Raw genomic sequence first — 144179 nt, 5'->3', positions numbered from 1 at the left:
GGGTCTGTTCTCACTATCCCCTTTCTTTGCACTTATAGCGGAACCATACCGGGATGTAGTACTTGGTAATTATGCCATCAGACAGCAGATCAATTAGTGCACTTAAGAAAGTCTTGATCCTAAATGGCATTAGGAAGTAACAGTTAGGTGAAGCAGACCTAGAACTTCGGCTTGTCTGGTTGTCAAGGTCAAACAGGTCAATGAACTTATCATGACCCTAAACAGAAAACAACAACAAAGTCACTCTGAGATGGGTATGTTGGCTGACCAGTCTTGATGTAAAGTCACCCTTTGGATGGGGAATTTTTTTTTTGGCTGTATGGGTGGTCATCCATTGTTAAAAAACCAAACAAACAAACATATACATGCACTATATAGACCAATTCGTTGATCGTTGCTTCGTGATAATTTCTACCAGGGGGGGGGTTCAGGTGCGCATAACAAAAGATTATGTATGCACTGACATAGCAACACACCTCATGCATTGCATAACACATTGAAAATCCTTTATTCTTCTTTGGAAGGCCACGGTTTTGGCTGCTATAAGTTACAGTGGTATGAATATGCTGGTTTTTGAGTGGATGAATTCTTATATTAATGAAAAATTCGCGATAACCCCCACAAACTTCCCAACTATCATCTTTTTAATATCGATTTCATCAATAATCAATTTTCTTTATCACAACCTGCCATGGACGTAAAAAATCATGCATATCCATGTGGATTCCATGGGCCAACTATCTTTCTTTCAATTTTACTCTTCCATCCAATACTAGTAGATCATGGGTGTAAAAAATCTGAACAGTGAGTTGATTGCTCGAACCAGCCAACTGCAGATAATGATTTCCCATTCAAGCCTGTACGTGGGAGTACAGACAGTAATTAACCCATCAACTCCTAGAATATCAAGTCCCCCAACATGGCACATGGGTCATCATTCTCTGCGAATCAACCGGTTAATATAGGATACAACATGAAAGTACATCTCAGGTGCTAATCATGCAACTGCTAGTCTGTGGGAACATTTTCATTCTGCTTTAGGGTTTTTTCTCTCACGAAATTCAGGTTATCCGGAAATGCAAAACAGGCCAGGTAAATGGATGAGCAGAGGAAGCAATGTACTAATTAAAACTATTACAATGAATGACTTCCAAACTGGGATGATTCCAGGCAAAATCCCCCCGAAATGATAGAGAGATAATTGAAATTAAAAAACTTTGCACGATGTATGAAGAGAGTGCTTGAAATAGGTCAAAAGTCTGACCTAGTAAAAAAAATCATGAAATTTTGATGCACAAGTGGAGTTTGTGTATCAGGGAATCTATACAAGGGCTGGTTTTCCTAATTCGATTCATCTTCAAAATTCTATTTTGTGAAGAAGCTCCACATCAATTTAAAGAAATGGAGATGGCACTTGAAACTGTTAATGCCCAACACTATGGTAAGATAAGGCAAATTTTTATTTAATTTCAATAAATATTACATTTTGTGAAGAAAATAAAACATAAATTCTAAGAAAATTTGAAGACAGGTTTGTTATATTTTAGGCCCAATATTGAAGATTTCTTGTTATTTGCAACATGTTGTGCGGTGAACGAAGTGATAGAAATAAGAATCTTACAACATTAGATGCCCCTCAATATACCAATGACGCGAATTGATGTTGGATTTCTAATTTTGTGCAAAAGGTCAAGATGCTATCCAGGTGGGGTTCAATGCATATAAAGAGTGATAAAATGCTATCCACAGCACAGAGTCTAATATTCCAACTAACTATTTATAATCACAACTGTTGATGGAAGATAGAGAGCTTTGGTGAAAGCCCAGATACTTCAGGCATTTGCACTTTTGCCCTGCGATTTTAAGAGGTGGTCTTTGCTCAGCAGTTTAGTCAAAGTAATTCCTTATATGGTGATAGACTGTCTTTCATGTAAATTACCTCAATGATAGTATAGACTCAATAGGACACCTTTGCCACTGGACTGAACGGTCATCATGAATATTTTTCTCATAGAATTTGAGAATAACAGCATCTCTGTGAAAAAAAATCTTCATTTTGCTGTTTTACTATCTGTCAACACACTGGTATACCATGCTCATTATTTTTCTCTCTGTTTAAGGAATAAAAATATATGCATTTATGCTAAACCATTGAGTACACAATGATTCATTTGGTTTCATATATTTTTAGAATCAGGTGTGAAAATACTCGATTTTTTAAAACTCACCCTTCTGAAATCCTAAATTAATTGATGAAAAAGATTTTTTTAAATTTTAATAAAGATTAATGCCAATTGCTTTTAAAGTCATTTCATGACATGAAGTTCACTCTTCAATTGATTAATCGATTAATAACAATATAAAGTAATCAATTTAATTCATCTCCTTACTTTCTCAGAGGACTATTGTTCATTTTGAACATCCTTTCAATAAATACTAATCAAGAGATATTATTGAAGAAGATACATGTAATCATGCTTATTTTAAACCAATTTTCAAATCACACTCTGCGACTGCTATTGCAGGTAAACCACATAAATGCATTGATACTAAGTGTTGGTTGAGGGGGGGATATAATCATTTTCATCTTAAAGCCTTTGTCAAAGTACACTACCTGACAGCGAAATAGGTAAACCTAAAAAGAAAAACCCACAGGGGAGGGATTGATTAAGATTCACGAACCGGGGATCGTAAGCTCAATTTGTCAGCGCTAGTCCGGCCCTCCAATCTCTTCAAGCTGAGTGACAAAAGGAGAAGCTTCATCCTCTATATCCGTCAACGAGGGAGCCCTTTTTTCAGGGCAATTCAGCCTAGATTTGGCGTTGAGAGCGACAAGGCAGCGCATCGGCGTACCCGGGAGGGTCGTTCCTCAAAAGGGCATCTTGGCCAAAAATAAAAGCCATGGGAAAGCTATTGTGAGGTAATTACTTATTAGCTGTTGTCAAAGCAATGCTAACATAACATGTGAGAAAAGGTGAATTCGTATTCCTGGGAGAACAAATGCTTATCAATTTTTTGTTATCAATTAGAGCATTTAGTGATGGATCTATTAGTGACATGCAGACTTCAGAAAGGAAGGCCCATAATCATGAAAGTAATATTTTAAAAGCAAATTTTCATGCAGACAGCTTTTAAATCTATAAAGTGCTTTTGAAATTAATGTCTTAATTAATATCTAATAAATGGATAAACAGACTGTCATCATTATGATTTCTAACAGAAAGTACATGTAGCATGATTACATCCCCTATAAACAATGTGTATCACTGCATCAGTCTGGGTTTTCCTAAGGTATACCTGTTATATCCATCATGTATTTTGACAATGACTTCAAAGCAAATGTAATTCTTTCTAGCAACATTGTGTACATTCATTCATTCATTTAATCTATTTATCTATTTCCATTCAAAATACATACATGTAATTAAAAATGGAAATATCAAATTGATCAAATATGAAATATACATAACTGTACATCAATTCACCACTCCGAGTTCTAATGAGGTTTTATACCCGTTACAGCTTTCACATAGATAAACACCCTACTTTTTATGATTAATTGATTTTTCACAAAGCAGCTTGTGAATCCTACATATGCCTGCCATGAGAAAGATAAACAGTTGTGGTCTTCTCACCACAGCGTTCTGTATGAAAGGATGTGGCTAACATTCAGTTGTGCTGTATCCTAATACAATACACTTTCATTTTCAAACTGATTTTCTTCCGTTTTATCATCTACACGGAAGGGGGGCATGGACCACATATCCCCCCCCCCCCCCACCTCCCCCTTCCTCTCCTCTTTGATTTTCATCTGGCTTTGAAATGAATTCAAAGAAAATAATTGATTAGTGTTGTAGAAATTTCACTCCCACTGAAAATTTGTTAGCACAAGAACAGGTCACTAGCCGGTAAGCCATGCACAGTAAACTTGTGCATAGATTATGGCTTTATAATTATATGTATAAAGCAGCCCCAAAGTCCAGTACGTACATTTGTAATTAATGTCCAATAATTGCAAAATATGGAACATTTCGTATAAACACCATGCCCAAATGTAGGCTCAATAGGTATTGTCCTACTCGTTTACCCATAAAAAGTCTAAATTTGAGTTCATATCTCACATAATCAATATTAATTTAATATCAACAGACCGTTATATGCAGCTTTTATTTCCTTAGATGTAAAATAACTTAATGGTTGATTCCGAGCTTCTGACTTTAAAATCTGGCTTTAAAACAGAATCCCGATGAAAGTTCACAAGGAAATAATGAAACACTGATCAAACAGTGTAGGAAAATCCATTATGGTCATTTCCTATGATTACAAACAGTCGTTACAACTCAAAATATACATGTAAAATGGCGATTAGATCCAAACCAACGCTTGATTTTGACAGATTAAACTCTATTTCTATGTTTTTTGTTGTCAAGGATTCAAAACGTGCTTCATGATAAGATCACTGATTTACACCTGGCTTTTTGGAACAATTTTAGCTCAACTCCAAACGAGATATCCCTTTTCAATAAAAAATTGGGTTACAAAAACTGAGATGGGTAATTATTAAGGAGTTATTTGATATTCTGTAATATCTTGGTTAATATCGTACTTAAGAGTCCACTTCCTGGATTAGTTTCCTGTGCTAGAAAGACCGAACCCTGAACACGTTACCCACTGACTTGACGGTAACCCCTACACAGGAATACCAAGTTGTAATGCATTCCTTTCACCCGTAAAACAGGGCAATTAAACGAGAAGGAACATTACCATATTGAGATATCAAATTTAAACAGAATTGTCATTTCAAATTTTACATTATTTGGTCTGGCATAGAAATACCAGGTTGTAAAGCATACCATTCAACACAACACAAAAGCAACAAAACCTTACCATATTGAAATATTAAATCAAAACAGAAGGAATGGTTGATTAGAATGCTACTATACACATGTATTGACCTGGCAACTTCCTACATACATGTACATGTACTATACCAGGGCCCTAATTTATAAAGCCTTATTATAAAATATGCACAATTCCCATTAATCCTATAACAAGTTTACTATCAGATTGAATGGTTTCAGTAGCTTTAAACAGTTCTAGTAAATTTGTTATTATAATAGGTTAATGGGTCCCAGGTTTAATGTGTCCCTTTCACCGGTAAAACATGGCAATTGAAAGCAAGCTAGGAAACATCAACTTCAAGCAGAAAGAATTGTTGATTTGAGCTCTACTTTATATTTGCCTGGCATGGGGGCATCACATGTATACTGGTGTACAAATATATGACCAAAAAAAAACACACAAAGAAAAGGGTAGGCCTAGTCTCTCCTGATTGAGGTGCAATGTATCGCATTTCCTACTACTTTTTTTTAATGGTAAATCAATGCAAATATCAAGGAAAAGGGGTATGGGAGTCTAGGTACTCATCCACATTTAGAGTATATTTTCCCACATATTGGTCTGGCTTTCAAACGAATTCAAACTTGCTTGATTAGAGTTCGGTTTTTAGGGTTTACAGGGTGTAAATTATATGGAGAAAGTACATGGAAACATTAATAAATTTTATTTTGACAAATGGATAGCTACGAAAAGCTATGGTTGCAAGTTAACGCAATATTGTCATGTGCCTTCCTCCTCCCTCCGCGCCCAACACACAGTCAAACCTGTGCTCCTTCGGTCCTATATTGCCAGTCCTACACATTGAACATCAATTCATTTGCTGAATAGATTGGTCAACAGATGGCAGCATTTCCTCAAATCTGCTGCCGACAATCTCTGTGAAATAAGGCTAATATGGAATCAAAGCATTTCATTCATGCAAGAAAAAGAGAAGATGTATGTGACTTTGAGTCCAACTAATATGCAAAAGTAACACCTCCAAGTTCTGATAGTTCAAGATCAAGATCTTGTCAGACTTCTCACCAGATCAATCAAGAGTCTGGGCATGGAGACTCGTACCCTGAGCATCTCTTGTTCTTCAGGGTATCTAAAGCGAGAGGGAAGCGAGTCTGATTAACATATGTCTCTATGGGATGCAGCACTAAGCCACCTGCATGAACTTTGGATCCATGTGCTACAGATACTTTCCGAAAAATGATCTGTCCTCTCCCCTCCCTTTCTTTTTTCTCTCTCTTCCACTCATCCCCCACTCATGATTTGTTGCCCATATTAGATGTATCTGTCCTCTTTCATTTTTACCTTTTTCCATTTCTGTAAGCATAGCCTTTTGTCATTATCACCCCCTCCCCCTGCTTGAACTTTCTTGCTACATTTTCACTTCTCCTTCTTTTATTATCCCCTCCTCTTTCTTCCCTTGTCTCTCTCTTTTCCTTCTTTCCATCCTTACCCTTCCAACCTGTATGTGTATGTCTCTGCATCCAACAAACACATGAAATACCTCATTTACTTTTGATTTTTTGAGCAGGACCAAACCATGTTATATAGATGTCCATTCCACTCTTTCCTTTGTATTTGTGCTTTTATAAACTTTATAAAACAACCTTCTTCCACCAAAATTTTCCCACTCTGTAATGACCTCTCCCTCTTCTCTCTCTCTCCCCCCTCCCGACTATGCTGTCTTATCCCTATCTGACTCCTCTCCCCCTTCCCCTTTCACAATCAACTTTGCACCCCCTCCCCAAGGCAGAAATGAAAACCAACGCACATGGAGAAACTAATGTGTCACTGCCCCAAGTTCAAGCATGTTCACCACAACTCCTCATGGCATACATTATGTACAAGCATGCACAGCCATCGGTTTAAGCAAGGAAGCTCCTTGGTTTAAGCTTCATATACCTCACACGTGGCTGTGGGAGAGTTCTGCGGTTAGAGCAGGGGTCCTTGTGAAGGAGAGATCAGGGTTCAAAAACCTGACAGAGAATATCATTGCATGGAAGAATGAAATAATATACATTATTTATGAATTTTAAGACATTCTCTATAATCTGATGTAGATACAAAATGGATTTCATCAATCTACATATTGTAGTACCGGGTACATTCTAATGCAAAAGGTATATGCACCTCATCAAGTAGCCTTTGGGAAGAAACATCCAGAATGATATGAGATCTCTCTTTTCTTCGTTGGTGAATGTTTGCTATTATGTAACTGCAAGACAACAGCCTGTATATGCTTACGAAATAAGTACCTCAGAACTGACAACCTTACTTCCTCTCCAAGGGACTTATTAATAGGTGATATTGCCTTGAATTAAAAAGAAACTTAAGTGTAGCATACTGTAATTGGGGACTCTCAAGGAAGACGGGGTGGTGTCAAGGATCAGTGGAAAATCTCTGGACTCTTAAAGGGATGGTCCGGGCTGAAAATATTTATATCTTAATACATAGAGTAGAATTCACTGAGCAAAATGCCGAAAATTTCATCAAAATCGGATAACAAATAATAAAGTTATTGAAGTTTAAAGTTTAGCAATATTTTGTGAAAACAGTCTTCATGAATATTCATTAGGTGGGCTGATGATGTCACATCCCCACTTTCCGTTTTCTTATGTTATTACATAAAATCATATTTTTTTCATTATTTCATACTTGTGTGAATAATTTGTCTCCCTTATAATGAAATACGTTGCAACAATAAATATCTAATGTACTAAATCACTTGTCAAACCAATTTTTCTAGTTCTTGGAGGAAAAAATTTGAATAAACCTAATTTCATGTAATAAAATACAAAAGAACAAGTGGGGATGTGACATCATCAGCCCACCTAATGAATATTCATGACAACTATTTTCACAAAATATTGCTAAACTTTAAAATTCAATAACTTTGTTATTTGTTATCCGATTTTGATGAAATTTTTGACATTTTGCTCAGTGAATTCTACTTTATTTATTAAGCTATAAATACTTTTAGCCCGGACCATCCCTTTAACTACAAGGTCTGGGGTTCAGACCCCCATTCAGCACTCTAATCCTTTGGCAAGTGGAAACGTTTCTGGACTCTGAACCACAAGCTCTTGAGTTCAAACCCTCTTCAGCACTCTAATCCTTTGGCAAGGCATCGTTCTACATGTACATGTACCTTTTGCATTTCTACCAAGGTAAAGAAGCAAATTTTATATTGTTATATATAAAAAAAAATGTTGTTATAAAATAGCAATTTCTACACCAAGACTAAGATGAAATAAAATGGCTTGCTATACATCAGCTGGAACACACTGGCTAGATCAGCCAGGTGTGATCGGACTTTACCAGCACAAGTAGGTCCATAGTTGATAGGCAAGGAAGACAGGGTGGTGTTGAGGGATGATTCTCTCTCAGGTAAGACCTCAGGCCATGTATTCCTCAAGATTGTCCTCAGAGACCTGTAACTCTACCCTACAACTTCCTTTCTACATTACAGCTATGGCTATTTTTATTGTAATTAGTGAGTGAGGTTACTAACGACCACATCGTTAACGTTAACTTTTGAATTTTCAGACTCCCTCCCACCCAATCTACGACCATACAGCTTCTAATCCTAGTACAGTTTTCTTCTCAGCCATTAGCATCCCTCATTTATTTATTTTTAATTATATACTGTATACAAATTAGAATAATAACATTGAACATAGAATTTCAAAAATTTGTATGTATTATCTCCAAGGAGAGAAAGCCGAAACCATTGGAAGGACTTCCAGCATCCATGTGTTTTTAATATATACAATTTGATTCTTTAAAAAAGTAATTGTTTTGAATATATGTATGCATTATTTCAACAACTGTCAGTAAATGTTTATATTTTCTTTTGTATTAGAAAATACAACTCAAGCTTTGAAATTTAGTAAATTCATGTACATGTATAGTTTGCAGATAATAAAAAATAATAATATTAATAAAAAAAATAATGATATAGGTATATTTACCCAGGGAAGCCACTTCAGTTCTGATAACTGTTCTCCCAGCGGGCCCTGCTATTATTATTACCCCGGCTTTAGCTGGCCTGGGCTGCCTAGGCCCTCAATCATTCAAGGAATTTCTTCCTACCAGGTACCCATTCACCTCACCTGGGTCGAGTGCAGCACAATGTGGATAAATTTCTTGCTGAAGGAAATTACGCCATGGCTGGGATTCAAACCCACGACCCATGAACTCCTATTTCACGTTTCCTGTGAAAATTTCTTTGTCATCCCTTGATTCAATGAAGAGGGTTTTGAATTAAGACAACACAGGTAAAAAGACACAGCCTGAGATAGATTTCACTCAACCCTGGACTTGATTACAAAACAACACCATTAACGGATGGTTATTTTTACAATGGTCACTTAAGAGAAGCTGAGCTTTCTGCTCAAGCAAATATTACAAAACAGACTGGTCACCATCAGGTACAGGTAGTCAAGTCATTTCTGGAATGGCTCGAATTTCTCAAGATACTTTCAAAGGGTCGGAGAAGAGTTTGCTGTGACGCAGCTAGATTTCTAAGGGTCTTCTCAAATTGCTTTCACACCTCCCCGATCACGCAAAATACCTTGTATTTTCTGATCGGGAATTCTCCCCTGATCAGCAAATGCTTAGTATTTTGCTGTCCTGAGTAAAAACAAAGTACAGGGCCTTATGACTGAACTGAATTGAATTGAACTTTTTTTACATGGTTTCCCTGTAGACTCAAACAGAAATACCAACATTTTCAATTGATTCCTCTATCGTGTTAAAAGGCCCAATATCCACAACAAAAGTAAGAAAAATATTCCTAAATTAGAAGTAAACTACAAATTTACCAGAACAATGAGAGAAAAACGATCAAGTATGTAGTTCGCTCTGCCAGATTTTCCCCTGATTTCTATGCAGTTACCAAGGAAATGTTGTACCCAATATTAAAAACAATGTGCCTTGCAGTCTTCATTTGGCAGAGGTTGATAAAAGTGTTACCCATTGGGCCTTAATAACAAAGTCATGAAAATTCCATATATTTTTTAAATTGGGAGTGTGTGACCATGTGATCAGATGGAGTGAAATATAAAAATGCTCCCAAGAAACTTTTAGGCCATAACAAAATCTTGGACCTTTGTATATTTTCTCAATCTGGTCGGTGTGAACAGGTCTTCAGATGGTCTTTTGAAGGGGATTAGAAGTACAAGATTAACTGAGAATTATGACAGATTCCTGACTGATCACACCTCCCCAGAGCTCAGGAGAAGTTCATCTGAATGACGGAACGTTTTGGAGCAAGATATTTTAGGCCATCTCGTTGGGAATTGAGCTATTATAAACAGGTTGTTCCTTCTCTGATGCCATATGCACTATCAACCATCTATCCGTCTAAAGTTTGAAATAAACAGTTGATTGATGCTTTAACCTACTGGTTTCTTTGCACTTTCTTTTGATATTTGTATCAGAACATCTCTTTCTATTAATTAAGTTCTATCTTTTCCATTAAGCTTTTTTTATGCAGTCATTTTCTTCTTACATGTATGTCTATAGATTCCTTTGTACATTGTATATTTGCAATCAAGTACAATTAATTTTTCTTGATGAATGTAATGTTTAATCTTATTGCAACTAAAATAACACATTCTGATTGGCTATTTGTTTTTTTCAGTACAGGAACCACCAGAATCACAAGATTTCAATAGCCATAGATCATGGGTGTCGATTTGTGTTGTAAATCTATTGTTCATGGGTGGATGATCTATTGTTTCACCCCCCCCCCCACTTGAATAGTATGACGTCACGGGTCGACACCAGAGCCATAGATTGAATACACTTTCCCTTACTGTTTCTTGATACAAGCTGCTGTCATTTTGTTGAAGCATCGTGGTGTAGCGGTTCTGACTCTCACCCTGCAATCAGAGGGTCGTGTGTTCAAATCTCACCATGGCCCGAGCGTCCTTTCAATGGCAAAGCATCAATCCACACTTTGCCACTCTCCACCCAGGTGTTAAATGGGTACCTGGTAGGATGTGAAAGCCTACGTAGCATAGCTAGCAATTGAGTCTTGAAACTATTTATTAGAATGCTCCCCAGGGAGTGGAGAAAGTGCATATGTTGTATGCGGGCATGCCAGGATCCAATGATCTGGGTAATAATATCTGTAAACTGCTTTGAGACGACGAGTCATTCAGATGTATTAAGCGCTATATAAAAGCAGATTATTATTATTTTGGTCTTTGGAAGTAGAATTTTAATTAATTTACAATGTCATATCTGATCTTCCTCCTGACCAGATTATTAGTCAAGTGCACTATGCTATGAAATTCAATCATCAAATTCCAATCTGTTTTGTGGTTTCAATGGGAGCCAAAACAAATTTGGTTTCAAGACTGTTTTTCATGCCCAACAAATGATAATTGATGCTCTGACATAGTAACGTACCAGGCTCACAGCATAATCCATTGGAAGTACTTTTCTTCTTCTTCTTTAAAAGCCCCTCTCCCAGTTTAATATGGTCACCATAATTTACAGTCCTCTGAAGTTAGATTCACCTATACCTTCAAGTCTGTCATCACTTTGTCTTCAAGAGGGACATGACAATATCTGACAGATGAGTCAAAGAAAAGACACACCAACCCTAATCAGAGACAATCACAAGACAACCAGATAGGTAATCAGATCGTTCTGTGAAGCATAAACTCAATCATTGTCATATTGTTGTATTACCAGGGTCTTTGTGTACACATCTCCAGCCCTCCCCAGCGGGCTTGGGCCGTGCGGAGCTGACTGACTCGCTTGCTGGCCCCCGTAGGAAAGCAATAGAGGAAACGAGCTGTCCTGGGACCAATCTGAACAGGGCGAAGGAAGGAAGAGATTAATCAACATCTAACATCCTCCCGTCCGCCTTCTAGACAATGGTTCAGACGCTAGCGCAGAATCTAGGGGTAATTGGGGGTGTGTGTTAACGTATGAAACAGCTACATGAACTGATGGTTGTGCGGGGGTGAGGCGGTGTCATCAGTGAGCAAAGCTCTGCAAAATGGACATAATTCTCAGTTTTCTTACAATAACTCACTAGATCTAATAAGTTTGGGGTAAGGGAGCATGTCATATGTCCTAACCCAGAAGATCCATCAAAGATGACAATGGAAGGGATCGGGTTAAGACCATTTCCGCTATAACTGTCACAGGGTACTCTTGATTTCATCTTCCATGATCCCCCGTCATCCGCTTTCAAATCGAGCTGGTAATCTACTGCATTATATTCTTAAGTCTTCTTTGTTAGGGTACGAGGGTGAGATTTGTGCTTCTCACCCACGCTCAAAGAGTTTTCTGGCAGTCGTCATGGCATTATAGAGTCATCCGTAGCAGGGTGTTTGGTTTCAGGATGTGAGGTAAGAAGGTGGAATCACAGAGTAGCGCAATGTTTGATTTCCACAACATGACGGGGCGGGACCCCCTCGAGATCCAGGTGCAAATGATCAGGGGTGCAGCAAGGATTTCAAAAAGGGAAGGGAGGGGAGCCAGAAAAATGGGAGAATTACATAAAGTAGGGGTACGGGAGGGGTTTATTTGATTTCCATAACATGACAGGGCGGGACCCCCTCGAGATCCAGGTGCAAATGATCAGGGGTGCAGCAAGGATTTCAAAAAGGGAAGGGAGGGGTAACAAATTTCTGGGAGCCAGAAAAATGGGAGAGGTACATAAAGTAGGGGTACGGGAGGGGTTTATTTGATTTCCACAACATGAAGGGGCGGGACCCCCTCGAGATCCAGGTGCAAATGATCAGGGGTGCAGCAAGGATTTGAAAAGGGAAGAGAGGGGTACAAAATATTAGGAGCCTAAGAAATGGAGGAGGTACAAGTCGGAGTTGGATGGGGAGGGGTACATTAAGAAAAAAGATGAAATGAATGATCCATTCAGCTCGGCTACGCGTCTTTGAATGAATCTTTTCATCTTTCACCTCATGAAGTATGCTGTCCATTGCACTCATTCATTCATTATTTGTATACAATTTACAGCAATACACCATTTTCTGATGAAGAATCAAACAAACTCAAGCATATATGCAACTAACCACATGATGAAAATAATGAACCTTCTGAAGGATTTTCTAAATTAGAATTTCATAGTGTTCATGATAAAGCAAATTATCCTCCACACAATTTTGCACTGTCATTGCACCGTACACATATGCACAAGGTATGAAAATTAAAAATACTGGAAAAAGAAATCAAAAGAACTTGAATAAAAGTCATTGGAGAAAAAAAATAAAATGCTTCAGTCTGAATTCATCACATGATGTATTACAGATTGCGTACATCTTGGCAAAATTGCAAACTTTTGCAAAAGCACGTACATGTATGCCACTCAATCAGGCAATTTACAAGAAAATCCACGATGGATTATCACTCCTCCTGATCGAAACCAGATGGGAAAGGAAGGCATAAAGAGTCATCTCCACAAACACGGATAAAACAAATCAAACACACTGGCTCAATATGCATTTGATATCATCAAGTTCTCCCACCCCAAAAACACAACCAACTGGAAGAGGAAATACTCTCGGCTTGTTATATGAGGGGAAATAGGCACCCCCTCTAGAGACGAAGATGAATTATAGGCAGACGGAGGGGATTAAACAAATATGGCCGTCTCGGAGCGTAAGGCACAACAGGAGGGTCGCACTGCGCCAAATTATAGCTGCGTTCGGGATGTGTGTGAGCTTGTGAGGGATGTATTTATAGGTGTAAGGTGGGCATGACTGGGCAAAATTGCGCTGAAATTTGATTCCACATACAAGGATTAAAAATCAAGTCCAATTTCTCTTTCATTGCGATTCTATAAGTTAGCTCGGACAGAGTACACCACAGCGAAAGGTTAAAAGGGTGTTAGTTTCTTCATTTCTTGAAAGCATTTACGGTAATTGGTAAATGAGGGATTTGCAATGCATCCTGGGTAGCGTATTGTCATGTATGTTGGGGGTTGGTGATGAGTGTGCACTAAAAGGAGGGTAGCCACTCCTTTTTTACATTAGACGGAACTCTAAATTCGGTTGCTTTCCTATCCCTCAAATTATTCTTTCATTAGCCTTATTGTGTCAATCATTATTGTTCCCACTTCCTCACAAACTTAAAAATAAAGCATGAAGGTAAAATGTGTCACAAAACACCTCTGTTTCTAACACTTTAATTCAAAACCAACAACAGTGTGCATGACCATTCCAAAAATAATAGAAAATTAGTAAAAGAAAAATTGATACTCCACGATCTCAACCATCTCAATAAGGAGGCCAAAAATCAAACCATAATTATTTTGGATCCCAAATTGATACTTGACAAAACAAAGTGCAAACCACTGGGCCTATTGCATAAAATTAATTATTATCATAATTTTGCCATCTAATGGTATTGACAATGATGGTCTGTAACAATACTCAACAGCCAGGAAATTTTCTAATATATGTTTTTTTTTTTGGGGGGGGGGCTACTTTACCTTTCACAACCTACTGCCTAAATCTGAAACACTGGATAACATTGCAGTAAATAGGGATTTTCAGGGTGTTTTTTCTTTGCTTTCCAGGGCTATTTTGAGCATTTTGGTGGCAAAATCATCCCAGAATCCCCAATTTTTTTCCTTGTCAACAGCCAGTCAAAATCAATGATTACATGGGACTTACCATTGGAAAGCAAAGACTAAAGCGAAGACTAAAGTTACAATAATAACTTTAATGTGACAGGGCCAGGCAATGCTATGTGACATCACTTTATTCAAGCAGGTGGGGTAATGACAAAATAGATCATCCTCCTCCTACATATACATTCGCTGCTCGACATCTCTGCAAGTGGTAAATATTGTAATATTTTTCCAAGTAATTTCTTTCAAATGTCACTTTGGGTCATTTTATTTTGTTTGTTTGTGTCATTCAATTCTGTTCGTTCCATTCAATTCCATTTTTATCTCATTTCATTTAATTCATTTTTTTGGATTTCTATTCATTCTTTCTTTCTATTTTCATTCTTTTATTTATTCATTCATTCATTCATTGTTCCTGTTGTTTTTTTATGGGAGAGGGTATACTGTTTCCTTCTTTTTTCTAGGGGGGATTTAATTCTTCATAGAATCAAAGGCATGCAAGTAAAATAAGGGCCTACTTCACTTTCATTCCTGAGCAAGTAGACAAGTCAATTAACCTGCAGACATTTCCCAACGTTTCATAAGACGTTCTGTGTTTCCGTTGTCTGTCCTGGCATTTCCCCTGCAATATCTGTGACTTAATGAGAAGCGACTGGTCAATCTATTACCTGGACAGGTACACAGGTAAGCGGTCAATCAAGGTCAGAGCCCCATACAGTCTGCCAGTATAGAATAACTTAATTTGACAAGAAAGTGTCAAAATGTTTCCTAAATGGAACAGCTAATTACAGGCATGTCCCCAAAGCCCAAATCTGAAATATGATAGCAAAATGTGTCAAGAAATATACAAAGAATTTACATGTTCATTTCATCAGTTGCTGTAAAAGGATTTATTTTATTTTCTTTTGAAAAAATATTATACAAATTGTTTATAAGAAACTTAATTTGACAAGAAAGTGTCAAAATGTTTCCTAAATGGAACAGCTAATGACAGGCATGTCCCTGAAGCCCATATCTGAACAGATCAGGGAATATACAAATAAATTAACAATTTTAAATGTAATTTAAATGATCATTTCATCAAATTACAGGTATATCCCAAGTGGAACAATCTGAAATAACAAAGCAATGTATCAAGGAATATATAATGATGTCTAAAAATTCATTCCTGTAAATAAATGAATTGTCATCTCTTTTGTTATTAAAATTTATGAATGATCTAAAAGAATAACTTTAGTAACTTGACAGGAAAGTGTCGAAATTTGACCTAAATGGAACTATCTGAGAAAGAGACCAACTGCTTGTAGACCAAAGGAAAACATGCATAACCCCCCCCCCCCCCACTTTCTCAGTCACGTCGTTCTATGTAAGCCTTACGTGTGACTTGCGGGTAACTATTTTTGCTACCCGCAGGTCGCCCACATTGACAGTATCTCGCACGCATCTCACATGCAGATGCCCGCAGAAGCGCATGCAAGTCTGATTTGCATGCAGAAAAGTTTTGAACATGCTCAAAAAATTTGTTGCAGGTGAGTTGGGGGCAATCACCGGCAACTCACCCACAAGGCTTGCATGGAACGATGTGACAGGGCCTTTAACAGACAAATCCTGAAAGACAAAACAAGATACATAAATAGAGCAGTTTGAAAATTGACAAACAAGAAAATGAGAAATCCTTGGAGAGTGAACAAAAACAACTCCTGGGAATAAAAGATATGTCTTCACAGGTGGAATCAAAATAATGATAATATGGGAATAAAGGAAAGGATAAAGCCTAGAACCAACTATGTCAAGGACTAACGGACCATTAAGAACATTACTCACTGACCAAGACTTGACTAAATGCCAATAATAGACATTAATCAGTGGTCAATCCAGACAAAAAGAAAAAATTAGAGAATAAAAATAAATGTATCTTCACTTCCTTCTCAGGAAACAGTGTCATGTAGTCATTCAAATGAAGAATGACCAACCAAACGCACATTTTTTTTATAATAAAGTTAGACAGAGATACACATCTTTTCAATACAAGATGTTAATTGGAAAAAAAAATCTTACGCCCCTCCCAAATTAAACAACATTTCAAAATAAAGGTAAGAACAGATCATCAGGTAAACAGACAACAGAAACAATCATTTAAGGACAAGTCCACCCCAATAAAAAGTTTATTTGAATAAAAAGAGAAAAAATCCCACAAGCATAACACTGAAAATTTCTATCAAAATCGGATGTAAAATAAGAAAGTTATGACATTTCAAGTTTCGCATAATTTCACAAAACAGTTACGTGTATATGCACATCCTGGCTGGTATACAAATGGGGAGACTATGACGTCATCCATTCACTATTTCTTTTGTATTTCATTTTATATGAAATATTCAAATTTTCTCATTATTGTCTAGAGAAACAAAGTTTTATTTCTCCCTGAAAATGTGGAATTACCATTCTTTAACATTTAATGGTTCAGTCAAGTTCTTCCTTATTGTCAAATCTGTAAAAATTGAAATATTGCATAATTCAAACAATAAAAAACAAAAAAATAGTGAGTGAGGAACATCATTGATTCTCTCATTTGCATCTGACTAAATTGTGCACATAACTAATTCGTGAAAAATAAGCAAAACTTTTTATAAATGTCATAACTTTCTGATTTTACATCCGATTTTGATGAAATTTTCAGAATCATTCTTGTCTGATTTTTTTCTCTATTGATTTAAATGAACATTTTTCTGAGGTAGACTTGACCTTAAGTATTAAATCAGAACAATCAAACGGACATAAGTTGGCAAAAAAGAGAGAAGAAAAGGATTAAAATAAAAATTAAAAGATAAAAGAAATAGTTTGACAAAATATCAATAGCTACAGGTAGAAGAAAAATAATGTGTGTATATTCTTTAACTCTAGAAATAAAGAATTATTTCACATGACATAAACTTTCAGACAAGGTTGAACAAATAATCGATCAGCACCTTGTCTCATGATTAAGACGAGAAAAAAAGAAACATCTCACAAGGGACAATTAATCAAGCAATACAGAGAGTCAAAATAAAACCAACCAATTACTGGTCCCATTCACACTCAGTATATTTAACCGTTTAATTAACCCCAAATTCATGTAATGTAAGTGAATATGTACATGTACCTTGCCACACTCTGTGACAGGGTTTGGAATTTATGCTTGAAAAACAGAAAATAAAGACAATCTCTGTTCACATAATAATCTTCTTCATCAAAATCGGCACTAGAAAACGAAAAAATTTACTAATGATTTTTATTATAATATAGTTGTATGGGCAAGTGAGATGTGATTGTGAAAATGAAAATAGATGAAACTACTGGAATTGGCTTTAAATTTTTTTCCATCAAAATTCAAAGGATCACTCTGATGATGTGCTCTTAGAATGCTAGGAACTGTTTTTCTTTGGGTTTTTTTTTATCTACCATGTATCCATGGTATATGTACATTTATGTACATGTACCTTGAGAATACAAATTATTTATAGAACCTTACAAGATTACTTATAACTAGGCATTATTAATCTCCACATTAAAGAATCATACGTACAAAATTTTGGTAGTTTTCAGTATCAATGCTGCCTTCAATTAGGCAACAGATTTGGGTACTCTAAGACTCCCCCTACTGGATTAGATTGGAAGAAACATCATCTAGTGGTTCTGACTTGCAGTAAGAGGGTGGTGGGTTCGAATCCTAGCCAAGGCATTAATTTTCTTCTGCAAGAAATTCATCCATATCAAGTTGCACTCAACCCAGGTGAGGTTAATGGTTACCGGCAAATGGGAATACCTCAAAAATCTATGAGCAGCAAAATGAGTAGCCTAGCATAGCTTGGTTCTGTAGGAGTGCCCGTAACACCTAATGAGGTTGATATGCAGTATGAATACCCTATTTTGTAATTTACTTGATCATAATCATCATCTTCCTCCTCCTCATCATTAGTATCATCATTAGTATAATCATTATCATCATCATCATCATCATCATCATCATCATCATCATCATCATCATCATCATCATCATCATCATCTTCTTCATCACAATCATCTTCTTCATCATCATCATCGTCATCACCATCATCATCGTCGTCAACATCATCGTCATCACCATCATCATCATCGTCATCAACATCATCACTGTCATCATCATCATCATTACCAGACTTTGGTTTAAGCTGCTCAAATAGCTCCCTGTCTGAATGACCCCTCAGAGCTCTTAATGACAGGTGTAAACCTATCCTAGATGACCCGAAGAACAGGGTCGGAGGGAACCTGAGTCAGACAAAGAGTTCCTATTGACCTATATTCTGTTCCTAATTACCTGCTTTTACTTTCTAATTACATGAGAATTCAAATAAAACTAATCACTCCATTAAAAGAATCATTATCTCATTCTCACTTCCGATGGTATTTTTTGAGAGGGAAGGTGGGAAACTTTATTTTCATAATCCTCTGCGATCTGGGAATTATAACATAAAGCTTATCGATCATAATCCTGGGCCCCGTCTTACAAAGAGTTACGATTGATCCGATCAACCTCAGGTATATGGAAATCCATCAATGTCATAATTTTTTCTTTAGGAAATTTGCCTAATGTCCTGTGAAAACAGAGAGAAGCAAACTGAATGGTCAAGAAAACAGTGAATGTCTGAATATATGTCATTTCGAGAAAATATTTTGGACAAACATGCATTTTAGATGTTGACGTTGCTGGCTTTCCATAGCTATGGATCAATCGCAACTCTTTGTAAGACGGACCCCTGATCTGTATGACTGATCACACACAATAATATATACAATTGATCATAACAATAACCCTACAATCAATCGCTATTCATATTATGGGGCCCAGGAGGTAGGTATCTGGGAGTCTCTGAATGCTCACTCTCTATGACATGATCAATCAATTAGAGCGTATTGACTGCTCATTGCCAGAATACTCCCCCGTGAGTGGAGTTTGTGCATATATCATATGTAGGCAATCCAGAATCCAATGACAGGGGTAACAATACATTAAAAGCACTGATAAGGCTGATAAAAACAGAATATAATTTATTAAAGATTTTACAGAGCCTTTCCCAATTCATATTTTTTTGTTTCCAAGAATTCTCCAGATTAAAAAGAAAAACAGGCTGTAGTGATTCCAATAATATGTGGTTAAAACTTATGAGAAGATTTCTCACATTTATTGCATGCATATCAATGTTTTGAAGCAATCTTCCTCAAATTCTTTGTTCATGAGGCCAAGTACATGCACATGTATCCTCAAAAGATTTTCTGTAACTTGTGAACATCTTGATGTGGACAACAGCCAGGTACATGTAGGATGCCATCTGTCAGGTATCCAACAAAACCCAGAACCACATTTAGCCACATCATACTCAGCATCTTTCCCTTTGCAATCCTCCACTTTCTCCACATAAAAAAATAATGGGAGATCGAGGAACCAGCTGTGAAATTCTGCATGCATGATTAACTGTTATTGTTTACCGATAAAATTAACCGTTATCATAAGTTTTGTTAATATCATGGATGTAATCGACGTTGGCCTTGAGGCCACATTTTGCCGGCCTTGGCCCGAATCATGAGTACAAAGTCGACGGGATAATGTTTTTTGCAAATGGCCTCGTGACTCGGAACTACGGGCCCTGACTACATCCCTGGATAAGATTCCCATGAAAGTATGTTTAGCATTGGGAGGGTTAAGAAGTCACAACGGTGATCTCCAGGGTGACAAGTACTTGAGTGATGTCTCCTCTAGTTGAGATGTGTTCAATAAAAATGTTAGTGGGGGATCTTGTAGGGGGGAGTTGTCCTCAGGGGGATTCCATGTTACGCCAATGACCGATCGGTCTTTATCTGCTTTGTATACATTCTGTTTGGTTGAATCTCACACAGTCTAATTCTATGTCTACAACTGGCCCAACTACTAACAATTTGGTCTAGTTTCCATTTGGGCTATACCAATGCCACCCAACATCCACTTGGTCCAACCACTTTGTCTATATGGTTAGATGAACTGCTAATGAACCAAATTTTCTTTGACAGAATATAAAAAGTAGAAATAAGACCAACTGGACATAGGAACAAATAAGAATTAGACTTTGTGGGTATTAGACCAAGTGTAGTGTAGACTAAATGGCAATTAGACCAAATTGATAGTAGACCAAATGGGTTTAGCCCAAGTGGTGTTAGACTGTTTGAGAAGTAGACCAACTGCTAGTAGACCAAGTGAATATGAACCACATCACTTACCAGTTATCTCCTTCCTCTTCCTCTCCCTCCTCCTTCATCTCTTCTTCACCTTCCCTGTATTCACCTTCCTCCTTCTCTTCTTCTTCTCCTTCTTCCTTCTCTGGTTCCGGTTTCTTATTCAAGATGGCCGAATGCAGTTTGTTCTGGAACTTGGCCAACAATGCCAATGTCTGTAAGGGAATTACATTGAAATCCATTAAAAAAAATGAAACTATGCTACTGGTGTCCAACAAATGTCACAATTGGTGGAAACCAGTAGCATTGTTACAACTTTTCAATTTTCATTTAGAAATAGAAACTATGCATAGGAAATCTGAGCTATTTAGCTACCTAACTTTACCTTACAGTATCAAGTAAATGAGCATAATTGTATCAAACTTTGACCAACCTAATTGCCATAATTTGACCTTTAGGACCAAATGTAAATATCCTGATGTTACTTGGACACTGTGTCAATGCAACAACGTTATACACTGTTTTACTTAATAAACTTCATAAAAAAAAAACAGTTTAATAGGTAAAAGCCTACAAACAAATAAAGGTAGAGTATAATTGTGTTAAATTATGCTAAATGACACAATTTGTGGCCAAACATTATATGCAGCTTACAATCTCATCAATCCCATTAGCTTGCACTGAGCAAAATGGTACTATTAATCACACACAACTGAGACTTTAAATATGATGTTTGTTCACACTTAAACCTTTGTACATTTTATCAGTTCCCAATGTATACAACTTATGATATTAGTACATGTACATACAACTTTCCATAATTGGTAAATGTCATGTTACCATGACAGACTTAATTGCATAGTTACAATCATTTGTAACTTTTATACAATGGAACCTATACATTCCATCAGATATAAAGTGATGGTACCCCTGGTTGATTTTATAGAGCTACACATACAAGCATCAAAATATAAAGTCATGTACATGTACATTCAAATCACACCCATCTCATCAATCTTTATTTATAATTTCTATGTCTTGTATATTATCCTGCACATGTGTATTCATTATCTACAATCTATGTACATGTACAATCAACAATCTCTAAATTTACAACAACATCCTACAATACATTCCACAAGTATTTCAGATATTGTGAAGTCCTATCACGGTTAAAGTAGAGGGATAAGTTCAAAGAGAAGCTCAAATGTCTTGTAAGTCAACAACTTCAAGTGCACTTCCTGCTTAAGAGAACATTCTTGGCTAACGTTGAAATGACTTCAGTATTTGTGAAACCATGTATTACATTTCCAGATGTGAGTGTTGTTTTTGTAATACTGTATGTTACACGAGTTCAAGTTTATGTAGAATGGGTCAATATACTCTAAAGCTTTTTTTCATTTCCATTTTATCTTCAAGAGCACCATAGTCAAGTTCAAGGCTATACATGACTGCTATTTCCTGCAAGAACGTTTCTTGGCATATACATCTCTTTTAAAGGTAAATTGATCTGATCAAAGGTAGCTTGATATTCAGCATTCCACTGCCAATGAACTTGTTTTCAAGTGGCGACTCTGAATTACAAAATCTAAACAACAAAAAATATTCAAATCTATTATGAACGGTTGCTTGATTTAACTCACTTTTCTCTATTAGATATAATACAAGAAAAGATGAAAAGGTATGGTTTTTAATATAATACCGTGATTATCATCGTTATGGGGGGGGGGGCCGGGGGTGGATGTTTTTTCCCAGAATTGTTAAGAGGACTAGGCCCTGTTTCATGAAGCAATACACAAACAATCAATATTACAATCAATTGTATTCTTTGTACATGACTTGCTACAGACTTAAAGTTCTTATCAATCGTACAATTGATTGTGTTTTTAATGCTTCGGGGCCTATGTCTTCACTGTCCATGTACATATATTGCACATATATAAAAATGTAAATGGATGCCTTATTTCTCTTCACTCTTGTTGATCTACAACACAAATGGCTGAATATAAGTGGAATTTACTCTCAAGTTCTATTAATACAATATCGGTTTTTTAGGGACACAAACCTTGTAAAATTGCAGTATTTCAAGGGATGAAAAGCATATTTTTAATGTTAAAACAGTATATTCATTATTTTGCCCAAAAGACATGTGTATAGCGCAACTTTGGATAAAAGGTGTTTTAAGTAGAATTTACTGTCTGGTTCTTTTAATACAATGCCTGTATTTCAGGGACACATTTTTAAATAAGTTTCATTGAGAAACTTCTTTAAAAATGTATAAAATACTTCAAAAAGTACAAAAGACTTATATGTGCCAACTAGTTGAGGAAATTGCAAAGTTTCCAAACATGTAGTAGATAACCAAAATGTAACTTGCCATGTTGACAAAATAAGACTACTTAGTCAACATAGCAAGATAAAATATAATACCATGTTGATATAATCAGGCTATTTATTCACTATGCAAGATGAAATATCTTATCTTGTCAAGTAGATGACACTTTATGATTCTGTAAGAATACAGAACAGTTGGCATCGCTGTTATTTACACTCACCTGTTCTTCCCTGCTAGAGCCCTTCTTAGCCATCGACTTCCTCATCGTTTTGAACTTTTTCTTCTGGGCATGAAACTCATCCAGTTCATCTCCCTTGCCTGACATTTCGTCTGAAGTAAACAAACAATGCAAACTTCAAGGGAGTGTTTCATCAACATGTTAGTATAACAAGTTGTCAGATCTGACAACCTTCCTTGATTTTGATTGGCTGAGAAGCAATGTTACTATGGTTAATGTCTGAAAAAGCACGAACCAGATGAGCTATTAACTCAAGTTGCCACTCCATACCCAGGTGATAATTCATTTGGGTAAATAACTGATTGGTCTACACCCGTTTCACCTTCAACCAGTTCAGCTACACGTAGTAACCAATTGGTCTAATTGCTATTCAGTCCATTTACCATTTTGCCTAATCCGGGCGGAGGGACAATCAGGTAACAGTGATTAAGTTTGCTCTCCTCTTCCCTGGACACCAACTGATGCACTGGGCAAACTGCTATCAAATATTGCATGTAACTTTATAATTTTTATGTCATTTTATGTAATGTTTGATATTGCTTTGTAATGTTGAATATGTTTGAAGTGCCGAATAAATAATAAATAAATAAATCCCTATTTAGACTTGGCCCATTTTGTCTATTTCCACTTGGTCTAACACCGCTCAGTCATACATGGTAGATGAAAAGTTAATGAAAATATTTTTTTTTATTTTACAAAGTGAAAAATAATAAGCAAATAAAGAGGAAATTCTCAATTATTTGAATACTAGCTTTCTGCACAGTATTTACATTCCCTATTCTATATGTTTTATATAAATATATCTTCTTTCAAAAAAATTAAATTAGTTGTTTAAAGATAAAAACCTGAGGTGTTTCACAAACGTTGAAGTGAAACTTTAATTCACGCTTGAATTAAGTTGTGTGAAAACCAGGGGGTGTTTAACAAAGATTTGCAACTGAGTTCCAGTTGAGTACACCGGCAAAGACGGGGGAAGGGGGTCTTAAAGATGTTTGTGACTTGAATTCACACTTAACCCTCGATATTTTTCGCGATAAATCTGTAACGCGAAAAGCTGGCACCGCGCCGTTCCATGACTTTTTTCTTTCAAGTCTTACGCAACATTTGAGACCACATTTGTGACGCCCGGGTAATTACGCAACATTTTGTAAGTGCATGTTGACCCAAAATTGCTCAAAAACGCGAATTTGTATACAAATCCTATGCAAATTGTGTTTTAGCCAAAATGAATAAATATATCATTATTTTCAATTTTACTAATCAAACTCAATTAATTTCATCTTGTTTATGGTCAGAATAAAGTATGGACAATTCCCATTGGAAAAAACAATAAAAAACAAAAAGTTGAAAAACAAAGAAATACATAAGAATAAAAAATTAGCAGTTTAGAGGCCTTATTTATTTAATTAGAGAAAATCTTTGATTTTACGCATAAATTAGCATAATTAATGAATTATGAGATTTTTCTGAAAATTTGATCCTACAGTCTTGGAGATTATGCCATGGGTAACACACGTGCCAATTTTCGTCGAGGTCGACGGCCGAGATCATAGGGGGGGCTGAATCAGCCCCCCCCCCCAGACTTCTTAGGCATCAAAATAGCCCAGTCTATTTAGGGTTAAAATCCCAGTCACTTTAACTCCAGTGTGTTTTCAAAAGGATTGACAAAGGAGTGACAAAATTTACACTTTTCACACTTAAATGCCCCATTACGTTAACTCAAGGGGGAGTTTCACAAAGATTTAAGAATGACTCAGATTCAAACTTCAAATTCCTAGTTACGTGAGGAATATACCTTTCTTTGGTTCATCTCTTTTTATTTCAGCCTGCTCTTGGTTTGATTCCTGCTTTTGTTTCCGTTTTCTACTATCTCGTAACTCTTCCTTCAGCTTTCTTGATTCTTCTTGCAGTTCTTCCCTGTGGAAAGAGATGAAAATAAAAGCATTACTCCTTCCAAGGTCTTTGTAATGCTATTATACACCAATACCCTTTAACCTTCACTGAAATGCATTAATACCATTTAAAAAAAAATTCTATAAGGTAGCACAAAAGACATTTTGTAGGCTACAGGGCTCGCACATATCAAAGAGAAAGTAAACTGCCATTTGGTCTACACACAATGGCCTGTATTCTGAAGTCAGGTTTAACTTAGACCACGGTCTAACTCTGCTAAAATTATGGGAAGCCAAAAGAGTCAAAATTTTTACTAAGTTGTATGTTTTTTATGTTTGCTTTGCTCTTTTCTGATTCACCGATGGTGAAGACAATCATCTTTTTTACTGCCTTGACAATTATGAATGATTTGAGAGCCAAACAAGCTGAAATATGATATCTCTACTGTTAGTGATTTATGTAACAATTGGCTATCCATACTTAAACCACAACTTTAAACCCGAGTTTAAGTTAAACCCGACTTCAGAATATGGGCCAATTTGTCTATTTTGCATAAGACATCTAACCCTAGTTTATCTACAACCACTACCGGCCACACAGAAACGTTGTTAGCGCTACCGATGTGTTAACAGAGGCCCCTGTTAAAACTGGTAATGACACAGCCATTCCCAATGTCACAACAACGTGTATTTACATCTGGCATCAGTATCTGACATCATCATCCAAATATTGGGCATACTGTTAGTGCTAACAGCGTTACTGTGAGGCTGGTACAAATCATCTACTAATCATCTGTTCTAATTGCTTTTTAGACCATTCAAACATGCTAACCTTAATTGTGAAAAAATTATATTCTTTGTCTCTTATTTTATTCTATTCTTAAGCCTTTTTATTATCATTATTATTATTTGTTTGGCGTCACCTGTGCCTGGGAGGCGAAAAGCGAACTGAATCACTATGACCTGCAGGTCTCTCCTCCCGATAACTGATTGGGGGGAGTGTAGGTGGACCACTCCACCAGGGTTTCCCCCTACTCTTATACGAATAGTGCAGAGGGTTCTTAACGTGCAAAGGTGGTGACTCTCCTCTACACACGGCCTCCATTTAACGTCTTATCAGAGGGACGGATATGTTTTAGACTATCTGAGAATTAGACCAACTGCCTGTAGATCAAGTGAATACATAAACCCAATGAGACTTGCTTTCTTGATAATGGTTTCTCCTCTTTCGGTGGCTCCTTGACCATTTCCTCCTGCTTCTTTTTCTCCTTTGTGAGTTTCGAGCGAATCTTGTCAGTCATTTCCTTCTTCTTGTCATTTGCTTCTTTCTTCTTATCCGGTCTCCTTCTCTCATGCTCTTCTCTCTCCTCTTCCTCCTCATCATCTTCATCATCTGATTCTAGATGCTTTGGATGCAATCTCTCCTCTGGAGATGATTTCTCTTCTCTGAAAGAAATAATCAATTGAATGAAATAAACACCACCCATAGAAATACCAACAATTTCAAGAAATGGAAAAATCGTTTTTGAAGTATAACCCTACCTACATGTATTGCCATGGAGGGGAAATTTTTCCACTATCTCCGGCAAAGGACCTGGGTTGATTGTACCTTCTCTATTTCATTATGATATATATAGGTGACTTGTATACATGTAATGTATATTCAATTCTGCATAAGTCAACAATCTAGAAGGTGAATTATCATAATAAATTCAAAGCAATTTTTCAGACCCAAATATGTAAAGTATGTTATAATTACGTCTTCTATTCTTCTATTTTTTGTCAAAGAGGAATGGATTTCTGTAGTCCCAAGAAATTTGACTCTTGCAGATTAAAGTGTTAATAGCTATTGTGGTGCATTGTATCTTCTCTTTTATACAAACATAATTTTTTTTTCTTTCTTGATTCAATAAAAACAAATTTCGAAAACAAACATTTACATGTAGTTTTACCAACAAAGTTCAAATGTAGAACATTATTTTAAACAATTCTTAAAACAGAAAATCTAATGAATTCATGCATTTTTCTGTTACAAATTCTCAACATGAATTTTACACAAAATATACAGGTTTTATTGTACAAAAAGGAGAAAAAAAAAGAGACCACCTGCTCCAAAAAAACACTTTCCTTTTCTCCCTTGAATGGTCTTTATACCAGAGCTGCCAAGTTGTATTTTGCATTTTCAGTATTCTTTTCCCCCAAAATCAGTATTTTGACAAAAAAATCAGTATTTTTACCGTGTGAGATAAATATTTTGTAGTTTTCCCGAAAAAAGTGTATTTCATAATAAAATGCTTGGCGCACTCACCCATCACGGCGCTCAAGCTGCGTGCAAGCTAAAATGCACACTGCTTTTGCAGATGAAAAAAAAAACCATTGAAACTTGTGTATATCTCACCCTGGTTTTTACAAAATAATTGAAAAAAAAAACAAGTTACCTGAAATTACATTGATCTAATAACCATACATGTATTTGTGTATGTTTTATGAAATAGAGACATATAGAGATGATTTTTCTCAATAAATTACGATTTTACCATATTTTGGTTGCAAAAACGTACTAAATACGGCTAAAACGTACTGGTTGGCAGGTCTGTTATACCAAGTTTTTGGTATATTATGAATAATACACCTGGGATAACGACTTACTTTTCTATCTCTACAGCTGGGACTGAGCTAAGATTAGGATCCTTCACCAAGTCATGCATGCTCTTGCTTTTGTTCTTCATCGATTGACTGGCTACCACGGTTTCCTCTTCATCCTCTTCTGCCTCTTCCCCGAACGAAAGAAGACTGAAGTTTCTGATGATAGACAGAAGGAATTAAAGGTGAATTTATTGGAAAGAAAAAAGTTTTTCTCAAGCTTGGTAGCTAGGCTTCAAAACACTGCATACTATTACCCCAGCTTTAGTACAACTACCCTGCTGAGGTGCTCAAGCATGAAAGGCATTCTTTCCTCTCAGGCACGCTTTAACACACCTGGGTGGAGAGTGGCAAATGTAGACAAATGCCTTGCAAAAGGATGCGAGTGAAGCGGTGGGATTTGATTTCCTGACTTTGTGGTTCAAAGTCTAGAGACTTAAATACACTGAGCCACAACATCTACATATAAATGATAAATCAGATAAATGTAGTACATGTAGATGCTCAAAGCACCTACTACAATTGCAATAATACAATTCATATTATGTTTCAATATATCTGTACTAATTCGAACAAAAAATATTGACAAAGGAACATGCATGTAATTTCTCTAGACTTACTTTGTAGCCTTCGATTTGCTTTTTGACTTCTTTTCTTCCTTCTCATGTCTCTTCTTCAGCTGCCGGGGTATGATGTCATCAAAGGGATTAGCGAGAACCTGACAAAAACAATATCAAGAATAAACAAACTTGTTTGTCCAAGGGCCGTTTCATAAAAGGTTGTGTTTATTAGCAGCTCACAAAATCAAACGCAAGTCCCAAATATTCACTTCTAACTGGTTGAAAGCTACTTGTGTTTAATTTGTGAGCAGCGTTTGATTTTTTTTTTAGTCACGTGTGATCATACTTGGTCTGCAACAGGCCCCAGGAGACTATTTCAAAAGGCCATTTGCAAAGTTACAATGACTTTACAAATGGCAGAAACAGGCTCTAATGGTGTATAGTTTAGAATTAAAGCATCAACATGCGACTTACGTAAGCATGAGTTCATTATTGGCTTAAACAATTATTGAATTTGTTTTATAATAGTTTTTTTAATGCATAAAGCAGCCAAGATGATGAACTTGCAAAGAAGAAGTGTAATCAGGCATCTGATTGGCATGAAGATTTGTCAAACATATTTCTTGTCCAATCATGCATTTATTGAGGCAATTCACCAATTGATACATGTATGCATTTCATCTCATCTGTTGTCTTTTGAATAAATTATATGTATTATAGTTTTAAGATGACATTCACTAATTTGCTCTCAGTCAATCATATTCAAGGATTTGCAGTAGCCTATACCAATAGTCAGTAAAAATCACCAACTACTTGATTCATAAAATGCTCCCCTGGAAGAGTATTTTATCAAAGGAACATCACACTAACCTGAGTGGCTTTTATCTTGGGAGGATAAACTGGTCTATCGTCAGCTGCAATATCCACTTCACCGAGCTTCACTGCATTGTATATCGTATTGCCTGCAATCTGTCAAGGAAGAAGGAAGAAAGAACCATCAATCATGAACCAAAAAGTAATTATTATTGTTATTAGTTATTAAGAAGGTCCCATGTACAAGTTCTTCACATCAGGTGCAGCACAAAACCCCAATTTGCATCTCATTATTGTACTTTTAATTCCTAATGAACATGTAGGACTGCAATGAGGACTAATGTAAAGGAAGCAATGGACAGTATCAGTAACAATCATTTTCAACATTGACATTGGAGTATTTTTTTTTTACATAACTGTACCGCAAAGTTATATTACACAAGATTTATAGGGATATACAATTGATATTTTCCAGTCATAATCATAGTATTTAATTTGACGATGGTTAAAAAAAGGTGAATTTTATGCGAGTTTGTGAACCGTGAAAATTCCACATTGTTGGATACAGATTTATGTATCCTCATCAGTGATATATGAACATGATTTTAAAACCCCCAAATCATATACATGTACATTGTCACTCACCTTGCCAAATATGGTGTGTTTTCCTTGGAGATGCTCACAAGGACCAAGGGTGATAAAGAATTGACTGCCATTGTCATGGGGTCCAGCGTTTGCCATGGCAACAAGACCTCTCCTCGCAAATCTTAACCTGGAGTGAAATTCATCCTGTTGGCAAATATAAAGGGCAAAAAATCTTAACCAGGTTAGAAATCAATAACTAAATTGCTATCCCCAATCAAGATCACTAATGCTTGCAAATTTTGTTCAATGCATTGACCAGGAACCAATGAAAATGTACCTATTATATAATTTGCAATCAATTGTAAGCCTTTGTTTCATGAGGTCCAGGATTACATTTCAAATTATGTTTAACGTTTCAATTAGACTTTAGGGAGAGGAAGTAAGTTGGAAATTCTCTGCCTTGTGCCTTTATCGATGCTCTTTTTCTCCTTCTTTTCCTATCCTCCCACTTTCCATTCTCTCTTCCTCATGCTATGCCTTTTCCTTTTCCTCCTCAATGTTTCCTATTCTCTAACTCTCCTCTCCTCTCATATCTTTTCCTCTCTTCTATCTTCTCCGCCTTTTCTTCCTACTTTTCCTAATCCTCATCCTTATTGTCATTTCTTTCATCCACCTGCCTCTTATTTTATTTTCTCCCTTGACTACTCATCTCCCCTCGCTCTCCTTCTTATCTCATCGTCTCCTCTCCCTATCCTCACCTCTTATCTTCCTCCATCTCTTCTCCTCTTCGTCCTTCCCTTTCTTCCCCTACTCCTCCTCCATTCTCTGCTCTGATCCCCTCATATCCACTTCTTCCTTGGCCTGTTCCCTCTTCTCTCTTCCTCTTTCTCCCATCCTTCTATTCATCTGCCTCCTCTCCTTCTGCCTCCCCTACTTTCCCCATCCTCTTCCTCTCCCATCCTCTAATACTCAATCATCTTTTTTTACTATTACCATCCCCCAACATGCCCCATCACTCACCCTGAATGGATGGCCATAGATGGACTCTCCCCCTTCACCTGTTCCTGTGGGGTCCCCTCCTTGCGCCATGAAGTTCCTGATGATGCGATGGAAGATGGTGCCATCGTAGTAGCCTTCCATGCAGAGCTGGACAAAGTTCCTGCATGCCTTGGGCGCCTCTTTGGACCACAGCTCTATGTCTAACTCTCCACATGATGTCTTGAGGAGAACCTGGTGAATCAGTTTCAGCAAAAAAAATTAGTTGAATAAAATCAGTAAAAAAAAATCAGCAGAGATTAGAACAAAGTCAGGGTTCCAAGCTTTTCAAGAAAACAAACTTCCCTGATATTTCCCTGATGAAGTTAAAAATTCCCTGATAATTATTTAAACCCATTCCCAGTTTCGCATGTTTTCTAAGTTGTTGCAATGAATTACATGTATTTTCAGTATAAAAAATAATGTGAAACTAAATAGTACCACCATAACAAGTCATTCAATGGATGTTGTTTTGATATGCAACAAAATATAACAGAGTCTGGCTGACTACCGTGCTTTCGACTTTTGGGCTGATCAAAATTCCCTGATTTTTCCCTCATTTGGGGCATTTTCCCCTGATTTGAGGTATTTTTTACCAAATTCCCTAATTTTTCACTGACTGGAAAAAATTACATAATTTTCCATGATTTCCCTGATGGGCTGGGAACCCTGAAAGTGTCTTGTCAAACAGATGCAAGGATTGAACATTATAATGGCTGTAAGTGAAAAGTGCTAAAGATGACATGTAAAAAGTAGGCATTTACACTACCCTATGTGGTAGACTAAATTTTCCTCTAAAAAAAAATGTTAGAATAAGTTTTAAAAAGGTGTCACACCATGCATGTGTCCATGCATATTCAGAGATGTTATCTTTTTGTTTTGTTCACCAGAGGGCTCACAAATTGTGATTAAAACATGTACCGGTATGCTTATTTGACTTTGAGACTCTATTTATGGCGAGATATTCAGAAACGGATCATACAAACTTGGTTTTCGATTCAGAAAATAGAATGAGATCACTATCCATAGATTTAACCCCTGGAATATTTTTTTTGGAGCAGCAACTTGGATCTACTGTCATGACTGTGTGTGCTGTTCAATAACAGGTATGTTCATGTATCTTGTGCATGCAAGTCCCCTGCCAGTGCAGGTTCTCTGTAGTTATGGGGAGAGATTTGAAGTAATTTTCATCTGATATTTGGAACCATCCGATGTTTGGGGACTTTACTCTAATTTGGATGGAAACTGAATGTGTAAAAAAAAATCAAGCATTTCAATTTGTCCCAAAAAAGGCAAAACTGGCAAAGAAAGAGAAATTGAAAATAAGCCAAACATTGCCCAAAATAGGCCTATTTTACTACACAGGGAGTAGTATCACTATCAGAGAACAAGGTTATATCATTGAATGAGTGGTATAGCATACTAACCTAGTCTTGAGGACGCAATGATGATGACTTTAAAATCCTGACGTATACTTCTTCATCATTGACGTCTTGACACTCTTCCCATAGAAGAGACGGACCAAAAAAAAAAATTAATATTATAACAAAACCTAGGCCTATGTTATAAATTTTACTATTTGTGAAATAATAATTTTTATCTATAAATTGTTCCTCAAAACAGCAAGTACGTCATACATAAGCGGTTCAAGGGTCGACGCTATTTCATTTCCGTTGTTTACATGTGGATCGAGGGGTCTACGCGGCATCAGTTAGGTAAGAAACCTTTATTTTTTTACATTTTGATCTAACATTTTTTAAAACCTTCCTACGAATTAGGCGTAGGAACTAGGAAGGTGTAAAATTCAATAATATTCATAAACTTTACGTGATTTTGGTCTTAAAAGATTGATTTCCTAGGGAAATCCATCTTTGTTTTGGTCCGTCTCTTAATCTTATGCGTCTATCACTCTATGTCTGACTATCTTGTCTTGTCTTTCCGTTAATGCCCACAATCATTATATTGATTATTATGGCATATGAACGTCAAGATTGACTTGACCGTCAATGGGAAGAGTGTCAAGACGTCAATGATGAAGTATACGTCAGGATTTTAAAGTCATCATCATTGCGTCCTGAAGACTAATACTAGCCTCGCATGTGTGTGAGTGTCGGCAGCCAATCGCGCTCAACAAAACTTCAAAAGCGCAAGCCTCAATTACATTACTAGACCAAAACCCACGCACCAACAGACGTATGGGACTACACATCAACATCCAGCGGACAGGGTAGTCACACTGATCAGACGAAATAACTATGCAATAAAAATATCATAACGCTTGAATACATTACCTTCCCATTGGTTGGTGGCTCTTGGATGTATATATTACTCATTATGAAGTCAAAATATTGAAATATTTTGTCAAATTCAGGTTTTACTTTTCCATTTCCATTTTTAGCACCAGCAGGCTCTATTTTGGTAACTGAAGAATTCGATCAACTTTTCGTAATTGCACATTCGCATGTTATGGTATCTTAAGTTATAACCAAAACCATTTTTTATAAACATTTTTATTGCAGCATCGGGGCTCCCCCCCCCCCCCCCCCCCCCATACACACACACGCCCACAATACCGAAAGAATGAGAAGGAGCTTTTTTGGAAGAAAAGGGTTTTTTAAATACAATGACATGAAAATGGACTATTGAAGGACTTTTTGCAGGGAGCCGTGATGCAAGTATGAATTTAAACAGGAAATTTCAAGCACCATTTAATTCCCTTGAATATGAGATGTATTTTATTAAACAGGGGCCGCTGAACAGGGATGGGTAAGGGGGCTGACCCCCAGCCCCCCTCCCCCACCTTTTTTCAACAAACTTTTACAAAAATGTAACCCTCTGATTGTGTTTTTTCCCTTGGCTATACTCTTTTTTTTTGGGGGGGGGGGTTACTTCTCTTTTTTCTTTTTTTGCATCTCAAATGGGGGTGGGTGCATCGGCACCCGGCATCCGCCTTTATTCACTAGTTGTTAATTACATTGCCATTACCTTCTTAGTGATTTTGTTAATATTCAGTATTTTTATGTATATAACTTCAATTCTTTGACACTAAAACAAAATGATATACATTCTATTCCAACTCTGTAACAAAATAGCAGAAAATGATACCAGCACATTGTATCTTCTTTCTTGTTAAAAGCACTTAAAGATAATATTTCATATTGAATTGCTATTGTTGTGGTTTTTTTTTTAAGTTTTAACTTGGGTTGATATCAATCAAAATGACTTTGGACTGAGTTTGGTTTCGATTTTAGTTACTATTGAATATTCCCCCTGGGTCGACAAAATTAACCTTGGTGGAGGTCCCAGACAGTGGCGTAATGAGACAAATAGCAAAAAAAAAATAATAATTAGGTGGGTAGACATAGCGCATCAGGCAAAATTTATTAAAAGTTGTGAGCGAGGAAACATTTTGACATTTTTATCAAATTTTGTGAGAGATTTTATCTAGCATTAGGAAACTAATACATTAACTCTTTCCTTTCCTTTTCTTTACTCTTTTTTGGTCATGACAATTTTGGGGTAGGGGGCAAGTGCCTCCAAGTCCCCCCCCCCCCCATCTGTACGCCATTATTGGAAATCTTCCTAGTTCTTCCGAGGCACTGGGGCGGCGGAGCGTATATTTCCGGGGGCAAAGCCAAAAAGGACGGTGTATATTTTCAACATGAGAATATCATCATCGTGGAGCAGTTGTGTGTTTTGTAACAATTAATTTGAGCAAAGTTTTCAAAATGATTCTGACTGATAAGATGTATATTTAGGCTTTATTTTTTTCAACGAGAGAGCGGAGAGAGCAAGTGGTTTTGAAAAAAATTCAAATCTGAAGTTGTAAAACTTGCTTTTTGGTAAATATGAGAACACGAAGCGCGAGCTGAAAATTTGTAATATTACAACCTGAAAACTGGACATCCTATAAACATTTTTTGTAATCAGGAACAGAATGAGGACCTTACTTAACAATTATGCGAGACAGTGCTAAATGCGACCCCAAAATATTTGATATTCCCACCTGAAAACTGGAAATTCTAACCAATTTGATGAGCGAGACCGAAGAGCGAGCCAAAGATTTTTTTTTTTTTGGGGGGGGGGGGCAAGACAGTGTCCCCTAGCTACCCCCTCCCCCGGTTCTGCCGCCCCTGTTCTGAGGTGAACTTCCTGACTCTGCATTTTATGGGGAAAAAAGAAAGTGATGTGTTGGGATGTGCATACGGTTACTAAGCGAATGCATAATAGAAGTTCCATCGCCGCAAGACTTTGATGAAGTAAATATGTCGCATTGCGTGATCAACTTTTGACCAATCCGAATCCATGGCCCTGGGAAGCGGGGTGCTGTAGCATGGGTTATTCGCCATAGGCAACACCCCCTAGAAAAGTAATCGGCTATATAGTATGTCATTTTGTAGTGAAAACTTTTTTTTTTTGCTTTTGAAAATTTATTTGAACCCAAGTCACTTTTTTTTGCTAAACCTTTTTCTTTCTCTCCTCGTGACAACAATGACCTTCGTTTTGTAGTGAAAACCTTTTTTTTTAGCAAGCATCCCCTCGTTCTCAGAGCCCTCCATGAATCCAAGTTAATAGAATATACTTAGCCGGGAGTCCGGTTCAAAGTCAATGATCCGATTTCTGAACTCAGGTTTAATTTAAACTCTAGTTGTGGCTAATGTACGCATATAGGCAAATGTGATAAAAATCTCGAACAGTAAAGTTTCAATTCTCAGCACACTTTAAAATTGCACGGTGCTCAAATTCAAGTTAGAACATCTTTCTTCACCATTTAAGTACTGGGAAGACAGCATGCACTCAAACCATTTTACTTGGATATAGCTATCTTTTGCACCATCTTGTGTTTGATGTGCAAATCTACAACCCCCCCCCCCCCTGTTCACAAAGCGGACTGCAACATTCTAATAATTATTTTAACCCACCCCCCCCCCCCATAATTAATATAAATAAGCGTGGATAGAGGGAGATGGCCAGGTACTTATCTAAGAACATTGTCAAAACTGAGTAAACGTCTTGCCGACCCCGTTGCCGACAATATCTTTATAAAAGTTTTATATATTATTCCAGAAAACAATTTCATAACTTTGCATTATGCCTTTCATTTCTGATATCATTTTATTTCTCGTTCATAAAATCCTCGAGTCTTGTTTGCATAATGATTATCTCAATCAATTTTTAAAGATACCATTAGAGGCAAGTTCGGAATATATAGTTTCATATTTCAGCAGGAGAAATCCCGGGATCGGACCAAACCATAGAGATGTATACTAATTACGCTAGAGTGCGGAGTCGCCATAGGCGCGCGTACTTAACGTCTGTGATTGCGCGGAGCATGGTCGGCCATTGCTCGATAGGTCTAGATTCGCAAAAGTACCCGGATGTACACATAGCTCGTACGTTGTAACGCTGAGAAAAGGGATGCTGTCTCCGGCTTTTATCTTGAAGAAACGAATCCAACCTCATTACAATTGAAAATATGAAAGACAAATTGTATCTCAATAAACTATTAGTGTGATTACATGGGAATTCTGCTATTAATTTGTCTTTTTATCTGGATTCTCGGGATGAAATTCTCTATACAGTGTATTTACGATTACCTGCCACTGATGCCTGTATTTTGTTAGGCCTATAGATAATAATATATAACAGTATTGATAATATGACATAAATAAGTAGAAAAAATAAAACATACAACATTAAAAGTAAATTTTGACAATCATTTCAAAAGACAGTGATTTAGCCCATCTTCTCCGGACTTCCCTATCTTTGGCTTTAATGATACATCATCCTTTGGCACATTCCTTCGTCCACTTGATTCCGTGTTCTCATGACCAATTTTTTTACGATGGATATAATTTTGTAAATTTAATTCATTTCAACTCTATTCGTTTCACTTCACCTCAATTCATTTTTTTTTTCATTCAAACATAATACAAAGTAATATATATCGGATAGGCTCTACAATTTTACAGATGAATATTCTTATCTCGTAAAAAACCAGTACGCCTATAAAATTGAGCATCAAATGACCAACTGCATGAAACTTGCATTAATTTGTATTAAGTATATACTAGTTTGTTTTAAATGTACAATAATTTGTATAAGTGTTTTGATCTTTGATTACTATTTTATTAGCAAGGTATAGAGTATTTAAAGGGCATCTTATTAATTTTACATCATGGTGAGCCTCCCGTTACACCATCAATGGTAAAACTTTATTGGGTTTTCGGTGCACTTGTTAATTTTTTTTCTCATAGGAACATGATAAATTCCCTACTATCTGCAGGCCTATATCGCACCGAAAATGAAATTGTTCAAAATTTTTTGCTTTTAATACCCTTCTATTTAAGTTAGAATCGGTTTATTTTATTCGCTTTTTAGGGGGTGGGGTGTAATTAAAGTGACATACGCACCCGGAAGAAAATTCACAATCAAAATAAAAGTATACAAGTACAGGGGGCTCGACTGGACCCCTCCCTGACAGGTATCACTTGAGGTTAAAATTAGGATCACTCAACAGCCAACAATAATTGTATTATCTTATTCCAAGTATTTGTCAGTTTTACAATAGGCCTATTATTGCTTAATATGTTTGTTTTTTGTACTCACAATTTTGCAAAACTTTTTTTATTTTAAGTTTTATTAAGATTGCAATAGATGTATCTCAGGATATTTGTTATCAATTGGTTTTATACACTCAGTTGTAGTAATAATATTCTTTGTAGTATAGTACAAATTATAATTATAACTCACTCCCGCTCTGTTTCTTCTCCTCTCCTCCTTCTTCCATACCTTAATTATTATTCGATCCTTGATTTGTTCACATAAAAATTTGTCAAATCAAAGGATTAAACATCAGCGATATGTCAACAGAGTATTTCAGCCGATCAGTATATTATTTCAGCCGGGGGGGGGGGGGGGTCAAGTCTATAGGTTTTCCAGAAAATCAAAGAGAAACTCTTTTATGTTGCGTTAAACACGCATTGTAATTTGTTTATCATGTTATTTGCAAGGCAATACTGTAAACATAATTTCCCCCATTAGGCCTCCTGTACATTACAAAATTGTACAACTGCATGCGTGTTTTTGATATGCAAATTTTGCTGTCAACAAACTTTTCTACATTGATTTGCACGTAAGAAAGTAATTAAAATGATCTGATGGTTGCCAACATTGGAAATCTAAATAATATAACTTATAGATTCATCAATTTATTAACTGGACCAATGCGTAAATAATTTTCAAATATTATCAATAAAAAGTAATTTTATGACTCACGAGTTATTGTGATGACGGTTACATCGACATAAATCCATGGGGAAAAGGAGTTATGCCCATATGATTTCTATGTGTAGATCTATATACATGTAGCCTATATATGGAAAATAAATTATAACAAATATTCTACAAAATGAAGAAATAAATTATCAGCATCATGGTTATTATGAAACTACTTGAAAAAATGCAATTGTGTTTTCTATCAATATTGTGTCTCAGATCAGGCGCAGATCCAGGATTTTCCAAAAGGGGGAGCCGGGGGTGGAGATCAAGGGGGGGGGGTACACTTGTGTTTTAACGGCATTTAACATTACAAATTTTAACTGTGCCTCTCAAAATTGGGGGGGGGGTACAAGCCGGATCTGCCCCCTCCCCCTTAGATCCGCCAGTGTCTCAAATGCATTAGACACTGTTATATGGCCTGTAGGCCAAGTAAGGCTTTCTTGACTAAATTTCTGAGGTCAACTTGGAACACCATGCATGTTAAATTTGTTAATCAGGACTCCCTAGAACAATATGCCCAGGCCTACATGTTATTTTTAATATTCATCCCTTCGAAATCATTAGAAAATAACAGTCACATTAGTGTATCGAAATGTTATGACCAAAACAAAAACAATTGGGGATGTCTATCATTGGCCTGTATATATAGGCCTATTATGCGCTATTGATATTCCTATAGGCCTACAGGCATTTTTGTTCTCAGTTTCGTTAGATTTTTTGTTAATTTAAACTGTAATTCTGTACATTCAATACTATTTAACTTTTCCATTTGCTTTCGCGCTCATATGTCATCATTTTGTTCCGTTTCTGTGCTATCACTGTACATGCCCCATAGGTACTGTACGCGCATGGCAGGCTGCGAAGACCTATCGAGTAATGGCGGCCGGTCTCCGCGCAATCACAGCGATTTGACGAAGTACGCCCTCTAGCGTTATTAGTATATATCTCTATGGACCAAACCCACTTTTTCATGTTTTTTAACATCGACAGACTGTAGAGATTTAACTGGAGGTTGTATAAATATCAGTATGTTTTCTCCGGTATATACCCAAACCAGGGCAACATTAGCTCGAATAAGATGTCTTCAAGAGTGTATCGAATGCTTCCGTGACTCCAAAGAACTTCCAGAAGCGCTCTGTTACGTGCCGAGCGGCCTCGAGTTCAAACTTTCGCCGACAGCGACCCGATTGAATGTTTACAAAAAACCCGACCGGCAGGCAGAATGTATCAACACACTGACATCAGAAACTGACAATGAAAACACGGTGTATGTTGCTGGACTAGCAATGTGCAACTCTCAAGGGCAATGGCTTACAATAGAGGTAAGCTATAGCATAGACTATAGTGGGTTATTTGCCCTGAAAACTTCAGTTCAAGACAGTGATTGATTACCCAAATTGGATAAATTGGGCGATTTAGAAAAAGAAAGCAAGCTAATTTTTGCCAAGTCATGCAAGTAGAAACTAATACTTAAGTTTATAAGTAAAGATGAAATATGCATGATAATGCATGATAACAACATTGTTTTATATTTAGCTTTCAATAGATTTTCATTAGGGCCTATATATGGCCATTATGTATGGGCAATTCCATAGGTTGGTGGACATGACTTTGAGCTTAAAAATTCAAATTCAATATTTTCTTGAATTTTTAAATACTTTAACTTTAAGTCCTTCATACATGATAGTTTCAGGAACAAAAAATAAAAATATTATTTTCATATGTATACTTTGGAAAAAAATGGTCAAAAGTTGTGTCTTCCATTCTGTACCAAAATACAAGAAATATAGTGAAAAAATAAATATGCCTTATTACCATTTTGTTATTGCACCATCATACCACTTTATATATTTCTGAAGTTTAGAAGAGTCAAATTACTTAAAATACACAACCGATTTTCAATTAAATTTGTAGTACGGTACTCGTTCAAAAATAAATATTGCAACCTGCTCAGGGATGTAACGTGAGTAACCAAAAAAACTGACTTTGTTTTCTGAGAGAAAAATTCTTCACAGTTAATTGGTGGGATTTTAAATTCTCTTCCTTCAAACAATCTTTGACATGGTGATGACTATCAAAATCATTAAAAAATACAAATTTTTACAAAAATGATGAAGAAAAACTGTAACGTGAGTAACTGTGTAACGTGAGTAACCATCGTGTAACGTGAGTAACCAGTAAAAATTATGAAGTTAGGTAACATTTTCTGTTGGATATCAAGTTTTAAGTCTCATGGTGAGTTGTGAAGTTATTTTTGATTAATTAAAAGCAAAATGAGGGTACACCTCTTTGATGTGACTCTTTTTTCATCAAAATATCAGTGGTCATACAATCACACAAAAAATTGAATACGAGTAGAAGTATTCACAATGCGAGAGTGCGTTAGTAAGACTCAAAGCTTAGATTAACCAAACTTTAAAGAGTCTATCTAGGCCGGGGTATTTTGGGAGTTCATATGGCCGGGGGGGGGGGGGGGGGGGCCTCCCAAGCCCCCCCCCCCCCTTGAGATCTCAGCCATTGGCCACGCGATCGCGCCGAAAATTGGCATGCAGGTTGTCTTTGACATAATCTACAAAACTGTACAGTAATTTATTTCATGCAAATTGGTATTAAGCGATTTTGCTAATTTATGCGTAATAAGTAAGCGAAATCATACTTTTCCCTCTTACTCCCTAAATAAAGCTCCAATTGTTCCAATTTTTGGTATAAAAACTCTTTTTGGTGTTCCTAGCAAGTGTACTTGAAAAAAAATTGCGATATCAGATCAATTTTTTATTTATTTTATTGTTTTTTGCAATTTCTTATGTATTTCCTTGTTTTTTGGGACCTTTTGTTTTTTATTGTTCTTTCAATGAAATTTGTTTGGTACTCTTCTGAGATCATAATGGCATAAAATAAATACATTTAAACCACCAATAAAAATAATCATACATTTATGATTTTTGGTTGAAAACAGAATTTGCATTGACTTTGAAGAACCTGCTCCTTTTCTAATCCTGTTATGACGGTGTGATTGGTTGATTAGTTTCTAGCTTTTTTTTCATTACCAGTGTTGATGTACATGTATCGGGATCTCATTTTTACTTTGACAGTCATTTTGCAAGGATCAATATTACTGACACTCTTCATGTCAAAGAAACTAGATCCACCGTCTATTGCTAATAATAGCGGACACTTTAAATTCACAGACACTTTTTTAATCAGCTGTATAGTACAGTCAAAATTATGCAGGTTAAAATGACACGGAGAGTATTAAGAAATGGAAGCTCAATGTGTCTTTGTACTGTATAGCCCATCTGAACTGTACATTTTAATTGTGTTTGCCTATAGGCCTACTCATAGCTGGTTCTTTAATTGATGTTGAGGGTTTTACATTTTCTGACTTACACAGCCCAAGCCAGATCTCATACAGTTTATAGTGAATACACTTACCAATATACTGACCAATAAGTAAAAGAGAGGAAACTTATTCAGAATGTTAACTTTAAACATAAACTTGTGTCTGAAATCCTACTCATATTATTACAGAAACACAAACATGAATTTTACACACATTATTCAATTTTTAGTGACATTTATGTTGTTGAACATACATGGACAAAATGTAACGTGAGTAACCGTAACATGAGTAACCACTTTATCTGAACCCCTATTAAAAACCATGTGTTCTTTATTTTTTTAATTACATACAAAGTTTGTCTCCCTAATATACTTCTTTGAAATGGATATAATCAACTTTCATAAAAGCCTTGTATGAGGACACTTTTCACTTATGTCGACTTTTCATTTTATGCATGTCCAAATCATGTAACGTGAGTAACCGACACATTTCAAAGATTTTCCAGATGCATAATAAAATTTCCCAAGTTTTGTTTTTATACAAAGGATAGTCAGACTGTGTACTTTGTTGTGATAAAGAGATGTTTAGTTCCTATCAATGATAATGGAGTTACAGCTCCAAGTATGAGTCAAGGTGTCTCCAAATGTAACGTGAGTAACCGTGGAATAGCCCAGATAGTCTTACAGACGTGACAGAGGCATAGGACCAAGATAATGAGCAGTGACAATGTTTTGCATAAAATTATACTAAGCCCTATTTAGTGTAGTGTTAAGATTATAAAAGAGAAACTTAAGACAGTTTTAGAGTTTATATTTTATACTCTACTTAATTTTATAGCGTAGGCCTCGAGCCTGGCTTAAGTACTAGTTTTGTCACATTTCTCTTTCTGTTGTCATCCCATGATGTTTTGGATTCTGTTTCTTTCTCCTGGCCTGGTTCCCAAACCAAGATTATTAACAGGACCCAAATCAAATTTATTTTTGTTTTCTCTATTGTAGCATACCGTACTGTAGCAGAAGAAATAACGGAAAGCATTTTAAACAGAAAAATGAATTTAAAGAAAAAGAAAATCAAAAGCAAGAAAAAAATACATAAAAGGGAAAAAGTAAGAAAAGAAGAAGAAAATAAAAGAAAAATAAAGAACAAGAAAATTGGGAAACAAAAGAAAAGATCATGAGAAAAAGTAACAGAAGAAAATGACAATTAAAAAAAATGGGGGAAAGGGTAAAAAAGAAAAGAAAGGAAGACAAAATAAAATGTGAATGTGAAAGTTAAGCCATTAAAAATAATTGTTTAAAAGCTGTGGCAGAATATTCGATTCTGACTGGTTGCCATTACAATGTACATGTATAATGCCAAGCAAAGTAGATTTAGACTGCCTTTGAAAACTTACAAATTATTGCACCCCTTTTCATGATTACAACCCTAATTTGCCTGATATTTTTTATCATTTGGGGTGATTCCACAAAAAATACAGCATTAACTTTCTTTTTGTTTTCATTATGGAATTATCATCAACATTTTCTAATCACTTCATACCTCAGTTTATAGCCAGAACTGAAATTTATTTGCAAAGTCATTTTTGTAATATTCCTTTCCAGAGGCCAGTTGAAGGCTGGGTGTTGTTGTATGACAGCAAAGCAAGCCAGGAAGACCCCCCTACACTCCAACCAGTGGAAATAAACATAGCTAGTTCACCTTGCCAACTTCTCTTTGGAAAGAAGGTCACACCAATAGATGAGTATGTCAGGCCTGAAATTTTGATATCAAACTTTCATGCCAAGTTTCCCTATTATATAGCAACATTCCTATCATATTCTAAAAAAAGAAAATTGCTATTTTAACCTTTTTTCCCCTTATTTATGTGGACAAGTTTTGAAGAATTGAATAGGAAAGTTAAGAATGTTCCTATATCTGAAATTTTTTAATAGTAATTTGTTCCTTTGCTGTCAGGGTTGGCAGGTATGTTTTAAAAGCAAAGCCCTATCTATAGGGCACATTTTATTACATCAGCAATGTGAAAAGAAAATAATGCCTACGAAATCTCCCTGGCTGATTAGATGGGCATTGAGGCCAGGCGATGGGCATCTACAGCCATGGCTTCAGTGGCCTTGGATCAAACCCTGGTATGAAAATGGAAAAAATAGGAGGAAAAGAAAATATAGAATGGGATAAGTTATGGACAACTTATTTGTGGAAGAAGGGAGATATAGAGAGAGAGTCTTGGGGAGGACTCAGCCCTCTACCAATAGACTTGAAGATATCTTACTCCAAACTCCATGGAGCTGTAGTTTTAATGTACTATTCCATCAGTTGACAGGCCTATGACCCTATTAAGTCAAACACTTAATACAAATCTGTATCAGGCACATGTGTGTAGAATTTTCAGTTGTATGAATTGAATATAATTGATCAAAAGCAGTCATTTTTCTCCTCGTATTTCAGCTGGGAAGAGGTAATAGAAGTGACCTATAGCCTAAGGATCGGTAAGCTCCCCACGATGAGACCAGCCCACATGGAAGGGGTGGAGAATCTGAGAAAGGTCCCTCCTGTCTGGAGTCTGGAATGTGATGAGGAGCTAGCAAGGTTCCTTGGGGAACACACAGATCATGAGAACGAGAAGCTGGGGAGTGTTAAGCAGTATGTGGAGTCTGTGGATGTATCGTCAAGCTGGGTAAGTTGCTTATTTGAGTCCAGGAATGCTCGAGCATTTTGATTTAGGGGATAGGGTACTAACAGTCATTGAGCTCAAAGGTCATTTCAGGTCATAAAATTGACTAGGTTCCACTTTCATAGAAAATTAGAATGCTGCTTTTCAATTGGTGAAAAGTAAATCATGTGATGATTTGCCTATCAATTAGAATGTGGTGTCCTACCTTTTTTGGTGATCTGCTAAGTTAAGGCCCAAAAAATTTCTTCAAAATGTTAAATAAGGAACTTGTGATATTTTAAAGTTTTGCATTAATATCACAAAATAGTTCTACATTTATGTGCTCCCTGGTCAGTATGTAAATATGGGAACCAATAATGTTACCCACCCACTATTTCTTTTGTATGCAATTATAAGAACTATGAAATATCATAATTACCTAAATGTCAATGATTTTCACTGACAAATGTGCTGTCAGCCAATTAGATGCAAGGTTTTCAGTAGCTTATAACCCTTGTCAGTGAAAATCACTTATATTTGTTTATGAAAGTCTCCCTTGTTATTTGTCAGTAGGACGATGCGATTGCATCTTACCTGATCAGGGTGAAGCAAATGGTCAGTGATTTTCGCTGACAAATTTGCTCTCAGCCAATCAGGGGTGTGTTTCATGAAAGGACTTGTCCGACAAGTCCTGTTTTATCCGACAGTTACCATAGTAACAGTGCGTCTCAGCCAATCAAAATCTGGGAAAGTTGTCAGATCTGACAAAAATGTTAATGAAATGCTCCACTGATGCAAAGATTTCAGTAGCTTATAACAGTTGTTAGTGAAATTCACTGTCTATGCACTTAATGAATTGATCTCCTGTTATTTGTCCATAGGTTGATGAGAGTGCATCTTGCCTGATCAGGGTGAAGCAGATGGTCAGTGATTTTCTCTGATGTATTTGCTCTCAGCCAAACAGGTGCAAGGTTTTCAGTAGCTTATAACACATGTCAGGGAAAATCTCTTATATTCTATTTATGAAATTCTCAATTGCTATTTTTTGTCTGTAGGATGATGAGAGCGCATCTTGCCTGACGGATGGCGATCCCACAACCTACTGGGAGAGTGACGGTAGACAGGGTCAACACTGGATACGATTGGGTATGAGGCGAGGTACCATTATCAAGTGAGTTTATATGCTATTGGTGGCAAATGTTTTCTTGTTTAGATTCCCCATCATTCAGGTTCACAATAGGGTGACAGAAAACTTGATGCACCATCTACAAATTATATGACTGTATCAAAGACAAATAAGTATGCGAAGAGACTATATCTGTATTCTTTTAATTTGTTATATTTGTGATTGTGCAACAAGAAGCATAAGTTTGTTAGAGTAAACATTGTGAACCCATGATATGTAAGTAAATAGACATTCTAGTGTTTAACAACAATATGATGTTGCATTCATGCTGTAAAAACAGTGTAAATGAAGCAAATAATGAAACAACATATTTCTTTTATGTAAAATCATTCATTCTTTATCCCTTTGAGTATTTCATGAAGAATTCTATCAGTGAATTTTCACTAATAAATGTGACCTCAGTCAACCAGATTAAAGGATTTCAGAAGCTTATAACAGTTTTCGTCACTGGTGACTTCATTTGTTTAATGCTCCCTCTTTCTTTGTCTTATTTTAGGAAGCTGTTTGTCACAGTTAATGCTCATGATGATAACTATATGCCAACCCATGTTGTAGTGATGGCCGGTGATAGGGAACATCTAGTCAAGCTCAGTGATCATACCATTGAACAGTAAGTTTAGGGTCATACTTTGTTTGTCAGGACAGTGATTTTCTCTTTACAGGTAAATCAAAATGGAAAATCCATATTGGTTATTTAATTTCATGTGAAAATTCATTGAATGTACCTTTGGAAAACAGAATTCATGTTTTATTGTTTTTTTCCTTCTTTACGACAAAATAGAATTTGCATAATTTAGATCATGTTTGTAACGGCATGACCGGGTTTCAGAAATGGAAAAGACCATATTTTAAACATAATTTGGTCCCTATATATCAGTTTCTATGGAATATCTTCAAATGTAGCCATTGTTTTAAGAAACTTATTAGCAATTGATTGAAAATTGTTATTTCAAATTTATAGTTGACTGCACATTTTAATCACTAATATCATGGACCTATTACAAATGGACATTCAACAAGAGCATTTTATGGCCACCACCTGTTTCCAGCTGTCAAAATTGCTGTCACACAGTTAACTTTCTCTTTGCACTTTTTTTACGACGAGCGCCTGGGGCAATTGTTTACTCAATCCCTTCTCGGACATTGACAGTCACTGCTCGATCTCTGGCCCTCTTTTGACCAGATGCGGTCATGTAAGCTCGATTGCTGCGATTAGGGAAAGTCCCTGCATTACCTATAATGCAATGCGCAATTTATTTCCGGTTTTCAATACATTATTTTACGCTGTCAATACTGTGCAATTGTCGTCTGATCATCAGAAAAAAATCCTATTAAATTTTGCCAATCCTCTGGAATTTTACTCCCAAATGAAAATTAACTTCTGACCGAAGGTAAGCACTACTATCCACATCAATACTGTCTGAAAAAGATGCATTTTTAATGTTTTTCCGCACATTTCTCCGTCGAATTTTAACTGCTTTTTTGCTGTAGATATACTGATCTGCACGGTGATGTCAATGCATTTTGTGTGCGGTTGTTTGCGATGTACGTAAAAAATATGTTTATGCACGCCTGTTTTCTTGTTTCTGCAATCATTTTCATAACGCTAATGTTCGCTGCTGTGTGTTGCTTTTGATAAAGTGAACGAACAACATCGCAATGGGTAGGAGCAGCGTACAATTGATTTCCGCTGTCCATCAGTGACAGCATGTTTTATGACCGGCTTGATGGGCGTCAGCTGCCAGCGCTCTGTTTATAAAAGAATTAGCGGTGATGGTCTTCGGCCGAAAGGAGGGGATTCGTTGAATGTCCATTTGTAATAGGTCCATGCTAATATGCAGTTGATAGATGAATTTTTGCAATGGTCAGAGCAGTATGCTATGGTGTAATGGGAGGGGTTTGGTCGGTAGATTTATCTCCACAAGTTGATGTAAACTATAAGATAATGTATTCTATTTTGCCTAGCACCTCTTACTGTCTTCCTTGGGAAGAAATTAAGCTAAATTACACACATTTAAAGCACTTTTACCTTCAGATGGTGTTAAATGAATAAATAGTAAAAAAAAAAAAACGTTTTGTACATTGAGCTTCAAACTCTATCTTGCAGAGGTAGGCTTGCATTTGAGCACCAATAGCACTCAATGAATTATGGGTTTTTATTATCATTAAACAATTTTTATTGCAATATCATAACAGAGTTAATCATAACAGTACTTGGGTCGATCTGTATTATTCAGCCATTTAATTTAGCTCAATATCTAATTGATATTGTGTTTCTGATTGCTATCAAGGACATTTTCAGGAGACATCTGTATCCTAGAAGACATGACACAATTCTACTCTACAGTTGAAATCAGGATAAAGTCTTGCAAGGGTAAGTGGGTCACACTCTTGGTTTTAGATTTTAGATGTTGCGAGTATTGAATGTAAAAACAAAGAAGGAACGAAAGAAAAAGGAAAAGATTTTAATAAGTGCTTAGTGCCAGATTATTGAATGTAAAAAAAAACCAATAACAGATAGCATGAACTGTGAGAAATCCTGTATTATTGAGAGTTTGGTGTTTAAAAATGCCAGTGTAAAAGGAGGCTTTAGCAGACCTGCCAACCAGTACGTTTTAGCCGTATTTAGTACGTTTTTGCAACCGAAATATGGCAGTACGTTTTTTCTTTGAAAAATACCTTTTTTTAAACTAAATTGTAATTTATTGAGAAAAATAATCTCTATATGTCTCTATTTCATAAAACGTGCACAAATATGGTTATTAGATCAATGTAATTTCAGGTAACTTGTTTTTTTTTTCAATCATTTTGTTCAAACCAGGGTGAAGATCTTCATTTCATTTTCATTTTCATTTATTTTATTTCAACACGGTAAACGAACTTTAGCCAATGGCTGTTCTTCTGAACGTCCGTGCGTACATATTAAAATCACATTACATGTATATACAATTAAGATACATAATACGAAATAAATATACAATTAAAATATCATCAATATTACAAAGAAAAACAAACAAACAGAACAAACAAGTTTACATCACTCTGGCGTCCAATCTAAATATGTTGAAACTAGTTACTTTTAAGTCATTAGGTAGTGCGTTCCAGCTTCTGGCCCCCCTGTACTGTAGACTTCTTTTCTTATAATTGCTTTTAACTAAGGGTAATTTGATTTTTAGAGACGATGATCTTAGCATGTAGTTACAATCACTTAAAATAAATTGTTTACGAATGCTCTCTGGTAACATACCATGCATTATCTTGTACATTGTTTGTAAGGTGCGTACATTTCTTCTTTCTAATAATCTTTTAATTTCTAATTCTTGAAATATATGTTCGGATGGGTACATCCAATCCACGTCTAATACACAACGGAGGGTTCTATTTTGAATTCTTTGTAAATTATCACTCAAAACCTTTCCTAAGTTGCCCCAAATTATATCACAGTAATCAAATTTGCTTTGTATTAAACTCTTGTAAAATATCAGTGCTGTATGTTTAGTTATAAACGGTCGGATTCTTTTGAGTAGGTACAGATTTTTATTGACGTCTTGTTTCAGTTTTTCTATTTGTTTGCTCCAGTCAAGGTATTGGTCAATCAAAATTCCTAAGTATTTCATTTGAGTGACTCTTTTGATAACATTAGGTCCTATAAAAACATTGGGTACTTCTATTTTTTTTATTCGATGTCTACTCCCAATCAACAAAAACTTACATTTCTTTATATTCAACGCCAGTCTATTATTCGCTAACCATTTGTTAATTGCAATAAGATCATCATTAAGGTTGTTTACAAGAACGTTCACATTTTTATTTTCTGTATATATACACGTGTCATCTGCATAAAGGGACACTCTACAATGATTAAGAATACTTGTTAGATCATCTATGTATAACACAAAGAGAAGTGGGCCAATATTACTCCCCTGGGGAATTCCACAAACGATATCATCAAAGGATGATTTAACACCATTAACAACTGTACATTGACGACGTCCAATAAGGTAATCTTTGAACCATTTCAGAACCTGTCCATCAATGCCCTTTCTTTTTAATTTGTTCAACAATATATGGTGGTCTACTGTGTCAAACGCTTTTGTTAGATCTAAAGCGACTAGCCCGACAAGGGTTCCTTTGTCCAGACTATCAAGAACGCTTTCTGTAACATTGAGTAAAGCTGTCATAGTCGAATGTTTGGGTCGAAAACCCGACTGCTGTGTACAAAGTAGAGAGTGCTTATTCAAATATTCATACACTTGACTGAATACAATCTTCTCTATGATTTTAGCGAATACAGACAATATAGAGATGGGTCTATAGTTTCCCATTTCAGTTTTGTCACCACCTTTGAACACAGGTGTGACCCGAGAAATCTTCAATTGGGGAGGTATTTCACCAGTTCGTAATGAAAGATTTATGATACAATAAAGCGGTTTTACTATGTGGGTTAAAATTGGCTTGATTAGTGATGTTGGTATGTCATCAAGTCCCCCCATCTTCTTACAATCAAGATTATTAATTACCTTTTTAATTTCTTCTTCAGTAACTATTTTAAAATCTGAAAGACTTACGTTGTTTGGAAATACATTATTCGACTCAAAATCACCGTTTCCAGTATTATCTAGAGTTATCTCATTTTGTATGCATTTTCCTATGCTTGAGAAGTAGTGGTTAAAACCCTCCGAAATTGATGTTTTGTTATGAAGTTCTATACCATCATTTTTTATTTCTACAATTTTAGATCCATTTTTTTTCTGAGGCATAAGATACTTCAAAGATTTCCATACATTTGTAGATTGACCATTGCTACTACTAATTGAGGTAGAAATATAATCCTTCTTCGCTTTACGGATCTTTGCTGTGACGTCATTTCTCAATCGCCGATACGATGCCCAATCATGATCTGATTTGGTATGCTTTGCTTTATTTTTTACTTCATTACGTTTACGAATAGTTTGAATTATATCTTCATTAATCCACGGTGATTCAATCTTCTTTACTCGAGTACGTTTAAGTGGGGCATGCTTATCAATTATACATTTTAATGCATCTTCAAACAAATTATAGGCATCTTTAACATTCATAGAGTTATAAACTGATTCCCAGGAAATTGATCTTATATCTTCATCGTAACGTGTCATATTAATTTTTCCAATATTCCTTGACAATTTATATTTATGTGCGTCATCTTTGTGTTGTGATTGTTTACCCCAAATACAACAAATCATATAATGATCACTCAGTGAAATAGGTATAACTTTTACATTTCTTATTTTAGTTTTGTTATTAGTAAGTATCAAATCTACCAACGTAGAGGTTGTGGCGGTAACCCTTGTCGGTGAGTTTATGACTTGGGCCAATCCCATGGTATCCATTAGTTCTTGTAGGTGTTTAGTTTGCCAAGAACAACGAGTTGCCAACATGTCACAGTTTATGTCACCGAGAATAACATAATCGTGCTTTAATCTATCTAATTTGAGAAGTACATTTTCAAATTAATTAAATTTATCAACATTAGAATTAGGGGGTCTATACCACACAACTACAAAGAATGGCTTTACCTTTAACCGTTTGATTTCCAGTACAATCATTTCCAGATCATATTCAGTTATATCATTCCGCACTGAATAGTTTATGGAACTTTTTATGTATATAGCTATCCCACCACCTGAGCGATTTCTATCTTTCCTTATGATGTCGAAATTATCCAAACCAATCTCAGTATCACATATATTCTCGTTTAGGTGTGTCTCACTTAATGTCAATATATCCATGTCAGATTTCTTTACAAGTAATCTTATTTCATCTAGATTTTTAGTTAATGAAATACAGTTCAAATGAGCAATTCTCATCCCCTTTTCAAAACGAAATAATTCAATTTCTGTATCGACATCATTTCCATCTCTTTGATTATTTAACAATGTATTATCCAATGGTTCTGTGTTTTTATCTTCATCAAAAATGTTACCAGGTAGTTCATTAAAATAACATTTAGGGCAAATCCAGTCCTGTGCACTTAAAAACAAATTCATATTCTCTCGGGAGCATGTAAGATGACACCATTTGGTGCAATTGACACACAAAAGTGCATTCTGGTTGTAGTATACGTTTTTACAGCAAATTATACATGGATATGCAATAACCATATAGAGGGATAATTCTAGACATTGTTCCCATTCACACACAAGGCTTACAGTTTCTCAATATCGTGTCTAGAATTGATATGAACACGTCTGTTTTCCTTGGTTAGAGCATAGATCTTTCCGTCTTGTGACCAGACTGACTTAGTGTTATCGTTTTGCAGTGTTTCCCGGTATAACTGAACGCGTTTGTTGGTCAATGACTCCCGTATGAACACCCTCATACCTCGAGCGTGCCTGAGCTTCGTCCGAGCTTTATAAACGGATTGGCGGTCAGTGTAGCGGATGAACTTGACAATAATAGCTCTTGGACTGCTTCGTTGCACAGCGTCAGTATAAGTAGGTCTTTGTTCATGATCCAGGGACGCTTGGTTGTCATGGTTGTCATGGACGCTCAGACACCGGTGGATCCGATGTGATCTGTCGATTGCCTCGGGGCTGATGTTGATTCCCAAGTTTTGATTTATGATTTCAAGAACTTTCGTATCTGTGTTTTCATTAGGTGATTCATTTACTCCCTGTAGTATAAGGCAATTCCTTCTACTGTATTGCTCAGCATCATCATTTGCACTTTCCATTGCTTTTACTGATGTTTTCAGAGTTCTCACCTCTTTCTCAAGCCTCTTTATTTCACTACATTTCTGATCTAGATCCATGTTTATCGCCTCATACACTTTAGAAGTAATTTCCCTCTCCAAACGTTGCTCAATAACATCATAAATGGCTTTGGAGATAGTGTTAATTACCTCATTAGACCTCAATGCCTCAGTTATTTGCTGTTTTATGGCATATTTCAGATCATTATCCTCCGTAGTTGACTTCTCGCTTGGCTGACCAGCTGACGGGACATCAGATTGGCCGTTGACCGGCGCCGTGCGACTCGGGATGGTATCTGACGTGTGGTCGGTAATGTCCAGTTTCGTAGCCATATTCCTAGCTGCAGTAGGCCTAGGTTCAGGAATGTCCTTTTTGCAATCCTTTCTAAGGTTATATTTCCTCCTTGTTGAATTATCACTCCTAGATGCTTTGTCAGATGATTTGTCAGACAACATTTCACCTCATTGGGAAAAATACTATCGTGAAAATAACATCAAATACTCTGGTTATCACACTAGTTATCACATATGAAATGAAAAGAGGGACCAAAGAGAGGAAAAGGGTATTTCCTCTTTTATATACACATGTTATACACAAGATATACACATGTTTTAATGTTTTTTTTTTCATCTGCAAGAGCAGTGCGCATTTTAGCTTGCATGCAGCTTGAGCGCCGCGATGAGCGAGTGCGCCAAGCATTTTATTATGAAATACACTTTTTTTGGGAAAAATACAGTTTTTTTAATCACAGAATACAGTTTTTCATTCCCAGAGGTTGGCAGGTCTGCTTTAGATTCGTCTGTATTTATGGTAATGATTGAGAAGTTAGTAGGTTTAGATTTTATTTTATTTTTTTACCCTTCCACAGGGTTCCTTTATTGACAATACAATAATACTTCATCACAAAACATTTTGATTCATATACAAAAATATTTCACAAAAGATCATTATTATTATTATTATTTTGTTTGGCGTCACCTGTGCCTGGGAGGCGAAAAGCGAACTGAATCACTATGACCCGCAGGTCTCTCCTCCCGATATAACTGATTGGGGGGAATGCAGGTGGACCACTACAACGGGGTTTCCCCCTACTCTTATACGAATAGTGCAGTGGGTTCTTAACGTGCAAAGGTGGTGACTCTCCTCTATACGGGGCCTCCATTTAACGTCCTATCCGAGGGACGGAGTGTTTTCCATTGTAACATAGCCTGCATCTATGAAACATGGGAGAGACGTTTACACACAACGCACTGGCTTCAGTCATCCGCCCGGGGTGGACTCGAACCCACGATCTTTGGTTCGACGGGCAGACGCGTTACCGAGCCAACACCGCTCTCTTCATCAGTTCATACAATACATCCATGAATCGTACATATTAAAAAAAAGTATAAAAGTAGACTCAAAAACATTTGTGGAACTGGTTTAGATTTTATGCTTCTTTTTATATTCTAGATGACGGGGTTGATACTAGAATACATGGTATCAAGATCAAATCTTTGAAAGAGAGAGATCTCGGACTCAATATTGATCTCTTTGATAAGAAGGAACTAGTCAGGTAAGTTGGTGAAGAGTCAGTCTTCTTTCTTCCGTATTCTTGTATTTTTTCATGAGAGGATTTGTGGCCAGCAACCATAGAACCAACAATAAGTTGCCAGGGAAAGTTCTCTGTACATAGCCAAAATAGTAATTTAGTCTTCAAAAAAGTAAAAATAAGAAAATTAGCTAAAAGAGTGACTCTTTTCAAGTTGTAAAGTTGAATAAAAGACAAGACGCAAGACTTTCTTTGACACCATATTTTGCAGACTGCTTGGAAGTAATATTGAGATTGCACAGTGTGCCCATATCATGCCTGAGTGAACTCCGAACTTCAAACCTTGCTTTCTCCTTATTCTTTGAAGCTCTTGCTGAATTTCTTCTGAATTCAATCCATTACTTGGGTGGGTTATTGTTGATCAATTTTTAAAAGGTATATATCATTTTAAAGCTTGGGATGTGCCCTTTTAAGATCAATGAAAATCTCAAAAATTCATTTTGGGTGACTTATTTTTGGTTTTGGGGTTGGCTGGTCACATTTGTTTTGGCTTGTGCAGTGTAAACAGAAAGAACAGAGCTGGAATATCAAAGAGTTGTAATGATATTGTCCACTATGGAAAGGACTTCTAGATGCTGGAATGAAAGAGATGGGAATTGAAAGACAAGAAAGATGAGTCCATAAAAGGACTGTAATCACGATGATGTTATGTAAAACGTTTTTTTTTTTGTTATTTTTCTTTGCAATTGAAACTTGATAAGCAACAGGGGATGTTTCAAAAAGGGCATTTTCACCTTTCTTTTAGTTCCAGAGAATAAAATATGGATTAAAAATTTTCCATTGAATAATCAATTTGTATGTCTAACCTCTATTACTCATATTTACATCACTCCGTGAACTACTCGTGTCATGATAATTGAGAGAAGCATACCATTTGATATGAAATACAAAGCGGAGACGAATCTTTTCAGGAATTTCCAGCATATTGGGGGTCGGATTACATACTTTCTGGAATTGGCCGATTGCATCTCCTCAAAGCTACTCTTCTCTGCATTTTTTTTATATCTGTGCATTTTCCAATACCCATAGTCTATTGAACGATGTGCTGTTCACTTTTGCTCATTCCAACAGATACCCTAGGTTGGAGCTTATAGACAAGGAGAAGTTATACCAAAGAGCACTTGTCTTACAAAGGTAGGGATGTGATAACCATTCCCATTGGCCAAAATTTTCAAAGTTGTTTTGAAACCATGGTTTATTAATATTAAGTGTATAAACTGTGTTAAAAGGGCAAGGCCACCCAAACAAAAAGTGGATATGAATAAAAAAAGAGAAAAGAATCAACGAAGTATAATGCTAAAAATTTGATTGAAATCAGATGTAAAGAAAGAGAAAGTTATGACATCATGAAATTTGCTTATTTTTCACAAAACAGATATATGCACAAGAAAATTATATGCCCCTGGTCAGAGAAAGTTGCACAAGTTGATAATAACCCCCCCCCCCTCAAAAAAAGAAAGAAAAAAGACAACAGTGGAAAAACAATACTAAAAAAACCCCACAATCATAGATTAAAGTACAGTACATATACAGCTATAGAAATAATTTTGTGTCTTTGTACAGTATAGCAATTGAATAAATGACCATACTTTGTTTGTATTTCCTTCCTACTTTCAGGTTTATTAAGTTACTAGACAGTGTGATTCATTTCATTGTGCCTGCTTGGGAGTATTCTGTGGGGTCTTTTCGTTCACTGGAGGTTGTTCGTCAGTTCTTACCTCTCTCTAAGAAGCGGAATGGTCTCATCCATCACTTCCTCAGCCAATCAGAAACCGGGTAGGATGTGTTTATAAACCTTCGTTGATTTCATGCTATATTTAAAAAAATCAAATATGTATGATACATATCCAGTATATTCTAGATTGTGTAAAATATTTTTAAAAAGTTTACGGTATTCAAATAGGACAGTTTTGAAAAATTTGCACAAATTTAATACCCTGTTTCCTTTTCCCTGTTCCCTTAATCATAGGATATGAGTCAATAATGTTTTCTTTTTTAATTGCTGATTGGTCTACACCCACTTTGTCAACTTTCCATGAGGTCTCATTCCACGTGGTCAAATCCTACTTCATCTACAACTAGCTCAATTAATAACCATTTGGTCTACTTGTCATTCAGCACATTTACCACATGTCTAATTTTCAGTGGTGTTACTTATACTCATTTTGTCTAACACCATTTAGTCCATATTTTTAGATTAAGTATTTGTGAACCAAATTTTAACTTTACAAAATAAAGAATAATAAAATGATATGAAAACATGGGGTAAGGATTAGACGAACTAAACATTAGACTAATTGAGAATTAAGACTACCCAGTAAGTGGGTATAACACCAAATGTAGTGTATACCAGACAGCAATTAGACCAAATTGATAGCAAACCAAATGGGTTAAGAATATCTAAGAAGGAGACCAACTGCTTTTAGACCATGTGAATGTAAAACTTCTCTTCCAAATCCCACTAAGCGCTTTGTGACTACCACTTCGACTCCTCATATTTGCTTTAAATAAATGATTGTTTTTTGTGCTCACTGAATTTTCATGTAGGAGGCCCTCTAGGATGCCAAGATTGTACATCAACAGACGCAGTGCCGCCGATCACAGGATAGACCCCTTCAAGGATCCCTCCGCCAAGAACTCCATCTTCTCTCAGGTGAGGTTGCTCAAAGTATGAGATATGAACTCGATAAAAGAATGTTGCCATTATAGGACAGTGTCTGAACTTTTAGAAAAGTTTATCTTTGCTAGTGAGAATATTTTTTTCTTTGAATAAAACCTTATTTATCTGTCTTTAAAGAGATATATGAATGTTGAAACTAAATCATAATGTTGAGAAGCCATCAAATGTATTAATGCTATAATTTTTGTAAAAGATTATTGATGGACAGATCTTTATCTTTTTTGAGGAGATGATCTTATCGAGATTGCAATGGTAATAGCATACAAATATTGACTGCTCATTAGGGTGAAGGTGGGTATTATCACTCATAAGGTAGCATTTACCAGCAATTCGCTCTACGAAGGTCACTGAGGGGTTACACGTTCTATCACAGGGTTTGATGACAAAAAGTGATATCAAGTCAGAACCCGTAGGCAATGATAGATGGAACTGCCCCCTTGTCACATGATGTAGTTTTAGCCAATTAGTGCTTAGAATCTTGATATGAGGGAATTGACATATTGAAATTCTTATTCTTTTTTTTTTATCTTGCAGATGTACGAAGGGCTGAAACCTAAGGATAAGTTTGAGAAGCCATTAGATTTCCGATGGCCTCAGCAGTATGATCAATGGTGGGAGTGCAAGTTCCTTTCAGAAGGGATCATTGACCAAGGTAAGACTTCTTCCACCGGGAAGTCTGTCATGAAGCATCTTGTCAGGGATTAATTTGGTCTGAGCCAATCAGATGCAAGGATTTCAGTAGCTTATAACAATTGTCAGTGAAAATCATTTACTTTTTGTCTCATGAAATTGTGTGTATGTATCAAGACCCTCGTTGTGGAGATTTATTGTGTGCTAGAACTCTTCAGATTTCAGTCCCCCTAATAAATATAAGATGTACTATGAGGGGGATACTTTTATTCATGTCCTACATGTACTAGAAATAGTGAAGAGTGTTTTGGACTTTCAATGCTGCAATATTTCAGGATCTTAAAGAAAATACATGGATCAAAACAAAATCTTTAATCTTTATTTTTTCTTAAAACAAAATTGGCTCAGTTAATTAGTAATTTCATGAAATAATCATCCATTTTGCACATCCAACCCCTATTTTTTACCACTCTTCTATTGGAAAGCAATATATGTCATATAATAATAATAATAACATGCAACATATAGTGCTTAATACAAATTATTCAGAGCACTGGCCGCTGCATATTAACTAGAAAACTAAGACAAATCATTTTATGGAAATTCTACATATAGCGGGTCAGATGTACATGGTTCGCCCAACTTTGTTCTTGCTCCCAATGACAGTCAATGTATATTATACCTCCTGTGTGACAGTATCAAGTTGCTTGTGCTGTGTTGTTTAAGTTATGTTACCTTACACTTGTGATTTTCCTATATCTGTGTGCATAGGAGGAGGATTCCGAGATAGCCTGGCTGATCTTGCAGAAGAACTTTGTCCAACAGGCAAAGATGATCCTATTCCTTTACCTTTCTTTATCAGATCCCCAAATCAGGTAAAAATTGACCTCTCCACCACCTTATTTTGATTTTCCTCTTTGTCATCTTGTTATAGATGGCCAGAATTCAAAGATGTGATTTTAAAGCAGAGGATTTTTGAGGACATTTGAATGTTTTGAAATCACAAATTCCACCATATCACTTATCACAGAAATTAGTACCTCCAACATTGACAATGTATTTGTTTCACCCCACATGGTTTAATCCTACTTTACACACAGCTAGTTTGTCTACTAACCATTTGGTCTAGTTGTCAGTGTGTCTTGCTTTCAGTAAGACTTTAATCATTTTGTCTGATATCCACATGATCTAACACCACTTAGTCTAGATACGGTTAGATGAACTGTTTATGAACCAAAATTTCTTTTGACTATGTAAGAAATAATAAGTAGACAAAGAGGAAATTAGACCAACTGGGCATTAGATGAAATGAGACTGTGACCGATTCTTTCCCGATACCGCGCGTAGATGATTGTATTGACCGTATAGGCAAGGCGAAGTATGTGAGCAAATTCGATCTGCTTAAAGGCTATTGGCAGATTCCGTTGACTAAGAGAGCGCAAGAAATCTCTGCATTTGCTACACCTCAAGGCCTTTTCCATTACACTGTGATGCCATTCGGTATGAAAAATGCGCCGGCTACATTCCAAAGACTTGTGAATAGTCTTGTCTCTGGTCTTGAAGGCTGTGAAGCTTACATAGATGACTTGATTGTGTATAGTGAAGATTGGGAAGTTCATGTACAAAGAATCAGAGATTTGTTCAGGAGATTGTCTGATGCCAAATTGACAGTCAACTTGGCAAAGAGTGAGTTTGGAGGTGCTACTGTTAGTTTATTGGGTCACGTTGTTGGTTCAGGTCATGTTCGACCACTCTCAGCGAAAGTAGAAGCTATTCTGGCGTTCCCGACTCCAACCAACCGGAAGGAACTGATGAGGTTTCTTGGCATGGCAGGCTACTACAGACGATTCTGCCATAACTTCTCTGATGTCGTCGCCCCGCTGACCAATCTACTACGCAAGGAGGTGAAGTTCATCTGGTAAAGTGACTGTCAGAGTGCTTTTGACAAAGTGAAAGCACTCCTATCTACCAATCCTGTACTGGTGGCTCCAGATTTTAGTCAGCCATTCTCTCTGATGGTTGACGCTAGTGATGTGGGTGCCGGAGCTGTTCTTACGCAGAAAGATGAACAGGGGACAGACAGGCCCATATCGTTCTTCTCAAGGAAGTTTTCGAGCAGTCAGAGAAATTATTCCACTGTGGAGAAGGAAACTTTGGCGTTAATCTCTGCACTGCAACACTTCGAAGTGTATGTGAGTGGATCTCAACATGCATTGGACATATGGACAGATCATAATCCTTTGACGTTTCTAAGTAAGATGAAAAACAAAAATCAAAGACTTACAAGGTGGAGTCTACTGCTCCAAGAGTACAACTTGAACATTAGACATCTACCGGGAAAAGACAACATTATTGCAGACACATTGTCGCGAGTGTAAACAAAATCCTAAACTTTGACCAATTTGATAACATGGACTTTGTGTGAACTTTGAACTCTGGACAATTGAAGTTTAACGTCGTGTGTATCAATGTGAAATTCGGACAATGAAAGTTTGATATCATCATGTGAATTTATACCTAAATGCTTACTTGTCATCTCAATTTAATGGATACTCCGGAATGGACTCTTTACCATGTTTGATTTGAAAGTGAACTGAACTTGTGTTTTTTTCTGGATTTCGGCATGCCAACTGTGCTCATGTTTACACTATATCTTGGATCAAGTAATCTGAACCTACTGTGAATCTTCATGAACATTCAATGAACCCTAACTGAAGCGATGATGTTGAACTTCGTTGAACTGAAACTATAATTGGAAGAAGATATTGGAAATCAGAAGTTTGAACTTACATCTTGAATGATTTCTCATATTATTGACTTTTGGACTCAGTGAAGCAATGCTTTTTATATTGCTTTTCTCATCACACTTGGAAGTAATATCATGTATTTTTTATGTTGATTATTCATGTGAAATTTCTTATGACTATGTTTATTACGAACATACATGTATTTCAGAACATGCGTGTACCTTTTGATGAATAAGTTTTACTACATGCATGCGCTATCAATACATGTCTGTTTTACTCATTTCATTATACTATGTTTTATATTATGCTTTTCTTTTGCCAAAGTATGCGAAATTGCTGCACAAAAAGCGTGAAATTGAAAAAGGGCATTTCGATGTGTTTTAATACATTAACTGTGTTTGGTTAAGCGCTATATTCATTGTGATAATGTTCGTTTATATTAACAAGCAAAATTTGAGTTGCGAACATACTTATTGCAATTTCTTTAAAAAATTATAAGCATGTTTTTAAGGAAGGGAGTGTGACGAGATAATAATAGGCTTAAGTCTGGGGAGAGACTAGAAAAAATGTGAACAACGGACTGGTACAATCGGAGTCGTCATGTATATATGTTTGTATATAAACTGTTTTAAACGATTTGACATGGCGTGGCTTGTTGCTTATTCATGAGTGCATGTCTGAATGGAGATTCAGGAGGTTTACGTTGGAGTTAATTGTCCAGGACAGGTAACAGTAACTGAGTAAGAGCTTGTCAGGACCAGCAAACGTAACAGAGACTTATGGGGCGTTGCAAGAAAGTTACGTTGCAATTGATTGCAAATCGACTGCAACTTTGCAGCCGATTCCGATCGACTGCAACTAGCAATCAATCGCCAATTTGCGTTGCAAGAAAAAGGCTTGCGATTGAACGCAAGTTGCAGCTGATCTGCAGACGATTTGCAGATGTAAACAGGGTCTGCAGCACAAGACTAGCCGAAAAAGCAAAATAATGGCTTGCAACAACCCTGTTTGTGGAAGAGAGTAAGTAGAAAATATTCATTTTTCAGACAATTCTTTCTCCATTATGTATGTTTTTAGAGAATTTATATATTTTAGACCTATGCCAGGGAAAAAATTATTTTGAAAAAAGTGAAAATAAATCTTTATCGCCGGTCGAAATTTCACCTTCAACAAATTTTCTACCGTACAATTTCAATCCCAGTCCCACACTTGACTTTTTGTGTCGGTAATGCACGGTTGTATCAACAACACGGCAGGTCATTGCCGGTGCAGTGCTGTTAAAAATCACCCAGAAGCAAGTAAATGTGTAGGCTCTAATTGTGTATGAAACATCGAAAATGACCTTTAAAGATTATTTTTGTTTCTATTTGAAATGATTTTTTAAGTTATATCGGTTTCAACGGCGAATAGCCATCCAGTAAATAGAAATTAAAGACTTCCATTTTTACAGTCTAGACATTTCCAAAAAAAAAGATTCCTCTCCATGTGTCTCTCTTTTTTTAAGAGTCTGTCTAACGTTACCTCGAGCGAAGTTCGTGCAGGCCCTACTCCACTTCACTACCGCTACACTACGCTCCACCTACCCGAAATTTGAGACTGAACTCTATGATCTATCTCAGTGATATTCCGAGTGACAAAGGTGGGATTTTATGGGGGGAAAATATAAAATTCATGCAACATCACGATCTTTAATTTTTTTTAAAAACAATTAGGCCTAACTAATATTCTTACTTACACCAAGTTTCACTTTTCCATGCTTCTATCAGTATCAAAATTGGTGATTTAGAGCCAACATGAAGTTCCTCACACAAATAAATAATTCGCTGCCGTATCGCGCGTGCATGCAAATGCAATGTTTTTCAATCGGCAGCGAATTATTTATACGTGTGAGGAACTTCATGTTGGCTCTAAATCACCCATTTTTAGACTGATAGAAGCATGGAAAAGAAGTGAAACTTGGTGTAAAGTAAGAATATTAAATTCAATTGTTTTTAAAGGTCGTGATGTTGCATGAATTTTATATTTTCCCCCATAAAATCCCACCTTTGTCACTCGGAATATCAGATAGAGTTCACGGTCTCGAAGTTCGGGTAGGTGGAGCGTAGTGTAGCAATAGTGAAGTGGAGTGGAGCCTGCACGAACTTCGCTCGAGGAAGTCTACCGTTAACCTCCCTTTTTATGACTTTCCTTGGGCTTGGCCTGGCCTGGGATAAAGTGAAAATTTTGCTGTTTCGACTTTTGTCTTTGGAGGATTAAAAAAAAACTTATTTATTATTATTTTTTTTTTATTTGGGGGGGGGGGGTTCTCCAGACTCCGTATATCTCGCCAGACAAGAAAAAGAAACAAAGGTATAGGGGGTCTACATGTATTGGGCTACTTTTCAGAATCTATTGTCCACATCTGCCACATTCTTGGGGAAGTTTTGACATTGAATAGGATGTTGCCTGCCCAGGGCTCTTTTTAAATTTCTTACGGGCAGATTGCACAAGAGGTTCTTTGCAAGGACAGTATTTGTGTCGTTGATTTGTAATGATGTGCCGTATGAGTCACATTTTTAATATCCATCTCATATGAATATAAAAAGATATACATGTAAATACATTTATTTTTTAGATTCAATATGTAGATCTACTATGCCGGGGGGAGGTACTTAGATTTGGTTTGGACAAAGGTGTGCGGCTGTAAGTTCAAAACCCGTACCCATATTTACTGGTCATTTTGGCTAAAAAGGTACCGTACCCATTTTTAGGGATTCATTACAGGGGCGGATCCAGGATTTCCAAAAGGGGGGGGGGCACATTTTCGCCTGGAAAAACTTGACAAGCCAAAAAAAAAAAAGGTTATCGCCCAAAATGTAAGGTCATTTTGTATTTGCACCAAAGACATTGGAGTAGAATATGGACCCATATTTAAGGACATTATCTAAAAATTGGGCCATGCTTAGGGATTTTCCAGCATAAAACCATACGCCATGTTTAGGGATTTCTTCAAAAAAGGTGACCCATTCCTGCGGCATATCCCCATATGCCTCATCTCGTGAGTACCCCCCCTCCCTGGGCTACTATGTAGCTGACTCTTGATTTTTATGCAAGCACATGAGGTGCTATATAGATGACAGATTTTTTTTTCACTTTAAATTGTTAAATGGATGATTACAATGCTTTTCCAGGTGCTTTCAGTTAAAGGGTGTCTCATATGGTGCATCATTATTAATATTGAATGCATAATCATGATTTTTTTTTTAAATCCTTTTACATCAAGCACAATACTCGGGGGGGGGGGGGGCATATGGTCCCCCTTGACATTTTTCAGAATAAATCTGCCACTCAAAATTTTATTCTGCACCGCTCAAGTCTCACACAACTTTTGATACTAAATTTGCCATTCCCAGGTACAGGGTCAGGAAATTTTGCAACATTATGTTTGTTTAAGTACATGTCAGACAAAAACATGATTACATGTAAAAAGTCAATATTCATAACTGGGTAATTTTTTTTTATTGTCAATAGTAATTTAATGTCACTGATGAACTTTGTCTTGAAAATAACAATAAAAAATTTTTTTAAGAAGTTAAGAAAAAATATTTAAAAAAAAACATGAATTGAAAGGAATTTATTTTGATACCAGATTTTTTAAAGTAAAGTTGTTAGGATTGCTCTAGAAAGGAATATGTACACCAAAGTTTGGCATTCTATTACGAGCTTTTTTAGTAAATTAAAGCAAAAGGTATGATTTCATAATTTTTTTAATTGCGCCGCCCATGGCTGAGGAACCATAGTGCCCCTCCCCAGGCCAGAAGTGACTTTAATCAAAACACCCTTGGACTACTATAATGATTAACACACTGGCAACTGAGCTTGTATATTAATTTCATGAATATGTTTTATCTCTTTGCTTTTTGCTTTTAATTGCTTACTACAGTTATGACAAAGAAGTCTGGAACCTCAGAACCACCATAACTGTGTCTGCTACAATGTGTGTTCTTGCAACCAGCTGATTGATTCATTTTATCAACTCTTGAATGGTAGGTTACATGTAAACTGTATTATTATTAATAATTCACCATGATCGTAATGCGGATGGGGGTGAAATCTGTACACATTGACCCAAGGATAATGCAAAATGAAAAAGGCTAACAAAAATCTCTATCTTGACTGGACTTCTCAGCAATGAAGACATCCCATTGATGGGGGGAGGGGAGGGGGTGGTTGTGCTCATCCAAGGTGTACTGTATGAAAGTGTGTATTTTGCTTTCATTGATTTAATTTATTGCATATTTTAATTTCCATGATTGTTTTATTTGGGGAAAAACAATAAGTTCACACTTTTTTAGATTACATCATGGCAAATTGCCAATTACTATGGTCTCAGGAGTAAGCCACTATCCCTCTATCATATCATCATTTGGGTGCAAACAAGGCCCTTACCAGCAGACATAGGGGCATTTCTGCACCGATGGGTGCACAAAAATGTTTTGCTAAGGGCGTTCTTGCACTGAAAGGACAAAATTTGAACTCACCCAAGCTATGTATAGTTATGGGCTTGCATTATTTCCCATATTATTATTTTTTTATGAACAGGTTGATTATCAGAACTGAATTCAGAGCTGCTCCTGTCTGTAGTAACATCATTATAAGAGTGGACTTCAGAATGAGGGCGTTGCTTGTTTAAAAACTTCACTCCATGGAGCTCTCCAAATTTATCTCAAATTAGACTGCTTCTGGAAACCAGATTTGTTCCTTCAAGCAGAGACGATTGTGGCTTTCCTGACTGGAATTCTATGGATTCTTCATGCCAACCTTAATGACTGGTCTTCTGCATGAGACACATCAATTTCAAACAAGACATTCTGTGGTGAAACACTTGATGAAGATGATATGAAATTTTTATTTCATATAACTGAATCTCAGAAGTAATTCCTCGAGAGCAAGAAACATTGAAAAATGAAAATAAAAGGTCCATCAATAATGAATGTCTTGAGCAGTGTTCTTTTTTGTGCACAGATCAATGGACCTTTTCAAGTCCAAGCAGGGATGTAGTCAATGCTGACCTCGAGGCAACATTTTGCTGGCCTTGGTCCGAGTCACTGTACAGAATCTATGGGAAGTTCTCTCAAGCTGCCTCATGACTCGGAAGAATCAGCCTCGACCTCATCCCTGTATGCAAGTGTGATATATATCTACGATGCAATCTCATGATTAAAGAGAGAGAAACAAGAGAGCTTCAGATTTTGAAGTGTAGCAATCTCCTGAAATGTATGTTTTATTTGAAAATCAAACTAAAATAACTTAATTGGGCATGTTATTCATTATGATATGTATGAATGAAAGCATTTAAGCAATTTAGTGCTCTTGCAAAACATATTCTGAGTTGTATTTACTGCAAACGCTCAGAAATATTGATAAGCATTTGCCAGTGCATGAAGTGTTTTTAATAAAGAGTGGCTTTTGTGCCTATGGAGAGTTATTATTTCTTCAACATTTCTTCATACAAATTATTTCAGAAATCACAATTTGAATATTCCATGACCTCTGATAACAAGAGCAGAATATTTTTGGTTATTGACACACTTTAAAATGATATTAGGAGAGAATGTACTGAAATTGTGTGAAAATAATGGCATAATTGCTGAAGAGGCCTACAAAGATTGAAAATAACATTATTTCAAGTTTTTCTTGAAAAAAACCCATGGAAAATTGAAAATGGCATAATTTACACAAGTTTTCAAAACAAAATACAAAAAAAAAAAAATTTGCAGAATTTTTAGTACACAAGCCTATGGACAATCAATTGAACGTAAATCGAACGCAAATTTTGCGCATCCTCCAAAATCTTACATAAGTTACGTTCGATTTGCAATCAATTGCAAAGCTTGCGCTTGATCTACGTTCAATTGATCAAACGCAACTTGTTCTTGCAACAGGATTGAACGTAACTTGCGTTCAATTGCAGATTTGCGTTTAATCGGAGGACTTACGCTCAATTTTGGGAGTTGCGTTCGATTTGCGTTCAATCGCAAGTTTCTTGCAACACCCCATTAGACTATTAAAGTGGTTATTTGACCAAGTGTAGATAGACCAAATAGCAAGTACACCAAACGGGTTGAACCCATGTGGTATTAAAATATTTAAAAAATAGACTATCTGCTTGTAGACCAAGTAAATATCACCTGCGTGATCACCCTTGTCTTACCCCTGCCAAACAAAGTTTTATTGGGCCGGTATACAGGAATCAGTGTACGGTCGGGTAGTCAGTCCGTTGCAAATCCTGCAGATCAAAGTACTCCCCCAGTTTTTGGCCAGTGCTAATATTCATCTTGAGGTAAAAATGTGTAAGTTTCATTTTCCAAATGTTCGTGAAACTGCATTGCCATGGTAATTTCAGAGAACAGGTGAATTAATCACCTTCAGTGTTTTTATAGTTTGTGCTCTTTCTTTGAATACAGAACAACGATGATTCCAACATCAACCGTGATGTCTACTTGCCGAACCCATCATGTCGTCAGTTTGCCAAGTATGAATGGATCGGGATGCTGATGGGAGCCTGTCTCAGAAGTAGAGAACACCTTGTAAGAATTTTTTGAATTTAGTTTACTAGTGACTAATGAGTATATGAATGATAAGAACTTCTTTATTTCATCATCCACTGTATGAATATGTCCCCAATTTTTCTTTAATTTCATGCAAGCCAGTTAGTTGCCTCGGCTGTAATCGTATAGTATTATGATTACAGCTAGGGAGATTGATTGGATTGCATATTGCAGTATACTATATTTAGCAGAATAATAATAATAGCTGGATTTATATAGCGCTTTTTGCCTGAGGATACAAAGCGTTGCTATTATTACCCCAGCTATAGCTGTGCTGCCTATATAGGCGCTCATGCATTCAAGGAAATTCTTTTTACCGGGAACCCATTCACCTCACCTGGGTTGAGTGCAGCACAAATTAAGCAAGGAGATTTGTTATACCCTTTTTTCTTTGTTTCAACAAGTGAAATGTGCTCTCCAGAACAGTGGCCTCGTCTTTACATTATCAAGATTTAAAGGTCTAGTCATACCGCCAGAACTTTGCTGGAGCGTTTCTGGAGCAGTGACAAAAATTCATCACCACTCGTTACTGTTCACCACGGTTTTAACAGAAGTTGGCCCCCATTAAGGCAAGGCCGTATACGCTCGGCCACCGTTGATGGTCCCTCCTACCGCTCTGAAAGTTTTAAGCTGCACAAAACATTGCGAGCGGTGAGGAGCGCGCAATTTTCGGCTCTGGCAAAGTTCACCACCGCTCCAACAACGCCAAGTCAAAGTTTGGCACTACTAGAAACAAGTTCGTGGACGCTTGGGTCCCCTAGGCCAACGCTGCTTCGCCAACTTTGCCCGGGCGGTGATTAAAGGTTACACAAACTTTGGTGAAGTGGTTGTAAGCGTTGGTATGGAGGTGTCGGAGCGGGACCAGAATTTGGCTATAAATACAGGGAGAAATGGAAAAGGAGCCCTTTTGGAATCTATCAGAACTTCTATCAAAGCGATCAGTTCAGCTCCGTAGTCAAAAGCGGTATGCCGCTAAACCAACTTTAAATCCCCGCCGAGCCAACGCCTGCATGCGCAGAACGCTGCTCTATCAATGCTCGTGTCCCCGTTACACCAACGCTCGCTACTGCTTGCTACCGTTAAACCAACGCCGGCTTCAACGGTGCACCGCTAAGGCAATGCCCTTGTTTTCAATTTTTTTTCCATTTTGTGCGCGGTGACGAGCGTTGTCAAAATTCGAACCCCTCTCCCTATCGTTCAAGGAACACTCCAACAAAGTTTGGGTGGTGTGACCGGGCCTTTTGCCCAGCTGTAAATATAAGATGAATTTATAAAAGTCAAGATGAACTTTCCCCTTTGAACATATTTTGTTTCATCCAATCAGGTTCTGTCATTACCTGCCTTTGTGTGGAAGCTAATGGGTTATGAACATGTAACTTGGTCTAGAGACTTCAAGACTGTTGATGCAGCTGCCGTAAGTAGTCTTACTGTATGCAGTATCAGTTAAAGAGCAAATGAAAATTTAATTGAAATCGGATTTAAATTAAGAAAATAGTGAATTAAGAAAAAATCTACTTATTTTTCATTTTATCACAAAACAGTGATATGCAAATGAGAGAGCTGATGTCATTCACTCACTATTTGTGAAATTAAGCAAAACTTTGAAATGCCATCATTTTCTTTTTTTACATTTAATTTGATGAAATTATCACTATTAAGCTTGTTTGATTTTCCTGCTTTATTCAAAGCAGTTATTGGGTGTGACTTTTCCAATCACTTTTTATTGCCAAATGTTGCATTAAAAGTTTGTTCATATTTTGTTTGTAAATAGGAAGTTGACATGGAACCGATCAAATATATTCTTGCATCATTTATTAGCTTTTGAAATTAATAGGATTGTTCATGTGATATTTAATTCATGATTTAAGATGATTCAATCTATTTTGGAATGTGCAGATTGCAACACACAAAAAAATAAACACCCCTTTGCCCCATCTTACAAAGAGTTCAATTCAATTTATTTTGCTCAGTATAAATCCCACCGCTGCCACCATTTTGTAGGGCGTGGTTATGCCTAAGACTGCCGCCGCGTATGTTTGTTTGGATTAGCCAGTAGTGTTTAAGAGTTAGAAACATAATAACTAGAAGTTTGATGTAATGTCATCTCTCATCCCTCACAACACATACACACTGATTATAAACTAAACTGAAATGAAGAAACAAAAGTGTAACTAAAATTAATGTTTAAATTTATCATTATCATTTTATTAAATTGTTTAACTAAATATCAACTAAATGTTAACCCTATCATCCCTAGCCTTAAGCCACATCTACATTATAATGTACTTGCCCATTGCAATGGCCACCGCTCTCTCCTCCACCACCATTTGAACAGACGAAGCTCAAAAACAATACAGCACTACATTTTTATATGTCTCCTTCCCAAACTAAAAATAAAAAACTGCCAACGACTACCAAAAAGCATGAGGTCCATGCCCAAACCCTAATATCCCATAATAATTTCTTTGGTTTTCACAGCATCCATCCCATAATAACAGTATAACACTAGTGTATTTCTAAAAACAAGGATACAAGAGAGAGAGAGGGAGAAAAGAGAGGAGAGGGGTAAGGAAGAAAGTGGTCATTGTGCATTAATGCACTACACTGATAGATTTATTGTCCAAAGGGGCATTAGCCTTAACCTCTGATACTTTGATCAAAGACCAGAAGCCTTGGAAGGGACATGAATGAAAAGAAGTAATTTTGCAGATAGTAAAACAATAATGAATGGAAAAGATGCAGTATTACCCCAAAATTCTCAAGCTTACATAAAAACAACAATATAAATAGTACAAACATGAAATAATCAGACATAGATATAAATAAAGTATTATACTGAAAGGGTAGCAGCCAAAAAGAAATTAAACGTATGTACGGCCGACCCAAATAAAATAACATTTATTTGAACAGTTAAAGCAGAAAAAGTGAAAGAATTACCTAACTAACCCAAACAATCAAAATAATAATTAAGTAAAAAATGAATAAGTAGTGATGATTTGGTATTTACAATTCCTCCTATAAAGTACTTGTGTTGCAATTGATTAAAAAATAATTTTTATTTTGACCACTCTGAAATTCCTGTCTTTTAATTACAAAAATATATTACACTTTTTATGTGAATATATTTCAACTCTGTGTAGAATGGGACCCTGGGGAGTGTTTCATCAACATTTTCATCCGACAAGTTGTCAGATCTGACATCTTTCTCTGATGTTGATTGGCTGAGAGGTACTGTTACTATGGTAACTGTCGGATAAAATGGGACTTGTCGGATAAAACGTCTGACAAGTCCTTTCATGAAACGCCCCCCAGGAGTGATGCATTTTTTTCTATTGAAGTTCATAGCAGTGAATAGTTGTAAATATATACTGGTGTTATATTTCCATATGGTGATGTCCTACATGTATATATGACTGTTTATTCTTATTTTTGTACGCAGGTGAAGATGATAGAACTAATAGAATCCATGGACAGAGAAACATTTGAGGCTTCTTTTGCTGGTGAGCTGACTTACACCACTAGTCTTAGTGACCAGACTATTGTACCCCTCAAGGATGGTTGCACTGATACGCAAGTACTGTATGATGACAGGAATGAGTACTGCAGGCTGGTGAAGAAGGCTAGAATGAATGAATGCACAGAACAGGTACATTGTACATACTTACACTTTTTCTTTAGCATATTGCGCCCCATGGCATAAAAATAATTATTATGGTAACTTTGCCACCCAATCGTGACTACAGCAAATGCTAACAACCAATGAAATATCATGGATTTCGTTGAAGTGTCAATAATAACTTTTATGAAATGGGTTCCAGGTTTGGATGTTCAAATTTGATCTAAATCTAACTTCCTTGATTATTTCTTTCCTAGTAACTGATTGTTGGCGTACGATTCAAGCTCTCCTAAACTTGATGATTTTACATCTATATGTCTATCAATATTTCTTTAAATATCTAAATCCTGGTAGATTACTCCGTAAAGTTACAAAATTGTCTCTTGATGGAAAATGTGTCAACTTGCAGCAACCATACAGAAAGTTTGCACCCCCTTCCTCTATGTATTTTCAGGTAGAGTCCCTGAGACAAGGTCTTTTGAAGGTCATCCCTCAAGCTGTCCTTGACCTCCTGACCTGGCAAGAGCTCGAGAGGAAGATCTGCGGAGATCCTATGATCACGGTGGAGGACTTGAAGAAGACTAGTAAGTGTTTCTAACTCAGGGTATGATTCCCCCAGGTTCTGGATTACTTTTTCAATTTTTTTTCAAATTTTGCTATGCCACAATTTCTATTTCTTTGTATTACAATTGTTTGCCATGAAAACTAGAAATTGAAAAATGCTTGTATTCATGTTAATGGTTGGACAATTCCATAAAACAATCAACCTTTTTGTATGTCCAATAGTGCTGTTATTGGTAAGAAAATTCTCTGTCGATATATCGCTAAAAATATCTTACCAATATTGATAACTAAGAACATAATCAATACGCATTTTTATGCATTGATTAGCGATGTCACAATACTAGCGTTGGTCAAAATTTGTATCTGCTACTGTACCAACAACACTGTGAAATCCCCGTTCATCGAATGTAAATGATTACATAACATCTTTTAACAAACATAATTAGCAGAAATACATCCTCACCTTTCACGTTATTAGCATTATTTTAGGGTTGGATGAAGTTTTATTGATAAATTTTGGGGCTTTTTGGACATCATTCTGAGCAGTCAACGATTTTCGCCTGTCTGCCATTTTTATATCTTGCTGTACATCTTCGAACGTAGAGGGCAGCAACACACGGCCGGGTGCTGCTTTCTACGTTAGTTGGTACTTGTTTTTGGTCACTAAATTGAGCTTGCGCTTGTGAATATTTTTTATACGATCGAGTGCAGGCACGATGTTTGGATTGTCATGATTATAGCGAAGTGAGATTGTGTTTTGTGGCTAGTAAGTATTCGTATTTTGTTGAGATTTTGGAGTAATTTCTGTTGCTGTTCTGTGAATTTTGAGGATAAATATATTTCCGTGATTTTCTGTTTGAAAAGCCACTTTCAAAAGGCTGTTTCCGCGAATTCCACCTGATTTTTGCAATTGTAGAAAATCACTGTCATGTCCTTACATAACAGCGGGCATTATCGACACGAGAAAGGTTATTGATATCGCTAAATGGCAAAAGACAAGCGATTATTGACAAGACTAGTGATAAAGAGGTCATCGATAACAGCACTAATGTCCAATCCATTTTCTTCATTACTTTATTTCATGAACCTTTTAAGCCATGATATTTTGAGAGCATTAAAACCTTCCATATCAGGAGACGCTCCCTGGTTTGAAAAAATTTGATGATTATATATTAATTTATAAAGTCTCAGAGGAAGTTATTGCAAAAAAAGAAAAACAAACTCAATTAACACAATGTTTAGTGGCAAAACAAATAAATATTTTTCCATTGCATTGATTGTATCCTCTGTAAATTTTATTATTTATTGTTTATATTATTATTATTTTAATTGGAGCCACTTTTTTGTGAGTTTGTTCTATCTTCTGTTCATGTTGTAGTGTTTTTATGTCATATGTTCAGTTGAAAGGGATATCCGTAGACTGAATAGATTAATTGATTATTTGTGAATTAATGAATGATATTTCAGAATAATGAATAAATTGTTTCACTCCAGGTTTCTATGAAGATATAAAGAAATGAATGATTAATGAATGAACAATATGTTTTATGAATTGTTTAATTTTCAGCTTTATATATATGAAGATATGAATGAATAAATGAATGAAAGTTTTTTTTTCATTTCAGCTTTCTATGAAGATATTGAGGAATTAGACGTCAGGGTCAAGTATCTCTGGGAAGCACTCACTAAATTCACCCATGGTAAGTGACAAATCTATCACTGAGCATTTTCTGTCAGGAAAAGTAAGATAATGACTCTACAGCAAGGCAATTTTCATCTGCTGGTCATGAATATCAATCTTCTCTGGGGATATATATCTGAATGGTGTCAAATCCCCATGAAAACACATGATAATCTTCCCTTAACTCTTAATGTGCCGTTCGTTGTATTCAGCGAGTGCCATATCTTTTTTTCAGTCTATATTTAATTGTTTTATTTATGAAAAAAGGGAATCACTCCTGAGACAATAATGTTAAACCTCTTGACCATAAGCTGAACTGAACAATGGAATCACTCATGCATGCAATGCACTCCTCAAAATGCAATAGGCATAACAATAGCTGTATGACTATCGCACGAAAATGTGTTCGTGGCACTCCAGTGGATGCACAGATATGTGTTCATGGCACGTTAAGGGTTAACAGAATAATTACAATCAATTGCCAATGCCATCTAGATTCAAGTTGATTCCTATCGATACCCAGTGCTATATGTTGCAATTTAAGTATCCAAGTGTGTTTTCAAAGACTTGAAAATACTATTCAATTTTTTTCAGCTAGTTACAGTTTAACCCCTTAAAATCTGGGCTCAGATTCTCAAACATCCATCTCAAAGTTCTTTGAGACAAAAAATATCTTAAGGACCCAATTTAAATCAAGAACCCATCCGGACCACAGCTGCAGCCAATTTGAACCCATTTCCAAATCCATGCAACTTAGAGTGTATCATTCAAACCACTTGCAAATAGCAATACAGACAATTAAGACTGTAGACAAATTGGTATCTGGTTTAGCTTCTTTTTTTTTCTTTGAACTTTGACCTTTGCAGAGGATAGAAGTCGTTTCCTGAGGTTTGTGACTGGTCGTAGACGCCTTCCTGCTCCTCTCTATATATGTCCAGATAGAGGGTAAGTTTATCATATAGTTCATTTTTTGGTGTGTTTTTTTTTAAGTTCAGATGGGTTGCTGTATTAGAAAGTTATGAAAAAGCAAAGTATTATTATAATTATTTGTTGCTGTATTAGAAAGCTATGAAAAAGCAAAGTATTATTATTATTTGTTTTGGCGTCACCTGTGCCTGGGAGGCGAAAAGTGAACTGAATCACTGTGACCCGCAGGTCTCTCCTCCCGATATAACTGATTGGGGGGAGTGCAGGTGGACCACTACACCAGGGTTTCCCCCTACTCTTATACCAATAGTGCAGTGGGTTCTTAACGTGCAAAGGTGGCGACTCTCCTGTGCACGGGGCCTCCATTTAACGTCCTTACCGAGGGATGGAGTGTTTTCCAGTATGTCACAACACCCACACCAGATTTCAACACTGTACTTGAAATCACCCATTGATTAGCCCGGAAAATGGGCTTCATAGTACTTCTCAACAGCTGGAATTCTATGATGTCATCATATGTCAATGGAGTTGAGATTATGTGCGTTTGGACGTGAAGGAGACTTTTTTCTTGTTTTCCATATTACAAATTTTACATTTTTAAAAACACTATGGACAGAAAAAATACAATGATTTGATAGGTTGATAAAACCTACAAATTGAGAACTACTTTTTGGCCATTTTGTATTTCCTGCTTATTTGGGGCAGCTTTGCACCTTAGTATTTTCTTCAGATCGTATTCAAGTGGAAGTGAGAGTCGAACAAATAAATCACAAAAAACATGGTCTGTGCCCCTTCTTTTTGCAATTGATCCAATTAAATACTGCTATGAAAAGCCAGCGACCCTTACATCTAAAATACATACTTCTAGCCAAACTGTTTTCTAAATGTGATGTATACTCATCCACACATCATTGTATATGTATGCTTCTCTTTGTTTACAATAGGAGATTGTGCAAATTTCCTGCATGAAAATTTATGACATGAATGGCTTTCCATAGTTGAGATTGAGTGGATCAATTGTATGGAGCTCAATGTAAGATGGAACCCTGGTGTGCACCGATTGTAATCCACTTCCCATTTAAGCTCAATACAGACTAACTTTAACTTATCATCTGATTTTTTTTCTTTTCATTCTTTTTTTAGAGACAAGGTTGATGCCTTACCCGAGTCATCTACATGCTCCAACACCTTGTTCTTACCAGTATATTCAAGGTAACTTTTCTCTCTATAGAACTTTCATTATTTTATTGTAATCTCATTAATTTCATTGTTTCGTTTCATTTCAAATTCAATTTAATAATGGTCTTTATTGATATAGAAACATATAAGAAATATCAGCAATAGCACATAAACAGCCATCTGGAGGATTCTTGTTTACAAGTTTGTAGCCACAATATTTACATTGAATGCTAAAAATTTGAAGAAAAAATATAATACCCAAATTTTGGTAAGAATCAGATATACAAGATAGATAAAAGTTAACAATAACTGCATGTAACATTCATGACAGCTGACTTTGGAGAGGAGGCTAGAAATTGGTGTGTAATTGATATGATGAAAAAAGTAAGACATTGCATTTGCTTTTGGAAAACTTAGATGCACATACATTTAGTTTGTCCTGGAATTACTCTTCCAAGGTCTTCGGGTGGGAGAAGGGCTGATAAGAAAAGTACATTGGGAATGATAATCTCCACCATCATCATCATAAGCAGTGAATATTTCATAAAATACACTGGTAGATAAGCTGTTTAATGTCATGGCTACTTAGCTTCTTTCTTCCTTGCTAGTTTCTTCAGTAAAAAATGTTACAAAAATGTTTCTCTCAGGAATACTACACACAAGAATCAAATTCAAGTTCCTAATACTGATGATAGAACTGTGGTTAGGTTGAAATTCGAGTTTCATTTTTAATTTTTTAGTTACATTTTTGCATTTTTTGCTATATTTGTATCGTGTTAACATATTCCTCTTTCTTTATATCATTGCAGTGCAAAGATCACAGAGGAGAAGCTGAGGTATGCTGCGTATAATTGTGTTGCCATTGACACAGATATGAGTCCTTGGGATGAGTGAGAGGACACGGATATGAGTTTGTGGGACCGAAGACTGATTTCTCCGCAGAGCACCAGTGACTATGACGGAGATAAAATTGGGTCAACTGGATGCAGAAATTAGTGTGTGGGATCAGAGACTGATTTCCCCGCAGAGTGCAAGTGACTCTAAACTGAGATCATATTGGGTCAACTGGACGCAGAAGTGAGTTTGTGAATCCAGAATCTGATTTTCCTGCAGAGCACCAGTGACCATGAGTTAGATCACATGGGTAAACTGGACACAGAAATGAGTATGTGGGACCAGAGACCGATTATATCTCCAGTTGTTCCGTCATCTCAGTTTGTATAGGATCTGCATGTCTGTTCACGTACAAGGCTTTCACATGCCAGGTTCTTCGGAGAGGGCGTAAAGCCGTTGACCTCTGGTTGCTCTCCTAGATGTATTAATGCTTTCTTGGCAGTCAGATGAAACAAACAACGTACCTACTATCATTACTTAGATGGGTAAATTCCTGGGCCATTCATTTTGGCTGTAGCTTGCCATTGAATGACACATGGAACATCCCTCAAGTTCTTTTAAGACCCTTCAGAGGTCAAGCAGACACTATATATGTGTTGTATGAAACTTTTTACCATAAAAACTCTAAATAAACTTGAATTCTTGTGGTTACTACAATTCTGCTTCAGTCTTTGACACCAAAAAAAAAACTGGTAGAGAAATAAACATATGTTTTCCCTGTGAAAACTTGTATGAACATTGCCCAGCTAGGTTGTGACATTCTTTCCTGCATAAATGCAGATTTTGAGGCTTTAGACATCTCAGACAGGCCCTTTTAGGGTATAATGCAATCTAAAAGATTTTGAGACAACATCCTTCTAGTGTTCAAGTGAGAATGATATCATTCATTATTATCAACTAGGGCATTTTAACAGTGTATTGAAAATGTTAATTTTGGTCCGCATGATTTGCACAAAATTCCAAAGGCTGACAAATCCCCATAGGTGTACAGTATGTACAAAACTTGATGTGTAATATTGTGCCATATTGCATAGACTAATGATTGAAATAATTGAAAGGTAATATTAATTTGATTGGATGTATTTTCTTTGTGGGGTACCAGAAATACATGTATTCCATTCATCAGGGGCAATATTGCACTCATCTGCAATTCATGCAATATTGGCTCCAATTCTATTTTGTCAATGGTAGAATTATTTGGTAGTAGATCATTTTTGTCTGGAATGATATTTTATTTTTATACAGTTTTTTCTATGGTCCATGCCAAAAACAGTAATCAATATATTGTATTCGTTGATGTTCTGAAAAATGTTTTTTATAAGAATAATATTATTGCAGAAGAAAACAATAAAGCAAACCAAACTTGTGGCATATTTATGGTATCTCATTCTACATGTAAGTCATCAGGGCCCCGTTGCATAAAAGTCACTATTATAGTAACTTTGCCATCCACTGGTATCTACCATGGTAACGATGATCAACGGCCAATCAGAATCAAGGAATTTGGGGAAGTTACCATTGCATTGCAAAGTTACCATAATGGTAGATTTTTTGCAACAGGGCCTTGACATGATAATTAATTAGCTTAATGCATTATTACACAGGCATTAACAAATCTCACACTCACAAAATGCAACATGAGAATGATATGATTGTATGGCATCGATCATGTTATTGACTACTGACATGAGATGTTTTGTTTTTCAATGCTCAATACATGTAGATACATATGAGATTTGATTGCTAACATTTCTCTTGTTTCAGAGAAAAAAAGTGGAGAGAATGTATACATTGCAAACTTTGAAATCTTGATGTGTAACATTTCTGTATACCATTTCCGATTAATAATGATACAAGAATATAGTGAGGTTAACTTATATCGCTATTAATTATAATTCATGTATCCCTTTTAATTTATTGGGTTTTTCTATCTTTCTGCCCTAGTTATAATATATTCTTCTGCCCTGAAATACTTTATCTGGACAAAATGTACTTTTGCCAGCATGCACAAATACACTATTTTTAACATTAACAAAGGTAGTGGCCATAAACATATTTGTATGTTTTGTTGATTCTGACTAATTTATTGTTACATTCTAAAACTACTTTTTAATTGGAAATTTAATTTTTAATATTACTAGTATGACAAGATTTTGTTATATTTTTTTCAGATTCCTATCATGTATGGATATCATGTGAGGGGAAGTGTATTTATTTTGCTCTGGCAGAATTTGTCATTTGTGCATCTTACATTTATACTATGGATGCTGATGTAATTCAATTAATAAAATAATATCTGTAAATGATTTTGATGTTAGAAGTCTTTCTTTTCTTCATTTTAAGTGGGGTATCGATTTAGTGAGAGGCACTGGGGTAGTTGTCCTATGCTCCAATTCCAGGGGATCCAATAAAGTAAAAGAAATGGGGGCGTAAAAAGGGCAGAAAAGGAAGAAGTGATGAGCAACCAAAAGAAGCACATTGAATGATGGAGGGGTGTGATTTTAGTGCTTCATGTAGCTCCTGCCTTATGTTGGAAGGGGCAACTGGTGCTTGTTTTCATAGATATCCCACCACTTTCAATGTCAAATTCAGTTTACTCTGCCTAAATCGACCTGCGCAATTTTTTAGACCTGAATTAATATTTTTAAAAATTTGTTATACCTATTTTAGGTCAAATTTCTCATAAGTTGAACAGATTTATGTGGTCCCACTAGATTGACTTAAGCAGAGTTACCTGGGGCCTATTGCATAAAACTTTTGCCATAAAAAAACTGGCAAACAGACAAAAACTCTGTTTTTCTTTTATGCAACATGCTCCAGAGTTTCCCCTGTGCCTTTCTAATCAATCCTTCTTTTCCCTCAATCCCTTTACTTTCTCTCCTACCATTCACTTTCTCTCCCTCCTCCACTTCCTTTCCCAATCCCTCTTTTCTCTTCTTTTTTTCATTTTCTCTCCCTATCCTTCATCTTTCTCTTTCCTTCCTTTCCTCTTCTCTCCTTCCCTTCCTCTCTTTTCTCTCCTTCCCTTCATTTTCTCTCCCTCCTTCATCTCTCAATCTGTCACTTTCTCTTTCCTCCCTTCCTCTTCTCTTTCCTCTCCCCCACCCCTATTTTCTTTATTGCTCTCCCCTTCCCCTTTTCTTTCACTTTCACTCACTCCTTTCCCATTTTTTTCATTCCCTTCAAATCTCCCTCTTCCCCTTGCCCCTTTTCCATCTCTGTCTCTCCACACTAGCCATTTTTTACATTACTATAAACTATATGTACATTTCTTCTTCATTACACCACAAAGAATAAAAACATGAATATACATAGTATTTCATCATAACATTTTTTTAATTCAAATAAATTTGAAGGCAATACAGTCTCATGTCAAAAATACTTCACATAATTTCAGTCATATTGCATTACATAGAGCAGAAGTAAAACAATTTTATCGACCATCTTCATGAATAAAAATGTGACAAGCCATTCCATCCGAAGTCCAAATTAGAGATACATGTAGTTAAACATACTCAGGGCAGGCTAAAAGTACAGTTTTTATATTTCACAATTGTTCAGAGACATCATGGCACAAAGTTTTTCTCAATAAAATATGATTTACCCCCCCCCCAAAAAAAAAAAAAAAAAAAAATAGATCAAATGACTATGAGTCTCTGTGTATGGTGGTTTACACTGTCAAAGATGGAAAACTGGCAGAACTAATTTTTTTAATCGAAATGCACTACTTCTTCATATTGTTGAATCCTGAAGCAGATGAGGAGTACACTCACACTGTTTCTCAGCATATAGGAGAAACAGCTGCTAAATTTGTTCAGCATTGTGAAGCTCAAAAGGAAATTGTTATGAAGGTAAATAAGAAAATAACATTAATAAAACATCGCTTTCCAACTATGTTTGATACATCGTGAGACAACTGGTTATTTCTTCAACTCAATCTTTCACCACGATGAACCTCTTCCACACCAATAACATTAATAATTTCAACTTTAATGTATTTATTGAAGAATACATGTATATCCTTCGACTCGATGAAGCCATCCAGAAACAAGACCAGCAGAGGGCTGCTGCCGATGCCGAACAAGAAAGGGTTTTGGATATGGCACTCGATCTCGATCAAGACGACCACAACAAATTTTTCATGACAATAACCTGGATCTTACTCAAGCTTTTAGCGATAATGGATTATAAGCAGCTGTTTCATAGATGTTTTCGCATGTGCTGATTGGCAGAAACTAATTGGCTTGTTGTCACGTGACTTCATTCTGATTGGTCCGCAACAGGAATTCCCCCTCTCATTGGCTATTTATATTCCGAACCGGGCATCCTGGGAGCGGATGGGTATGCCTATTAAATGACTCGTTTTCAAAAGCATGATCATCAGCGTTTCAGCATTCTTCATCCTCTTTCATAATACTACTACTTAATTGCTCAACAATGCTCATCATGAGTGGCTCTGGCTAAATGGAGAGGCGTCCAGGAACCTGTTGTCAGGAGTCGAATAACGAAGAGTGGGGAGTTGACAGAAGGAATGGAGGTGTCTGTCAACTGTAAGAGGTGTCATCATAAAAACGAGAATAATATAAATTAGTTCACTAGACACATATGTTGAGGTACATGTATAGAAAAGGCTGAAATTTTCCTCCATTGCCATAATATATTGCATAATTGAATATCAGGGCAACAAGAAATGAGACTTTCTAGTCTATGCTCTGTAGAATGATGGGTTCTTAATCATGCAATAAAATTATTTATAAACAGCTGACTGCGAATAAGAAGCAAGCTACCGCTCTCTGAAGTAGTGAAGGTTATTTGTGTACATCTATGTTAGCTACTACTGCATATTTCACTGGAGAAACATGGATTCAGAAACTAGTGGGAAATTCCAACAAACGACCAAACATGTTTGTCAAATATGATAAGAACACCTGGGACTGGGAAATTGCAGGTAATAGATGCAGGAGCAACAATGCAGTTTTAGTGGAAAACATGAGGCTGCGATGGGGGAATATGATGAAATAATATCTGCATGTTCTTTGACTCCCTTGTACCCTTATACTGAAAAAAATATATATATATAGATTAGGAATAGCACTAATACACTCAATCTAGACAGATGAGAGTAAGCATTTGAAAGATTTGTGTGTGTTTTTCCTAAAATGTGAATGTTGAGTATGATATTCATTGCACCATGGTACTACATAATGACTGTTATAACATGATATGCTATTTTGTCTTTATGTTTCATTTCGCGATGCAATAACAACATCAATAAAGTGTGTGTGTGTGGTTGTGACTCCCATGGAGTGATTACATGCTTTACCTGTCATACACTTTATCTGAGAGACTTTCACCTAACCAAGATACAACTCACAAGAAATAATACAATGTCAATTTTCTGGGAGTTGGAAAACTTCTATGCTTTATCTGCCATTTACTTATTTCTTCTTTTTTGGGGTAATGCATCGTAAGACATTTAAAACTGACCTTATTGAAATATTTATTCCGTTTCATTATTTTTTAGGGTTCTAGGCGTTAGCATTGTACCTCGTCTCGACAAAAAATTATATTATAACTTTTAGAAATGTATTAATGCTTAACTTTTGAAAATTAATATTTTTAAATATGTCTTGTAAATGGCATGTATCTGGAAAGAGATGAGTAAATGGATGCGAAAGCTAGATCACGATCACAAGTAAATTACACTGAAGTATTGGTAACAGTGATTATTGAATACATCATGGAAGAAAGTACACGCTGCACTGCCAAAAACAAGCAGAAACTGCATGGTCATAGACAAGATGCTAGGAGAATTGATACAAAAAGCAAAAATAAGTAATTTCAGAAAATCTATGATGATCTTGGTTCTGCATTTGTCAGAGCTGAAATAAAGAGACGCCAAGAGAATTATTCTTTGACCGAGGAGATGAGGATTGTGTGCAATTTTGTGAGGATGAAAACTGATAACCTTTTTGGAAAGGGTCAGCATCCAGGGCAGAAGGCATCGTGTAGTGGCCCCGTTTGCACTGCCACTTCATTAGGCGTTGGGGATCTCGGGGTGCTTTTTCCCGGCAGCCTGATGCACTGATTTGTATACCCGTTAATTTGGATTGCTTTTCTGCGATAGTTTTATTATTGATTTGTTGTTACTATTATTATTGTGTTGATGATTGTGTGGTGATTGTATTGTGAGTGTGATACTGGTAGGGTGTGTTTAGATTTATTTGTAACCAGTGACTCGATCAATAGTCTCCGGTTAACCTCAGCCTGCAGTTGAGGCTGTCAAGTGCGGGTACCTGTTGATTTATCTTGAACTTGACATAGTTTTAGGCATAGTCTGACAATTCAGACCCGTGTCCCGGTTTAACTGGTGCTATTGCAAGGGTTTATTTTTGTGATTTAATCAAGCCATTAATATAACTAATACTTAGTTAGATTTACATTTAATTGGTAGGCTTATTGTTAATTGAGATTGACGTTGGGGATTTTGTTAATTTTACTCAGAGTTAGTCTGGTTAATCAGACCTTTTGAGATTGATTTTAGGAAGTTAAATCATATTTATTTTTATCGGCCCCATTTAATTATTTTATATATTGCTTTTGGTTTGAAGCAAATTTAGTCTATATTTAAGACTTAATCTTTGATAATTGCTAGTCTGTGTGCCAGACCCAGTTTTATCAATTTCGTCGGCTAGTCTGTGTTTCAGACCTGTTTTTGTTTATATTGCTTTTAATTAGCGGTTAACCCTTTAGATAATTTTTTCTTGCTCTTACTATTCATTAACATAAGTTAATGATAGAGTGAAACATGTCATTTAGTGGCGACGAGGTGAAACTGTGATAATAGTTTTTCGTGTGCAGCGAAAATAAGGTCGGAAAAATGACTACTTTCGGAACAGTTGGGGAGTTTCAGGTGGATAGTGGCGACTGGGTGCTGTACGCCGAACGCCTAGAACATTTCTTTGCCGCCAACGACATCGTCAACATGGAGAAGCGAACTATCTTACTCTCCGTTTGTGGAGGACAGACTTACAGGCTGATTTCAAGTTTGCTGGCACCGGAGAAGCCAGAAGAAGTGGATTATTTGACTATAATCATTGCAACGGTGACGAACCACAAGGTTCTGAAGCCATCGGAAATTGTTCAGAGGTTCAAGTTCAACTCAAGGCAACGAAAATCCGGTGAGTCAGTTTCGGATTATGTAGCTCAGTTGAGGCACCTGGCTGAACATTGTAATTTTGGGACTAATCTTAAAGAGATGCTGCGAGATAGATTGGTGTGTGGGGTGAATGATGACAGGATCCAGCGACGACTGTTGGCCTGACATCCGTGAAACGGTTAACAAAGTTCGGGAGCCGAGGAGTGGTCGAAATCAGCAGGGTCAGAGGTCCAAGGACGCATCATGTTTTCGCTGTGGGAGAGCCATGCACACAGAAAGTGAGAGTTAAAACAGTCATCTTTGTGTCCTCATGTGTTTGTTTCTTGCTCTTACTATTCATCAAAATAAGTTAATGATACAGAGTGAAACGTGTCACAAGGCGTCAAGTAGACGTTTTGACTCACAAATATAGATCAACGTATTGTGGGTAACCAGGTTTTTTTACGGCACAGGCGTTTAGAATCTGTCTCCGCATCCGTACGCTTCACTGCCAAAATAATGATTATTGGAACGAATAATAACTATGCAACATTTCTTGTTCTTGAGAATGGAATTCAAACAAAAAAAACGATCTTATTAGAAACCTGTTGAAGGCCTACAGAGAAAGTTGGAATAAAAAAACAAAATGTCTTACGAATTTTAAAGACAATAATTGGTAAGCCTTTGTTATGGTGTGATCAAAGTGCTCATTAAACCCGAGTTATTTTAATTCCTACCTCTCAGCTCTCACAGGGGCTCACACATTCCGTTTTCATATTTGAACAAAAATAAATATTTGAACAAAAATAAGAGACAATTCAAATGGTTTCTTTCTTGAATATTTGGTGGGTGCGAAAAGAGCCGATTATGTTGATAGGTGAGAAGATAAATAACTTCTTAACCTCCAAGTCTGTAGAGGGTAAGTCCTTGCCTCTTCGGGGAGTAGACGACGTCCATGGCCGTGACGGTCTTCTTCTAGTCATGCTCGCAGTAGGTGACGGCATCACGGATGACATTCTCAAAGAAAACCTTGAGGACACCATGGCTCTCCTCGTAGATGAGACCACTTTGGAGGACAGAAGGAATAGGGAGATGGGTTAGGGTTAGAACATAAATAATTTCTTAACCTCTGAATCCATAGAGGGGAAGTCCCTGCCTCTTCAGGGCCTAGAGGACGTCCATGGAGGAGACGGTCTTCCTCTTGTCACGCTCGCAGTAGGTGACAGCATCACGGATGACATTCTCGAGGAAAACCTTGAGGACACCACTTGTCTCCTCGTAAATGAGACCACTCATGTGCTTAACACCACCATGGCAAGCAAGATAACGGATGGCTGGCTTGGTGATACCTTGGATGTTTTCACATAAAACCTTGCAATGACACTTGGCGCCTCCCTTTCCGAGTCCCATACATAACCAAGTTATATCTAAATGTTTATGGTTCACAGTGTCGAATACTAGACGCAAATCAAGAGAGATTAGTCCATTCAATTATTTAAATTTAATATTGTCAATGTTGCGACACCATTCATCTATCATATAAAGAATTAAGGACCGTTCCACACGAGGGATTTGGTCTGAAACCAAACTGGCCCGTGCATAACAGCGATCTTCTGCAAAGAAAGGACAGGAGTATGAATGGTTTGCCTTTTCTATTACTTTTGATATATCAGGCAAGAGCGTTATGGTAAGAATGTAAAGGGTGTATGGTTTATACTTGGGTTTCTTTTATCGCTCGATTGAAAGTTTGGATGAACACGTCCAATTTTCTTTCTAGTCATCAGGGTAGGGAAATGTTCCAATTGATTTCAATTCAAAATGTATACAAGGAATTGTATCATATTGGAGTTTTACAGACATATTTTAAGACTCTTACTGATGAATGAACAAGCCCTGTGCTCCTTTTTTCTCCTTACTTTGTTTTGTTCTTTTCGAAATAACAATACCAGAAGAAATTAACAGCATATCATAATATTATCCCTGTAGTGCTTGATTAGTAGTATCCGCGTCATGCTTATGAGGCGCCAAATCAAACAGAATTTGACCGTACTGATTTCCAACTGTCTTCTAAGACTACTTGGCAGGTCATGAGAACTTGCCCGATGGCAGGAAGATGTGTGCTGCCAAGGTAGTATAATGGTCTCGATGTAATCCACTATTTTAAAAGAATAATCATGCATGGAAACATTGTATGGCTATACAATTGTACCCCAATCAATCTTTTGATATTACTTATCACAATTAGGAGTTAGATATTTCTTTCAATGTGAGCATTTTGTTGAGATGATTGATATTTTGTGGCCTGAAACCGAGAGGGAGGGGACTGCATGTCACACCCACAACAGACAGTCAGGCGCACTCCCGGTTTTGAGGGAGTGACATTTTCTCGAATAACAGGGATCAATCGTTGCATGACGTCATCTCCAACGATCCCACCGAAGAGCTTGCCTGTACAAAGTGAATGGGGTTTTCTGACATACCCTCAGTAAAATATTCATATAAAAAAAGGCGGATTTTTATTTTCAAAGTTGTTAAAGAAAATTTGATTTCTCGTCTATATTCCGAATAAAAAAATTTGCCACCGTGGTGCTTAGATGCTATTCAAGAAAGAAGACACGTTTATGATGAAAAAAAGCAAGCAAAATTTCTATTAACGGTACGTTAGTCTTCGCATTCAGCCTTTGTGCCACTATACTCCGCAGCAACCGATCGTATGTGTGTGTCGCGTGTGTAATGTGTGTTAAGTATACGTACCTGTACCCGTGGCAGCAGTGTGTACATACGCAATTGCCATTCGCCTCGTTTACGAATTCAAAACTACCGGATTTTCAGATTTATATTGATATTTTGTAGCTGTAAATACGCCTTTTCGAATTTAAAGCCTAGTGAAATAAGAACCTGGCCAGCTCGTGTTTGCCCACTTCTTCTTGCAGTCGAACTTAGTATGAAGAGATCATTGACAGGGAAATTTATACAGGATAAGAAGTGTTGCGATCTTTCACACTCGACATTGGCAGCCACCACCACCGGGACTAGTACAGAGCCTTGTAGGTCTGCCTCCCCGGAACTCTTGGGTACCAGTACTGGCACTGCTGCTGCCGGTAGAAGTTCTTCGAGCTTTCATCCACTGTCAAAACTTAGCGCTGGAGTAAAGGCTGAATTTGTTAAAGATAACCCTTGGTTTAAGGTCAGATCAGGGACTGATCGTAAATTTTATTTGTGCAGTGATTGTCTGTTCAACTTCAAGCTGGTACTGGTGAAATTAATAGGAAGAAAAAGCGGATGTTAGCTCAACGAGTGACCGAATACTGATAAATTTTGATGTTGAAAATAGCTCTAATTTATTGCAATCTTATTATGAAGTGGATCAATGTATTTAAAGGGCAGTAACATGATTGGGAGAATAAAAAAAGGCCTCTTTAAAACCAAACTTGTTGAAAGATATATTCACTGGATACACCAGCTAGAGTGTATCTCCTGGCTGGAAGGATTTACCTCTGGAAGGATTTACCTCGAATCAAGCATGGACATAGTAGCATTTTTTGTTTCTCTTGAACCCGATAATGCATTCCATGAAACCCTACACAACAGATAAGTCTCTCACAAGGCATGCAGATGAAAGTCGTTTCAACTTTTGACCACCAAATTTTCACAGAAGCATCCTTGCGTAGTTTACTTTGATTCTAGAATAGTTTCAACCCGAGTTGAGGACTACCCCAAGCATGACATGCATCTTTAATGTTTGATTTCCTGTAGTATGCTTTATTTATACTGATAACAGAAGATTCACAGATGTCATCATGGCCAGCAAAGGAAAGCTAAAGAAGGAACATCTCGGCACAGCAAGGACACAGGTTGCAAAAGATTTACAGATGTCATCATGGCCAGCAAAGGAAAGCTAAAGAAGGAACATCTCAGATCAGCAAGGATACGGGTTGCAAAAGATTTACAGATGTCATCATGGCCAGCAAAGGAAAGCTAAAGAAGGAACATCTCGGCACAGCAAGGACATGGGTTGCAGAAGATTTACAGATGTCATCATGGCCAGCAAAGGAAAGCTAAAGAAGGAACATCTCGGCACAGCAAGGACATGGGTTGCAGAAGATTTACAGATGTCATCATGGCCAGCAAAGGAAAGCTAAAGAAGGAACATCTCGGCACAGCAAGGACATGGGTTGCAGAAGATTTACAGATGTCATCATGGCCAGCAAAGGAGAGCTAAAGAAGGAACATCTCGGCACAGCAAGGACATGGGTTGCAAAAGATTTACAGATGTCATCATGGCCAGCAAAGGAAAGCTAAAGAAGGAACATCTCGGCACAGCAAGGACATGGGTTGCAGAAGATTTACAGATGTCATCATGGCCAGCAAAGGAAAGCTAAAGAAGGAACATCTCGGCACAGCAAGGACATGGGTTGCAGAAGATTTACAGATGTCATCATGGCCAGCAAAGGAGAGCTAAAGAAGGAACATCTCGGCACAGCAAGGACATGGGTTGCAAAAGATTTACAGATGTCATCATGGCCAGCAAAGGAAAGCTAAAGAAGGAACATCTCGGCACAGCAAGGACATGGGTTGCAGAAGATTTACAGATGTCATCATGGCCAGCAAAGGAAAGCTAAAGAAGGAACATCTCGGCACAGCAAGGACATGGGTTGCAGAAGATTTACAGATGTCATCATGGCCAGCAAAGGAAAGCTAAAGAAGGAACATCTCGGCACAGCAAGGACACGGGTTGCAGAAGATTTACAGATGTCATCATGGCCAGCAAAGGAAAGCAAAAGAAGGAACATCTCAACACAGCAAGGACACGGGTTGCAAAAGATTTACAGATGTCATCATGGCCAGCAAAGGAAAGCTAAAGAAGGAACATCTCGGCACAGCAAGGACACGGGTTGCAAAAGATTTACAGATGTCATCATGGCCAGCAAAGGAAAGCTAAAGAAGGAACATCTCGGCACAGCAAGGACATGGGTTGCAAAAGATTTACAGATGTCATCATGGCCAGCAAAGGAAAGCTAAAGAAGGAACATCTCGGCACAGCAAGGACATGGGTTGCAAAAGATTTACAGATGTCATCATGGCCAGCAAAGGAAAGCTAAAGAAGGAACATCTCGGCACAGCAAGGACACGGGTTGCAGAAGATTTACAGATGTCATCATGGCCAGCAAAGGAAAGCTAAAGAAGGAACATCTCAACACAGCAAGGACACAGGTTGCTATGCCAAACTCACCATCTCCATCAGGAGGGTAGAGGCATCAAGTGGGAGGAAAAGCAGGTATGAGCTCAGAAGTTTGGATTACACTATTGTCAATATGTAGAAATTATGCAGATAGCAATTATGTCAATATTCATGTACGCGATTATATGGACTACTTTACACGCCATGTTTTTATATCAGTTTATACACTTTTCGTAGATCAAATGGTCTCAAATTCCTCACTGGCAAACATGTGACATATATATATATATATATATATTTTGGGGAACTTTAAGAATATTCAATTATCACATCTTAATTAGTCTACCCCATTCTCATCACAGAAACTCAGATCTCCATTTGGAAACACACCGAACACTTGTCAACCTCAGGTGGGTGCACAATCATGCCATCTCCATCCCTGCAGCACTCAAATTCAGGGATGTGAGCTCTGAGACCTGCGAGAAGCTTGAAGAGTTTTACAGGAGTGGGCATTCTCCAGCCAGTGCTCTCAATCTGCTGGAGTTAGAGCTGCAGGATCAATCTCCAGAAGAGCATGTCCTGAAATCTGCAGACCTGTCTCTCTGCCCGGATTTGAAGTTTTGTTATAGGTCAGTAACTTCATTCATTCTGTCAGTCATTTACCTATTTTAGTCTCCTGTTTTGGGTAGGATTGCATTCTGTTGGGCAAGTGATGAAAACAAAATTTGTAGAGGCCTGCCTATTGCAACCCTAACCCCAACCCTATATCTTAGACAAAATAAAGCCTGGAGCAATAGTCACCGGGCAAATGTCATGTCACCTTATCACCCAGACAGACTGCCATCAATGGCAAAGGCACTGGAGGAAACCATTAAATAGGTCTGGGAGAAAGAAATCTCTGTGGAATACTGTCCGTCTCTCATCTGCATCATGCCACGTGACATTCAGGAGATCATCAGAAACATAGAAGGACGCACTAAATACATGACTATTAACGTTTCAAGTCATGGAAACAACGTCAGTGTGATTCAAAGATTAAGCATAGGAAATAAAAATCTGTCTGCGAGATAAAACATGTTTAACTCTCTAAATTTAGTTATTGCATTTTGGAGGGGTGGGTTTAAACTTTTGCATATGATGGTAATTGACAATTTGACGGATAAAGATAGAGCAGAAGAAAAAAAGTGAAAGAACAATGTGCAGGAATTATTTAAAGCGAGGAAGCGACTCTATTTCTCATGATCAGCCAGGACAGGGCGTAATAACATCAGTAATTTGGCTTCATTTTACGATAAGCATCATGCAACTTCACCACAAACAACTCATGTTGTTTGTTGTTTTTGTCTGAATCTTGCCTAATGTTCCTTTGTGGCAAATCTCTTTAGATTTCGCTGTGAATCCTTGTATAAATTTAAAAAAAATAACTTTCTATTTAATCTTCAGACCTAGAAATCATATTTTATTGAGAAAAATTGTTCAATCATATTGTCACTAAAATTGTATAAAATAAAACAAAATTGTACTTGGCTGGAGTGTAACAATCATGCCAGGTTGCCCGAGAGCGATATTACGTTGAATTAACGGCTCTGTAATCCAACAATATCTCAGCATGATCATAATGTCAACAGGAAGGGTAACAAAAATTACCAAAATTTTGCCGAGAGAAGTCAGTCAAAGAAAATGACTGTTAAGATGGGGCCCTATGACGATCACTGTATGATTTTACTTGGAAGTAAATAAAATTAATTGAATAATCAAAATGATTCCTTTATCATTACACAAATAACCCAAATTAGCAAGTCTACTAACATATTAACTAGAAAATGGAAATATATGCCTCCGACATTGCCAGACCAGGAATATATTCCCATCTAACTTTTCTACAATTTTGAATAATGAAATTTTCCTCCATTGCCATAATATATTGCACAATTGATTCAAGAATATCAGCGCAACAAAAAATGAGAATGTTTAGTCTATATTCTGTAGAATGAAGGGTTCTTATTCACGCAATACAATTATTCATAAACAGCTGACTGCGAATGCCATTGAAATATATGGAATGAAGCAACGCAAGCACCAAATTGTACTAAACTTACAAAATATACACATACGTTATCTTTCATATTGCAATTATAAATCTTGAAAAACGTTATTTCTTTTTCACACCATGCACTATAATTGCATTCATAAATATTTGACTGCACAGGCCAATCAAATTAGAAGAAAAGAAACAAAACAAGCACCGAATTGTACTAAACTTTCAAAATATACAAAAAAGCAGGTATACTCTTAATAATAAATCTTCTGGAATGATAAATAAATAGAATATTCTGACCGACTACGTTATCTGGAATAAAGATCCTCTTTATAGCGCCTTGATACTCCTAGCTTATCGGAGATCCAGCCGAAAGTTAAAGCCAGAAGGATCAGACCGCATATCAAACTTGTGTGGACCCCATCGTAGAGAAGCTTGGGAGAGAATACGCTCCAGACGAAGAGATGGTATCGTTGAATGGTAGCAAGGACGGTATAAGCAGCGACGGGAAGACCACGGCTAAGAACTAATGTGTAGCAGGACTCCTCAACAGCATTGGCAAACCTGAACAAAATGAAGAAAGCCAAGATAGAGAATGAAAATACATTGAAGGGGATAGGGAAACAGGAAACAATTTTGTTTATTGAAAGGAGTGTGATTTTTCAAAGTATTTAGCCTATTTTTGTACATTACAACTTATCCAATATTAATTATTTCACAGATATTTACTTTACTTTAAGAATTTCCTGGGCAATGGTCATTTGAGAGGACTACACCTCTTGATATCAACTGGAGCCTGCAACAAAAAGCCGAGAGATTAGTCGACAACACGAGTTCAACGTCATGCATTAATCATCAAGATATCATGGAAATGCCCACATGAATTTTGTACTTTCTTGCATCCAAACATCACTGACCTTTGTATGTGATGCGTAGAGAGATAGTCTGCAAGCTTGGTAAACCAGAGCAATGGGCCAGCGTAAGTTGAGATGAATGTAAGGGATCCAGCCAAAACAAGGTTATACCCATCCAAACCAACATAACCAGCTGATATATCCATACTTGCTGCATTGTTTGAATTACCCTATGGGAAAAAATATAAATCAAGATATACCAAGATTGTATATATATAGCAGTGGCAAAGGTTTAACGATGTACATCATGTTGTATGATGTCATGACATTCCATTCTTATAATACATAAGAGACCAATCAGTGAACATAAATCTTTTCTCTTTTTTTCATAAATAATTGTGAAAAAAAAGTGAATTTCCAGATTAAAAAAATATTCAGAGCATGCACTCTCTCTGTAATGTTTTATCATTCTTAAAAAAACAATGCCCCTTGAACATGTATCTCAAATAGTTTGTGATTGAGTATCTGAAAGCTAAAACAACGATCTTATTAAACTAGTACGAAAAAATTGAACTGTAATTCAGAAAGTGCACATACAATGATTGCAATTGACAAGCGAGACCAAAAATTGAAGTAAATCACATACCTGAGCATAAAAGGCAGCTTGCCCCATCCAGACATGGACCAGGGTCAAGACCCACACCTTCCACTGTAACCATGGCAACAGATGCCTATGGAGACAGTACTGGAGCATCACCAAGATAGCAACCACTGCACTGTTGTGAGGCCTGAGGATGAGGGTGACAAGCATGAGCAATGCAGAGTGGATGTCTTCCAGGATGATGTGAAGGACTCCTCTGGGGTGATGATAGTGGGCTGATGCAGTCCCGCTTTCCCTGGGGCTGTCCAGGACGAGAGGGGATGGACTGGCTCGGAAGGCACGGAAGCACTTGAAGGTTGTAGCCAGGAGGGAGGCGATGATGGTGGCGTAGGTGAACCACGCCTCAAGGATTCCTCTGATAAGAACAGAGTGCAAAATGAGGTAAATTGCCACTTGGTCTACACACACGCTGTCTGAATTCCGTTTGGTCTCATTTTATGGTCAAATCCCAGTATTTGGTCTAATTGCCATTTAACCTATTTTACGATGTCGTCTTATTTCAAATTAGGCTACATCCATTTTGTCTAATATCCAATTCGGTCTATATGGTTGGATGAACTAATAAAGCAAAGTGGAAATTAGTCCAATCGGGAATTAGACTCAATGAGAAATGGGTATTAACCCTAAAAGGCCCCGGGGGGGGGGGGGGGGGGGACATTTTTCACGAATAATCCGCTGCGCGAAATTTTTTGACCGCACCGCTCGCTGACTTTATACTTTCAAGTCTCACGCAAATTTTTTTATGTGCATTGGATCAGAATCCTACAAAGAGTCTGTGAATAAAAAATGAGCAATTTGGGGGCCATAATAAGTTAATTAGAGCAAATGTTTTATTTCATGCATAAATTAGCATAATTAATTCATTTTTAAAAAATCTTTTTTTTTCAGAAAAATTATTCATACAGCCTTGTAGATTTCATCGCACACTACCACTGTGCAAATTTTCGCGGTGCTCATGCGATCGACGGCCGAGATCTTGGGGGGGGAATCACCCCCCTCGGCTGTGAGATGGGTCCAAATAACCCGGCTCTTTTAGGGTTAAACCAGACAAAACAGCAATAAGACCAAGTCAATAGAGGATGAAATTAGTTTTAGTAATGTGGTAATATTTAGCTTTCTTAATGAAATGGGCAATAACAGATACTTTTGCAACTTAATCTGCATTATAGAATAGGGACATTTGCTTACTTTGGAGATGATGGGATTGTGATAGGCAAGACGGTGGCACCGGTAGCATTCCTATAGAGTAGTGTCCCAAAGAAAGATGCAATCATGAATGGTAGCTGCTTTCTCCTGTCTAAGACCATAGTGATGTAGATGATAATCAGGCACATTGGTAGCAGAGCTGATAGGTATGGTTTATTTTCTGGTCTGAAAGAAGAACAATCAATACTCTTGGGTTTTTAAGACAAAAGAATTTATCAAAAGGATGCACAACTTCATCCTAAAACCAGTCAAAGAGTGCAAAAATTCCCCCTAAAGTCCTTGAAACAATTTTGTATATGGTAATTGCTCTCCAAAACTTGTTATCATGCGAAGTCCTCGTTAAATCAGCCTGACCAAGTGAATATTTAGTCAAGTTTCTTGTTTTTATTGTCAAAATTCTCTATTGTCTGGTCCAATCTTTACATAATAAATGCCGTTATCAATTTATCACTGATAAGATTGTTTTATTGTTAGCAATTAAGAGCAGGATTTGAACCAGTTCCATTTCAAGTAAGCAACGTAGAGCTATGTTGAACTTTTACCTACAGCTACCATTTGACCACAAGCAATTGACAGCAAAAGCAAGTGTTCTCAAGGTTTTATACCTTCATATTATAGAAACTCTCCACATCCGCACAGCTCTACATTTTTTTTAATATCCTCGTTAGGATTCTTGCCAATTTGAGAATTGCCAGGTTTAACTGCTAATACAGCCATCTCATCTTACCTAACAAACCAGTCTCCTATGTCAGGAATATTGACCCACTCCACACCGGTCTGATTCCATGCTCTCAGCACCCTCATTAGACACGTACACAGGAAGGCAATGCAACTTAGTCTCAGGTTACAGGCTGCACAGCAGGACAAACAAACACCAAGCATTAGGGTCATAGTGTTGAAGTACCATGTCTGGTGCTCTTCTTCAACAAAACTGCTGGAGGCAAGGCTGTAGGTGTGGAGAATACTGCCTGCTATCAGGCTCCCTTCTGTGATGGATAATGCGGGGTTCTAAAGAGAAAGAAGGAGATAGTAAAGCCATGTTACAGCAAAGTTGCTTCAACTTGATTTTTAAATCAGTACAATATCAATTTCAAAATAAAGTTAACACTGGGATCTTTCATCTTTTATTCGTCTTTTAGTAATATATTTCTTTAATCACTGAATTCTTACACGAGGCCCCTGGTATCTTGTTTGCCTCAGGAAAAAGAGGTCAACCAAAAAGCATCTCAGGATAATGAACGGTGGAGGCGTAAGTATTAGGAAACACACAATATGACGGATGAGCAATGTTACTACAGTAGCTTTGTTTGAAGGAAATTGTTTTAACAATTGTTGTATTAAAATACAACTTTGATGGAAATAGCATTGATGGCAGGGTTTCATGAATTGTAATCTAAATACATGCAACTGGCCTAAGTAATATTGTTCTTTGTGAAACCACATCTAATTTTGACTGCACATCAAAAATAGGCTTACCTTAAATGTTTCTTGAAGGTGGATATAGACATGTGCAGGTGTTGACACAAACACCATCAAGCAGAAACCACAGATCAGTACATAAAGGATGAAAAGGACCAGAGATGTGCTCGATCCAGAGCAGAGGACGTCTCGGTTCTCTCCTCCGAGACCACTACACATCCCGATCTGGAAGACACTGGTTGCCAGGCAACAGACAAGGATAGCTGCCGTTGCATTTGTGAGATGAGAGCTGGGTCGATTGGCCTGGGAGCTAACCGTCTCAAGAACAAGCAGAAAGAAGACCTGAAAAGATGATACAAATAGGGAGTGTATAGATTGTGGTTAACCCAGGTAAGGCAATTTCACACTATTTGTCTGGTTTGCTTCTGAACCTGACTAATAACACAAAATGAGGTACAAAGGTAGAGTTGAAGGCATAAAGATTATATCTGCTGTTAGAAAAAATTTGGCTAAATTTGCTAGATGAAAGGACACCATCACAATAGGGATAAAAGTCAGGTGGGCAGATGATATTACACTGTGGACATGGAAGATCTGAGGGTAGAATGTATAAGATTGTGAGAGACTTAAGGAGAGAAAAGAGGAAAGGTTGAGAGAAATAGTGAGAAAAGGGAGATGGCTGAGAGAGGGTGAGAAAGAGAGAACAGAGAGCGGACATCTATGAATCCACAACCTTGGACAATAGACAGTAGAAAGAAAAATACCAGGGAAAGTATACCCAAATATCATAGAATGGTATCTCTTATTTCAAGTTTTATTCCATGCTAGCCATATCCCCCTAAAAAAAATGATCACCAATCTTACCATCCAGAGTAGCAGAATCCCTGAAGCCATGGCATGCATGTCATACTGAGACAGTGAGCTGGTGATCCTATCTCTCATGGTATGCAGGGCAACTACATACTGCTCCACAGCTCTCTCGCCTAGGGTCAGTTGACTCTGAGAAGAGAGAGATGTCTCTGTATTCAGCCACCTACTGTGGAGTCTCACTGCCTGCATTAGCTTCAGTCTGGCATCTGCATATGAATTTAAATGAGTTTAAGTAATGAATATGGCAACTAAAAGGTTGAATTATATCTAGTCTAGAGTAAAAACCTAGGTCCCGTAGGACAAAGGTTAGCGATTGATCGCAAATTTGAAACAATTCTGATTGGTTCCTGGTCAGTCTACTGAGCAACAATGATCTTGATAGGCAATTTCATTTAGCGATTAATTGCTAACCTTTGTGTTACTGGCCCTTGAACAATATTACAATTAATTCATTAGGGGCCTGTTGCAGAAAGAGTTGCAATTAAAAGCGATTTTTAAAAATCAATTGTAAGTCTGAAATACACACATTTGATTGGTTGAAAATCAAGTTGGGTTTGATGTTTGTTGCAATTGCTTATTGCAACTGTTTCTGCGATGGGTCACAACTGCTAGATATATATTTGAATATCAAATTATAATTTTAAACAAGAGATATAAAAATCAATATACAGACAATCACTTTCAGGCAATTTACAATATTTGCAGCATATTATCAATTAATGACTAATATCATTTACTACTCAAACATCCTAGTATCAATTTTAAAATAAAATAGGCATAAAAAGCACACAGAAAACTCATATTCTTGGAACAGAGGAAAAACGACAATATCTTTTCTCATGAATATCTCAACACAGTATTGAAAAGATTCCTAAAATAATGAAATGAGAATTTAACCCCCCCCCTCCAGACAAATCGGTAGGTCTAATTATTGCCAAAAGAACTTTCTCAAGGTTTCATTCAAAATGATTGAATAAAATTTGTCTCTGTTCCCCTTCCTTTCCTCTAACCTTCATCACTTTTGCCTGCATTCTTGTGATGCACGGCCATGAGCTGGTATCCATTGATCTGTAGCGCCCTCAGCTGTTCACGCATGGTCAGGCTACCATTGAGGACCTGTGGTATGGCACAACCAAGACTGTTCTGGGGGATAGGATGGCCAAGGAGCAGGGAGAGGGTCGGGGCCAAGTCAATCTGCTGGACATCTAGGTCAGTTACTTGCAGACCTGAAGTAGGAGAGAATAGTAAATTGCCCATTGGTCTACACCGACTTACTCTACTTTCCGATTCGTCTCATCCCACATGGTCTAATCCTCGTTCAACTTCAATGTATTTCTGTTAATTTACTATGGCAGGGTTGAGCTCAATCACATTCCAAATACATTCCTAAAATTTACATTCCAGAGATAATCCAACTACTTACCAGCTTCTATTTAACATTACAATAACCTGCTTAAGCTAGCCCAATGAAAGTTATTGTCCAGTTGATTATAATCTGGTCAATAGCTAGCTTAAGCAGGTTATTGTAATGTTAATTAGAAGCTGGTAAGTAGCTGGGTCATCTCTGGAATGTAATTAGGAATGTATTTGGAATGTAATTGAGCTCAACCCTGCCATTTGGTAATTGCCATCTTGCCTATTCTTCATTTGGTTTTATTTCCAGGTAGGCTACCGGTCTATTTTGACTGATTTTTTAATTTCAACAACTGATATATAATGAACCTTTGCCTCTGTTTCCTCAATTTATGTCACCAATATAATTCACTACAGTGTCAACTGAGCTGAAATTAAAAGTTGTGTTAAATTTTGTTGCGAGATGCCGGATGAGCTCCACATCATTGATGTGCTAGTTTTAATTTGTGATGCTATCATATTAATCAATGTACAACATACCTTTGCCTCCAGAGTAGGCCGAGCTGATGAAGACCAGGGGAGTCAAAACTTCTCCCTTTGATGCTCCTCCATGGCTACCTGCTTCACTCATCCCATGGTCACCGCAGAGGACAAGCAACGAGGGCAAGGAATTATCAACATCCTGTCAGAAATTATGTGGAGAGAAATAGAAGTTACACATACCAAATAATAATGAATTATAATAACAACTGTATATGAATACAAAGCCCCTAACAATTTGATCAAAAATCTCTAAATGATCTTCAAGAATGGAGTATAATTATGTTGGCTGAAGCAGATGTTACACACTCTACGATTTAAGGAATCAGAAAAATTTAAGGAATCGTGGAGCGTTGTGGCCCAGTGGATTAGTCTCCGGACTTTGAAACAGAGGGTCGTGGGTTCAAATCCCAGCCATGGCGTAGTTTCCTTCAAGAAATTCATCCACATTGTGCTGCACTCAACCCAGGTGAAGTGAGTTGAAATGCCACCGTGCTGTAAAAGGCTGCGGGGCTAAAGCTAGGGTAACAATATCCAAGTCCTTTGGAAGCACATAGAGACGTTATTTATAATGTGTTATGCGGTATACAAGAACTGACTATTATTATTATTATTTTCAATTCCTGCCTAGTGCCTATTTACCTCAACTGGGTGAGTGTGCAGCATAATATGGATTATTTTCCTGCTGAGGGGATTTGAATTCCTTTAAAAATCAAACAGGTTGTAACTATTCAACTTGAAATTATTTCATTAAATTCAAAATTAAAAAGACTGGCATCTCACCTGCTTGAGCAAAGTTTGATGGATCATCTTAAGGATGTTGTCCATCTCTTGTAGCTTTGGTTTGACCAGAGGACTGTAAGGTCCACCCAGATGACCAATGTGATCCAGACCAAGGTAGTGAAGGATGATAGTATCCCAATCTGAACTCTTGAGGGCAGGCTCCACATTGCGGGTCACATTATTGTCTACCTTTGGAGATAAAAAAATACATAATCTCTATCAAAGAAAGCATCCTACCCATTCTAAAAGAATCTATGTGATTTAGCCAGAAATACTGAAAGAAAAGAAAATCATTACATTCAAAATGGTGTAGTAAAAATGGTCAATACATATAAGACAAGCATCTAAAATCTTCAAAATAATGTTTTCCTTCCGAATTCATATTGGTAGAACTTTTAAACCCCATGCACGATCTCCACTACTTTGAATGTACCTACATGTATTTCATTTTCATTCCAAAATCAAACATTGTTTTGTTAATTCAATTTCTCCATGCTTACCTAAGTGATATCAGTAACGAGGAAAGACTCGTGAAAGTGTCCTTGCAAGTTGCAACATTCTCATCCACATGTCTACTAGCCTATACCTATATGTACATGTATTTCAATTTCATTCCATATTTCAAACTTCACTGATTCGATCTCTCCATGCTTACCTCAGTGTAATCAGTAACAAAGAAAGACGTTGTTCCGTCCGTCTTGTGAAAGTGTCCCGGGAACATTCTCATCCATGTATCGTCACCATAAAGATGGATTCTCTTCTGACTTAGGTACATCTGAAGGATGATATTGTCCTCCTGTAGAGCTTTAGAATCCAGATTGATCACAAAGTCAATAAACCCAGGTACAGTTCCAGTTGTTAGACCCTAAGGAATAAAGTGATAATGCTGCAGAGTGTAGGTTAGGCAATTAGCCAAATGGCAAATGGATGCTCCATTTATAGTGTACATGTACCTGCAAAAATGTTTGAAAAAATAACAAAATGGCCCATTCAATATTTTTGCAACAATGAAATTGAATTTCAAAAATTTTATGAAGCAACCATTAGACTGAAGCATTCATTACTTTGAAATTTTGCAGTATCTGAGTTACACACCCTGGTATTGTAAAATAAACATTTTTCTGTACATATCTTCAAGTTTAAAGAAAGGAATTCATGTTCATTCTAGCTTTTGAATATGGGCCCCAAAATCCTTGGGAGAAAATTACTTGTATTTTGGTCAAGGTATCTACATGTATTTTATATTTTGACAATGAGGATTTTAATTTCCATATGCTGTCATTGTGCATACCTTTATCCTGGGCATGGTCACAGTTGGAACATGGGCCTCGGCGACGAAACTCTTTGTCTCTCCTCTATCAATCAACCCTCTGGTGAATGGCATCAAGTCTGGACCTCTCTCTCCCAGGACAAAATCAGATCTCAACCCATCGATGAGCATTATCACCACTTTGCCAAATGAGGGACTGATCGGTGGCGCCAACTCAACATTCGTATTCCCTCCATCTTCGTTTAAGTCCACAGCAGCCTGGAGGAAGTCCTCCCCAAAGCTCTCGCTGTCGTAGTCCTTTCGCTTCCAGCTGTCGCTTGCAGCTGATGGAACACTGGGGAGGTTCTTGAAAGTTGCATGTCCAGGAATAGCAGCCTTCAAGGGGAAAAATCCTTTGAGGAAGATGGCTAAGCCAAAGAACTCACCGAGGACACATGTGAGAAGGAGGAAAGACCTTCCTTTCATGATCGTAGTTGATATTCGCACGTGGATAGATGAACAGTGGTTACACTAATGAATGTATAAAAAAAAACAATGGGAATTGTTCAAATTAGCTTAAAACAATGAGAATGGTTATTAATGACATGCTATACAACAGTTCACCAATACAATGAGCCGAGCGCAAAGATGGACAATCAAAACACTGTGCATGGTTTCAATTGTCTGGCTTGCCCATCGACTCAAGATAACGCATCACACATTCAAAAGGCAATGTGTGCGAGGGTCGCTGAATTGCATATGGTATCCAACTCAGAATTTGCCCTGGCCATTCGCTCCAAATCGCACTTCGAGCCAGTTGGAGCCCCTGCCAAGTAAAGGCGACCCGGAGGCATGCCACGTCGCCACTGACATTATTTTGATGCAAATTCAGTGCGGTGGACTTTTCAATGATTTGCTTTTTGTTTTGTCATTTTGAAGATACGATCCTAAAATAAATTTGTGATGAAGTTTTCAAACTTGGAACAAAACTTTGCCATAAATATTCAGACAAGCGGTGAGCATTTTGACCATGAAATTTGACTGAAAGACCTGCTATAACTATAACATTTGCAAACAATTACTAGTGGGGAAACTTGCTCGAAGTCGGCCAGTGCGAAACTGTTTGTGCCAAAGCCTCCCCGTGGACTGTGCGGCCACTGTGTAGCCACGGCATTACGTAACAAGGCACCACCATGACCACTTCACCCCCAATTTATAAATGGAATTAGCAATTTTTTTTATAAAATTCATTTTGATACCAATAACTTGCGTCGGCAGCTAGTAACTTTAGCACTGCAGGCTTGGGAAACATCATATGCAAATAAGTTATTAAAATTAACTTTAAATGTGTACATCCAAGGTATTATCCAAGGGCAAGGACAGTGACGTTATACCTAGATTGATAAATCCACTATTTTGGAGGAGTTTTTCAACATTTTCTGATTTTTTTGTCCTTCTCCTACACAGACGGATGACGGCCATTGGGCTCGTAATGGTGGAGCAAACAACCGCCGTTTAACTACAGCGTCTATGGAGAAAGGGTGCGCTTTTGCACCCTCCTCGATTACTCCTAAATTTTGCTTCTTGACGGGGGAAAAAGGAAGAAATAATTAAGTTAAATATATATCAAATACAATCAGTAATACCAACTTTCTGAAAAATATCCAAATAGAATATGCTGGAAAATAGCGAATTTTTATGACAAACAGATCGGGATCAGCCAGGTTCTTCTTCGATCGCCGTCAGCTCGCTACAGCTGAGCATACTTACATATGCTCATCAGCTGTAACGTTAGCTGCACTGACAGCAATTGAGCGATCGAAGAACCTGGCAAAACCCATCTAAAACATGTATGGCAGTAACAGAGTCCAAACTTCACGTGTCCATACTTCGCGGACGGTCATTATCTCAAAAAGTAGCCTATATCCTTAAAATCTGACATCAATGTGAAAAGCGACCGAAAATTACCCTTTGGCGTAAGTTTCTTTAGGATGAGTTCAGTATTCATGAAAATATTGACAAAAGATTGGCATATTTGTCACCGTTAGCGCCCGTTCCGAAGAAATCTGATATGCTCAACAAGCATCACAATATCATCATGTTGCAAGCATAAATCATCAAAAATGTGGTACTGACCGAATCTATAGCATTTTGCTGTCAATCTGATATAAATATTTCACTTTTTGAGCTTGAATTTTTGTTTAAATCTCCATAAAAACTTTGATCCACGAAGTTAGGTCACACTTTTCCAGAACGGTTTTCCAGCACAGCGCGCATTTGTTGATCGGAATATAGAATTTTGAGATCGCGATACCGGCAAAACCCCTTGACCTACTTTACATTTTCGTCAATGATTTTACAGTTTACGACCTTGCCGTCAATGTGGTAACAATTTCTTGAATTGGTTTTGTATAAATTGTGAATATTTTGTGAACAAATGTAAGCCTGATGAATATTTCTGAAAAGTTCGCGAAGTTTGGACACCCCATCATTAAAAGTAAAATCAAACAAGACTGCACCATGTCAATAGAGGCGCACGGCCAATATGGGAGACTGTCTCCCATGAGAGAGATTATTTCCAACATCAGAGACTTTTGAGTCCCATAATCCATATTGGCCGTGAGCCTCTACTGCATTAGACAGCTGGCAGCCGTCTGTTTCGAGGAGTTTTTTAACATTTTTTTATTTTTTAAATTTCTCCTCATACACAGACGGCTCGCTATCGTGCAGCCACCATTAGGGGACTTACAATGCAAAATCCCCCCGTCGGGGCTCTTCAATTTTTGTCTTTAATGAATCAAACTTTTGAAAATTAACGCGACCGAAATGCAAATTAATATTCCCTCTTGCCATTAATTGCCAAAAAACAGGGAAAATCAAGTTAAAAGGAACAAAAACAGTGACTTACCTCGGCTGTCGCGCAACTTCACTGCCCTGTTTTATCCGAACTTAATACACATAAACATATGGCCATTGGCATTGATCCCCTGTACAGATCGTGCTAGAACTTCGGTCTCTGTATTTGGTGAGTGAAGCCAACGGAGTTCAGCTGAACAACCAACAACATAACAGTAGGGATCCCAAAACGAAAATCTAATTTTTTAAATCTATGTTTAAAAGCATTGAAAAGTACCTCACCTGAATCAGCATATTCAAAAACCCCAAGTGAATGACTTTTAGTGTTCCAAAGAGATCTAAATATCTGTTAATCTGAGGCGAAATTAGGTCCGAATTGTGACAGATTTGTGTACAAATTTCTCTTTGAAATTTGGTCGACACGTACGGCACAGAGCTCGGCACTGAACGAGGGATTGTGGGCGTGTCCTTTCTCGTCTCGGTCTATTATTACGCAAATACACAACTCGAACGAAAGAACGTTCACCGTATCAGTTAGTCTCGGATCCGAGCTTATACAAATAAACAATGATTAAATAACAAGAAAATAATAGAAAGAAGAGAAAAGGGAAAATGAATGGCTCAAATGCAGTCGTTTGGTGACGGATAGTATGCTCTGACCTCTTGCTGATATAAGGATTAGATATGACATAAGTTTTATGCCATGATAACTAAAGCATGGGGGGGGGGGGCGAGGGCACTCTGACTTTCAAAATAATTAACTATTTAAACATCTATATCTAGGCAATTAAGGGAGGGTCCGGGATTTCCAAAGGGGGGGGGGCACTATTAGCCATGTTAGCGGTGGCAGTCAAAAAATTTAGGGGGGCACCAAAATTTTTGACAAAAAAAGGTTATCAAAGGGGGGGGGGCCTAAAAAAAATTTAGCCCCCCAAAAAGCTAACAACATCCCCCATAGGCAGCGGGGGGGGGGTGTGCCCCCCTAAATTTGAGGTGGGGGGACGATCGTCCCCCCCTAATTTTTTGTTGATAACCTTTTTTTTTGCTTGTCAATTTTTTTTTCCTGCGTGCATGCCCCCTAAATTCCAGTGGACCACCCTAAAAAATTCATGTGGTCTCCCCTAAAATTTGGGTTGATACACTTTTTTGGGGGAGGGGGCTTGTCACAAAATTTTGGTGGTCCCCCTCCCTAAATTTTAGATTTCCGCTGCCAATGGTCCCCACCTAAAATTTAGGGGGGACATGGCCTATGGAGGGCACATTTTCCCGATGCAAATTTGATGAGCATTACAAAATATTTTTTTACCAAAAAATGAAAGTCATTTCGTCCATAAAAATTGACAAGCAAAAAAATAGGGCATATATATATATATCCTCACTTTCAAGGGGCATGCTTGGGTAAAAAGGGCATGTTTATGTTACAAATTACAAATTTGGCTCTCGATAATTATGCCCCTTGGATCCACCAGTAATCTAAGTGGAATTTTTTGTTTTGAGTTTTGATATGGCTACCTTCTCGGAGGGCGTCCTCGCCGCGGTAGCTGGATAGTGCTGCAAAAGAGTAGGCCTTATACATCTTTTGCAGCATTAACTGACACTCCGAGACTTATAATTTTACCTTATACTTAAAACATGAATAATACAAAATAAAACATAACACTTGTTTTTGGAGTAAGTTGATGTCAAAATATATTCAGTCTGGGGCATGAAGACTTGGAACTCTGCCCCATATCATTGTACTTGCCTCGCTCGATTTGTATCATAAAAAAAAATTAAAAATGTTTCCACATTAAAATATAGATCTAAGTACAATGGCCAGAAATAATAGTACGAATAAGCTAGCAGAATTTGTATCATACCACCCATATTATTGAACGCCAACGAAGGCAGTTTCTAAATCCTGTTTGCTTTATCCCACTTTTCCACTAAGATTTATCCCTTTTGCGTGTCATATGAAAGCAGTTTTGTGCGCAGATCTAGCGTACCGGTAGGACCACATGCAGTCATTAATAGCTCTCTTTAATTTTTTTTTCAACAAATGATGTCTCATGCTTTCGTTAAAATTAATAAATTAGAATCCTTGTATATGGCCCTGGGAAGTGGGGTGCTCGGGTTGTGACCCCCAAGTTTTTTTTTTTTTTTTTTTTAGCTGGTGGTGCGTTTTTTGTACACGTATATAGTTTAAAACAGGAAGAAGAATGACATTGATTTTTGTACCGCATTATTTTCATTAATTTATTGGTAGAAATACAAAAAAAAAAGTTTTGAAAAAACATTTTTCAAAACTATTCCGCGGCTCCTGGAAGAATGGAGAGATGGACGGAAGGAGAGAAATAAATAGGATGAAGGGGTGGATCCAGCTTTCGCCAAAGGGGGGGGGGGCAAATTTTTTTTCACCATTATTTTTCCCCAATCGGCCGCGCGAATATGATTTATATTTGTTTCTTTGAAGAAATGTCACTTCTTAGCTTTTGTCTTATAAATCAACATAAATATATAATATCATAACCCTTTTTATATAGTGCGAGCTAATTTATTTTAAAAAAAATGTTTTTCCCCAAAGTTTGAAATTTCTGGGCAATGTTTATCATGAAAAAGATGTGTATGCAACTAAATAATTACTAAGAACGCGAAGTGCGAACAGAATTGAAATCATAGGCACTTTTTGTAACTTAAACAGGATAGGTATATAACTTAGCAATTGATGCGAAGCGCGAGCACAAAATTGGAAGATTTAGACCTAAAAACAAGACATGTCTAGTCATGTCTTTTAAATCATCATGGAAAGGATGTCAAATTGCCGATCTTTGTTACTTTAATAATGCTCGCGCAAATTAGCGCGAGCATAAGATTTTTGTATACGTTTTGAACCGATCAAAAAGGTACCTGTTGAGGACTGCTTATTTCACTTAGCCATGGAGACGTTACATATTTCAACAATAAAATAATGCAAGCGCGAGCCGATTTTTTTTTTTACACTTCTACATAAAGAATGGAAAATTTTAATCAATTATTGTGACCATGAACAGGATCGTCGTTATAAAACAATTAATGCGAGCGCGAAGCGCGAGCGGAAAAAAATCGACATTTAGACATAAAAAATGGGACACTCTACTCCTGTTTTGTATAATAAGGATGAGTAATAGGGGTTCTTCCTACATAAATGCGAGCACAAAGCGCTAGCAGAATTTTGTTTTTCAGAAACTGGATAATGGTTGAAATACTAACAAGTTGAGTATCTAGATAGACATGCGCTCGCGTGTTTCCGATTTAGGCCTACAATCTAGGCATTCTGAATATATATTTTAACATGAAATTGAAAATCAAAGCGAGCGCGAAGCGCGACCTTAAAATATTTGACATTCTGATCTGAAAAAGGGGTCAATTTCAGCTCAAGTACTTTGTGAGGTGGATTTGGATCGCACTTAATAAAGAGCTGATAGATTTGACAAAGGACCGGGACATGAAAGTGATGAATATCTTCCTATTCCTCTTGCTAAGAGCGAGATGAAACAGAAAGGACAATTTAACCATTAAAATTAATATCTGATCTATAAATGCCTAATGAGGCGCGAAATCTGATGATAACATGGTATGAAAACTGGAAATTTCAAGCACTTTTGTAATTATGAATATGATGTATCAGGTAATATTTTTAACCGTTTATGCGAGCGCAAGTCGCGAGCCAAAATTTTTATAAGGCCAAGTCACAAGGATTACCCTCCTTTTAACTGCCATTATCAATATGTTACTACATTATAACCATGTATTTACTCTACATATGCATTAAATTCTGTGAATCCCATAATCTTGAACCATTAATGCTTCTTTCTTTGACCCATGCTATTTCTGCCCATATATCTCTTGAGGGTTTTTTTTTTCTCTCTCAAGGTGTGTATGGCACATTGAGGAGTATAGAAGCATGTTGGAGATATTGAAAGGGGTAGAATAATTGAATGAAATTCACGAATGGGAGAGATGCCGAGGGGGGGGGGGCAAAGATGTTGAGACAGAAAGGGGGTTTGAGAGAAAAGAGGGGAATTAACTATAAAGGAACAGCAGTCAGGAGAGGGAAAGAGAGAGGGGGGATGAAATCGAAGGAAGATATGCATACGATAAAAGAGTCCTCGTAGAAAAAGTGAGAGAGAGGGGGGATATGGAACTGAGAGATCATAATGAGATAAGAAAGAAGTAGTAGTGCATGGGCGGATCTATCGCCAATAGGGGGGGGTGTGCCAATTCGTCTGCGGCCAACTTGTCCACTCATTACATGGTCTACTTTCATTTAGTCTAATGCCAATCTGTCCATCAACATTTCGTGGTGTGTTGACGAACTGATGGACCAAACGATAGTAGACGAGTTGGCAATTAGACAAATTGGAAATAAACCGGGGAAGGGGCCGAAAAATATTTGCACCCGTATTTTCCACAATCAGCCGCTCAAAGTTAATAGGGGTAGTCCAAACAGTCACTTCTTTATTCTCATTAAACAGCATACACAAAACACAATATACAATAATCTCATAGCCCCTATAGTGCAAGTGCGAAGCGCGAGCTAAAATATTTTTGAAATTTCATGTTTTTTATCCTCAAAATTGAACATTCTGGGCAATGTTTGTTAAATTGAACAAGATGCGTATTTTACTAAAATTGCTGCGAGCGCGAAGGAGCAAAAAAAAAAAGTAAGTAAGAAAAGAGAGAAATATACGTTCTGGCCTGATCGAAAAGGGACTTGCTAATGGCGGTTTACGGTTAGCCAAGAAGACGATGCATATTTCAATCAAAATAATGCGAGCGCAAAGCTCGAGCTAAAATGTTTGAAATTCTGACCATAAAAATAGACATTCCAAGCACTTTGTGTATGAACAGAACACAGTGGGAGCACGAAGCGTGAGCGGATAACAATTGAGATATATAGACCTAAAAAGGAACACTATTTTATATTTATGTTTTCTAAATCGTGAAAAGGGTGGGTAATTGGTTACCGTCTTACATTATTTTATAATGCAAGAGCGAGAAGAAATTTTTTTATATTCTAATCTGAAGCGAGATAATTTAAGCATGCTGTTTTCAATAAAGGATAAGCAGCCCGTCTCAATAAACATGCGTGTTCTAGAATTTGTGCATTCTTAATACACTTTTTATCACGGAAAATCAATAATGCGAGCGCGAAGCGCGAACTGATAATATTGGATATTCCGATGTAAAAAGGTCAAATTAAGCACTGCACTGTGCAGGAAAATAATCGTAAAGTGGACATGGATTGCTCTTAAAAAATGAGGCGAATGCAAAGCATGAGCTGAAGTTATTCTGGCCTAGGACCGGGACATTCTAAGGACATTTTTTCATCATAATTATGAATGTCTTCCGATTCCTCTTCCCAAGCGCAAAAAGAAACATGTCGATCTTCCATTTTGAAAAAGTGACAACTTAATTACGGTATTAGGAATTAATGAAATGTTATTAATATCTTATTTACTAATCTAATAAGCCTAATGAGAGCTCTAAATTTGTTGATATTAAAGTGTTAACCCTGGACATTATAAGCACTTTTGTAATTATGAATATGATGCATTAATTACCGGTAACGTACTTTTAGAAATTAATGCGAACGGCAATTGCGAGCAAATTTTTAATTTAATAAACTTATTATTAACTAAAAAAACTGTCATGAAAAGGCGATTTTAAGTACTTTGATTTATATATATTTGAGGTATACATAACTCACCAATTTAAGCACGTGCGTGCAATGCTAGCTGATAAGATTTGACAATCAGACCTTAAAAAGTTATATTTTGATAAATTTATGGAATAGGGCCTACATGAAGAGAATAGGTACTCCACAAATGAAATAATGCTAGGGCACAGCGTGAGCTAAAAATGTTGATACTCAGATCATAAAACGAATATTTTACAAAGCACTTTTTTATTGATTCGTTATACCTCGGTCACACTTTTTCTACGGCGAGTAGAAAACAGTCGTTTAAACATTTTTTTGTGCCAGCTAAATATAGGTGGTTTGAATAAAAATGAATAAAACGGCTGTTTCGACTCTCCGTACGGCCGCCGCAGAGCAAATGTGACCGAGGTAAAAATAAAAAAGAATAATGAAAGTTCAATGTCCTAGCTGACCGTACAGTATATGTTTTGTATTTTGACTGCAAAGCTTGAATGTCAAGCTCATATATATCAGCCTATTGAGCAATAATTATGTACTCATCGAAAATGAGCAATGCGAGTGCGAAGCGCGAGCGAAAATTTCAATTTTGCATGTTCTTTTAAATCATCAAAGTCTCCCCTCCCTAATTTTATTCCCTTTTCTCCCTCCCTTTTCCCCTCTTCCTTTTCCACTCTCTTTTCCTTCTGTTTCTTCTTCCTTTCTCCATTTTTTGGTCTTTCATCCGCCAACAGGGGGGGGGGGGGGTGACCGCCCCCTGGATCCTTCTATGGTGGTGAAAGCATTTGAATTATTCACCTCACAGTGTTAAACGGGGAAAATAGGAAATGGCTAAATTTTGAAAATCATTAATGTGGAGCCCTATTCAAGTTTAGTTTCATCTATATACACCTTGACAGGGGCTGATCCAGGATTTTCCAAAGTGGGGGCATTCAAGACCTAGTATGCTAGGAAAAAATCATTCCATACACAAAATTCCTGGGAAAAGTTGAAAAATAAGTCCTCACTTGAGAATGAACGACAAAATCCACTAACAAATATTTGATATATTACGGGAGGGGGCACCTTTATTTGTCTCCCCTTTCCTTATTCCTCATCCATTCCATAGGCAGATCCAGGTGCCGGACCCAATTATGGGCGGCGGCAACCCCTCCTACTGGCGGTGCGATTTTTTTATTTTTTTTTTATTTTTACGGCGCAGATCGGGGAGAAAAATTGTAGTCCCCCCCCCCCCCCCCCATTAGCAAAATTTTGATCTACCCCGGGTATTTGTCTGTCGTACCTTCCAGTAAATGAAACAACAAAATAAAAAAAATCACCGTTGCACTAGTATTAAAATTTTTGCGAGTCTTTTTTTTTCAAATATTTTTGTTTATAATGGTATTCATTAATTATAATTATAGTGGAGGTTCGCATCCCGAGAATGTGAAATGAAAAAAAGAAAACAAAAATTGCACTGAACAGGAAACACTAAACGTCCTTTTCAATTCCAATTTACTTAAAGTCATTCAAATAAAAAAATAAGCATAATTTTTTGATACCTTAACTTGTTCATCACGAATTACAATGAAGCCGACAATTATTTAGGTTTGTTTTGGATTAATCTTTATAATAATTCACTTCAAATAAAATTCATACATTAACAGGAAAATATCACAGAAAATAATTTAAAAAAATTAATTGCAGTTGTATAAAACATCATAGAAAATAACATGACAGATAAATTTTATCTCGACAGGCACACTGTTCATTCGATCATAAAACAATCGCGCTGTTTCACTCCTTGTACACGCACAACTCTATCAGTGTTGTTTCATCTTCATCTGTCCTCAATGGCAAGGACATCAGCATGATTCATTCACTTCAAATAAAATTCATACATACATATACAGGAAATATCAAAGAAAAAATTATATAACAAATCAATTGCAGTTGCATAAAACACGATAGAAAATAACATGACAGATGAATTTTATCTCGACAGGCACACTGTTTCATTCGATCATGAAACGATCGCGCTGTTTCACTCATTGTACACGCGCAACTCTATCTGAATTGTTTCATCTGTCCTCAATGCGGCAAACACCAGCAGTGCAGTGACGATAATAAGTTGCAGTTGCACGTGCGCGGAGAATGAATTAAATTCGGCGGCTGAGTAAAGTCTAGCGAGAAAGGTACGTCACCAGCGAACTTCACGATAGACCACGCCTACTTGCCGAGGTAACCAACGTTGATTGACGGCCCATTTAGTTTTTTGAGTAGTATGAAAAAGTACAGGCATGTATAAACTTCATTTTAGTTTGAATTCATTAAAAAAACACATTTTTCTTCTAATATAGATGTTTCAAACATATTCCATGTGGAAAACATAATTTTTTAAACATTTATTGCTATATTTTTATCATGAAAAAAGGATTTCTTACGCAACAACAAGTATGATATGTGTGGGCAAGAGAACTACCGTTTTAGCCATAAAGCATATTTTTTATGATTTTATTGTGAGCCTACTCAAGGATTTTTGTTTATTTTTTATGAATTTCCAGACCAAGTTCAACAGCGCCGTCTCGAGCTTGCAATAACGCATGCGATCGCACGCATTTTTCTCCATAGCGAATACACGCGACGAAACTCTGTGGATTTCTCGTGGATTTAACCTCCAAACGTCACTTTCGATACCACATGAAGGTAAGACACTTCATCCCACATAAGTAAATTTAAATATAAAAAACACAGGGCCTAATTTTTTTCACTAAGATGAACTAATTTGCTGAGGAAAAGCATTTCAATGCTCATTTTTGCCGTCGAGAACAGACGATGGTGGCAACGCACACTGTTTACGCACTTGCAATTGACTTTTCATTTGCCCATAGCAATTTTGCTCAGTGGATCGGCCGACCTTTTGGTAACTCTAATAACAGAAACCGAAGCTTTTGGTCTACTACTGCATGTGCACTGCAATTTCGCCACTGCAAGTGTCTCAAACTCAAAGCAAAATGGTGGCTAGACATAGCCAAGGCAAGTCCAACTTTGACTTTACTGCAGTTCTAAACTCCTTTTACTTTTGATTTTCCAAAAGGGCCCAGGGCCAGGCAGCCACCGAGCCGGGGAGCAGCAAAATCAAAAGCAGAGCCAGAGCCTCAAGTTCCACGACAAGATCGCGCTATCGCCGGAGTCACCCGGCGCCGCTCCGCCCCCGTACAAATACTCAGGCTCAGCCAGCCGGCCGGCCTAGTGCGAGTGTGGCGGCCAAGGCCCAAGGCCAAGCCAGGCACTTTATTCGAGAGAGCTGCTAGCTGGGGAGAAATCCGACAATTGAAGCAAAATCTTACTCTTAATACCCATCTCAATCACTAATGAAACAATCTACTAACAGACACCTACCTAAAATAAGTATATTTCAGCTAAATTCGCTCATTCTCGTTTTCCTTTTCTCTTCAGTCTCTGATTTTGAAGCATGCTGAACTTCGTGCTAGCGCATATGCTGCCCTCTACGTTCGAGTACGAGTTATGGTCTCAATGCGCAGCCGACTTGTCTTGTACAGAAGGCCAATGCCAAGCAGCAAGGGCGGTTGCCAAGAGTCCCGGCCCCCCAAATGAAAGGGGAGAACAGGGAGGAGAAGAAAAGGCGGCGGGAGAAACGGGAGGAAGGTTATCTTCGTGGTTTTTCCTCTTCATTTTTTTCCTCAAAATAATACAGACCTAAACGAGAAATAAGAAAAGTTATCCTTCTTCTTTCTCAAACCTTCCACGCTTCTAATGGAGCGGGTTCATCTGTCGCCCCTTATATAATAATATGCTCTCCCGCTCTTTAGCTTATAGACTAAGCTAAGTAAAAAGATTTTTAAAAGAGACAGACAAAAAAATTGTGCCTTGCTATAACGTGTGAGCAAATAACAAATATTGATATGTCACAATTCCCCATGATTACACGACATGCATGATCATGATACATGTTATATGACTGGAAAGAGTATCTTCTCATAATTTGATACCATATTTATGTGGTATGTCGTAAGTTCACGCTTGGATAGTCATTACGTATTCTGCATATTGATGTAAACTTTGATTTGCGTCAAAGTGAGGCATGACTGCAATTAATGAATCCAAATGTCAATAATGTCATAATCTTACAAAAGTTGCATTAAAATCCACCGTAAAACGCCTCTTCAATAATCAGTATTATAATTGTTTAATAACCTCTTTTTAGTGTCGATTCTCAATTTAATCTCATTGAAAAGTGATTTGCAAATATGTTAACTTATACTACGATTATGACATCAATAGCATCTGGATTCATTAATTGCCGCCAAGCCTTACTTTGGCGCATACCAAACATTACATCATGCACAGTAAAAAAAAAATGTTATAATCTCTCCTGATTATTCAAGCGTGAAAACATACCACATAACTAGTAGTATAGAATTATTTTGAAAGAAAATGCTCTTTCAGGCCATATAATAATTATGTGTTCATGATATATTAGTGTGTGTTTTTTTACTCACACGGTATACCAAAAAGTACAAGACTACAGATTCGAAGAAACTTTATTCCATTAAGTTCGTGCAGATTCATCCCATGTATTAAAGGGATGGTCCGGGCTGAAAATATTTATACCTAAATATATAGAGTAAAATTCACAGAGCAAAATGCTGAAAATTTTCTCAAAATCTGATAACAAATAACGAAGTTATTGAATTTTTAAGTTTATCAATATTTTGTGAAAACAGTTATATGCACATCCTCATGAATATTCATTGGGTGGGCTGATGATGTCATATCCCCACTTTACTTTTTCCCATTTTATTACATGAAATCATAATTGTTTCATTTTTTCATACATGTGTAAATGATGTGTCTCCATTATGGTGAAATAAGTTGCGGTAATAAATAAACTTATGCGCTTAATCAGTTGTCAATCCAATTGTTTTAGTTCTTGGTAGAAATTTTTTGAATAAACCTTATTTCATATAATAAAATACAAAAGAACAAGTGCGGATATGACATCATCAGCCCACCTAATAAATATTCATGAATACTTGTCTAAAACTGTTTCTCACCGGAATAATGCAAATCTTTAAAATTCGATAACTTCGTTATTTTTTTTATCCGATTTTGATGAAATCTTCAGTATTTTGCTTTGTGAATTTTACTCTATTTTTGAGATATAAACATCTCAAGACTGGACCATCCTTTTAACTGTTTTTGCGCCATTATTTGCAATTTTGAACGCTACCAGGGGCGGATCCAGCTTTCGCCAATAGGGGGGGGGGCCGAAAAATATTTTCATCAACATTTTTCTCGATTGGCCGCTATAATCTGATTTTTTTTTGTTTTTCGGGGGGTAGTCCTAACTAAAGACTGAAGTTTTAAGTATAATTTGTTTTAATTGTTATAAACAAGATAAGGTATCTCATGTGGTCTTAATATGTAATGCGAGCGCGAGCTCAAATTCTTTGATATTTTATGTCCTTAGACCTGAAGATTCTGAGGAGATTGTATAATCATGAAAAAAAATAAGTATCCAACTAAACAATGCGAGCGCGAAGCTCGAGCCGAAATTTTATTATAGTAACGTGAGAGGAAACTCAATTAGGACTGTTTTTTTAGTGATTAATGAAGAGGATACAAGTATCATCATCATCATCAATTAAATAATGAGAGTGCGAAGCGCGAGCTCAATATTCTGATATTCCGACCTGAAAACTGGACAGCCTAAGCGCGTTTTTATTTAAATAACGAACAAACTGTGTGTCTCAAACAATAATGCGAGCGCGAAGCACGAGCTTAATTTTTTGATATACTGACATGATAAAGGAGCATTTTGACAAATTTTGGTAAGAATTTTCAAACAGGATAGGTAACTCACAAATTAAACAATGCGAGCGCGCAACGCGAGCTGAAAATTTTGATATATATAAACAATTTGTGTAAATCAAACAAAATAATGAAAGCTTGATGTGCGAGCTAAAATATTGTTTGCAAATTGATTTCAGAACTGGATATAAGTGCCATTTAATCCTCTTGAATGGGATTCATTACACAGGCAATGCGAGCGCGAAGCGCGAGCGAAAATTTGTATATAAAGTCTATTTTCCAATTCTTCCCCTCACCTTTTTTTTTTGGTTTCCTTTCGGGGTCGGGCCAGCCGTTACGAGGCTGTAAATTACACATCACGGGTATGATACCTCTTTCTTACTTTTCTTTCTGTTTTTCATAGTTTCTATCAAGTTAAAGAGTACACTTTTTTTGCAGGTTGTCAAAAAATAGGGGGGCCGGGGCCGGCTCGGCCCCCTCCTGGATCCGCGCCTGGCTACTTAAGTTTTTTTAACCATACAAAAGGAAGCGCTTGATATTAGTCCAAGAAATTGCACATATTTTTCCCCCCAAATAAATCACAAACGAGTTTCCGTCCTTCACGTGAGAAGTGGAAAAAAGTTCTTTTCTTGCATCATCTCTATCGAATTTTTGCTCTAATATCCTCATAATCAATGCTTAGAATTTCGAAAAAAATATGAGTTGGAGGCTTGGAGCAGGTAAAGTTTATATAGAGTAGCTTAGAAATTATAGAGCTTCAACGTTATTTGCGGGAAGGAATGCACTTTCTGCATATACAAACTCTGTTTTAGGACTATGCTTAATGTGAGCAATTTTTCTTTTTTACCTATCAAATCTGATTTTACCAAGGTAGGGATTTTTATATATTATAATTCTGTTTTCATTGAAATAAAATCAAGAAAATCACAATATTTACTTTGATGTGACTCCAGGAATGTCCTATTCTCTTCTAATACTTTGATAAAAATGCTTTAGCTTTCGTGCTTCGAGTGGGGAGATGAATTAATTTTCTCTCCCTTCCCTTTTTATTCGCGTTCATGATTTCTTTTGAAAAAAAGTTTTATAAAAACTGCAAGTCAATTGAATTTGAGCTCAAAAAGGTACTATATAGAGACGAGAGTGACAGTCTTCGCTATATTTAAATTCAATGAAATGTCGAAAGCTTCGCGCGGGATCGAAGGGGAGCATGCACCCCCCCCCCTTGAGAGTACACTCTCATGCGCTCTGTAAGTATAGATGTGCAAGTGTAAATTACCTTAGGAATTAATCATGCAAGACGATTTTTGATACTCAATAACCCTTGTGTCCAAATTTCCAGATCCCATTTACTTTCTAAGTTAGGATGACATTTAAAACAACTTAACCTTCCAACAGGCTCAAAGTTCATTGATCCCTAATCATCTTTGACCATGATCATTGACATGAAACTCGTGTTTTGATTGATTATAAACCTACACTATAATAAGCACCAACTTTATTATCATCATTATTAAGATAAGTGGTGCGTACTTGATTACACCCGTGTCTAATCACGGTTTCATGAAATATGTTCATAACCTGGGGTCCATATATTTTGTAAGTTATGATAAGTTAAAACACCCAAAATTTAAGATTTCAATGTTGACGGCGCCGCCGTCGCCACCATGCATAGTTCCAATGAGATGAAAGGAGAGGGAGGGATTTAGAAAATCAGCTGTGCTGAACAATGTCCTTATGATTTGTGTGAAAAACATGATAACTTAGAATTATAAAAATTTCAATGAGTCATAGATTAAATGATTATCGATTTAAATTCAAATCTATTTATGATATACTTTGTTACATATATGTCTATATTTAAATTTGTTCGTAGTACTAAGTTATTTTCACCTTGTATTGATGATTTGTTTGAAATGTCAACTTTTGAGATTCGGCTTTTGCCACAAAGAAAGGATTTTTAATAAACCATTGAATTTAACTGAAAAAAGTCTCACTTTGCTATGCAGGCGAGACAGAAATGCTGAAAGGGCATAAAACAATGTAAACACACACACACACACACACAAACGGGTATCTTGTCTTTGAAAAAAAAAACGAGTTAGAGATAACTCTATGGTGTCTGGCAGATTATATTTGTTTATACACCATGACAAAAGGAGCCATACAAGATATATGAGCTAATAAATCCATTAAAAAAAAAATGAAACTAAGAACTAAACTAAACGAGTAACAAATGCAAAAAAAAAAAACATCACATAAGAAAAAGTAAACAACCATATCACATAAGTTAACTTTTTAAAACGAATAATAACTTTGTGATATTAGAGTAATTGTTTCCTAATATGCTATTTACCAAATTAAGACACTTTCATGACCATGTATTTTCTTCAAAATGTTTGAAATGATTATCAAATATTCAAAACCTTTCAAGAAAAAAAGTAAAAGATTACAAAAGTATACAGAATAGAACGAGAAGTTGCATACCAATCTACAAGAGAGAAATAAAGAACTACCAACTAATAAATAGTTAAAATCATAAATGCTATGTTAAACAAAATGTTCTTGATGCAATGGAAAATATACAGATCTCATATTCTGCCCGGGTTTCCCCGTGTCAGTCGGATTAAATATTGGACAAAAAAGTTTTCTTTGGGAAACGTATCGTTACTTGAGTCAATACATTATCATTTTATTACCATTACTTTCTTTAGAATGGTAGAAAATAATAAAGATTATCAAAAAAAAATAAACAATAACTTTTCAAGTAACAGCTGAATGATGACAAATAGATACAGATAGAACCTGAAGTCATCTGCCAATCAAAAAGAAAGAACAAAGAACCGTCTCATTGACTATTTCCTCTCTTTATCACTTCTACTCTCTTATAATTTTTTTTTTAGAAATGTTGAGGTGAAAAATACCATTTCTTGGTGAACTGAAAAAATAAAGAGATCCTATATTCTCCCTGAATTTTCTCCATATCAATCAGTCCCACGATTTGCTATAGGGAAATTTTGGTAAGTCATTTTGATATGAATGCTATATAGTGGAACTTAAAGTTGCATATAAAAAAGAAAGAAAGACCGAACCACCTGATAAATAAGTAGTTCCTGCCTTCCTTTTTCTCACATATATGAAGTTTCATGGACTGTGAGAAATAAATGTTCCTGAAGATATGAATATATTTCCTAGTATTTACGCCATTTTTAATAGGATCAAATAATAGGAAAACCATTTTTATTTTGGAAATGTGTCACGACTTAGTGAATGCTAGAGTAGACCTACATATTACCTAAAATGACATTGACTCAATCAAGACACTGTTCATGATCATTACTTTCTTTAAAATGTTTGAAAATGTTATAAAAAATTAGACAATAACTTTTCAAGTTAAATCTAAAAGACGACAAAAGTAAACAAAGTTGTGCACGGAGTAATGTTGTCAATCAATTAACAAATCAACTTTTAACAATGACCATGGTGACTTCTTGTTACTTTTAAAACTATAACTTTTATCATCTTTACCCACCCATAAATCTTCAAGAAGATGAGAAACAAAAGTTCTTAACGAGATGAAAAATGAATATCAGACATTTTCCCCAGATTTTCTTGATATCAATGGGATCTAACATTGGGAATAAGTACTTTGGGAAACGTGTCATGACTTGAGTGAATGTTATAAACAATCAAGACATTATCATGAAAATTACTTTCTTTAAACTTATTGAAAAGAATATCCAAGTAGCATTTAAAATATGCCAATGTATACAGAATGGAACTTCAATTTACTGATCAATTGATAGAAAAAACAATTACCTATCAATGACAAGTTCATTTTTTAGAATTATAACTGCTACTCAGACACCTTCATGACCATTATTTTCTTTAAAATGTTCGAAAAATATCAAATATTGAAAATAACTTTTTAAAGTAAAACAACAATTATGCACGGTAGAAACCTGAAGTCGCATATCAATTAAAATAAAACATAATATCTTTAGAAATAGTTAGGTGAACAATAAAAATTTCTTGATGAGATGCAAAAACAAAGACCAGATTCTTTTCCTGGATTCTCTCCAAATGAAGGTAACACATTGAACATAAAGTTTCTTTGAGAAACATGTTATGATTTAGTGAGAGACAAAGTAAATGCTAAAGATAACGAAACAATTTATGCTCCCAGATTCTCTTCATGAAAAATCATATCAGTCAAATTAAGACAATGATCTGGCGGGTGATTTTGTTATCAAGTGACTTTGGGGGAAGACCGCTTAATTGCACAAACCTCTATCCAAGGCAGCAACCAGTCCTAAATTCTTTCATGAATCACAAGGATGTACAGTCTTCATCCAACGTCAGTTTCTTAACATGCACCCTGGCATGTATCCTCATGAGCTCCCTGATGGTTGATACGGACACAGAAATCCTGGTGAAATCATCTTGTTGCTGGTCGGCCACATTAAGGCTGTTAATGGTACCTGGTGAGCCAGATTGATACAGCAAAGGGACAACAGGCTCTTCTTCCTTTTTCAGATGAAAAGTACAACTTGCTCCTGCACCAAGCTTGATCTTTTTGACTGAGGGTGAGCATGGTCTTGCTTGGTCCTCCCTACAGAATGATAGCGGAGTCTTGTTCCCACCACGTTCTGTTCTTAAACTATTCTGCTTTGTTTCCAACATGTCGAAAGGCAGCATAGAAGGGGAACCATCATCCATAATGTCAAGGTAATGTGGTAGGTCTGGGATAACTTGCTCGGATTTAAGGCTTCTTTCTGATTCATGCACCAAGGAAGGGCTCTCACTCATCATAGGAAAGTCCATCTTGAATTCTAGTTCATCTTCATGTTTGATATCTACTAAAGATTCTGTGACATTGTGCCCCTGGCTGGTGATATTCTGAGATTTTCCTTCTACATAACATTCTTTAGAAGTATTTGGAACCAGATCTGATGTACCTGCCCCATCTGCTGATGAACCATCAGGATTTTCCATTGGTTGACATGTTGGACACCAGTATGTGATTCTTTCCATACCAGTTGGACCAAACATTGATTTTGTTGTTGCATGATCCTTTGGACAGATAGCTTTCTTGTAGATCTCTGTCCAATCTCCAAACTTTCTTGAGGGCTTCCCTTCCATCTTCCAAGCCAGCCATCTTTCAGAGAAAGTCACCACTGTGTCAACAATCACTGCAGCTTTGGCTCTAGATAGCCGACATCCCAGTTGCATTGGATGGGTTCCTGTGCTGTACAAGACCTCGTTTTTGATGATGTTGCCAAGCCCACAGAATTTACTCTGATCTAACAAGATGTACGAGATTGGGTGATCCTCAAGAATATGATCTGCTGCCTTGCATCTATCAAAATCCTTACTGAGGATATCTGATTTGCTATTGTCATCTGGAGGGTGGTTCATCTCCTTGAAGCTCCCTCCATAAAACACCAAGAACTCATCTTTGCTAAAGTAAAAAACAAGTCTCGGCTCTGGAAACGTGTTCGTCTTTGATGGTTTACAGTTGAACTCATTGACTCTGACACTCCCCCACATCAAAAAATGACATCGGAGCCACATCGATTCTTCTTTGTTGAGATCATCTGAATCTGAATCCGTTGAAGTCTTTCTATCGTGCGCCAGATGCAAGAAGAGTTGTTTTCCATAGACTCTAGCATCTTCAAGAGTGGCCCCACTCCATTTCAACTTATCCACAGTCTTTGAGGACCCACTGATTCTTGTTGTCTTCCGACCAAGAAATTGTTTGATCATTGTACACCACTTGATCAACGAGGGTCCCTCAGGCATTATGATGCTACCATGTCCAAATCTATTAGGGAAAACAAATTGGAAAAAGACATTTAAACTTCCGCTTTGATCAACAATATAATTTTTCCATAGTGTAATAAATGCTATAGTCATATGTCTTTGACAATGAATATATACTCTAACAAACCTACAAAGTGAAAAGGGTGATGTTTGGAACTTATTAGTTTACCCAAGCACTATACAGGTTATCCAGTGCACCATGTACATTATCAGGGGCAACCCCTTTTTTTGGGGGGGGGGCCGGGCAAGACAAAAGATGACTATACTTGACATCATTGGAAGGAAAATTGAATAAGCATGGTAATAGAGGGTTACATGAGTCCGATCTCTTTTGATAATCTTTCTTTCCTTTCCTTATTGCTTATTTTTCTAATCATTTTCCAATTCTTGAAAATCATAAAGGGGCAGTCGTCCCTACCTCACCTCCAGTACCACATCTGCGATTATCAATTCTTCAACTTTATTTTTACTAAACATGATACTGTATTACTACTACTACTACAATTCCATTGTATGATTACATCAGTCATCAGTCTATTTTTTCTGCACACATATCATGTCACTTTCAATATTATTAAAAAGAAAATGAAATAGTACATGAGCCCAGGACGTGGCTTCAACCCCCCCCCCCCCACTTTTTTTTTCAAAATCTTTTCTGCGACCTCTGGAAGGGATGCAGGATCATTCTAAATGGTATATATTTGAGGAATATGGTGAGGACCTTCTATAGCGATATTTGCGCAGATCCACCATCAAAGACATCCATATGAGTCTTGTTGGTACCCCCCACCCGGCCCCTTCTCTTCCTTGATCCTCCTCTCCCTTATTCCTTAATGCTCCTCCTCTTTCTCTCAATATATGCCTCTCTCCAAGAAACTGTTTCGTGAAGCCGACACCAACCCAAAGTATACACGGACCAGTCTATTGAAAGCACGTAAAAAAACGAACACACCAGCCTCTGATTTGTGGCGCCTAATTCTGCAGGGCGTGGAGCTGGCTCGCTGGAAAGCTTGCTCGCGAGCTTACTACTAATACTAGCATGAAGTTGGATGAAGTTCGGTTTGAAACTTGTGACTTGTGTTTCGCTGTCTTTCATCCCAGTAGCAGTGTGTAGATTCTTACCTTAAGCAAAACTGATATAGTTGTTAGTTAACTCTGTTTCCTTCTTTAATTGACAAATCCAAAAGCATTAGTGCGCCAGATTAGATACCTTTGCTTTCTTTGATGCCCGGGCTTTGATGCAGCTAGCTAGGCTGAAGTCCCGCTGAAGCGGCTGAACCCCGTGCTGGAAGTGGGCGCGGCGTCGCGTCGCTTGTATCACATGGGCGTGGCACCTCTCTCGGTGCTTGACTAGCCGTTGAACACACAGAAGCCAATCTCTGTTTAATTTTTCAAACCATCCGAAGGAAATGCACATGATTTCATATTTTCATTCAGTTTTTTATTTTTATTATTTTACTGTCCCTGTATGACCGTTATACTTTCTGTCCTTTCAGTTTATCATAAAGTACCTAGGTAAACGATTCTGTTGTATTTTTTTTTTATTTGTCCCCATTTCACTTTCCTCTCTCTCTCTCTCACCACTCTCTCTTAAAGGTTCCATGAAAAGCCTCAATGATTTGCTGTTATCCGTTCGTGAAGAGGTTTAATTGTAGTACAAATCCATCAACTTTTCGCTTTAAAAAAAAAAATCACATTTTGATTTCAGAGCCACAGTGGCGTAGCTACGGGGGGGGGGGGGGGCCTGGGGGGCACGTGCCCCCCCTGAGATCTGGTGTGCCCCCCCAGGTGCCCCCCCCCCCTGAAAAAAAATTGGCAGAGCAAAAAAAAAGAAAAAAGGGAGAAAGAAGAACAGAAAAAAAAGGAAAAGAAGACAGAAGAAAAAAAAGAAGAGGAAAATAAGAGGAGGAAGACGAGTGAATGAAATAATGTGAAGGGAAGACTTGCAAAAAACAACAAATCTTTCATGTTACTATATAAAAATTTAGCTTGCGCTTCGCACCAGAATTGCTTGTTCGATGTGATTCATATCTTGCTCAATAGGCTGATATGGAGCAAGTTTTGAAGTCAATATACAAAATATATTTTAGCTCGGACATCGAGCTTTCATCAATTTTTTTCATTAACAAATTTAAGTGCTCTAGCTGTAAAATGTCCATTTTATAGTCTACATATCAGCATTTTTAAGCTCACGCTGCGTGGTCAAATTGTTTGATTTGCCAAGTTCCTATTGTCTACGTGTATTTCATAATGTTCCTTTCAACAAATGTATTCAGACTGCCCAGATTCTAGGTCTAAATCTAAAATATGCGCGATAGCCTGCATATTCTTTATATTAAATGTACTTAAATTATCCCGTTTCACATCAGAATATCAATAATTGTCTGCTCACGCTTCACGATCGCATTATTAATGATGCCCAATTAACTATATCATATTTATGATTTACAAAATATGAATAGAGTGTCCTGCTTTTAGGTCTAAAATCTCAATTTTCTTCCTCTCGCGCTTCGCGCTCGCATCAATTGTTTAGTTACATACCTCTTTCATTTATTAATACAAAAAGTGCTTAGAATGACCATTTTTTTTAGGTCGAAATGTAAAAAAAATTTGCTCGCGCTTCGCGCCAGCATTATTGAAATATATACCGTTTTCGTGGGTTACTGTAGCCGTCCTTAACAGGTCCCTTTACGATAATGCTAGAACAGTTAATAAAAATTTCTGCTCGCGCTTGGCGTTCGCAGTAACCATCTAGTTACATACGAATCTTGTTCAGGATCACACATAACATTGCCCAGAATATTAAATTTTCAGGACAAAATACATGAAAGTAAAAAAAAAAAAAACGCTCGCGCTTCGCGCTCGCACTTTTTATAAGGCTTATGAGATTATTTCATGTTTATGTTGTTTTATAAGAATAAAACTAAGAAGTGACTAGTGATCGGGGGAAATATAGGTGAGGATAAATTCGGGCTCCGTCCCCAATTGGCGAAAGTCGGATCTGCCCTTGTGACACATATACACACAACAGAAAAAATGGTGCCCCCCTGAAAAAGCAAGGACCCCTCAGTGCCCCCCCCCCAGGAAAAAAATCCTAGCTACGCCACTGCAGAGCCAAAGTTAAGGTCATATTTTGGCAATTTTTTAACCATCTTCGATCGAGCATTTTTCACTGTCTTTCAAACTCCCAACGAAGCTATTTATTTTAAATGGCAAAATATGGAAAAGTCGGGTTTATTCGGAAATGCACTCCTTCATGCTCAGTGTTGAATGGAGACAACGACACGGCAATGTTCGGCGAGCCAAGAGAAACAAACTTAATTGAATGTTATATTTTATCACCTGGCTTCACAATTAAATATCTAAAACATGGCAAGAACTGAAATTATGTTCATTTTCTGGAGGGGTTCACTAATTTTTTTAGCACCACTGTATAGCAAAAGGCTGCATAAGTTCCGGGATTTACTTATAATAGCGGACAAAGCATCCATAAATATCATGCGAGACAACCAAGCGACAGAGCCCCTGAAATTGTGGTATATTTGAAACAATAAATGACATAATCTTCGGGATCAGTGACACAATGAAGGGGCAGACAAGACTTTTAGGGGGAAATTTCTAAAAAGTTACTAGCGACCAAAATTCAAATTCTCTGAAAGATTTTAATACGACATCCAGGATCTTCTTTAGCTTTGTTTCTCTCACCCGCCCGTCATTATTATTATTATTATTATTATTATTTTTTTTTTTTTTTTTTGGGGGGGGGGGGGCTGCTCCAAAGCTAGGTTTGAACGATTTCAAACTTTCTTTTGTTGATTTTACAATTTTGGGGTTTTACGCCCCAGTAAGTCGTATCCTCATACCTGATTAATACATTTTGTAAGAATTGCGAAGTAATGACATGGGGCCACACTGGGAGATGCATCTAATCAGGGCAGGAGCAAATATTTGGAGTATCGACAAGACAACTAGCAGATCAGACATAATTCGCATCATCGGGGGGGGGGGGGCATTTTTTCCAAAAACTCCACTTTTGACTCAAGCTGGTCTATTACTTTATTTCATCCAGTTCCACCAATGTGCATCATCATTATACATTTTGAACCAAAGGGACATATAATTTTGATATTCTGATGGGCAGCTGATAAAGGCGTTTGGGTAAATACCAAACAAAGATAGGTCCATATACTCTCCAAGATTTCTAAACAACAACAACAACAACAACAACAAAATCATATTTACTCTCTGAATCTGAGGGGGAGGTCGAAAAAGTAAAATAAGCAGTAGAAGATAACAAGAAGAAAAAGAAAGAAGAAATTAAAAAAAATAAGGGGAAGAAGTAGAAGAGGAACAGGAAGGATGGGGGAGGAGATTATTTTGAAGACACTTCGAGAATGACTTCCATTCCCTTTTCTTTCAGGTAGGTCTATCTCAGGGGCCGCGGAACGGTTTTCAAAGTGGGGGTGGGGGGCTGACCATGCAAAAAATCACAATCATATGGTCATTTTTACGTTTCTGTACACGGTTTTGGAAAAAAGTGGGGGGGGGGGGGCTTCAGCCCCCCCCCCGCTTCCGCGGCCTCTGTATTTTAATACATCATGAAATTTATCCTCTAATCCTCATTACTATTGATCAGCTTCTGATAACGCAAACTCTTTAGCCGCCGATTGATTAATTAACGGAGCGAATCAATTCTTTTATCAAAAAAATATCTCAAGCAGAAAATTGCTCCCTTCGCTTCATGCACAATCGATCAAGCTTTTCCATTGAAAGAGAAGTCGTGATTCATGTCTACGTTGCCAATCTACAGAGTGTATATACTTGAAACGGATTTCGAACGTGTATGAATCGCACCAGAAGAGTATAAACCAAAGGTATAAAAACATTGTAAGAGCCATTCAGGTCCTGTTGTTGTTTTTTTTAATCAAAGATATGAAAAGTCAAACAACACCGGTTGACCTAATTTGATTTTTTTTTTCAATTTTGGGTTTTGACATATTTTTTTTATGCCACACGTCTCAATTCAATTCAATTCAATTTCATTTTACTGTCCACATGCATGGAAATTGGTTTTGCTCATGCACATTATAAACATTTTTAATAAAACATTACATATTATATAATCTTGCATGGCAGATTTAAAGGGATAATCTGGGCTGAAAATATTTATATCTAAATAAATAGAGTAGAATTCAGAAAGCAAAATGCTGAAAATTTCATCAAAATCGGATAACAAATTGATGAAGTTATTGAAATTTAAAGTTTAGCAATATTTTGTGAAAACAGTTATATGCACGTCATCATGAATATTCATTAGGTGGGCTGATGATGTCACAGCCCCACTTTCATTTTTCTTGTGTTATTACACGAAATCATAATTGTTTCATGATTTTTTTCATTCACGTGTAAATATTATGTTTGCATTATAATGAATTAAGTTGCAGCAATGAATAACTAATGCACTTAATCAGTTGTCAATCCAATTGTTTTAGTTCTGGTAGAAATTTTCTGAATAAACCTAATTTCATATAATAAAATACCAAAGAACAAGTGGGGATATGACATCATCAGTTTGCTCATTGAATATTCATAAATGCGTGCCAAGAACTATTTCACCGGAATAATGCAAGTCTTTAATATTCAATAACTTTGTTATTTTTTAAATCCGATTTTGATCAAATTTTCAGCATTTTGCTCTGTGAATTTTACTCTATTTATTGAGATATGAATATCTTCAGCCTGGAGTAGGCCCTATATCCGAATATTTTGAATGAGTTCATGCCTTTTAGCTGCGGTTCATATTTGGATAGACTGTCACTAAGTCAGAAACAAAATATGACGAACCCTTTTAGGGCTATATAAGGCATGATTTATATCACATTCGTCTTGGGTGTTTTATGTAAGCCTACCAATAGTGGCGAGCTGCCGCGAAAACTACCACTGGCCAAATATTTGAAAAAGTGTGAAAAGTTTCATAGATATCCCTGCAAGAAATTTAACAACATTATCTGCACATTCTATTGTTGAGAACTTTATTTCAACAGAAACAATCCTAAACGCTGGTCTTCAAATTTTTTCAAAGTTTGTATGAGTCTTTAAAACAATTGCTGGGCTATTTTCTTTCAAACGCAAACCACATTCTAAAAGCTAGTGCAGAATTTTGTTGGTTGTAGTAGCTCTTATCAGTCAGGGCATCATTTTCATTTCACAACTGCCGGAATGGAGACAACAAAAGAAGTATAAAAGGGGTTTGTCTTGCCATTTTAATTTTATGTTTTTATGAAAAGTTTTGCTAAATAGCATCAATTGGAAACACTGATCTGTATATTAATAAAAATTATACAGATCAGCCATTTAAAACGTCTAGCGTAATCATTACAAACGAACCACTCCTCAAATTGTTTTTCGTCGATTGAAGCTATCCACCAATCTTTCGTAGAGGTACGGTGGTGCATTAGCTCGGGTTGCAAATTCGAATCGAAAGTGAGAAAATATCACATCGAGACAAATTCTGCGGCTGCACTGCACTGAATGGGATTTCCTTCCTACCTGATCCTGGATAAGGAGTTTATGATAATACATTTCTGCGATTCTGAGAGTCAGTTTCTTTCAAGATGGATGTGAAGGCGTCGAGAATACGTGTCCCTTGGAACCTGGCGTTTGTGATGATAATTTTAGCTGAATTCGGTAAGTTTACAGTCCTCTTTGCTGACCCCATTTTGCACCGTGAGTGACCAAGGCTTGCGTGTCTTGCCAACGGGACGCTGTGCCTGGGTTGTCGGGTGGATATATTCGGATGTATGGCTTCGCAACTATGCGAACGAAAAAGATGCTGTGGTCGTGCGAGCTGCGGTTGTGTGTGTGTGTGTTGTTTGTGCATTTAACTGTCTTTGAAGAGATGGGGCTCGGTGAAGAAAGTGAAGAAAAGAAGTGGAAAATGGGTTGGCTTTGTTGTGTTTTTAATTTGTCTTTACCATTCATGCTAAGGCCTTATCTTCATGAAATTGTCACCTCTTGTCTTTCATGCATATGTGTTTAAGAACAACTCCTGTGGCTGTGATGGATTTGGTGGTAGTTGCTCTGTAGTCTGTACTACTGTGTAGATCTAGACATTTTGTGGAAAAAGTAAGTAGGGTCAAGAGATAGAACTTAGAAGTTAAAACTTGATTAGGGCCGAAGTGATTACTATGCCCATTCTATCCGCCAAACCAAGGGGGATATTTAGTCTTATTTTATATTGTAAAAATTGTGTATGTAAGTCTATTTTACAATGGAATCAGTGGAAGCTGTTAACTTAAAAATCTGCCAGGAAGAGCAGGATTTGACCCCTTGCCATTGTGTTGTGTAGAACTTTGAACCTTAAATGATTTTATCTATTTAATTTAATTTCTAAATTCATTTTTGCCCATTTATATAATGTCCAAATCCATGTCATTTATTTGTGTTATTAACCTAGATTCATTTTATTTGTTTTTATTCTATAAAATCCCTTTATAGTTTTTTTATGCTTTCAGTTCATTTTTGTTCTATTTTTTATCATTTTCAGCTTTCAGAATTTTTTTTTTATTCATGTATTTACTTGTTTTTTTGCTTTTGTTTTCTTTATTGTTTTCTATCTCTTTTTTTTCTTTATTCATTTAAAATTACCTTAAACAATAGACTCTATGTATCTCAACTGCATGGCATCTTTTTGCAATAAACTGAATAATGATTTGAATATTTCAGTGGGAAAGGAAAACATCACTTTTACATTTTTTTTTTACGATTCTTCAATGAAAATGCAAGAGTGGTATTATTTACTTATACTGTATACGTTTTCTTTAGGATGCCTGTAGTATCTGCCAGAGTACATTACCGTATGATACATAGAGACATGTCAGGTGTCTATTTTCTATGTGAAGCTTTCTATGACTATGAATGAAATGTGAAATTCTTTATCAAAGTTTAATATTTTTCACTAATAGTCAGTAAATTGAAAACATACACACTCCCTAAAAAGCTTTACAACCAAACATGATGTACAGTACATACACCAGAAGCACATTTAAATTGAGAGAAATTAGGATGACTATTTCTTCAGTGTACTGATGAAATTATTTTCAAACCCATATATTTTGAATATTGTATTTTGATTACTGTCTTGTTGCCTGTGTAAGCTGACTGGCCTTCTAATTTTTGTAAATCCTGGAGGTTTAACATGTTTCATTTCATTTAAACCCTTTCCACTCCCGCCCCCCCCCCCCATGAACTAACATGGATTTCATTTTGTAAAAGGAAAGCAAACCCAATATCACAAATCAACAAAAGTACTTACATGTACTTGTATTTGAGGGGGAGGGGGGGGGTAGGGGTGGGGGTAGGAGGAAGTGACTGCTATTAGATTGTAGATTGTAGCTTGTAGATTGTAGCACCTGGTACTTGAAGCCAATAGCAATAAAGTCTTTGTATCGCATGAAATCCCTTTGCATCAAAGAAGATAAGTAGCCCAAGTTGTTTCTCATCTCCTGATGATAGTGCAATGACACTGAGTCCGTTTCACACCTTTTTTATCATCCTTCGTTCCCTAAACTAATACCTCCACTTGGCAACCCCGCACTTGGAAATTGATTTTACCGTGCCGACAGGTAGCCTTGTAAAATAGCGCGGGCCTTTCTAGATACACTCGTATGGCTTGAGTCTTTGTGGGGTATATATTGCTCTTTCTTCCTTCGATTATTTTGATATTTGATATCGCAGAGGGGGAAAGCGTTTTCACTTGTGAGAGAGGCAATCTGTTGCAATCTGATATTCTGCATTAAATTATGATTTGATTCGCAAACTTGAGGTTGGGAGGTTGGTCAAGGGACTACAGTGGTGTGATATTTGCACACATTATTTCTGTATATTTGTGAAAGACATCAAGCCCTTAGAAACTTTTAGGAGTGTTTAGGATTGATAGATTGGTTCAAGAGTGGAAATATCATAAATGATTCTATCGCAGAGACGTTACCGGTACTGAATTGTGATTCTCCACATCATTCCTACAACTTTGTTTGGAATTGGAAAACTGGAGTAGTTTGAGCTTATTTATTGCGAGCATCTTTGATAGGGCAGTATTGATTTCCAAAGTCCTATGAAGAAGAATATTCCATGAACAAATTTTGCTTGGGCATGGTTATTAGCTACGGTAATTGAAATACTTGATGAATTTAAAGCTTATTTTAGAAGCCTAATTAAGTTTACCTTTTTAATAGAAAGGAGTAAAAGTAATTCAATTTTTGCATCCTGAGTTCAAATATTATAACTACTGATGTATTGATCACTACAATTGTGAAATTGAAATGGTTAGATCTACATGTACTTTCAAATGTGTAAGAGAATTGCACATTACATACCCGTACATGTAGACTGTCACCTGGGTCCTCCATGGTAAAATTCCCATCATGCACTAGGATGCAGAGGAAATCGTCTTGAGCCACTTTTCAATCCCCTTCGCTCAAGCAGTGGCCACTCATCTCAAGGCTAAGCTACGTGTTCTGAAGATAGAAGCAATCATGCTGTGAAACTTGGGATGTGTTCAGGTTTCTTTATCAAAGGCAGAATGAGCGTTTGGAAATGCACAAATGTACTAGAATTTGCCCTTTGTCCGTATAACTTTTTGTTCTGGACATTTGACAATATACATAATAGGGCCACACTCATACTGTCACATATGTAATGATGAAATGATGAAATAAATAAATTTTTTCTCACTCTGTGGTTTCATAAAAATGTTGCTGTCCTCAGAATTTTTATATTTTTCAAGTGATCTCAGAGTTGGTGTTTATATAAAAAATGAGAAATGATGCAACTACATGTACATTTTGAATTTTAAAACATACATTGACATTCTGACCTCGAAAGATGAGTATAAACACAATCTTTGATAGTGAGATGGTTTAGCAAGAAAGAAAGATTCCAGAAGCAGGTCGGGCAGTGAAGCATGCTGGGTTTCCACTCGCAGGGGGTGTTTTTTTGTAATTACTTAAATGTTTTCCTTTCCAAGATGGGAAGTGTTAACTCTCAACCATGTCAAGTCGGCAATTGCACTGCGACATGTACCATTTTCACTACTCAACAAGCTCCTTGACCCACACATAAGTTATGCACACTATTTTATAATTGTCATAGAGCAGCAGTAAATTTTCACAGGGTTTGTTTTAGAATAGAGTTCAGAGAGAAATGAACGAAAAAAAAAATCATTGATAATTTTCAAATCAAATCAATGCATTTTGGCAAATAACTTTAGGCTTTAATAGTCATGGTTGCACTCATGATTTGAGTTTCAAACTAGCAGTATTACATCAATATGGATTCATAAGTTTTATGCCTTGCATTGTAATTAGTGTAAAATGTACACAAGTTATTACAGAGAAGGCATTTTATTACAATTACAGAACAAGTTTCATTGATACCCAGTAATATGATAAGGTCAGTTGCAATTGTGGTGATTGCTTGCCCATCTGTTTAAAAACTTTTCTGAGGGAGATGATATTCTGCAAAAAGAGGAACAAATTTTAAAAACTTTATTTCAACCAACGAATCTACATGTATTTCTGTTCATAAAATGCCTGCAAACCAAGTGGCACCATTTTTTTTTTTTTTTTGGGGGGGGTTTACAATATCTTGCCCTGTCTAGCAACAGTTGATGAGTTGGCCTCTATTCTTGCTTCTTGCATGCTCTGTTCATTGACAGTTGGATATTGTGCTCATTAGCATATTTTTTCTTTGAAATTAAATTTCAACACTGCGAAGGACACCTCTTGTAACCCACATCAATCAATGATTTGTGATTATTATTATTTATTTATTTATTTTATTTTTTGGGGGGGTAATTGTGTATTTGTGGAGCGTATTGGCCCAGTGGATTAGTCTCCAGACTTTTAAACAGAGGGTCGTGGGTACGAATCCCAGCCATGCCGTAATTTCCTTCGGCAAGAAATTTATCCACATTGTGCTGCACTCGACCCAGGTGAGGTGAATGAGTACCTGGTAGGAAGAAATTCCTCGAATGCTCGAGCGCTCCATCAAGGTATCCGTGCTAAATCCGGGGTAATAATAATAGCAGGGCACGCTGGGAGAACAGTTTTCGGCACTGAAATGGCTACCCTGGGTAAATATGCCGTTATTATTATTACTATTATTTCTAGTTTTCCTCTTTTTATGCTTAGATTTAACGTGTAAAAGCCATTTGAGGAAACTTCTGTATCTTACTTTCTTAGGCCATTTTTAGGCTTATTGAAATTGAATGGAATAGAACAAATAAATTTGTAACTTCAAGATGCAATGAAATGTGGAGTAGATTTTTCTAATAATAACACAATTCATTGATCCATTCCATGAATCCATACAGCAATCCAATTGTAGGTTTATATTTTCTCCAATTCTAAAATACTGCACCTTTACATGTATGTATGTAGTTGCGTGGGTAATATGCATTATGGCTTAGTACTTGTCAGGAGTCTAGCAGCTGGGTGATGATTGATGGTAGACTGGCCGTTTGTAGCTTGGCTGATGTGATGGAATCGTGACCTCATACAATTCATAACCACATTCTTTTCTATCCAATAGTTGTGATATAGAGATCCAATAGACCAATAGAATATGTTTTCCCTTAGAAATTTGTATTCCATTCTTCATTCTGCACATTTTACTGAAGTGAATTAAAGATGACATTCCTAAAACATCAAACTCAAAACAAGAAATACAGCAGACTGGAATTGCATATTTTATTGAATAAAAAATGATACTGACTTTAATATGGATACTTATGGGTGCTTCTGAACGCAGGCTTATTAGCCTCTGTCTTTTATAAAGAGCAATATTGATCTTAAAATTTTATGCAGTAAATTTTGTGACTGAGTGAATACCTATTATACCACGTATTTTAAATCAGATCTAGACATACATACAATGTATATAAATTGTTTGAATTAAATTATAATAAAATGTATGTAGGTAGGCCTATCTGACTTGTTCTTGTCAAATTTGAAAAGTCCGAATCTGGTAGGATGAGTCAGGTTGTATGCTTGTCCAAATATTTGAGGTCTGTGTACAATGTATGTATTTGCATTTGGGTGCAAGATCGCAGATGATCATATTAAGTGTGATCAATATTCTTCCACCGTCCACTATGTAAACATGAATGCAGTATAAAGCATGGATGGTAGATATCATTGTTGGAGTGCCAAAAGGACATTATTGCCTATTGATTTCTTTACTTTTAATTGCATTTAATGCCTTTTTAATGTTTAGAAAAAGATATGATGCTATAAAAAGGAAAAGATATAATGATGAAAGGTGAATTTTTATTGCACTTTTATTTGTTAATAATCAGACCCTGCGAACTTTAATAATGAAACATTGTTTTTATAGATCTTTTTGTCCATCTGTAATCATGCTCTTGAGGTTTTCTAATATTTATTAGACAATATTTCAGAAAATCATGATCAGAGTTTAATTAAAGACAAAATATAAAAATGGATTTATCATTTTGATATTACTCTGATATTTTCCCTGGACAAATTTCAGAACTCATTCATGTTGAAAGAAATTTATTTCCGCCTTGGTAGGAGCAGTGAAATTGACACTAGGAGGGGAAATCATTGAGGAACATGGACAATATTAGTTTTTTCAGGGTCGGTAACATAAAGCTTAGTGATTGATCGTAGGCTGATTTCTACAATTGATTCCAATCACTATTGTGTATGATCAATCATAAAAATCAGCCCCAGAATCAATCGCTAAGCTTTATGTTCCCGGGCCCAGAATGGAGGTGTTGGATAAAAAATTTGAATTAGGATCAATTACCTCATTGCCGTTGGTACCCCAACTCTTTCATTGATCCATCCGCTTGGATCATAGGGTATTCAAGTGTAATATTTCATATGTTCAATATTAAAAGCTATCACACACCCTAAAGATTTTAGGCACCATGCCTACTTCATCAGAAGTAATGATTTTTTTTTGACAATGGGAATATTACTTGTTGAATACTTTCCCTCAGATCTTTTTAATGGAATGGTCGAAAGAGATCAGATGTACACATGTATGAGACCTTGCATTCAGTATTTCTATTTTTATTTGAGTGGACCGTTTATCCATGATATTATACATGTATATATATCCCTGATCTCATACAAGCAGGCCAACATGTAGGTTGGACTTAATCATTTGAAAAGTATTGAGGAATCAGAAAAGAGTCGAATAAAGATGTGAACTACAGCTGTATTTGTCATAAAATGCATTGATCTTTACTTGGACTTGTATTTTAAAGTAAGGTTATCATCATCCAAATCATCTCATAACATTCACAAAAGAGGAAACAATCTTGTGATTTGGGGAGAGGGGGGGGGGGTGGGAGTGTGGTCTAAAGGGAGGCTTTAGACCACCCTCCCATATTTTTGGTTAACTTGTACAAAAATGTGAAGATATGAAATTATTAATAATCCCAGAAAAGTGCCTCCTTATACATCTATGATGTTGTGATATTTTGAATATTTCATGTATACATTTAAAAAAGAATGTGCGGAGCACAGGGAACACATTTGCATCCAAATTTTGACCATAGTATCTTGTTTTTTATTACAAAGGCCCACTCTGTACTACAATATTCTGCTTGTACACTTCTTTGAGAATGCGTGCATTTCTGCAGCAATCCTCCATTTCGGAGATTCTCACACCCTTCTTCATATGATTAACCTGCGCTACTTTGGCTTGCTCGATACAGGTATGGGTGAGTCGATGATGACGATATCCCATCCACTTGACCTGAATTGTATATCATTCGTAGGATTTATTGAAAACATAGAGGGGTAGGGAGAGAGAAAGAGAGGGCGATGTGGGTCCAGTGGTGGTATTGGTGGAATTCTGAATGGTGTCCTGGAGTCTGAGTCATAGCAGAGTGTCAATTCAGGAGCTGGGGTCCAGGGTTTAAAGGTAGAGAGTAGCAGTGCACTTGACCATGGTTATATTGTACATTTAAGGAATGTTACTTTGCACCCTGGTCTGTGGAAATAAAAATGTTATAATCAGTGGCAGGGGTGTATCTGAAATTAATGAAGATTTTATTTCATTCACAAAAAAAATTACGTACATAGGATTGAAAATGAAGGGGATGAATAATAAAAAAAACAGGCAAAAATTATTAAATTTATAATACCACTATTGTAAACAATAATTGTACTTTGATAATTGTAATGATAGAAGTGAGAAAATAGAGGATGTTATCTGGTGCATCTTTTCTTTAAAATAGCATTGCTCATCCACACAAGTTTTAATCCTCTTTAACTCTAAATTGACCCTGATTTTTATTTTTATATTTTTATTTTCAAGTAATTTATGATGATAAAATAGACTTAGTGTAATAGTATTTCCTGAAATTAAAACGTTTATGGGAAATGATTTTTGAGGATTAATTGATTAATTATTCAAGTTTTGTTTCTTAGCAATTGAACTTATCATTCTCATATAGCCATAAACTTTGATCATAAAAAAAGGGTTAGGCTACATGTACATACAAAGTAAATTGTTTTGACTATTCGGCTTAAAAATACTTTTTAGTGAGTGACAATGTTGCGCACTAAAAAGTATTTTTAAGCGGAATAGCCAAAACAATTTACTGCGCTTAGACATTGAATGATCAGACACGTAGGTTTAGGTGTGCGTATATTATTGTTGTGCTTATATCATAATGTGCCTGAAAAAATAATCCGGTTTAAACTCTCTCCTCATTTAGGCCATAAGGTTGAGAGTATTCAGGGCATTGTCATCCTGCATGAATTATGTACAGGTCTACATGGCTGATACACCATGCAACAGCATATGGAGGCTTTTTTTTTTACATGCATCGCTAAGACCTGGGGCGAAGTGGTCATTATTAGCCAGTATGTGTCATCAATAGATGTATGTGTGTCATCAATAAAAGAGATGTTCGGTTTACCTTGTCATACCTAACTTGGCTTATTGTAACTGATAAATGAGAAATTTGTGAGCTGAATATAGATTACAACAATGAAAATATTTTTTTTTCCACCTTCCTGTACCGCATCACAAGAATTGTAGAGTTTGGATGCAAGTAGTATCGTACATGCATGGGTGTGTGAGAATGGAGTTTAAGGCTTTTGTTATAAAACAAGTTGATATGCACAGTAAAAACTGTGGTGGTGTTTGGTGTAGGCCTTCAATGAAGGACCGCACCAGTCATTATACTCAGGTGTTTAGTTTTTGGTGTTAGTTCAACACCTATGGTTGTCCTTAGATCTCATTTGGTTTAACTGTACTTTGGTGTTTACTTCAATATCTAGGTGTAATTTCAACACCTCAAGGTGTGACACCAACTGGTGTCAGTTTTAACCCCCAGTTTATACAGTATGTGTGGAAATGTGATTGAAATCCATTTCTGTATTAATATAATATCAATTGTCTACCCTTGGCCTAGGCTCCTACATTGAATCTGCTCCAGTCACAAAATACTGGATCTTGGGGCACAACCACAATAAATGAAAGTACACTGTAAGGAACTATGTGGTGGTAATTTGAGAATGTAATGTTAGAGTAAGAGCCCAGAATGATCTAGTTTAGCACCTCAACAGGCCCATGATATTATTTTGAATTATCTGACCTTAGACCCAAAACGTGATCTGGAAAGAGGAATTTTACTTTTGATAGCAATCAAGGAGTTTCTTGAGGGTAAGAAACTTTGCTTGTTATGGCCCCATTTTGGCTAGTAATAGGATTTTTGTCAGGAAAAATTGTTTGTTCCATGAAGATTCCTGAAAATTGGAATGGGAACAGCTTGTGTTTACTGCACTGTACTCATTCTAAATGCATTTGAATGTGTTTTAGAAGCGTATATTTCATACACCTTTTCATTGTCATACATATAAATTTGACCTGATATACCAAGACCAAGGAGGGTAAGGCAGAAAATAAGAAGAGAATATGATTTTGAGAACAATACAGTGATTCGAAAATGAAGAAAAAAGAATGTGGATGAAGGCCTGCCTACATGTAGCTACATGTACAAACTTTCTGTATAAAACAGTATAGAGATAAGTATGTTAGTAGGTTCATTGGTGAAGCAGTGTGATCTCTAAATCAAGTGACCGTGGTTCAAATCTGAGATGCTACCAATGTCTTTTGAAATAAGCCATCTAGGTTCTTTAGTTGCATTACAAATGGATATTCACCAACCAATCAAATTAATGATAAAGAGGCATGAGGCAACATGCCTCTGATGCCTGTGCAGCATGGCTGAAAAATGACCAACAACTAAAAACATCAATCTTGTCTGACCACACTTGTATCTGGCATTTGAGAGCTAGCAGGATTTCATCCTGATGATGAACCTTTATGGAGCGATAGCCGCACCGTTGCTTCATGAGGAACTTAATGTTACGTGACAGCTCATCAATTGGCTTTGTACACGGTGGAAACCCAGAGAGCTTGCGGATTTCTTGGGGGAGATCAGAGGTATGTGGGTCAAACAAAATTGGCCAGGAATTACTTTGACGCTATCTGTCAAGAAAGTACTTTGGTTTAGGGAAGATGAGTTGGCTCCTTGATTTCATCAAGGTGCTGGGCAGAAGGACGCCTGCGACTAAAACGCACATGCAGTGAATGCACTTGTCTGGAAACCGAAAGGCACATCATAAAGTTGAGACCTCTCTCTACTAAACCTCCTCACTCCATAATTCCATCCATACTTATGTCTGAATTGCTGATGATAGGTTGTATCTCCCCTCAGTCATTTTTGTATCGTTCTTTGACCATTTAAATCTATTTGATAAAAGAGGAAGAATAGAATAAATTCAACAAAAATCTGTGTTGGTTTCCTTCTGCTTGGCACGTGGGGATTTGTTGAACCTTGAGTTGTCTCTTGTCTATTTCTTGATGGAATGAAAAGCTATTGCTCAAAATTCCAATGCCAACTTCGGTAATACTTTCTGGTAATGAGCAGCTAAAACATTTGTCACATTGTAATTTTTCTAACTTTGAGTTGTAATTAATATTTTGAAATGAGGATGGACATGAACCATCCTGCTAGTCTTTTTAACAGGAAAATAATCACCTGGGAAAGGAGGGGGGGGGGGGAGGGGCAAATTTGTTTTGCCCCTGAAAGTGAAAAGCTCTGGAAAACCCATTCACTGCAGTGTTAAAGCTTTTCCAATGTTGCAGATTTAGCCATTAAGTTGTGAAAAGTCTCCAAATTTTTTCTGTCTTGTAATAAGTTTCAGTGAATCGTTAAAAGGCCTACATCTTTTTTACCCTACATACAGATACATGCACCTCCATTTGTGAGATTTTTTAGTTTTTCATATTTTACAAGATTAAAAAAAAAGAGAGTAGGGCCTACTGCTTCCATGTTGTTGACTGATCAGATGATTACAAATAATATACATAAATGCAATCTAGTACAGTTACATCAACTGCATACACTCTAGGTCTGCATCAAATAGTATACATTCCATGTACAATGTAGGCCTACTTGTCTTGTAGGAGTGAATAAAGACTTGGGATTAAATTGGTAGTCAAATATGACCTTGATTTCAAGTATATCTCGATTAATTACCAATGAATGAAGTAGTTTGCTCACCGATGGGATCGCTCAACCTCAAGTTATATTAAAAAGTAATTAGGTAGCTTACAGCCAGTCACATCGGCTATAAAACAATCGAACCCTCCCCATTAGATTGCATCTTGAAGGCTATTCTTCGGGGCACGCAGACTTAATTGACCGTCCAATGGCTCTCCGTGGTGGCAACACCGGGGGAGGGACGAGTTCGGCAATTATCCCAGACAGATCGGGGACAGTCCTGAAGAGAATCGACCAGAAATTCAATTACTCGTGGGTTCTGGCAAGCAATACAATTGTAACATTTTGACTTTAGGAGATGGTATGGAATTGGCAGACAATGCTGTGACGACTGTGATGTAGGAATGAGCAATGCGATTAAGAGATAAGTCGTAGAGATCTCCAATAATTGGGTTTTCTTTATAGGACACTTAATTGGAATAGGAGTTTAGCTCCGAGGCAGGATTACATGTGCCTCTGGCTACTAAATGATAAAATGTTTAATATATGTATGGGGAGTAATTGATTTCCTAAATGCTTCATTATTTTCTGTATTTATTCTGAAAAGAGATTTCCAGTTTTGTCCCAGAGATGGAATTAATTTCATTGTAGAATAGAATTGGGTCATAAATACGTTCAATCTGGAATACTGAATGTATTATGTCCATACCGAAATCTTGATTAATCATTGTTGTGCTGGATGCTTTGTAATTAGTTTCTACAAAGCTGTGTAATAGCAGTCTAAATACATCCAAAATACAATGATTTATGTGATAAGATGATTGTTGTTGATTCTACAAAGCCAATAATCCACATTCTCTTAATTGTACATGTACATGTTGGTCGACGTATCTTGGTCGATTCTAAAGAGAGGATTCCGTTTTTTTTTTGCTATTCGCTTTTTTCATGATGTGTACAGACATATTTTCCCCACATTTTTACCACAATACGATTGTGATTTCAGCCTATTTAGGAGAATTTACATGTAGTATGTTACAGAATCACAATTCCTTGCAGTCTGTTATAAATCCTGGAATGTTTTGAAGATTTCTTTGAACAAAGACTGAGTTGTTGTGTTGCATATTTGTTCTTCTTTCGTGATAATCAAAGTAATAAAACTTCTTTATTCTTGCAACAATTTCATAATGTATGTAAGAATTTCTGCTTTCAAGATTCGAGGCTGAATATCTGTGGGTAGGTGTATGAAAAATTAAGGTAGCACTGGGCTATTAAAGCACATTCTGTAACAGGCATGGCCAGATCTATACAGTGTATACATATATATATGCAAGTGAAGAACTCTACTGGATGTGTTGTTTAATTGAAGTACATGCAGGTTTAATAAGTGCTTATCAGCAGCACACTCATTTGATAGAAACATTCTGTGTTGAAGTCACAAAAAATTGTCCCATATCAAGAGTTATTGAGGGCTGTGGAGGTACATGTATCTGCCTATTATCTCCTCATTGTTAAATTCTTTGTACATTGTTGATTGAAAACATATGTGTGTATTTCTTTGTGACAGTTTTCTTCATTGATCCTATAGAACTTGGTTTTCTTGCAGAACCACATCCGAACAGTAAAGACATATGGTCTGGTAGAACTTGCAAATAGGGTAGGTCTATACCATACCTATCTGCAGAACAACAACCATAGTTTATATCAGTCTTCATGAATTGAAGACTGTGACGGAACTGATTTGAAAGATTTATTAGTCATGAGCTGTGAACAAAGAGAATACCAAAAGAATGATGTTATTCTATCAAACCCACATCAGTGAAATCAATTATTGAAAACACACTTAAGGATGTGAAATTAGGAGACAAATGATGAATAAAGTCTGAAAGGAGGCTGTTTATCACCATGATCTTGGCTTGAAATCTTGAGAGGCTTTGACCCCATGACCTTTTGTTCATGTAGTCTTACAGTTTGGGTTATAGGCTCAGGTGTCCAGTTGTTTTTCAGCTGTGTGATTTATTACCTTGGCTGAGGATTGATGTGTCTTTTTTCCCTCCTTATCCCCTTTGTTCCTGTTTAGAGGCTACCATACTTTGGACCATGAAGGAAGGTATCTATCTTCAGAGCCAGGAGGGATCCAAGTTAGGGGAGAATTTTATCCTTGATTACAAGTGCACACATTTGCATAACCCTAATACATATTACATTCAGGTGTCCCTGTCTTCAAACTAGAAATCTTGCCTTCAAAAGGTCATTTATTTGAAATTTACCAGACTGAAAAATTTAGGGAAGTCATTGAAACAGTCATTGGATGAATTTATAGGCCTAAATGTATCTGTATCAAGTGTTTTAATGTACATTATCAAAAGTAGACTCGACTACAATACATATTATGTTTTTTCTCTCTCAGTTGGTATTTCAAGTTAGAAGTGAATAGTAGTTACTATTATCCTCAAAGTGCAACTATTACCCAACTGAAGATCATGATAGTAAAAAATATTAACCTGCTTCTCCACCCACTATTACACTGAATAGAGAAAACGGGATGCATCTCAGCGAACTAGCACAATGATATAAAACACGCTTTTCAAGCACCATTACAAAAAAATCCCTTTCTTACCCATCAACAATAGAGCCCACGAAAAAGCCTTCTAAAATAGGAATACAACTCCCTTGAAAAGGACTTATTTATCGCTCCCATTTTTTATCTCCTTTGATGTTTTCATGTTACATTGCCTTCAAATCAGACCTGTACAATAAAGGAGAAATACAAAAAGTGAATCATTGTGTGAGTGGTTGACCTGTGGGTAATGAAATGTCAATTGTGATGGGAAGAAGCTGTGAATATTACAACCCTTGCTTGGTTGCATCTTTTCAAAATCTCTTGAACAGAAATGATTTTGATGGAAACCAATTTTTGTACAATTCATTTCGAATCGGTATTATTCAATATGATTTATTCCGAATGAATTATGATTGAATGGGATTAGGAGCAGTTAAGGCAGAAATATTTTAAAGCCATATTTTTGGAGTCACCCAGCTTTCAGAGTCAGATATGGAAAGAGGGAAGACCTCAGTACTATGGAACAATGTTATGTCACCATTTGAAATAGGCCTACTATATATTTTATGCAAATTAATTTTAATTAAAGAATAGTCATGATGCTTTTAGGTAGACTAAAATAACATATTCAGTAATAAGATAAATGACTTATAATATACATGTATGTAGATTGGTGAAATGTAATTTGATATTAAAGTAATGACAATTTTCATATGATATACTGGATAGGCATTTTAAGCTTTTATTTTCTTCCAATTGGTCCTGCATTTATAACAAAACTTGTCAGTGATAATCATTATTCAGTTTATACATGAAAAAATTTTGGGTTTCATGAAACAACCCTGTACATTTTTATTGAATCCATTATTGCTTTGCAACGTACATGTGTATTTTAAAAACAATTTGGGGGCTATCTTAAGGGCCCCTCAGCCTGTGCATCTTTATATTTTTTTTAGCCAGATACCGACACTCAGTGGCAAATCCTCTGAGATCTTCAAATGAATTTGATAATATTTGGAAAGAAAGAAATTTAAATTGTGTCAGAATATCCATAATTTAGATATTTTGAAAACCTTTCTTCTTTGTAATATTAGAGAAGTAGAATTTCATTTTTGACCAATTACTAAGGTTTCCAATGTGCAACAAGATTTCAAAGGCTTGCTGTGATGGAAATTTCTAATGGAGGGTTTAAAAAAAAAATGTTTTGTTCCCTTTAAATCAATTACCCTATGACTCAACCTGCAGAAGACAGTCTCTTGCCTTCGATTTGATTTATATCACGTCTCGGTGATGATGTCTGGGGTACCATTTAGCCAATTAACCACTTTCATTAATTATCAAACATAATTGATCCCTCAAGAATGTGAAACATGTATGTGGTGCGCTGCTCGACTACCAGGCTATGTCTTATCTCCTGTGAGCACAGGGGATGGGGGAATCTGATTGTGATGTCATCAACTCTCCATACCTTGTCCCATCTGTGGGTGTATTAGTTATTGATAAACACACAGTATGCAGTGCATTAGAATTTAATAACTCATTCGCATTGTGTCTATGGAGCCAAAAGGACATTTAACCTTAAATCCTGAAAATGATATAAACCCTTTTGGCACTAATACCTTTCTCGTCCATTATTTCTTGATTAGATCAGAAAATAATCTCAATATATAATTGCCCGAACCGCCACCCAGGCTCCATACCACTGTTACCAATGGATGATCTCACCACTTTTAATTGAAAATTGCATTAATTTTTAGGTGGAGCGAAACCGCCTCATTGTCTCTGTCATGTGACAATGTCATTGAATCTTGTGTAACTGGCATTGTAAGCAAGCTGAATGGAGTTGGATGTTGGAAGCGTTGATGGGGATAGCTTGATTAGGAAATCAAATGCATACAGTCATAGCTTCCGTTCCACTTTGGCACGTAATGGATGGTGGGGGTGATCTCATGTTGACAGAAAGATTCCAGCAATGTTTGATAAGAGTGTGAAAAGGGCATTTAGAGAGTTGGAGAGAGTGAGAAAGAAAAGAGGGGGGGGGGGGAATGCTTGTTTGATTTTTCTCTATTTTTTCTACATAACATTTTTCTGGGTTGGACTTGACCTTTAAAAGAATTCTTAAATTTCAGGCTTGATAGGCAAAGCGTATACGGTTGCTCTGACTCTAATTAAACCCTTTTCAAATTCATACTGTAAACTTGATTGAAATAAAACGTATTTGGTAATTATGTTTAATGATGTAGAGAGCAAAAGATTTAAGTTTAAGTGACAAAAAATTACAAAGATTATATTATAAATTCATGTAATTTGGATGTACATTTTTTTTCAACCATTAAGAAATAATTATTGACTCCCTTTACCATCTTAGCAAGATGTCATAATATTGTTTTCAGTTAGTGTTGTTGTTGCGTGTTTAAGGCTTTTATAATGGGGTCAGTGCTCCTGCATTCCTTTGATAGTAAAATGTATTTTGTACATTTCAAATGCTAAGATCGACATGTTATGCAGGTTATTAACCATCACTTGAAAAGAAAAATACAGTGAGTCAAGGAACAGACAGGGGCAGTAAAGGGAGATCAATACTGTGTACAAAAGGCAAAAGACCTTACAATGTACGATTAAACTGTCTCCTCTTCTTTTCTCATTTCTATCGAGAGGATAAATTGTCAGCCAACTTTATTGAAAAGCTTGTAGGCTTTTATATTGTGTTTGAAATTTAATGGAAGGACTTTTAGTAGGTTTGCAGTCATGTAGCTTTGGAATGTAATCTATTAAACTGTTGACTGTAGGCTTACATAAGTACATATTGGAAAATCATTAATACCTGGTGGGTGTTTCATAAAGCTGTTCGTAAGTTAAGAGCAACTTTAAGAACGACTGGTGATCCTTTCTTATGGCAAATGGTATATTCATTAGCGATAGTTTCGCGCGTAAGAAAGGATCACCAGTCGTTCTTAAAGTCGCTCTTATCTTACGAACAGCTTTATGAAACGGGGCCGAGGGGGCCGTTTCATAAGCTGCTCGTAAGTTAAGAGCGACTTTAAGAACGACTGGTGATCTTTTCTTGTGGTAAATGGTAATATGGTATACACCAAAATGTTCATTAACAATGGTTTAGCGCATGAGAAAGGATCACCAGTCAATCTTAAAGTCGCTCTTAACTTTCGAACAACTTTATGAAACACCCACCGATACTGTGTACACATTGATTGATACACTGCTGCTTTGGGATGCATGTACATGTACATGTAGTACTGAAATATTTTATGTTTATTTTTCAAATTTATATGTTATTTAAGGTTTCATGTTTTATAAAGAAGGAAAACCTCTAGTGTCAACAACCCCTATAAAAAAGCACATATTTTCCTTCAATATCGGACTCTTAATCCTCTCCTCCGACAACACTACCACTTCCAAGTTCCTTTCTTTTGAAATTCTGGCATCATTACAACATATCATTTTGATTTGAACATTGTAATTTGCAAATATATTTTTGATAAGATATTTAATTGAGTTTTTCATAAATGTTTAATACTTAGTTTAATGCTTTCTCAGCTCAGCCCCATGCACTGATAATAACATGTGGGCCCGACGTCTACAGGTAGGGGTACATGGAGGAGTACATGTAATATTACTATTGATCTGTTGATGTGTATCTGACAGACCCTCCTTCATGTCACCTACATGTAATACCGTACTTCAAATTTTCCAGATCCTGTGAGGAATGTTGCCTTGATAATGTTTTTAAATCTTAAGTACATGTATTTCACTAGGATAAAGAGTAGTTATATGTATGCCATACTCACAGCGGTAAAACCAGTCAAATCTATAATACCCGGTACTATATTTCCAATGACATACTGTTTGTCAGTTTGGAGTCGGCTTTGCCAGTGTGACTACAGCATAAGGGTCAGAAGGGCATATGAAAATCCTTGTTAATTCCTCTCCATTCGGCATTGGCACTTAATACCAATTGGTATTTTAGCCTGTAATGGTTAGCAAGAATAGATGGATCTAGGGGTTGACATTATCTTCTGGGACACTTCACATAAAGCATCGTGATTGATCATTGGGCTGATTTGTACATTGGATTGTATTGATTATTGTGTATGATCAATTGTGGAACATAATCCCCAAAATCAATTGCCAAGCTTGATGATACAGGGCAAAGATATGGGATGGTTAGCCCTGGGTGACTCAATTTAGGAAGCCATGTATCTGAAATCATTTGTGTCATGATACACAGAATTTGAAAGCATCCTGGTAATGATAGGCTGATCTCACCTTTATGAATGGATGTTTTTGCTTCATTTTCTTAGATTTTTCGCTTCATTTTCTTCGATTTTTCTTGATGATCATGTTTGAATGGCTATTACATGAAGATTTGTGAGACTTACATCTTGTAAACATCTGTAATTGTCCAACAAATTCCAGTTTTACTTGTATGTTTACATGCTACTCTGAAGTGGTTGAAAAAAAAAAAAAAAGCATCAGCACAAATCGATTTGTTCATGATGATGATAAAACCCAAAGACTTATTCACACTGGTTAGTAGATACCTGGTCACTTTTAGAAATGTGAATATGTGTAAAATCAGCGATTAGTGCCCCTAGACTTTATACCCCCATCAACTAAAGTTTGAAGTGAATACTTACATGTAGCAATCACTATTATATAGGCCTATGGTTTGTTGGGTGATTGGTCTGTCTGGCTGTTGCAAATCTGCTCTCTATAATAATGCCATAAGTGATATTTCTTGCAGTGGCCTGGGATTTTTTTAATTTCATTTACCCCCAGGGTCCCACCCCCACCATCCGGACCCCACCACCCAGGCTGTAACAAATGTGCAACTGAAGTATTAATACATGTGAAATCAATACATTATATGTGCTAAAAATAAATTAAAATTCTGAAATTCATTTGGACAGGCAAGACAAATTCTCACATATACTGTAAGACTTGCAGAAAATTTCAAGTGAAACTTTGCCCCATCAGGGCACCCATTGAGCAAGAGCACCTTTTAATAGAGATGTTTGTGCTGAAATTGATTTTATTTTCCTTCTTCGACCCATCGTCACGATCTCTTGTCAAATTCTTCATTTATTTATTCTGCTCTATGCCATGTATAATAATGCAGATGTCTTGCATTCTGGCCTTCCATTCGCACACCGAAAGGATGTTACATCACACATGTATACATGTACTGATGTACATGCTCTTTTAAAGAAAAATGTGCAATGGTAGCTATGATTTATTTTTGTCTAATTTCATGCTGAATATAATATAGATTTAAACAAGCTCGCAGAATAGTACTTCTACAATTGCCCTTACACTTCTACTACATCTACATCTTTATCTACTTCTATGGCATCTACATCTACTATGTTGCTTTTTACATTCTAAAGACAAGTGAAATATAAAAATGAATGATTGTTAATATGTATGTTTCACTTAAGCAATATATTCAGTGTAGAATTTAACAA

General features: G+C 36.7%; 5 protein-coding genes across 5 annotated transcripts; 2 read left to right on the top strand and 3 right to left on the bottom strand.

The window, feature by feature from the left end:
- Positions 1 to 20772: 20772 nt before the first annotated feature.
- On the bottom strand, positions 20773 to 33283 carry LOC129272052 (spliceosome-associated protein CWC27 homolog). Its single transcript, XM_064106654.1, has 10 exons — positions 33124 to 33283; positions 30818 to 31027; positions 29858 to 30001; positions 29270 to 29368; positions 28460 to 28557; positions 27846 to 27998; positions 26400 to 26642; positions 25100 to 25221; positions 23287 to 23396; positions 20773 to 20946 (listed from the first exon to the last, which is right to left on the bottom strand). Exons 1-10 carry the CDS (start codon positions 33163 to 33165, stop codon positions 20773 to 20775), a joined length of 1395 nt encoding a protein of 464 aa, XP_063962724.1. The 5' UTR covers positions 33166 to 33283.
- A 5735-nt stretch (positions 33284 to 39018) lies between these two features.
- Positions 39019 to 77428, top strand: LOC129272051 (E3 ubiquitin-protein ligase HECTD3-like). The gene is made up of 20 exons (XM_064106236.1): positions 39019 to 39435; positions 43055 to 43194; positions 43899 to 44127; positions 45159 to 45274; positions 45786 to 45899; positions 47581 to 47663; positions 53476 to 53578; positions 54686 to 54748; positions 55232 to 55390; positions 56162 to 56267; positions 56829 to 56946; positions 57696 to 57799; positions 66118 to 66240; positions 67586 to 67675; positions 69701 to 69907; positions 70332 to 70461; positions 72067 to 72141; positions 72989 to 73067; positions 74193 to 74261; positions 75038 to 77428. Exons 1-20 carry the CDS (start codon positions 39142 to 39144, stop codon positions 75120 to 75122), a joined length of 2487 nt encoding a protein of 828 aa, XP_063962306.1. The 5' UTR covers positions 39019 to 39141; the 3' UTR covers positions 75123 to 77428.
- Positions 77429 to 83127: 5699 nt separating this feature from the next.
- LOC135156043 (uncharacterized) lies at positions 83128 to 89658 on the top strand. The gene is made up of 7 exons (XM_064107070.1): positions 83128 to 83356; positions 83402 to 83602; positions 83934 to 83947; positions 84261 to 84375; positions 84513 to 84526; positions 87402 to 87538; positions 87805 to 89658. The coding sequence occupies exons 1-7, from the start codon at positions 83128 to 83130 to the stop codon at positions 88112 to 88114; spliced, it is 1020 nt and encodes a 339-aa protein (XP_063963140.1). The 3' UTR covers positions 88115 to 89658.
- On the bottom strand, positions 88669 to 98975 carry LOC129271089 (GPI ethanolamine phosphate transferase 2-like). Its single transcript, XM_054908447.2, has 12 exons — positions 98458 to 98975; positions 97822 to 98031; positions 97167 to 97355; positions 96384 to 96525; positions 95501 to 95716; positions 94485 to 94696; positions 93678 to 93962; positions 92929 to 93209; positions 92184 to 92366; positions 90981 to 91350; positions 90398 to 90564; positions 88669 to 90044 (listed from the first exon to the last, which is right to left on the bottom strand). Exons 1-12 carry the CDS (start codon positions 98899 to 98901, stop codon positions 89789 to 89791), a joined length of 2955 nt encoding a protein of 984 aa, XP_054764422.2. The 5' UTR covers positions 98902 to 98975; the 3' UTR covers positions 88669 to 89788.
- A 16706-nt stretch (positions 98976 to 115681) lies between these two features.
- On the bottom strand, positions 115682 to 118579 carry LOC129271603 (endonuclease 8-like 2). The gene has a single exon (XM_054908914.2). The coding sequence runs from the start codon at positions 118559 to 118561 to the stop codon at positions 117089 to 117091; it is 1473 nt and encodes a 490-aa protein (XP_054764889.2). The 5' UTR covers positions 118562 to 118579; the 3' UTR covers positions 115682 to 117088.
- Positions 118580 to 144179: the final 25600 nt, after the last annotated feature.

Source organism: Lytechinus pictus, chromosome 11, assembly GCF_037042905.1.
Source record: "Lytechinus pictus isolate F3 Inbred chromosome 11, Lp3.0, whole genome shotgun sequence".
In the NCBI taxonomy this organism is placed as follows: Eukaryota; Metazoa; Echinodermata; class Echinoidea; order Temnopleuroida; family Toxopneustidae; genus Lytechinus; species Lytechinus pictus.
This window is presented reverse-complemented; position numbering and strand designations above follow the sequence as displayed.

Coding starts and splice junctions, on each gene's coding strand:
- LOC129272052 (XM_064106654.1), bottom strand. CDS start 33,165: ATGAGTAATATATACATCCAAGAGCCACCAACCAATGGGAAG. Junction 31,028..33,123: donor AGCCACCAACCAATGGGAAG/GTAATGTATTCA, acceptor CTGATTCACCAG/GTTCTCCTCAAGACATCATG. Junction 28,558..29,269: donor CCAAGATAAAAGCCACTCAG/GTTAGTGTGATG, acceptor TGTTTTTGTCAG/GTTCTCGCTAATCCCTTTGA.
- LOC129272051 (XM_064106236.1), top strand. CDS start 39,142: ATGTTTTCTCCGGTATATACCCAAACCAGGGCAACATTAGCTCGAATA. Junction 43,195..43,898: donor AAGGTCACACCAATAGATGA/GTATGTCAGGCC, acceptor CTCGTATTTCAG/CTGGGAAGAGGTAATAGAAG. Junction 44,128..45,158: donor TGGATGTATCGTCAAGCTGG/GTAAGTTGCTTA, acceptor TTTTGTCTGTAG/GATGATGAGAGCGCATCTTG.
- LOC135156043 (XM_064107070.1), top strand. CDS start 83,128: ATGTTGATAGGTGAGAAGATAAATAACTTCTTAACCTCCAAGTCTGTA. Junction 83,357..83,401: donor CAGAAGGAATAGGGAGATGG/GTTAGGGTTAGA, acceptor CTGAATCCATAG/AGGGGAAGTCCCTGCCTCTT. Junction 87,539..87,804: donor TCAAGTGGGAGGAAAAGCAG/GTATGAGCTCAG, acceptor TTCTCATCACAG/AAACTCAGATCTCCATTTGG.
- LOC129271603 (XM_054908914.2), bottom strand. CDS start 118,561: ATGCCTGAGGGACCCTCGTTGATCAAGTGGTGTACAATGATCAAACAA.
- LOC129271089 (XM_054908447.2), bottom strand. CDS start 98,901: ATGAAAGGAAGGTCTTTCCTCCTTCTCACATGTGTCCTCGGTGAGTTC. Junction 98,032..98,457: donor TGACCATGCCCAGGATAAAG/GTATGCACAATG, acceptor TTTATTCCTTAG/GGTCTAACAACTGGAACTGT. Junction 90,565..90,980: donor AAGCTGCCTTTTATGCTCAG/GTATGTGATTTA, acceptor TTTTTCCCATAG/GGTAATTCAAACAATGCAGC.